The 144,179-nt window shown below is 48.2% G+C and overlaps 2 protein-coding genes across 4 annotated transcripts; one reads left to right on the forward strand and one right to left on the reverse strand.

Annotated features, from left to right (window-relative positions):
- The first annotated feature begins 10,324 nt into the window (after positions 1-10,324).
- On the forward strand, positions 10,325-89,162 carry eif4enif1 (eukaryotic translation initiation factor 4E nuclear import factor 1). Of its 3 annotated transcripts, none has more exons than XM_038793430.1 (18): positions 10,325-10,817; positions 11,338-11,459; positions 17,305-17,378; positions 19,194-19,327; positions 30,592-30,881; positions 31,691-31,892; positions 34,603-34,772; positions 39,068-39,206; positions 49,236-49,424; positions 50,064-50,296; positions 51,657-51,831; positions 53,015-53,100; positions 53,887-54,035; positions 65,124-65,214; positions 67,753-67,879; positions 74,418-74,747; positions 79,450-79,632; positions 87,685-89,162. In XM_038793430.1, the coding sequence occupies exons 2-18, from the start codon at positions 11,358-11,360 to the stop codon at positions 87,888-87,890; spliced, it is 2,880 nt and encodes a 959-aa protein (XP_038649358.1). In that variant the 5' UTR covers positions 10,325-10,817; positions 11,338-11,357; the 3' UTR covers positions 87,891-89,162. The 3 variants fall into 3 exon arrangements, with proteins under 3 accessions (XP_038649358.1, XP_038649364.1, XP_038649368.1); XM_038793436.1 differs by having other exon boundaries at positions 49,236-49,274; XM_038793440.1 differs by lacking the exons at positions 39,068-39,206; positions 49,236-49,424; positions 50,064-50,296 and having other exon boundaries at positions 10,326-10,817.
- A 3,141-nt stretch (positions 89,163-92,303) lies between these two features.
- drg1 (developmentally regulated GTP binding protein 1) lies at positions 92,304-100,130 on the reverse strand. The gene is made up of 9 exons (XM_038793446.1): positions 99,917-100,130; positions 98,730-98,853; positions 96,699-96,874; positions 96,087-96,156; positions 95,472-95,641; positions 93,717-93,847; positions 92,906-93,073; positions 92,696-92,818; positions 92,304-92,615 (listed from the first exon to the last, which is right to left on the reverse strand). Exons 1-9 carry the CDS (start codon positions 99,953-99,955, stop codon positions 92,516-92,518), a joined length of 1,101 nt encoding a protein of 366 aa, XP_038649374.1. The 5' UTR covers positions 99,956-100,130; the 3' UTR covers positions 92,304-92,515.
- Between the last annotated feature and the right edge of the window lie 44,049 nt (positions 100,131-144,179).

Raw genomic sequence — 144,179 nt, forward strand, 5'->3', positions numbered from 1 at the left:
GCCTTTTTCAAGAAGGTAACGAGTAGTATCATGGGGTATGTGTGGGCACATGGCACCCCGAGAGTTAGAAGGGTCTTTTTGGAGCGGAGTAGGGATAGTGGAGGGCTGGCGTTACCCAACCTTTCAGGATATTACTGGGCGGCAAATACATCGATGGTACGAAAGTGGATGATGGAAGGGGAGGGGGCAGCCTGGAAGCGCATGGAGAGGGCGTCCTGCGGCAACATAAGCTTAGGGGCACTGGTAACGGCACCATGGCCGCTCCCTCCCACGAGGTATACCACGAGCCCGGTGGTGGCGGCCACCCTCAAGATCTGGGGACAGTGGAGGCGACACAGGGGGGAAGTGGGAGGTCTGATAGGGGCACCACAAAGAGGGAACCACAGATTTGCGCCGGGAAACACAGGAGGGGGATTCCAGAGCTGGCAGAGGGCGGGTATTAGACAACTGAGGGACTTGTTTATAGAGGGGAGGTTTGCGAGCCTGGGAGAGCTGGAGGAGAAATTTGGGCTCCCCCCGGGGAACACGTTCAGGTACCTCCAAGTGAAGGCATTTGCCAGACGACAGGTAGCGGGGTTCCCCGCGCTCCCCGACAGGGGGGTGAGTGATAGGGTGCTATCAGGGGTCTGGGTCGGGGAGGGGAAGATCTCGGACATCTATAAGATTATGCAGGAGGTAGAGGAGGTACCAGTAGAGGAGCTGAAAGATAAGTGGGAGTTAGAGCTGGGGGAACAGATAGAGGACGGGACATGGGCAGACGCCCTGGAGAGGGTCAACTCGTCGTCGTCATGTGCGAGACTAAGTCTCATTCAATTTAAGGTACTGCATAGAGCCCACATGACGGGGACAAGGATGAGTCGGTTTTTCGGGGGTGAAGACAGGTGTATTAGATGTTCGGGAAGCCCTGCGAATCATGCACATATGTTTTGGGCATGTCCGGCACTGGAGGAGTTCTGGAAGGGGGTGGCAGGGACGGTGTCGAGAGTGGTGGGGTCCAGGGTCAAGCCAGGATGGGGACTTGCGATCTTCGGGGTTGGGGTGGAACCGGGGGTACAGGAGGCGAGGGAGGCTGGAATATTAGCCTTTGCGTCCTTGGTGGCTCGGAGGAGGATCCTGATTCAGTGGAGGGACGAAAGGCCTCCGAGTGTTAACACCTGGTTAAACGACATGGCAAACTTCATCCAATTGGAAAGGATCAAATTCGCCCTGAGAGGGTCGGTGCAGGGGTTTTTCAGGCGATGGCAACCCTTCCTAGACCTCTTGGATCAGAGATAGAAACTGAGGCCGTGACAGCAGCAACCCGGGAGGGGAGGGGAGGGCGGGAGGGAGGGGGGAGGAGGGGAGGGGGGACAAAGACGAAGGAAGTACGGTAGCGGTGGTGGCACGGGCAAGGCCTGCCCGAGGACACTGCTAGAAATGATAAGTTGGTCTGACTGTCGGTTCGCCGGCGGGGGGGGGGGACGCGCGAGTAGGGGGGGGGGGACTTTTTTCTTTTTCTTGTTAAGTAGGGGGGTTTGACTTTGTTTTGTTATAATTTAAATGTAAATGTAGGGGGGGTTAAAATGTTTGTATTTTGAAAAATTTCTTCAATAAAAATTATTTAAAAAAAAAAAAAGGATTGATCTTGAGGGACACCAGAAGCAATGTTCCCAGAGTGGGAAGAGAATTCAATGCAGGTAATTGTCTGACTATGACTGGATAGATGAGAGTGCTGTCCTATCCAGCTGGACAATGATGGAGCACATTGGACAAAGATAATGTGGTCAACCAGGTCAAAGGCTGTAGTTAGTTTGAGAAGACAGGGAGGAATCATTCACCCCAGACGCGATCACATCAGATGTAATTTGTGACTTTGAGAAGTGTTGTGTTGGTACTAAGGCAGGGGCAGAACCCTAGACATGCTAACTCTTGTGAATTGATTGCTGAAGTTGCGATTTTTCACTCACATTCATTCAGCCTTACTCACAGCCTTGCAAGGGGACTGAAAATGTGGCATTTTTAATAGTCCTTCTGCACATGCGCACCGGGGTGGATGCTTTCTCCCTGTCTTCTCAAACTGCAGCCTTTGGCTAGGTTGACCACATCATCCTTGTCCAATGTGCTCCATCATTGTGCAGCTGGATAGGACAGCACTCGCGTCATTTCTCTCTTATCTATCTAGTCGTAGTCAGACAATTATGTGCATTGAATTCTCTTCCCACTCTGGGAACATTGCTTCTGGTGTCCCTCAAGATCAATCCTAACCCGCTCCTATTTCTCATTAACATGTTTCTATCAGTGACATCATCCAGAAACACATTCGGATTCAATGTGCATGCTGACGGCACCTTGTGCCCTCAATTTTGGACCATTACCGCACATCTCACATGCCTAAATTGAGAGGAAACCAGGAATGGAGTGTACCAAAACATATTGCTTTGAGTTTGGATGATGAAACAATAAATAATAATAATAATCGCTTATTGTCAAAGTAGGCTTCAATGGAGTTACTGTGAAAAGCCCCTGATAGACATAGAATTTACAGTGCAGAAGGAGGCCATTCGGCCCATCGAGTCTGCACCGGCTCCTGGAAAGAGCACCCTACCCAAGGTTAACACCTCCACCCTATCCCCATAACCCAGTAACCCCACCCAACACTAAGGGCAATTTGTGACACTAATGGCAATTTATCATGGCCAATCCACCTAACCTGCACATCTTTGGACTGTGGGAGGAAACCGGAGCACCCGGAGGAAACCCACGCACACACGGGGAGGATGTGCAGACTCCGCGCAGGCAGTGACCCAAGCCGGAATTGAACCTGGGACCCTGGAGCTGTGAAGCGATTGTGCTATCCACAATGCTACCATGCTGCCCCTGATGATGTGCTGTGTGCTGATAAACTTGCAAGAATGATGCAATTATGTTGGGTGTTGTCTCAAGGTTTATCCTTAAACTGGAAAGGATTTATCAGCAGATTTGGGACATGTGGTGCTAACAATTGCACACAAAGACTCGAGACATGTACAATCGAGGCTTTATTGCTGTGTGATGCTATTCCTCCGGCGGCAGCTGTAGAATAGGATCTCAGTGACACACACACATATTTATACACAAGCTCCCTGTGGGCGGAGCTAGCCGGCAGGGGGTTACCGGAGGAACCTGTATTACAGGTACAGCCATACATCCCCCTACTGCAAGTACACATATCTACAGTGGTTATATCACCACATTCACCCCCTGTAAAAAGTGAGTCCGGCGGGGATGACGTGTAACTATAATACAAAGGATGATCTATTTACAAAAGGGTTCAAACAAAGAAAACCAAGAGTCCATCCGGTTAGCCCGTTACAGGTTGAGCCGAATCGGCGGTCGAACGTTCCGCTGTGATCGGCGTAGCTGTGGTGGCGACGACGGCACAGGCGGTGATGGCAATGATGGTGCAGGTGCTGGCGGTGTTGGTGCTGGCTGCTGGCGGGATGACTCTGAGAGCGAGCCAGTGTAGGCAGGGGGACGAGGGATAGACCTGGTGGGGACGAATACGGGGGCGCCGGGGACAAGGAGGGTGGCACGGGGGGGAAAGGGGCATGGGCATGGGATCAGCACCTGAGGGAGCCAGGTCCCGGAGCGAGACTGTGTCCTGGCGGCCGTCGGGGGACTCCACGTAGGCATACTGAGGGTTGGCGTGGAGAAGGCGTACTTTGTCCACCAGGGGTTCCGCCTTGTGGTGCCGGACATGCCTACGGAGAAGGACTGGGCCCGGAGTCGTGACCCAAGTCGGGAGCGACACCCCGGATGTAGACTTCCTAGGGAAGGCAAAAACACGTTCATGGGGTGTTCTGTTAGTTGCGGTGCACAGTAGTGACCGAATGGAATGGAGCGCGTCAGGGAGGACCTGCTGCCAGCGATCGGCTGGGAGGTTCCTGGACTGAAGGGCCAGCTGGACGGCCCTCCATACCGTCCCGTTCTCCCTCTCTACCTGCCCGTTTCCCCGGGGGTTGTAGCTGGTCGTCCTGCTGGAGGCGATACCCCTGCTGAGCAGGAACTGATGCAGCTCATCACTCATGAACGAGGATCCCCTGTCACTGTGGATGTAGTCGGGGAAATCGAACAGAGCGAAAATTGAATCCAGGGCCTTGATGACGGTGGCAGACATCATATCCGGGCATGAGATGGCGAAGGGGAACCTAGAAAATTCATCGACCACACTAAGGATGTATGTGTTGCGGTCGGTGGAGGGGAGGGGCCCTTTGAAATCCACGCTGAGGCATTCAAAGGGGCGGGGCGCTTTCACCAGGCGCGCGCGATCTGGCCGGTAGAAGTGCGGCTTGCAGTCGGCACAGACCTGGCAGTCTCTGGTGACTGTCCGTACTTCCTCGACGGAGTAGGGCAGATTGCGGGCTTTGATTAGATGGTACAAGCGAGTGACCCCCGGATGGCAAAGGCTCACGTGCAAGGCACGGAGCTGATTCACTTGTGCGCTGGCACATGTACCTCGGGAGAGGGTGTCTGGGGGCTCGTTGAGCTTGCCGGGGCGATACAAGATCTCGTAGTTAAAGGTGGAGAGCTCGATTCTCCACCGCAAGATTTTGTCATTCTTGATCTTGCCCCGCTGCGTGTTGTTGAACGTGAAGGCTACCGACCGTTGGTCAGTGAGGAGAGTGAATCTCCTGCCGGCCAGGTAATGCCTCCAGTGCTGCACCGCTTCAACGATTGCCTGGACCTCCTTTTCAACAGAGAAATGTCGAATTTCAGAGGCGTGGAGGGTGCGTGAAAAGAATGCCACGGGTCTGCCTGCCTGATTCAGTGTGGCGGCAAGGGCGACATCTGAAGCGTCGCTTTCTACTTGAAAAGGCAGTGTCTCATCTACTGCGTGCATCCCGGCCTTGGCTATGTCAGATCGAATGCAGGCGAAGGCCTGTTGTGCCTCGGCCGTGAGGGGAAAATGTGTGGATAAGTGGGCGGGCCTTGTCCGTGTATTGTGGGACCCACTGGGCGTAATAAGAAAAGAACCCCAGGCAGCGTTTGAGGTCCTTGGGGCAGTGGGGGAGTTGAAGCTCCATGAGGGGGGGGCATGCAGTCGGGGTCGGGCCCCAGTAGTCCGTTTTGGACTATGTAGCCGAGGATGGCTAAGCGGTCTGTGTGGAACACGCACTTCTCCTTGTTGTACGTGAGATTAAGGAGAGATGCGGTGTGGAGGAATTTAGAAAGGTTGGCGTCATGGTCCTGCTGGTCATGGCTGCAGATTGTCGAGACATTGTCGAGGTACGGGAAGGTGGCCTGCAGTCCGTACCGGTCAACCATTCGGTCCATTTCTCGTTGAAATACCGAGACTCCATTCGTGACGCCGAAGGGAACCCTAAGAAATTGGTACAGACGACCGTCTGCCTCGAAGGCAATGTAGGGACGGTCCGATTTACGGATGGGGAGCTGGTGGTAGGCGGATTTCAGGTCAATAGTAGAGAAGACCCGGTACTGTACAATCTGATTGACCATATCAGATATGCGAGGGAGAGGGTACGCGTCGAGCTGCGTGTACCGGTTGATGGTCTGGCTGTAGTCCACGACCATCCTGTGCTTCTCCTCGGTCTTAACCACTACCACCTGGGCTCTCCAAGGACTGTTGCTGGCCTCGATGATACCCTCCCGAAGCAGCCGCTGGACTTCGGACCTGATGAAGGCCTTGTCCTGGGTGCTGTACCGTCTGCTCCTGGTGGCGACAGGCTTGCAATCTGCGGTCAGATTGCAAAGAGGGAGGGAGGCTCGACCTTGAGGGTCGCGAGGCCGAAAACAGTGAGGGGAGGTAGGGGTCCGCCGAATTTGAGGGTGAGGCTCTGGAGATTGCATTGGAAATCCAGGCTAGAGAGGCGACGCGCAGAGGTTGGGGAGAATGTACAGACGGAAACGGTCGAATTCCACGCCCTGTACAGTAAGTTTAACCAGGCAGAAACCCCGGATCAGGACAGAGTGGGAACCGGAGGGGAGAGAGATCTGCCGGTTGGCGGGATGGACCGCAAGAGAATAGCGCCTTACCGTGTCTGGGTGGACGAAGCTCTCGGTGCTCCCAGAGACGATGAGGCAGGAGGTCACGTGGCCGTTGACCAGCACCGTTGTGGAAGAGAGTGCCAGGTTGCGAGGACGCGACTGGTCGAGCGTAACAGAGGCGAGTAGCAGGCGATCGACAGTCGAGTCTGATGAGTCCGACGAGTAGCGGTAGCGATACATGTCCCGGGGGAGGACAAAATGGCGGCGTCTGGAGTACCTGTGTGGGAGAAGATGGCAGCGGACAAGATGGCGGCGCCCATGGAACGCACGTTGTGGGGACGGGACAAGATGGCGGCACCCATAGAACGCACATGGTGGTGGGAGATGAAGATGGCAGCGCCCATGGAGCGCACGTGGCAGGGGCGGCGAAAGATGGCGGCGCCCACTGATCGCACGTGGGCTCGGGGGAAGCGGACGGCAGGGCCCATTGTGCGATCGGCTGAGGCGAGGGGGGGAACGGGGGCGCGATAGCGGCAACTGTCCGGGACTGACACACCGTTGCAAAGTGGCCTTTCTTGCCACAAGCTTTGCAGGTCGCGGTGAGGGCCGGACAGCGTTGGCGGGGGTGCATCTGCTGACTGCAGAAGTAACAGCGGGGACCCCCAGGGAGCGCGGTGCGGTGAGCAGCGCAGGCGTAGTGCGCGGGGGCGGCTGCTGGGGGAGCCGGTTGCGGGGTCCACGAGTGGTAGGACGGGTGGGCCTGGGGGTCCGTTTGCGGGGTCGAGGGGTAGGACGGGTGGGCCGAGTGGCTAGCGGAGTAAGATCACGCACTACGGGAGGCAGCCGTCATTGAAAGCACCAGAGTCTTTGTGGCCGCGAGGGCGATCCCTTCCAGCAGTCGTTGCCGGATGGGGTCCGATGCAATGCCTGCAACAAAGGCATCGCGCATGAGTAAATCAGAGTGTTCTGTGGCTGTGAGGGCCCAGCAATCACAGTCTCGTACCAGAGGTATAAGGGCCCTCCAGAAGTCCTCAATCGACTCACCCGGATGCTGGATGAGAGTAGAGAGTAGATGTCTCGCAAACAGAGTGTTCGTCGACTGTGCATAGTTCTCCTTGAGCAGTTCCATAGCTCTGGTGTAGTCAGGCGCATCTCGAATTAGCGGAAAGACACTGGAGATAAGTCTTGAGTACAGGAGTTGTCTTTTTTGAGCCTCCGTCGGGGGAGGGTCAGCTGAAGAGATGTAGGCCTCAAAGACTGCAAGCCAGTGAACAAAGTCTTTCCTGGCGTGAGGTGACTGCGGATCCAGCTGCAGACGGTCAGGCTTGACCCTGATGTCCATGGTGTACGGAAAATCACACAGCAATAAATTGTGGCGCTAACAATTGCACACAAAGACTCGAGACATGTACAATCGAGGCTTTATTGCTGTGTGATGCTAGTCCTCCGGCGACAGCTGTAGAATAGGATCTCAGTGACTCACACGCATATTTATACACAAGCTCCCCGTGGGCGGAGCTAGCTGGCAGGGGCTTACCGGAGGAACCTGTATTACAGGTACAGCCATACATCCCCTTACTGCAAGTACACATATCTACAGTGGTTATATCACCACAGGACACTCAGACATGCTGCGTGGGGAAGCTAAAGGATCCCGAGGAGGAAAAAGGGCTTGGACGTCTAGGTTTGTTCTCACTATGAGCCAGGGGGATCTATGTGCCATTTGCTGAGGCCTAGATTTGGGAAATAGAGACAAAAGAAGGCACCTGCTCATAAACTATCACCCCACCCCATGGTAAGGAGACATTGGCCAAAGCTGGCTGGATGCCTGAAAAATGGCCTGACCCAATCTCGGTCAGCTTGGGTCACAGTCTGTGTGCAGTCCGCACATTCTCCCCGTGTCTGTGTGGGTTTCCTCCGGGTGTTCAGATTTCCTCTCTCAGCTCCCGAAAGGCATGCTTGCTAGGTGAATTGGACATTCAGAATTCTCCCTCAGTGTACCTGAACAGGCGTTGGAGTGTGGCGGCGAGAGGATTTTCACAGTAACTTCATTGCAGTGTTATGTTAGCCTACTTCTGACACGAATAAAGATTATTAATATTCAGGTCTCCTTGGACAGACACATTGGTGCCTCATAGCAGACATCTGGGTAGGCACCACATGCTAATTCACTCCATACCTCTTGCACACCTGTCAGTATGTAGTGCATTGGTTTCAGGCAGGACCGTTAAGAGCTCCAAATTATTCAGATGAATTAAGCCAATGGCAACTCGCGACTTCTGCACCAAACCTCAAAGAGTTTGCCTTCTGATGATTTATAGGACAGGTGATGTTGGCATTACTGGAAAACTCAGTTAGAGTGATTCAAACATGGGCACTGGTGTATGACAAATGTCATGTTGGCAGGTGTGTATGGGGGTGGGGGGGGGGGGGGGGTTGGGGGTGCGGGATGGACAGAAAACCATCACAATATCAACCGACATGGTCCATCATGTGACATCAATCGAACTTCATCAACAAGGATGATGTGATCCCACTGATGCCCCATATGGGGACACAAGCCTCTTGAGAGGAGCTGTTTGTCTCGAGGGGCAGCACCTTCACCGAGAGGAGCTGCTCAACACCCGGGGCAGCACCTTCACCGAGGGGGGCGGGGGCTGCTCAGGGGCAGCACCTTCACGGAGAGGGGGCTGCTCAGGGGCAGCACCTTCACCGGGAGGAGCTGCTCAACACCCGGGGCAGCACCTTCACCGAGGGAGGGCTGCTCAGGGGCAGCACCTTCACGGAGATTGGGCTGCTCAGGGGCAGCACCTTCACGGAGAGGGGGCTGCTCAGGGGCAGCACCTTCACGGAGAGGGGGCTGCTCAGGGGCAGCACCTTCACCGAGAGGGGGCTGCTCAACACCCGGGGCAGCACCTTCACGGAGATTGGGCTGCTCAGGGGCAGCACCTTCACGGAGATTGGGCTGCTCAGGGGCAGCACCTTCACGGAGAGGGGGCTGCTCAGGGGCAGCACCTTCACGGAGATTGGGCTGCTCAGGGGCAGCACCTTCACGGAGAGGGGGCTGCTCAGGGGCAGCACCTTCACCGAGAGGGGGCTGCTCAACACCCGGGGCAGCACCTTCACGGAGATTGGGCTGCTCAGGGGCAGCACCTTCACGGAGAGGAGCTGCTCAACACCCGGGGCAGCACCTTCACGGAGAGGGAGCTGCTCAGGGGCAGCACCTTCACGGAGAGGAGCTGCTCGACTCCAGGGGCAGCACCTTCACCGAGAGGGGGCTGCTCAACACCCAGGGCAGCACCTTCACCGAGAGGAGCTTCTCAACACCCGGGGCAGCACCTTCACCGAGAGGAGCTGCTCAACACCTGGGGCAGCACCTTCACCGAGGGGGGCGGGGGCTGCTCAGGGGCAGCACCTTCACCGAGAGGGAGCTGCTCAGGGGCAGCACCTTGACCGAGAGGGGGCTGCTCAACACCCGGGGCAGCACCTTCACCGAGGGGGAGGGGGGGGGGGGGCTGCTCAGGGGCAGCACCTTCACCGAGAGGGAGCTGCTCAGGGGCAACACCTTCACCGAGAGGAGCTGCTCAACACCCGGGGCAGCACCTTCACCGAGAGGAGCTTCTCAACACCTGGGGCAGCACCTACACGGAGAGGGGGCTGCTCAGGGGCAACACCATCACCGAGAGGAGCTGCTCAACACCCGGGGCAGCACCTTCACCGAGGGAGGGGGCTGCTCAACACCCGGGGCAGCACCTTCACCGAGAGGAGCTGCTCGTCTCCAGGGGCAGCACCTTCACCGAGAGGAGCTGCTCAACACCCGGGGCAGCACCTTCACCGAGAGGAGCTGCTCAACACCCGGGGCTGCACCTTCACCGAGGTGGGGGCTGCTCAGGGGCAGCACCTTCACCGAGAAAAGCTGCTCAACACCCGGGGCAGCACATTCACCGAGGGTGGAGCTGCTCAACACCTGGGGCAGCACATTCACCGAGGGGGGAGCTGCTCAACATCAGGGGCAGCACCTTCACGGGGGGTGGGGCTGCTCAGGGGCAGCACCTTCACCGAAGGGGGGGGGGGGGCTGCTCAGGGGCAGCACCTTCACCGAGGGGGGGGGGCTGCTCAGGGGCAGCACCTTCACCAAGGCGGGGGGCGGGAGGGGGGCTGCCCAACGCCAGAGGCAGCACCTTCACCGAGGAGGGGGCTGCTCAACGCCAGGGGCAGCACTTTCAATCAGGTAAATGCGTAATGCGATTGGCTGGGCGACGTCGACTGGCCCCACCCATCTCTCGGTCTCTGATTGGCTGAGAGAAAAACGATATAGTTGTCGATCCTAGTTGCCTGAGGGGCCTTCGCTTTTGGGGGGGGAGAAAGAGTGAAAGTAAAGAGTGCGATTGAAGGGGTTTTAAAAACATAAAAGAAAGGAGTGTGACCCGGGTGTGTGTGTGTGTGTTTTGTGTGGAGCGGAGAGAGGGGGGTCAGGCAGGCTGCTGGTCTGTACATCCGGGTGTGTGTCAGGCGGCTGTGGCTTCTGCTCGGAGCGGCGGCGGCTGTCACTGACTCGGAGGCGGCCGGCCGGCTGGCTCGCCGGCTGCGAGGAGAGGAGCTGGTGTGGCTCCTTTAGTTACAGCCTGCGGCCTGGGAGCCTGCCACTTAGTACTCGCCGGCCGTTAGTGAGCGGCCGCGGCCACCTCCTGTGTTGTCTCGGGGGCCGCCGCTCGGCCTCTCTCTTCCGGCCACCCCAAATCCCCCTCTCTCGGTGAGTTGTGCTGAGAGAGAGGGGGGAGGGGTAGGTGCCAATTCACCTCCTTTCCCAGAGGCCTGATAGACCAGACTGGGAGCCTGTGCCCCGCTTTCAGGTATGTGGAGAGGTAGTCATTCCTGGGCTGGGTGCTGTGTCGAGGCAATAGTCGTGTTATTCCAGCTGCGGCTGCTTATTCTCTCTCTGATACGTAAAGCTCCATCCATTGCTTTTATCCACTTAGCGATTCAATAATTAGCCTCAGCGGTCTGTTCCTATTCCACCTTGGCTGTTTGTGTCTTAAAGAACCAGTATGAGCTTCATCTTGGGCCATTTTGGTCGAAGATTGATCTATTAGAGCTTTCTTCGTTGAAATGAAGAATGATTGTAGCTGCCTTTGCATATTGAGTGAAGTGACAGAATCTGTTTCCTGTGCAGTTAATTTTAGTAACACTTGTACCATAATGTCATACCATAATGTCATACATACGGTGTTAAAATTATATTGGGGTCGCTCTTTAGTTTGCTTGAATGATTTCAGTTGATTCACTTAGCTTGGTGTTCAACGATGCTGCAGTGACTAAAATTTACTCCTCCAGTTGATTTCTTTAAATTAAAGTTTCTTGTTCTGATTAAAGGTCTGTGCTCCTACTCCTTTATGGCAGCCATGGATAAAAAAGAATGGATTGAAGAAAACGGAGAACCATTAATTGACCCACAGAGAATGTGTGGTATGAGAAAAACATATAGATATTCCAAGGTAAATATGAGCAGGTTGCTATGTATTCTTGACGAGCCATATTAAATGTTTGTAGCAAGGAACTGATGACATGGCTGTTGTCTGTAACTTATTCCTTGCTTTAACAATAATGGATCATAATGATGGTCAGGTTGAGAGAAATAATGGGTAATAATGATGATCAGTCAGGTTGAGAGAAATTGTTCTACCAATCAAGAACTATTTTGAAGTGTGTCCTGGTGGCTGCACTGGTCATATCTTTTTATTAAAGCAGTAAAAAATATATACAAGGCCAAAAGGTACAAACTAGTTTTGTGTTGGAGAAACCGGGGACCCTCCTCTCAGTACCAGTGGGGGGTGGAGGGGGGGGGGGGGGGGGGGTTGTGGATACACATTATTAAAACAGTTCAACACATTTCTACAAAAAACAAATGGTACAAGCAGTAAACTGTGCTGTAGACACCAGGGGATAGTTTAGCACACGGGGCTAAATCAGGCTTTTAAAGCAGGCCAGCAGCACTGTTCAATTCCTGTACCAGCCTCCCTGAACAGGTGCTGGAATGTGGCGACTAGGGGCTTTTCACTTCATTGAAGCCTACTCGTGACAAGCGATTTTCATTTCATTTCGCCAGATACCCTCGCCTCTGTACCAACAGAAGGGAAAGGAAGGGGGTGGTGGGGAGAGAGGGGAAAGGAAAGGTGGTGGGGCCGGGAGGGAGTTGGGTGTTGGTGGAGCCGGGGGGCCCAATGGGGCACTGCCTGAACTATTTACAAAGCCAGAAATATAAAAGAACCTTCAATTATGATGTGCCAGATTTCGGGAGTCCCCCAGAGGGGGTGAGGGGCGACAGTGTCAAGCCAAGTGTAATTAGACTCTCCTTAATTGTTTCTACTCAGCTGTACTGAATTTGTTTAATAGCTGAAAGGAACCTCAACAGTTGATTTGAGGTTATGGTATAATGCTGGGATCCCTGTTCTGCATGAGCTTTTAATCTTCATCTTGGATGTAAATATCAGTTCTAGATTTCCAGACAACCAGATTTGCTAATAATACCCATCCCTAATTGCCTTTGTCAAGGTGGCGTAAGTTATCATCTAGGAAATACTGCTGTGCATGAGATGTAGTTGCACTAAAATGCTGCATGGGAGAAAGTTCCAGAATTTTGACCCAGCAGAATAAGATACAATATCAGAAGCTCTTGTCGGTGCTTGCACACCAATTTGAGTAGTCCTTAAGTCCATATCCTGCCACAGCTTAGTGTAAAAGGCAGAATCACTTGAACCATCATGTTAGTGTTGTGCATAATATCTTCAGGTTTCTGTGTGCTAGCTGAAGAATTACTTCGGAAAGTGGAGAGCTTTAAGAAGATATTGCTTGTGTGGGGAGAGCTTTCAGAAGATATTGCTTTTGTGGGGAATGTCAATGTAGTGGAAATGTTTCTTAATCGAGGCAGAAGATGGCAATGTTTTGGAAACTTTTATTTTGTAAGTCAGGAGTGCCATGGCAGGGAAGCATGGTGGCGCAATAGTTAGCATTGCTGCCTCATGGCGCCGAGGCCCCAGGTTCGATCCCGGCTCTGGGTCACTGTCCGTGTGAAGTTTACACATTCTACCCATATTTGCGTGGGTTTCGTCCCCACAACCCAAAGATGTGCAGGGTAGGTGGATTGGCCACTCTAAATTGCCCCTTAATTGGGAAAAAATGAATTGGGTACTCTAAATATATATATTTTTAAAAAAGGAGTACCATGGCCATACACAAAATAAAACTTTGAGCCCTTGAATGTGGGTGGCACAGAGAACCTGTAACAGAAAAGAGATAATTTGGATTATGGAACTGCTTCTGATTGGTAACATTTATAATTCACAGGCAGGCAGTATTCAATTATGTGATTTGGCATAACCAGTTGGTGATTCAATTTTACTAAATTGTCATTTTAAAAGATGGTGCCAAACTTAACATTTGGTCAGTTGGAATTAATAGCTTGTTGGGGTATGAATAATTCTTCTATTGATTAGTGTTTGCCTGGACCCTTGGACACTAGTTTATTTCTATTGATGCACCAACCAAAGACACCTGTGTACGATTTAACAGTTGGAGTTGTACCCTATACTTGTTCATTGCTTATGTATGAGCTGAGACTGAGGTGGTTCAACTGAGCCTGACCTGACATCTCCAGCAATGACATCCCAGGAAGGTAAACACACGATTGTTAGGAGTGAGTCTTATTCTTGGCCTCCTGTTCCTCTTGTTGTGAAAACCAGTTGGTGCCTGCAACAAGCTGATGACACATAGTTAGTGAGGGATTTGCTGCATCACCATTGAAATCATTTGCATTTGTTCCAATATATGCTACTCCACTGATACGTGGAACTGGAATAGTGAAAGATTAATGTGGACCCTTGCATCAGCTACCTAATTTGTCCCATTTCCCTGCTCTTCCATAGGTCTGCAAATTTTCGAAGCATTCAATTTCTTACTGAATCTACTTCACTGTATTTTCAGGTTCTGCTTTACAGACATCACTGCTGTTAATAGGAAGAAAAAGTCTTCCTTTGCTATCTTAATTCTGTGGACCCGACCCTCCTGCTAGTGGACCTGGTTGCTCCTATTCACTCCTAACCCTGTATAATTTTGAACACAAGCCTGTCATCTTCTATGACATAAGTAGAACATTAATGTCTGCTTTAATCTCTCTACATAGCTGAAATGCCTTTTCCCTGGTCCCATTTCAATAAGCTTTGCCCAGAATTGGCTGTGACTTTTATCAAAATTTAGTTCAGTTTTGTTCCCCTTGACTCTCCAAGGGTCTTCTGTGCCTATAATAGCCACATCAACTTGTCCATCCCTTTTCAAAGATTGGTGAATGTGGATTTTTTTGGTTTTGGTTCCAGCACCCTCCATTTTTAAAATTGTGCTTTTACTTTATCTTGCCTCTCCACATCACTTCTCATTTTCAACTGCCACGTGTCTGCTCATTTCACTATCTATTATCCTCTTGACTATTCACTACATTTAGAAGAAAATAATATTATTTTTTCATGAGTACCCAATTCTTTTTTCCAATTAAGGGGCAATTTAACATGGCCAATTCACCTACCCTGCACATTTGTGGGGGCAATACCCATGATGACACGGGGAGAATGTGTAAACGCGACACGGGCAGTGACCCAGGGCTGGGTAGAACCAGGGTCCCCAGCACTATGAGGCAGCAGTACTAGCCACTGTGCTGCCATTCACAATTTTTTAAATATCATCTGTTAACTATGAAAGTATACTCCAGTACCCAAATCCAAGTCATGGATATATTAAAGTGCAGTATTCCTAAAACTGATCCCTGCGGGGAGAATGCACTATATGCTTCCCTTGAAACCAAGGAATGGTTCACCACTGTTCTCTGCTCTAGCCTCACCCGTTCCTATTCTTGTTGCCACTGTGCTTTATTATTTTTGCCAAGTTTACTTTATGGTGCTTTATCAAATGTCTACAGTCCATACACCCCACCATCTCCATCAGCCTCAAGAACTCCCTCCGCATTATTTAATTGTTATTTTGCCTTCATCGAAGCAGTGGTGCTTCTTTCTTCCCCACGTGTTTGTAAATGACAATTTTTTTTTTTGTTGCATGTTATGATGTCTAGAGATGTTTTCCTGTGTCAGAATAAATTTAGTTTCTGTTTTAGGCCACGTTTAGAGCTAAATGACGAAGCATTTCCTGTTTGGAGTTCTGTGACTAAGTCACTTGCTTGTGGTGCAGCAAGTTGTGGTATGATTCACCTAGTTACTACCTGTATCTCTATGCTTTCTGAATACACTGGGTGGGTGAGCAAATGGAGATCTGCAGGCTGAAGTATCCAGAACACTCTGATTTCTCTTGCAGCATTCCAAGAATGTCTGTCTTTTTGAGTGCTGCATCCTCTGAAACAGCTGTGATAATTGCATTTCCATTGGATAGTTCAGCAACACATGCTGAAGTTGGTCCAACATCCCGCTATCATTTTACGGAGCAGGGTTCACTGGATGGTATCTGAATTGAATCCTGCTTCCCAAATTCTGGTAGTGTCCAAATCCAGGTCTCCCCTGCAAACATGGGGTAGTTCCACATCTCCCTAGCTCCTGAAATGTGGCTGAATGATCTTCCCATGGCCTCTGCCAAATTTTCAATTCTAACCCCATATGTGATTGAACCTTCTGCAGACTGAAAATAAATTCTCTTCCAAAACGTGGTGTTGGGTTGCTTGATGCATGGAGCAGTAACAGGAAGTAGGAAGTTGCGTGGTGGGTGAGGACAGTAACAATGCCAGCCTGAAATTGTAATTTTTTGGAAGTGTGACTATCTTGAAGGATAAAGATGCTAAGCCTCAAAAACGTGAGAAACTGATGAACTAAGTTTCCTCTGGGGTGTTACACAACTTGCTAGCAGTCCAGGTGCTCCATTGGGTGTGGTTTGGAGAACCTCCCAAAGCTAGTGGTGTTCCACAGGGATCTGTGCTTGGGCCCCTGTTGTTTGTAGTGTACATAAATGATTTGGAGGAAAATGTAGCTGGTCTGATTAAGTTTGTAGATGATGCCAAGGTTGGTGGAGTGGCAGATACTGTTGAGGATTGACAAGAGGATACAGTAGGACATAGGTTGGAGACTTGGGCAGAGAACTGGCAAATGGCGTTTAATCCGGACAAATGTGAGGTAATGCATTTTGGTAGGTCTAATACAGGGGAAATGTACCGTAAATGGCAAAACTCTTATTAGGAATATAGAAAGTCAGAGATCTGGGCATGCATGTCCACAAGATCTTTGAAGGTGGCAACACAAGTGGACAAGGTAGTCAAGAAAGCAAGAATGCTTGCCTTCATTGGATGGGGCATTGAGTATAAAAACAAGTCATGCTACAGTTGTATAGAACCTGGTACGGCTGCACTTGGAATATTGCGCACAATTCTGGTCGCCACATTACCAGAAGGATGTGGAGGCTTGGAGAGGGTGCAGAGGAGGTTTACCAGGATGATGCCTGGTCTGAAGGGTGTTAGCTATGTGAAGAGGCTGAATAAACCCGGACTGTTTTAATTAGAAACACGGGGTTGAGGGGTGACCTGATTGAGGTCTACAAGATTGAGGGGCATGGAGAGAGTGAAAGGGCAGGCACTCTTTCCCCGGGTGGAGGGGTCAGTCACCAGGGAGCATAGGTTTAAGGTCCGTGGGGCAAAGTTTAGAGGAGATGTGTGAGGCAGGTTTTTTATGCAGAGGGTAGTGTGCCTGGAATGCATTGCTTGGGGAGGTTGTGGAAGCAGATACGTTGTGGGCAGCACAGTGGTTAGCACAGTTGTTTCACCACTCCAGGGTCCCAGGTTCGATTCCCGGCTTGGGTCACAGTCTGTGCAGAGTGTGCACATTCTCACTGTGTCTGCGTGAGTTTCCTGTGGGTACTCCAGTTTCCTCCCACAGTCCAAACATGTGCAGGTTAGATGAACTGGCCATGCTAAATTGCCCTTCATGTTCAAAAAAAGGTTAAGTGTGGCTACCGGGTTACAGGGATAGGGTGGATGCGTGGTCTTGAATAGGGTGCTCTTTTCAAGGGCCAGTGCAGACTTGATGGGCTGAATGGCCTCCTGCACTAGATTCTATGAACGGCGTTCAAAAGGCATCTTGACAAACACGTGGATTGGATGGGTATAGAGGGATACTGCATAAGGAAGTGCTGAGGGTTTTGGCAAAAGTTGGTATCATGACTGGTACGGGCTTGGAGGATTTGTTCTTAATGATAATAAGGCAGTGTTATTGTATCCATTCTGAAATGTGTGCTCAGGAAGATCTCCATGTCGGTCTGTATTTTCCTAAACTAGTTTTAACTTATTTTTCCCTTGTGCAGGAAAAACTATTAGAAATCAAAGAGTACCCATATGCCAAACAGAGACCAGCATGCCTTTTGGAAAAATATGACAGGTAAATATCATCAACTTAACACTTCAATAAATAAATTTTAGTTGCCAATATTTATGAAATATAATGAGATTTGAGGCATTCAGTCAGTTTGACATAATTGCTGATGTAGAAATGTAACTGCAAATAAAATTAATTTACTAATAGATGTACTACAGTAACAATTCCAATTTGAAGGTTTGAACATGCCTAACACCTAAAGCATGTTCCTGAATCAGCTGATGTCTGAATGTGCCAAACCTTCAGAGCAGCAATTTGTTTCAAATGCTTTCATTTTAGAAGTTTGCTCCAAGTGCTGAGTACTAAATGCACAATCAACAAATGTTTAAACCTGATTTTCAAAGATCAGCACAAGTTAATTTAATTGTGAAATGTCTTTGGGGCGGTGGTAGAATCAAGACTACAAGATTTTCATGTCAGAGTCCATTTGTTAAGAGAGATTGTCCTCCTGTGTTGGCCATCAACAAAGATTGTAGTATAAAGCCTTGTGTGCAATTTCTTAGCAATACGGCATCTGAGCATGATGATGAAAAAGAATAATTGTCCCGTCGTGTCTCTAAATCACTGTTACCAGTTTGTCTTGGATCCATGCCACTTTTGGGGAAGGTCAAGACCAATACTGAAACGAGCTTTGTATCCCATGACTGGCCAGCACTACAGGATATGGTTTCTCAATTTTAAGAAATAGGCCACCACGCGCTAGTTGAGTGAGCTGGTACGGGAGTTTGCTGTGAATCCTGCATTTTTTCTGTGTTAAATTTATCAAAAAATGAGCATGTTACACTAGAAATTTTAAAAGCACTGTTTAGGCCCCATCATTTTAAATTCTAGGCATCACACTTCAGGAAACAGGTTAGGCCTTGGAGACGAGGCAGAGGAAAAACACGAGGATTATGGGTTTCTGATTTGAAAGTGGAGTGGTTCCCTCGAGTCTAACCATTTTACGGGGAGATTGCTAAAGGTATTAAAGTCATGCTTTTGAGGAAGTGAGGGGAAAAAACATAATGCCAGAAGCATCAGTAACTGGATGATATGTATTTAAGGCAATTGAAAAAAACCATAGGTGGCATGTTACTGTGATGTGGATTACTGGAAGGAGGTTTTTGGAAAATTTCTAAAGTGGTGCACGTGAAACTGGACCCGGGCCCCCGGAGGCCATATTCGGGGTGTCGGACCAGCCGGGTTGGAAACTGGTGCAGAGGCAGATGTTGTCGCCTTTGCCTCGTTGATCGCCCAAAGGCAAATCCTGCTGGGATGGAGAGCAGCCTCTCCACCCTGTCCCCTGGTGTGGTGGGAGGGGAAGGACAGAGGGGTTCTACAATTCAGGGGAATTATTCATTATGCACTTTCAAAAACTGGATAACATCGAACATTAGTGGGGGGGGGGGGGGAATGAGTGTTAATGGCGGATTCCTGATTCCTTTTTGTCAGTTTGTGAACATGTGGGTGAATGTTTTGGGTTTGGTAAGAGGATGGGATCGTTGTTGTTGATATGGGGATTGACATGTTTGTTTGTTTATTGTTGGGTGTAAATTGGGGAGAAAATGTGACAAACGAGGAGAATAAAGAAAATTTAAAAAAAAGGTACTGTGGCATGAAAGTGAGGTGGGAGCAGCTTCAATGGTTTCTTCAGACAGAAACTTGGGTCACTGTGCAGAGTCTGCAAGTTCTCCCTGTGACAAAGATTATTGTAACTGGACTAGTTTAGTTAGTCCCCTAGCTTCACTGTGCTGTGTGAAGCACCAAGCAGTGAAACCCTCCAATTTGCACTTTGACAAGTCAATTTTCAGGTTGATAATTCTACTTGGTTTCTTTTAGTGAAGGGATCTGGGACCCTGAGAAGTGGCATGCATCCTTGTATCCCAGTTCGGGTAGAAGTTCACCATCAGATGGAACCAAGAAGGATTATGCTTCAGATCTGGACAGGGCAGTCCTCAAACGGAGAATTGCAGGTGAGTGCTGTCAAACATAATGGACACCTGGCAGAGCCAAGTTTGTATTTTTCTGGATGAAGTTTCATCTTTTGAAGAAACTCATAAATATTAATTCTCTCTTTTCTATCATAAATTGTAGGTGGCTGTGTAATGGGACTAGTATATGAGTTGCTAGCAAATCTGTTCTTGAAGGGACAGTTTTCTGAAGACAGATCTTTGCCATTAAACTGGCATTTGGTTCCTGGTGCCTAACCCAGGGATACTTCACTATCTAGCCACCTGTGACATGCTAATAGCCTGGTTTGTTCTTGGCAAAACAATCTCCCAAATGTTCATATGACAGCCCACGCCAGAGCTCAGTTTGTAAATTTTTGAAAATGACATGCATATAAAATCATGGGGGTGATGGCATGATGGTGATTAAGATGGGTGGCACGGTAGCACATTGGTTAGCACTATTTCTTCACCGCATTAACATTGCAGTGTTAATGTAAGCCTACTTGTGACAAAGATTATTATAACTGGTCTAGCCATCCTGGGGGGGGGTCGTAGTAACTTCATTGCAGTGTTAATGCAAGCCTGCTTGTGGTGATAAAGATTCTTATAACTGAACTAGCCATCCTTGGGCCTGGTCTAATGGTCTGGAGTTCCAATCTCACCAAGGGAAACTTAGATTTGCGAGTTAAATGGCATTCTTGTTAATCATGAGACTATTGTATTACCTAAAATATAACTTTTTTTTAAAAATAATTTTTATTGAAATTTTTCGATACAAACATTTACCCCTACTACATTTTAAATTATAACACAACAAATCCCCCCTGGAAAATCCTCCCCACGCCCTCCCCCGCGCGCACCCCCCCACCCTCCCTCTCCCCCCCCCCCGCCCGCGCTATCAGTCTAGCAACCAAACCGTTTTTCCCTTTCTGCCGATGGCCTCGGGCAGTCATTGCCCGCGACCCCCCGCTGACGTGCTCCCTTCGTTGCTATCCCCCCCCCCCCTTCTCCCCGGGTTGCTGCTGTTTCGGCCTCCAGTTCCTATCTCTGATCCAGAAAGTCAAGGAAGGGCTGCCACCGCCGGAAGAACCCCTGTACCGACCCTCTCAGGGCGAATTTGATTCTTTCCAATTGGATGAAGCTTGCCATGTCGTTTAACCAGGTGTTAACACTTGGTGGCCTTGTGTCCCTCCACTGAATCAAGATCCTTCTCCGAGCTACCAAGGACGCAAAGGCCAATATTCCGGCCTCCCTTGTCTCCTGTACTCCTGGCTCCACCCCAACCCCAAAAATCGCTAGCCCCCACCCTGGTTTGACCCTGGTTCCCACCACTCTCGATACCGTCCCCGCCACCCCCTCCCAGAACTCTTCCAGTGCCGGACACATCCAGAACATATGTACATGGTTCGCAGGGCTTCCCGAACACCTAACACACCTGTCCTCACCCCCGAAGAACCGACTCATCCTAGTCCCCGTCATATGGGCTCTGTGCAGCACCTTAAATTGGATGAGGCCCAACCTTGCGCACGACGACGACGAATTGACCCTCTCTAGGGCATCCGCCCATGTCCCATCTTCTATCTGCTCTCCAAGCTCCGCTTCCCACTTGTCTTTCAGCTCCTCTATCGGTACCTCCTCCACCTCCTGCATTATTTTGTAGATGTCCGAGACCTTCCCTTCTCCGACCCAGACCCCTGACAGCACCCTATCACTCGCCCCTCTATCGGGAAGCAAGGGAAATCCTTCCACCTGTCGTCTGGCAAATGCCTTCACCTGCAGGTATCTAAACGTGTTCCCCGGGGGGAGCTCAAATTTCTCCTCCAGCTCTCCCAGGCTCGCAAACCTCCCCTCTATGAACATGTCCCTCAGTTGCCTGATGCCCGTCCTGTGCCAGCTCTGGAATCCCCCGCCAGTGTTCCCCGGGACAAATCTGTGGTTCCCCCTCAGTGGCGCCGCCATCAGACCCCCCACTTCCCCCCTGTGTCGCCTCCACTGCCCCCAGATTTTAAGGGTGGCCGCCACTACCGGACTCGTGGTATACCTTGTGGGGGGGAGCGGCCATGGTGCCGTTACTAGCGCCCCCAGGCTTGTATTGCCGCAGGACGCCCTCTCCATACGTTTCCAAGCTGCCCCCTCCCCCTCCATCACCCACTTGCGCACCATCGATGCGTTCGCCGCCCAGTAGTATCCGGAAAGATTGGGTAGCGCTAATCCTCCACTGTCCCTACTCCGTTCCAAGAAAATCCTTCTCACTCTAGGGGTGCCATGTGCCCACACATAGCCCATAATGCTGCTAGTTACCTTCTTGAAGAAGGCCCTGGGGAGGAAGATGGGCAAGCACTGGAACAGAAACAAGAACCTCGGGAGGACCGTCATTTTGACTGACTGCACCCTCCCTGCTAGTGACAGCGGTACCATGTCCCACCTCTTGAACTCCTCCTCCATCTGCTCCACCAGCCTTGAAAAGTTAGCTTGTGGAGGGTCCCCCAGTTCCTTGCCACCTGCACCCCCAAGTACCTGAAGCTCTTTACTGCTCTCTTAAAGGGGAGCCGCCCAATTCCCTCCCCCTGATCTCCCGGGTGTATCACAAAGACCGCACTTTTACCCACATTTAATTTATATCCCGAAAAATCCCCAAACTCCGCTAGTATTTCCATTACCTCCGGCATTCCCCCTTCCGGGTCCGCCACATATAACAACAAATCATCCGCATAGAGTGATACCCGATGTTCCTCCCCTCCCCTTGTCAGTCCTCTCCACCCCCCTGAACCCCTCAGTGCCATCGCCAACGGTTCGATCGCTAATGCAAATAGTAAGGGGGATAGGGGGCATCCCTGCCTGGTACCTCGATGGAGCCCAAAATACTCCGACCTCCTCCCGTTTGTAACCACACTCGCCATCGGGGCCGAATACAGCAGCTTCACCCACTTGATAAATCCCTCCCCAAACCCAAACCGTTCCAGCGTCTCCCACAGGTATTCCCACTCCACCCTATCGAATGCCTTCTCCGCATCCAGTGCTACCGCTATCTCAGCCTCCCCCTCCACTGCTGGCATCATAATCACATTCAACAGTCTCCAGACATTTGTGTTAAGTTGGCGTCCCTTCACGAACCCCGTCTGGTCCTCACGGATTACCCCTGGCACACAATCCTCTATTCTGGTTGCCAGGACCTTTGCCAACAGTTTGGCATCTACATTCAAGAGGGAGATGGGCCTGTAGGACCCCCACTGTACAGGGTCTTTGTCCCGCTTCAGGATCAAGGAGATCAGGGCCTGTGACATTGTCGGGGGCAGAGCCCCCCCCTCTCGCGCCTCATTGAAGGCTCGCACCAGCACTGGACCCACCAAGTCCACATACTTCTTATAAAATTCCACCGGGAACCCATCCGGCCCCGGCGCCTTCCCCGCCTGCATCTGGCCTATCCCTTTAACTAGTTCCTGCAGCTCTATCGGCGCCCCCAGCCCCTCCACCCGTTCCTCCTGGACCTTTGGGAACCTCAATCTATCGAGGAAGTTCTCCATTCCCCCCCTCCTCCTGGGCGGCTCAGACCGGTACAATTCCCTGTAGAAATCCCTGAAGACCCCGTTCACCTCTTGCCCCTTCTGCACTACGTTCCCTCCCTTCTCTCTCACTCCCCCAATCTCTCTGGCTGCATCTCGCTTGCGCAGCTGGTGTGCTAGCATCCTGCTCGCCTTTTCCCCGTACTCATAGACCGCGCCCTGTGCCCTTCTCCATTGCGTCTCCGCCTTCCTAGTGGTCAGTAGGTCAAACTGGGCCTGTAAACTGCGCCGCTCCCTCAACAGCCCCTCCTCTGGTGTCTCCGCATATCTCCTGTCCACTTCTATAAGTTCCCCCACCAGTCTCTCCCTCTCCTGCCTCTCCTTCCTTTCTCTGTGTGCCCTTATGGAGATCAGCTCTCCTCTGATCACTGCTTTCAGGGCCTCCCAGACTACCCCCACCTTCACCTCGCCCGTGTCGTTCGTGCCCAGATATCTCTCAATGCCCTTCCGGACCCTTCCGCACACCTCATCGTCCGCCAGCAGCCCCACATCCAGGCGCCACAACGGGCGCTGGTCCCGTGCTTCCCCCAGTTCTACCTCTACCCAGTGTGGTGCATGGTCCGAAATCACAATGGCCGAGTACTCCGTGTCCTGCACTCTCGAAATCAGCCCCCTGCTCAGTACAAAAAAGTCTATTCTGGAGTACACCCTGTGGACGTGGGAGAAAAAAGAATACTCCCTCGCCCTTGGCCTGCCAAATCTCCAAGGGTCTACCCCCCCCATCTGCTCCATGAACCCCCTTAGCACCTCTGCCGCTGCCGGCCTCCTATTCATCCTGGAACTCGATCTGTCCAGCCCAGGGTCGAGCACTGTGTTGAAGTCCCCCCCCATGATCAGGCCTCCTGCCTCCAGACCCGGAATGAGGCCCAACAGGCGCCTCATAAAACCCGCGTCATCCCAATTCGGGGCATATACATTTACCAGCACCACATTCTCTCCCTGCAGCCTACCCTTCACCATCACGTACCTACCCTCCTTATCTGCTACCACCTGCGCCGCCACGAACGACGCCCTCTTTCCCACCAAAATCGCCACCCCCCGGTTCTTTGCGTCCAAGTCTGAGTGGAACACCTGTCCCACCCACCCCCTTCTCAGGCGCACCTGGTCTACTACTCTCAAGTGAGTCTCCTGCAACATTGCCACATCCGCCTGCCCTAAAATATAACTTGAGGGTATCTGCTGTCCTGATCCTTCTAAAATGGCCTAGCAAACCACTCAGTTCACCTAATTGGGGATGAGCAATAAATGCTGATCTTGCCAGTGACTTTCTCATTCCAGCGAACATTTTAGGTAGTGTTTGAAGGGCTCCAGTTCAATTGTATATCATGCCTTCTGATGCATTTAAAAGGTCCCTCTCAGTCGCTCATTCCCATGTCAGTTTCATCTTGTCCTGCACTGCAGACCTTGTTCTTGAGAAGGCAGATACTGAAATTCTTAAGTGGTCATGGATTTACTTGCTACTTCAAACCAAATGTTGCACTTGTATTTAAATTGGGTTTAGTTTATTTACTTTGTATGGTAATCCTGTTGTGTTCATTGCTTTTATTTTTGAGTTTTGGGGCAATTAATCTAAAAAGCTGTCTATCTGAAAGAAGCCTCACACAGATTTGAAGATAATGGCTTGTCATTCATACTGCTACATGAGCCATATGTTCCAGTTGGATCCTACACAGCCAGGTTGTTTGCTGTGGTTTTGAGAAACAGCTCAATGTAGTTAGTCAGCATGAATCTCTTAGATAATTGTTGCACATCTTGTCAGACCAGTCAATGAACATATAACCAGATAGTTGATCCAGAATTGAATGTCTGATATGGTATAAAATGCAACAGGGCAGTGCAAACTTGGAAGTTCAGTTAACAGCAAGATGTGCCATTTGTCCTCTGCACAATTTGCATGTTTCTCTTCTGTTTTCTGCTTGTCCAAGCCAGACTGCAGCTAAGGCATTTACAATGTGAACGGCTAACTATGTGGCAATGTTCAGATCAATCCTCTGTCTGCTACAGCACTACAAACGCAGCCACCTTCAAATTGGTCACTGCTTCTTAAATTCACCAGAATGACTTCAAATATGCATTGGATTTCTGCTATTGTAAATATGGTATAACCAGTGTGCAAGTTCTAAAAGGATTGGCAGAATGTTAAATTACCCAATATTCAAAGATCCAGATGGTCAGAAGTTTTTAGGTTTTCAGAAACATTCTAATTGAGCTTTAAATCCTAGAGTCACTGATGTAACTTGATAACAGCAGCTTTGAACCAGAAGGAAAGTTGAAGGTGTTTGCCCATAGCACAAAATTGCCTCAGTTTGCCGAGCAGGCAGGGATCTTTAATGGATAAGGGTACACTGGAGATGTCAGAAATTGTATAATTAAAAAAATATATATATTTTTATTCTCCTGCTTTTTCACATTTTCTCCCAAATTTACACCCACCAACAATAAACAATAATCAGTAATGAATGTCAGTTCCCATATAAATAACAACGATCCCATCCTCTCACCAAACCCCAAACGTTAGCCCGCATGTTCTCATAAACAAATGATAAAAAGGAATCCGGAATCACCCACAGTCAACATTAGCACACACAGCCTCCTCCTTCCTCTCTTTCTCCTCTTTCTCCCCCCCCCCCCCCCTCAACTAATGTTCGATGTTATCCAGTTCTTGAAAGTGCATAATTAATATTGCCCATGAATTGTAGAACCCTTCCATCCTTCCCCTCAGTTCAAACTTGACCACCTCAAGAGTCAAGAATTCCAACAGGTTCCTCCCCCTCCCCCCCGCCATGCCAGGGTGCAGAGATTGCTCTCCATCCCATCAGGATCCTCCTCCGCCCCAACCTTGTGCACAAGGTGGAGGCATTCACTCTCTGGAGCACCTCACACCAGAACCCCTCCTCCATATCCTCTCCCAACTCTTCCTCCCACTTTACTTTGATCCCTTTCAGTGGTGCCTTCTCCCCTTCTACAATAGCTGTGTAAACTGCCGACACTACCCCCTGCTCCAGTCCCCCTGTCGTCAGCACCTCCTCCAGCAATTTGGAGGCTGGCTCCACCGGGAAGCTCTGTATCTCCTTTCTGGCAAAATCAAATCTGCATGTATCTAAACTTTTACCCCTGCTCCAGCCCATACTTTGCTTCCAGCTCCTTCAATCTTGCAACCTGACCCCCAAGAAACAAATCTTTTAGTGTCTTAATCCCCTTCTCCTCCCATTTCTGAAAATTTCCACCCCACATCCCTGGTTCAAATCTGTGGTTCCCCAAATCGGCATTTGCCTTGACCCTGCCCCCAACCCGAAGTGTTGGCGAAACTGCCTCCAAATTCTCAATGAAGCTATTATTACTGGACTTGCTGAGTATTTCCACGGGGCCATCGGGAGCGGTGCTGTCGCTAGTGCTTTCAATATCGACCCCCTGCACAAACACTCCTCCATTCTGATCCACTGGGAATCAACCCCTCTAACCCAACTCACACCTTCTCCACATTCGCCACCCAGTAATAATACATGAGGGTCGGAAGACCCAAACCCCCTGCCTGCCTTCCCCTCTGTGGCAGCACCTTTCACTCTGGCCACCTTCCCTCCCCATATGAACGAGGTAATCATTCCTTCAATCCCTCTGAAAATGCCTTTGGTAGGAAAATCGGCAGGCATTGGAAAATAAACAAAAATCGTGGCAACATGTTCATTTTGACTGCCTGTACCCAACCCCTGACCTGCCAGTGACAAGAGGGAGACCATCACACCTTGCCAGATCAGCTTTCAGACTCCCCACCAAACTAAAAATGTTGTACCTGCGGAGCACCCCCTACTCCCAGGCAACCTGCACCCCCAGGTATCTAAAGTGAGCCCCTGCCTTATGGGATGGCAGCCCCCTGCCCCCACCCCCAGCCGAGACACCATAAAATACTCAGTCTTGTCTAGATTTAGTTTGTACCCAGAGAAAGGTCCAAACACCCGAAGCAGCTCCAATATTCCCCCTATTGACGCACTCTGTTCCGACACGTGTAACAGCAAGTCATCGGCATACAAGGACACCCTATGCTGTTTTCCCCCCCCGCACTATTCCTTTCATACCCCTGAACTTCTTAATGCAATGGCCAATGGCAGAAATTGTATGATTTTTAAATGTTTCCCCACTGACCAGATCAGGTGGCTGACAGAAACAACAGCCTGAGCCCAGACCTCTCGAGCAACTAGTTCAGATCCGAGTAACCCGATCCTTGCCAAGTGTCAACTCTGCCAAGTCAGAAGGGTAATGGCATTGACTGTCACTTAAGATTTGAAAACGCAAACTAAATGGGTAATAGTGTAGGGTGGCTGCATATTTAGGAGTGTTTTTCAGGCACCATGGTGGCGCAGTGGGTTCGCCCTGCTGCCTCACGTCGCCGAGATCCCAGGTTCGATCCTGGCTCTGGGTCACTGTCCATGTAGAGTTTGCACATTCTCCGTGTTTGCGTGGGCCAGCAGCACGGTTCAATCCCCGTACCAGCCTCCCCAAACAGGTGCCAGAATGTGGCGACTAGGGGCTTTTCACAGTAACTTCATTTGAAGCCTACTTGTGACCATAAACGATTTTCATTTCATTGATTTCCCAACCAGACCAGGCAGCCATATGTGCAAATACAGCATCCTTCTACCTGCACAACAACAAATCTCACGCATGCCTTCCATTGTTGATGAATCTGTAAGCTAGACAGATTCAACTAGAACGAAATCAGCTTAAATTACAATGAGCTCTTTTACTTGTTCATTAACAGGTGGTGGTCATGGTTGACATGGTCAACATTTACTTGTCCATAGAGTGAAGGCATTCCCAAGGGCTGCGACCGAGAAATTCGAGTGGCGGCAATTCCCCCCCCCCCCCCCCCCCCCCCCCAAAATTTCTAACTCTTTCCTGGGCAGGGAACCGTGCCGGGGGAGATCCCTTGCGTGGGACCCGAAGGAGCCGGCAAGGCTGGATCCTGGGTTTGGAGTCCCCTTAATCTCAGAATAATCCTACAGGCTAAACACCCCCCTCCTGCCATCGCTACAAATGCTGGTTAGCCCCCCTCCCCACTCCCAAAGCTCCCCCACAGCCCCTGCTTCAAGCCCCGTGCCTTGGCTGTGCTAACCCAGCACTGTCCCTTGGCACAGTGAGGTTGGCATTGCCAGGGGAGCAACACTCTCCCAGCACCTGGTCCTTCCAGGAAGTACATCAGAACAAAGAAAAGGCCTCCATGAAAAAACTGTGGTTAGAAACAGCACCTGCTGACAGAGGAAGCATTTCAGAGTTAATGGACTGTGGAGAACTATAAAAACAAAGCTCAACTCTCCTTTGAAATCGCCTGGACTTGTCAATCAGGAGGCATATAAAAAGTATGGAATATGAAACTGAAAGTAAACAATACAGTTCAAAGCCTATAGGGTTTTCAGCAAGCCCAGAGGCTTGAAAATGTTAAAGGGGAATTAATTGAAAAAGCACTTCCAGCTATTTCCAACACAGGGGTGGCACAGCGGTGCAGTGGTTAGCACTGCTGCCTCACAGTGCCAATCCAGGTTCGATCCCAGCCCTGGGTCACTGTCTGTGTAGAGTTTGCACGTCCGCCCAGTGTCTGCGTGGGTCTCGCCCCACAACCCAAAGATGTGCAGGCTAGGTGGATTGGCCACACTAAATTGCCCCTTAATTGGAAAAAGTGAACTCTAAATTTAAAAGAAGTGTTGTCTTTCAGCAGAGGCATTAAAGGTGATTCTGATGAATCTAGAACATATTTGGCAGCATTTTTGTCCTCAAACCAGCATTGACCAGTTAACTTTGAATATGCAGTCAACAGAATTGCTGTTTGTCTCAATCGTTTGCGATGTCTACATTGGGTATTGCATTTATCTACATAAGAAATTGCTTTACAAAATGAAACTCACTGCCTGCAAGTGCTTGGGCATGTCTTGAGCATGTGATAAGTCATTTATAAGCAGTGTCCATTTGAAATCTGTGCTGGCTCTCAAAACAAATGTTACTCTGCTCCTCCCTTTTCTGCATGCTTCCTAATAGTTTCTGACTCAGCCACCCCATGGCAGCATCCAAACACAATGCTGTATGTTACACAGGAGCTGCCTCTGATCTGGAATGCACTGCTTGTTAGTGATGGGGCAGGTTCAGTTGTGACTTACAATGGGAATTGATGAAGAATTGGGGAGAATTTGCAGGACTTGTGGGGAAGATGAGAAGAGTGGAACTAGCTCTTGGAAAAGAGCTAGCATTGACTTGAATGGATGCCTCCTGTGCTGAAACCATTTCATGTATTTGCTCCAATAATCCTTTTTGTGCAAAGTATTTTCTAACCCCTCTCCTCACTTGGGTTAACTTTAAATTAATGCCTTATTGATTCCCTAACTGAATAGGGAATTGCCATATTCACAAACAAAATTGAATGTCTGAAAATGTTCAGTTGTCTCTACTTCAACTGTTGCAATATTAACTTTTCTGTTATCTTGGGTCTACCTTGCAATTACAATCCCTTAAGTGATCCTACTTGTTGCTCTATAAAGTCATTTTTTAACAATGGAATGCTCTAAACTGCACTGGTACTTTATGCCTTTGATCCTAAAGCCAAAACTTTGCGTATTGAATGTCTTTAACTACCTGAACTAGCAATTTTAGGCGATCTGATGAGTTGGAACTTGGTTGTCTCCACATCTTGGGTGGTCTCCACGTCCTCTTCTTTCTCTTGCTTTTGCTCCACTATTGATTCCTTGCCAATTTTGTTTGCCGTATCACTATCTCCTCAAATTTTCTTTTTTATCCTGGCTTGTTGCAAGTCCCAACGTCCTTAATGCCCAAACCTGAAAATAACTTGGGTGTGATGTTGAAATGCACCCCTTTCAACTGCTAACTAAGCAACATCCAGTTAACAAAATTTGCATAAATGCTGCAATCCCTTTTGTCATATCTGAATTTTCTTGAGCCATAAAAAACCTCAATGTGATGCAACTTGTGTATACTGCATTCCTTAATCCCATTCATTTCCCACTGAATTGAAATAAATTAAGACTTGCCTTTAATCAATCTGTGAAGCTCATTAATTAACCCATGCTTCTTTTAGCTAAGATGTGGAGATGCCGGCGTTGGACTGGGGTGAGCACAGTAAGAAGTCTTACAACACCAGGTTAAAGTCCAACAGGTTTGTTTCAAACACGAGCTTTCGGAGCACGGCTCCTTCTTCAGGTGAAGGAGCCGTGCTCCGAAAGCTCGTGTTTGAAACAAACCTGTTGGACTTTAACCTGGTGTTGTAAGACTTCTTACTGTGCTCTTTTAGCTAAAGAATTGTTAAACTTTGCCGACAAAAGACTGGTTTATCTCTGTCCTTTTGTGAACTAGCAATTTGCCAGTTCAACCATTTCCCTAGTGGGAGAATGCAGCAATTGAATCTTTCCTGAAGTTGACAGTGTTGTAAGTATGCTATAGAAACCCTGAAGCTCCCAGATTTGGTTGCTGGTCTGCTTCATGCTCCCAGTGATCTCAAAATACAAGAGGTCTGCAGTGCTGCCACATATTTTAAATTGACATTTATTGTCTCGTATGGAGCAGCCCATTTTTGATCAAGATATCGAAGGGTTACTCTGGCTGTGGCAGTAGCTACTTGTGTTTTATTAGGAAAGCTAGCAAAAAAAACTTGTGCTTGTGATTGAGCAGGATGTTTTCAAACCCACTTGTGAAGTTTCCTGATAAGTTGTCTGTTGTCTCTAGATCCACGAGAGAGAATCAAGGAAGAAGATATTGACGTAGTGCTCAGTCCACAGCGGCGGAGCTTTGGTGGGGGCTGTCACGTGATTAATGCTCCTAACTCCAGGAGATCTGGAAGCCCACTGGAAAATAAAGAAAATGAAAATATCCGTGGATTGGGAGGCCAACGGAGAATTGGCAGTGGACGGATAATTACATCAAGGACCTTTGATCGAGATGGCCGTGACAAAGACTTGCGTGACAGAGATGTGCGAGAGGGCCGGGATCGAGATTACAAGGAAAAACGCTTTCGGGTTAGATGTGTTACTAGATTTCACTTGGCTTTTGTATGCCACCTTCTACATTATGACTGGAAAGATTAGCCAGTGGCTTAAAGTAATTGTGGCATAGAACCACAGGTCCAAGTTCACTTGCCAACTGAAATTCATTTCTCTGGGTAGTATTGGAGGAAAAATAGGTCATGGCCGCTGGATGAGGTGAGATGGCTGTAAAAGACGTGGGGTAGGAATGAATGTTGACACATGGACTGGAAGCTCATGTGGAAATTGATTATTTGTGTATTTAAGAGAACAATGGGAAAGGCTTTTTTAAGGGTTATTTTTGGGATCCATGATCTAACAGTTTTCAGCATCCAAGTAAGTTTGGACTATGTGGGCAACATTGAACTGGAAGCTCAGCATGTTTGCTGAGGGTTTTCTTTTTAGCATCTCGCGAATTCACAAGTTTACTTTTTAAGGTGATTAGCTTTTTAAACATTATATTGCCACTTTCAGTCCCTCCTAGACTCGATCCCTTCCAGTTATTGAAGGGTAAGTAATGTGAATTGAGTACTTGCAGCCATTCCAATGCACCCACTTGAATGAAGTGCCTATTGTTGCATTAAATTTACATTTGTTTGTTGTGCAGGGTGGTAACCCATTGAATATTGGTCCCCAAAGACTCAAACTTGTAAACTGAAATGCTCACATGTAGAAATTGTAAACATGACCGAGATTGCAGCCTGTTTAAATATTCATAACTTAATGGGTTTGCATCACTGCCCTTGCTCCTCCCAAAGAAAATTAACTCCTGCCAACAATCTTTTTTCCCTCTTGCTTTGCAGAGGGAGTATGGTGATGGTAAACGTGTTTTCGGTGAGCGGAGACGATGTGATTCATACACTGAAGAGGAGCCAGAATGGTTCTCTGCTGGCCCCACCAGTCAGTCAGAAACAATTGAGCTGACGGGCTTCGATGATAAAGTACTAATGGAGGATCCAAGACGGCCGAAGCGGTGGAGGAAGCGATCAGAAACTCTTAAAGAAGGCAAGTTTGGTTGTTCACTGAAGTTGTAAGGATTGACATCTTAAGTTGGAATGGAGTATAAATTATTCTCGTTGAACATGGTGATTCTTAATTGTTCTTGATCCTAATGTGGATGTACAAGTTAGACACCCATCATGCCCCTGCACAAATCCTTTTGCAAGGGTAAACATTTGCAAATTGGCTGGTGAGCCATTGAGAATTTGGTCAAGGTCTCTTCTCTTTTCCTTCATCAGAGTCTTTGGATTTCAACCTTTTGGGGTAGGAGCCAGCAGATCACCAAGTTGGATGTTTGTGAATTGGAATGCAGCTCTGGATGGTTTCAGTGGTTTTAATTATAAACTTTGGTAAACTTTCATGAGTTGCAATGGTTGCATGATGCTTGGCAACCATGCCCATTTTAAATGTTCCATAGACTTTCCAAGAGCAGAGTTCATATTTGTATGGATAAGATATGCTTTTACTGGGCACAACAGGTCAAATAAATGTTTTATAGTTGGCGGCAGGGTTTAGCCGGATGAGGCAAACTCATAATGTCCGGGGTGACCAACCCGTGCCAGTTTCCCAGGGCTGTCCCATAATTTTGCTTTTTCCTCCCATACCCTAGGGTCTTCCTCGGATGCATCTCAGTAAGCTGGGCACAGGTGCATGCTTTGTCTGTGGTAGGCTGGTGTTTTGTGTTAGAGGGTGTTCAGGGGGTGGCATTTGAAACGGCATTATCAGACTCTGGGCTGTGGCAGTTGTCTCCTAATGAGTCTAGGACTGATTTTGCCAACTTTTACCACGGCCTTGTCAGCCCTGAGTGAGTGCCTCCATCCCACCCTGTTCTCATAGCTTAATTCCCTGGAATCAAGAACTCCACATTGGGCAGAAACATTGGCCCAATTACATGTTCTAGTCTTTAGGATGGAATTTGTGCCCATGACCTAACTGATGCAAGAGTGTTGGAATAGAGTGGAGCTGACCTGTGATCATGCCCACCCACTATGATGTGGTTTAAAGCCATGTTCCTTTTGTTAGGTTAGGTAGAATGAGGGGAAAAGTAGTACCTTGCAGGGGTGCAGGAGAATACCTGAAACTGCACATAAGCAAATCTTTCAAGGCAACAGTACATGTGAAAAGACTGAAATCCATATGGAATCTTTCATCATTGAAAAATACAAGTATGAAAGCAACCAACATTTTGATCGTGCATCAGACTCTTGCTAGAGTATCTAGTACAAATTTGGAAATGGCACAGAACGATGTAAACACTTTGGAGGGTGTAATGGATATTTACAAAATCAGGAGGGGGACTTTGGTTATGTAGTGACACCAAAAGTGCTTTGTTAGGGTCAATAAGGAAACATTTTTCAGAAGCAAAATTGTCTACTGACTAATTTGAGATCTGGCATTTGTTATGGGCCAGCGTTTAGAAAACTCCAAAATATATCATGGAGTTCACCTGACCAACAACGGTTTATTGATTTTTGGTTACGATGAGCACAAGGGCCTGCCTTTCAGGTGTTATTCAACAGAGGTTTTGGGTGCTTTTAATCAAAAAATAAGCTTTATTCTACGAATTTAGCTAACATTTTTATAAACACAGTAAGCATTTTTATCAACTACAAACACATACCCCACACAGCTACAGTAATCTATTCATAACCCTTAATGAATCCCCTTAACTGTTCCAATTTAATAACAAGATCCCATAAACTAGAAGCCCCTTTTCAAAGGTGTGGCCCAGCACACGGCATTCAAGACCTGGTATTGATACTCTTGTTTCCTTTCCAAAACAGTAGGTTTGAATTTCTTCCAGAAAGCAATTATCTCTTTTCAAATTATCTAACAGTCTGGAAATAGCTTTTAAAATGAAGATAGAGATACAGGCCAAGATACTCCTGTCTGAGTACAGCAGCCAAATGTGAAAACAAAAGTAAAAAAGAGCCACAAACTAGCTCCAAACCAAAGCGAAATTAAAACCACAGCCAAAGCCCAGCTCCACCCACACAATGACATCACTGAAGCTATGTGATAAGACAAAAGCATTTCTTAATGACACCAGGGAGAGGATTTTATTTTACCCAGCAATTTGTGATCTGGGATGGTGGGAGTGCACAGAGCTATTGAAAGCAGATATTTGCCTGGTTATGGGGTAACAGTGGGGGAGTACGAATCATTGGCAGCTGTTTTAAAAAAAACTGGAACAAACAGTTGGCTACATGGCTTCTGTCTGCTGTATCTGACTGGGTAGATGGAATCAAACTAGCAGTTGAATGGTCAAGAATGAGGGGCCACATTTTAAGATATTTAAAATGGCGCATGAGAAATTGCTTTGGAGTTCTGAGGTAGAGTTGACTTTAAAGGTTAGTTGAGGCAGAAGCTACCAATATAGATTTGGAAAGGAGGATGCAGTGGTCTTGGTTGAAGATTGTTGAACTAGAAAAACTGTAGGAGGAATGAGCATTGAAAGTTCAATAGGTAATTTTAAAAATGGGCTCCAGTATGGCTTTTTAATGATTTTTTTTCACTCTACCAAAATCAGCATTAGCAAGTGACACAGCTGGATATGATTTTGTTTAGTCCAAAGTGTTTTTTTTTGTGTGCTCTGCTTCCATTGGTGAAATGTAGCCTCCCGGGTTTTGTCATGTATTGTGTGATTTTGCTCAAGTCCTTGAATTGGATTGCCTAACAAATAATTGTGATAAAATAAAGTTCATGGTCTTTCTAGGTATAGAATGCAATGGCGGTAGTGGTCAAGAAGCAGATACATCCAGTGTTCCTGCAACAGAAGCTGACCAAGAAGTTCCTCAGGAAGCTGTTTTACCTGAATCAACACCAGGGGATTTTGACTTCAATGAGTTCTTTAACATGGAAAAGAGTGTCCCTGGACTGGCATCGGTAAGCAGACACTTCTGGTGTTCGGGCAGGGGAGTGCAATGATATTTTAATCCACAAGTAGCCAACCACTGTTGCATAATGGATTCAAGGTGGAAAACCTCTGACCCATACTTGGCTTATACTGGGAATGCTTAACAAGATGGCAAATGCATATTTGTGTTTGAAAACCTTTTTTGCCTTCCAATTCACTTGATCAGACCTTATCACCAGCATATGATGATGGTAGATTCCAAAATGTACACCACAGCACCATTATAATACTTTCTGGATGCTAATGTTCAAGGCATGCTTCATTTCATCCCTGCCTTCTTTCCCATTGTCATCTGATTGCTGTTTTTCCTGCCTAGCCCCATAAATGTTCCAGCCTTGATTTGGAGGATTTATTTATCATTGCAATGGAATTTAGTTATTTGTATGTTTTGTGTGGGTGGTCATGAATTCACAGAAATCACTATCTATGTTGCTTTTTTGTTTGAGGTGACTTAAAATGTTAATTGGACTTGTCTCTATGGGGCACCTAAAACTATTTAAAAGACATTACTGTTGGATATAGGTACAGGTGAATATGTTGGACCATGAAAATACACTTGTACACTGGTGCATTTAAGGTGATGGATATTCACAGCATGCAATGTTTTAAACCTATGCTGCTATTTGTAATAAAAGTACTGGAGCTATCTGTTGTAAAGTGCAAGTGCCTTAAGATTCTAACTTCTAGCTAGCTTGATAATTCGGTACTCTTCCCTTTCTGTGAACTGTCTGATATTAGGAGTATGTGCAGTAACATTGGTAATTGTTACAAGTATCAGCTTGATTGAAACATTTAGTGTGATTTTGACAAGGAGGGGGAGGGGTGGTGTGTTTGGGCCACAGACCATGTGGCTGCTTTTAGTACTGCCCTGGCTGAAGAGGTGTTATTGGATGGAGAGTTGAAGGTTGGAAGTGAGCTCTGGACATGGATTCAGTGTTACATAGGCCTTCCTTTTGCCAATCATTTAGCACATTTTATTGCCTTGAATTAACTCGTAACTGCTCCCTGTAACACCCCAATTGTTTAAAACTGCTTATTGTTGGCATGTGTACAATTTGCTTGTTTGTCTTGCAGCAATGCCCTCCATTATTTTCAGCTGAGCATGGGAAGTGGATTCCAGAGGGCAAGACTGTGCCCAGTGATGGGATGAAGAGAGTGGGGTGGAAGGGCATTGGAATGAATTGTCCAGTAGGACTTTGAGGGTCTGTTTAGTGATGCCACTGACTTGCGTTTCAAGGGCCAATGTTTGCTCAGTGTGAAGGACGCCCAGTAATTTGAATTGGCTGATGTGACTGACTAAAATGGCAGTCGTCTCCATATTTGTATGGTTTGCAACTTCTAGAGCACCATGTGTTTGGTCCAAATTCAGTGTCTCAAAAGCTCAGCTGTAGCACTGACTATGTGGGGAGTGATTGAGGATTGAAAGAAGAAAACAGATGATATTTCTCCTGAAACAGATGGTCATCCAGGATGTTAGCGAGGCAGGGAAAACAGCAAGTGGAACAAATATGGGCAGCCTAGTGGGCCAGCTCTCCTGGCTCAGTGCCAGGCATCTTAGTTCGATTCTGACCGTGGGTGACTGTCTGTGTGGAGTTTGCATAGTCTTCCTGTGTCTGCATGGACTTCCTCCCACTGTCCAAAGATGTGCAGGTTAGGTGGATTAGATATGCTAAATTGTCCCTGGGTGGGGTTACAGGGCCAGGGTGGGGGAGTGGGCCTGGGTAGGGTGCACTTATGGAGGGTTGGTGCAGACTCGATAGGCTGAATGGCTTGCTTCTGCACTGTAGGGATTCTATTCTATGAAGCTCTGGGCGGAAGAACATTTGCTGAGATGTTGGGGTCATAGAAATGGAGCTTTATGAAAATCAATGCAATGATCAGTTGATCTTACAGATGTTGAGGAATAGGAGGGACAGTGATACTGATCAGGGTAGTTTCATACCCTTGGGGTCATAGAATAGATTTACGGTGCGGAAGGAGGCCATTCAGCCCATTGAATCTGGACTGGCCCTTGGAATGAGAAACCTGCTCAAACCCACACCCTATTATCCCTGTAACCCAACCCAACCTTTTTGGATACTTAAGAGCAATTTAGCATGGCCAATCCACCTTACCTGCACATCATTTTGGACTGTGGGAGGAAACCGGAGCACCCGGAAGAAACCCACGCAGACACGTGCAGACTCAGAATACAGTGAACCAAGCTGGGAATTGAACCTGGAACCCTGGCGCTGTGAAGCAACTGTGCTAACCACTGTCACCGTCCTGCCCTCTGGGTGCATTGACAAGTTTAAGAGTACATCAAGGATCTTGAGTGGAACACCTGTTCCATTGGTTGAAGGGTGATGGTTGAAGAAAATAGAACATTTGTGAATCGGGTGGAGATGAAACCCAGGAAGTGTCAACAGCTGAGCTTGAGATGTAAAAGTATAACTTCGGTAGTTAGGAACTCGAGTGTGTGCATGAGCTGCTGGCTGGGCTTATGGAAGGGAGAAGTTTGATGTTGCTAGATGCAGGATGTTGACATATCAAACATTGTCAAAAGACCCTACGATCTATTACATTTATTTTGCACCCTTTTTTTGATTTGGAGGGATGGGTAGAGCAATAAGCAAAGGCAACAAAGCTGCTTTTTAAAAATGCATAAATTAATTTTGTTTGCTATGGATTATCATGGACCATGCTGGCAATGAAGAAGGTTTGCATTTCTTTAAAGGTGAATTCAATTGTCCAGCCTTGAAGATTTTTGGAATTCACATTTGCGGTTTGCTGTGGTGAGCTTTGACTGAAGCTGTGCACTGCACAAGTGCATTTCTGTTGTGTATAGATGTACCTGAAGGAATCTAACATCTAACATTTGCAACTGTTTTTTTTAAGTTGGAAGGAGAAAAAATATTCAATTTTTAGGTAATGCTGGATTTTAAAAAGTGAGTCATCAACTGTCTAAAGGTCTCTGGCATCAATGAAACTTCCAAGGTATTGACCGTAAAGAAACCTGCCATTTTGGCCCAAGTCTTATTGCACGGCAAAATTCAAAAAGCCAGAAGAGATGCTTCAAATCGACCTGTAAATTTTCAAATTAATTGTTCAGACAACATGCCTTTCAAGGGAATGTGACTCTTGTAAATATTTCTAATGTGCAACTTATTCTCTGGGACATTGAAGCTGTGTAAGTTTTCACTTCCTTTGAAATGATGGTGCCATTAGTATTGCAAGCAATTGGAAGGCAAATGGTATGTTGGCCTATTCTAAAGGTGATTGGAGTGCAGGGATAAGGAAGTCTGGACCAATAGTTGCAGGACTGAAACTGGTAATACTATGTGCTGTTTCGGTATCCATATTTAAGGAAGAATATACCTACATTGGAGATGGTACAATGAAGGTTCATGAGATTGGTCCCAAGAGGGTATGATGGACTAAGTAAATTGTGCCTATATACTCTAGTTTAAAAGAATGAGTCAGTCCCATTGGGACACTCTTCTGAAGGTGCTTGACAAGGTAGACACCGTTCTTTTCCTTGGCTGGAGAAGCTAGAACAAGAGGGGCACAGTCTTGAAATAAGGAGTTGATCATGTAGGAATAAAATGAGAAATGTTTTCACTTGGGAATGTGATCTTTGGAATTCTCTATTCCAGAAGGTTGCAAATGCTTCATCATTGAATAACACTGAGATGAAGTTTTGGTCTTTCATGAATTGTATGGATAGGAAAGTAGAATAGAACTGTGGAGCCGAGGCAGATCAGCTATGATTATAAAGAATAGCAATACAGACTTAGTTGTATGGTCTACCCTTCGCCCTCTATTGATGTATTATTACGTCTCCAGTATTATTTGATACAGGGCTAATGAGATCACTGACTTAAAATATTAACTTTGAATATTTAGAGCCTCTCAACTAGTTTGGTGTGGTCGCACACTTCTTACCAAATTAGTGATATTTAAGGATGCCAATAAAAGCTCAATTGATTGTCTATTATTATGCCCATCACTAACTATGAATGGATGTGTAACTTAAATTAAATGGTGTTATGATTTTTTTGGGAGGGGGTGATGTCTGTTGCACTAATTGAGCAGCCAGCCAACGATGTGGAGATGCTGTCAGCTGCCCCATCTGTCGTGTTGGGAAATGGAGTTCAAACTCATCATCCAAATTTAGCACCAAATCACTGTATGATGACGTAAGTTCAAAGCTCTTCTGTGTAGTTTGCTCATTGAATTTGACTTGATTATGACATATAATATTTGTTTTTGTTTTATTGATTAGATGATTGAAGAGGTGCTGGGCGAAGGATCTGTGTCATCCAGCCGGTTCAGCCAGTGGTTCTCGAGTAACTTGAGTAGACCAGGTAGTCGATCCAGTAGCTTGCGATCTACTCCACATGAAGAACTTGAAAGACTTGCTGGTAAGATCTTTTTGAATGCAAAGAAATGCGTGACTTAAACTTTACAGACTTTCAAGCTAGTCTGATGTTTTTGTCTTGAATGAACTGTGAAATGAAAATCTGGCATTAGGGCCATATCAAATTTGGTAGATTTTGAAGAAAACAAGTATTTTCCAGTCTGCAGTTGTAAACAAAATGAGCAGTTAAATAGGCATTATATGTTAAACCAAACTTGAGCATTGATCTTGGGGAACAAACATGCGAGTCCTGCTATCGTGATGGCTTAACTTGAGCACTGCATTAGATCTCTTGTGAAACGGTGTCAAACTGAGGAACTTGAAATAAACTAGTATTGGTCTAAAAGGTTGACAGATTTTTGGACTTGTAGACCTACGTCCTAGGTTTTGAGGTAGCTACAGAGATAGTGATAGCTGATATTTCCTAGATGCTTCATCAGTTCCCATGAATTGGAATCTAGAAATATTCAAGAAAGGGGGAGGAGTGGTCAGTCTGACGGCTAGAATCCACTATTCCTGAGAATGGGGCACTAAGACTCTTGTAATTGGACAGAGGCAGCATGGATTTGTGAAGGAACAAAGAACAAGAAAAGTACAGCACAGGAACAGCCCCTTCAGCCCTCTAAGCCTGCGCCAACCATGCTGCCCCTCTGAACTAAAATCGTCTACACTTCCGGGGTCCGTATCCCTCTATTCCCATCCTATTCATGTATTTGCCAAGATGCCCCTTAAACGTCACTATTGTCCCATCTTCCACCACCACCTCTGGCAGCGAGTTCCAGACACCCGCTACCCTCAGTAATAAAAAAAAACTTGCATCTCTTCTAAACCTTGCCCGTTGTACCTTAAAACTTAAAACCTAGTAATTGACCCCTCTACCCTGGGAAAAAGTCTGACTATCCACTCTGTCTATGCCGCTCATAATTTTGTAGACCTCTATCAGGTCGCCCCTCAACCTCCTTTCTTCCAGTGAGAACAAACCAAATTTATTCAACCTCTCCTCATAGCTAATGCCCTCCATACTAGGCAACATCCTGGTAAATCTCTTATGCACCCTCTCTAAAGCTTCCACATCCTTCTGGTAGTGTGGCGACCAGAATAGAACACTATACTCCAAATGTGGCCTAACTAAGATTCTTTACAGCTGCAACATGACTTGCCAATTTTTATACTCCATGCGCTGGCCAATGAAGGCAAGAATACCGTATGCCTTCTTGACTACCTTCTCCCTGCGTTGCCCCTTTCAGTGACCTGTGGACCTGTACACCTAGATCTGTCTGACTGTCAATATTCTTGAGGGTTCTACCATTCACTGTACATTCCCTACCTGCATTAGACCTTCCAAAATGCATTACCTCACATTTGTTCGGATTAAACTCCATCTGCCATCTCGCCACCCAAGTCTCCAAACAATCTAAAAATCCTGCTGTATCCTCTGACGGTCCTCATTGCTATCCGCAATTCCACCAACCTTTGTGTCGTCTGCAAACTTAATCAGACCAGTTATGTTTTCCTCCAAATCAAAAATATTTGACATCTTTGTAGCTGGCAGATGGTAGGCAAGGGAACCAAGTACATTTAGATTTTCAAAAGTATTGCTGCACCACAAGTTACGACACAAAATTGGGTCTTACGGATTCTGTGTAATGCATGGATTGATCCATGCACAGAAAATAGTAAGAATACATGGGTCATTTGAGGTTGGCAGACAGCAACTAGCTGGATATTGCAAAGATTCTCATTTGGATCATGGCTATTTCCAGTGGATGAGGACCTAGTCAAATGCATAAAAGATTTGTTGACAATCGAAAGTAAGTGGACATTAAAACTGAGGATGATGTGCAGAGGGATAGACAGATTGCCATGTTCTTGCTCACTCGGATGTGAGCAAGTGTGTGAAAACTTTTTGTTAGGAGGGGAATAAAGCAAAGTACTTGTTGAATAGCGAGACAATGGGAAATGTTGGTATATAACGGAACCTGGGTGCTCTTTTACATGAATCAATCAAGTTAATATGTAAACAAATTAGCAAGGCCAATAATATATTGACCAATAATATATTGGCCTTTAGTCCAAGTGTGGCCTCCCCAACTTTGACTTATTTTGTCATATGAATAGTGTGCAGATTTCATCTCCTTGCATAAGAAAGATGTACATCTAGAAGGAGTGCAACAAAGCTTCACTAGATTGGTTCCTATGATGAGAAAGTTACCCACTTGAGCGATTTATTAGATTAGGCCTGATGATCTAAATGAAACTGTAAAAGATCCTTAAGGGGCTTGACTGAATAAATGCCAGGAGGATGTTTCCCATGGACTGGGGACTTTGTTTCCAAATAAGAGATCAGCTAGTTAAGATTGAGAACAAGATTGAGCTGTGGGTGCTTGAAGGTGCAGACCCTCTGGAAAGAGCATCCCACCTAGGGGCAATTTAGCATAGCCAATTCACTTTATCTATACATCTTTTGACCGTGGGAGAAAACTGGAGCACCCAGAGAACCCACACAGGTATGGGAAGCATGTGATGCACAAGGAGTCAGAATTGAACCCAGGTCTCTGTGCTGAGTGGCAGCAGTGCTCACCACTGCCTCCGTGCCAAAGACACTTGACATTGAGGGAACTGAAAGGATGTGGAGAAAGCTTGAATGACCCTGTGCTCCTGTCTGAACTATGAAAATATGTAAACCGTAACTCTGCTGCAAAATATGGCAAGTATGATTTTTTTTTATGAGGGAGGTGTTTGAACTTGATTCTAATTCAAGTGATCAAATTGCAACCAAAAAAGTAGCAAAGATTTGTAGGAAGCATTTGGATCAAGTACGAAAATTTATACTGAAGAATTGCATATTTTAACATGCCCTTATGGGATATATGAACGGTAAAAGCATATGACTGCTGACTCCGGAATCTAAAACAAATGCTGCTGACTCTGGAATCTGAAACAAAAACAAATGCTGCTGACTCCGGAATCTGAAACAAATGCAAATGCTGGACAATCTCAGTGGGTCTGACAACACCTGTAGAGAGAGAAGGGAGCTAATGTAATTTTGAGTCTGAATAACTTTGTCAAAGCTAAAGAAAACTGGAAATGGGTTGAGATTTGCATTGTCGGGGGGGGGGGGGGGGGCATGGAGGCATGGAGTAGTGGGACTGGATAGAGGACCAGTGATGGGTGAAGTTTGACCAAGATGTTGTGGATAGAAAGACGTGAAATGTACATGGTGGTGATGATGGCTAGGAAAGCTGCTGGTGGCACAAAATGGCAGAGGAAAGTTAAGCAGTGTGCCAAAGGACAACCTGGAACAAAAAACAGATGGCCTGACTGGGGCGAGGGGAAAAATGGATCACTGGAAGAAATAAAATGTAATTGATAGAAATAAAAATGGGTGAAGGTGGAGGAGAGAGTCCACAGTCCATTGAACTAATCTGAAGATGAAATGCTGTTCCACCACTTTGCCATGGGCTTCACTGGGACATTGCAACGCATTGGGCTTCACTGGAATATTGCAGCAGGCCAAGGATGGACATAAGAGCAGGACGGTGAGTTGAAATGGCAAGCGACTGGAAGGTCTGCGTCCTGCTTGCGAGTGAACTGAATGTGTACTGCAAAATGGTCACCAGTCTGCGTTTAGTCTCAAATGTAGAATGGACTGCGTTGGGAATAACAAATGCAATAGACCAGATTGCAGGAGGTGCATGTGAAGCGCTGCTTCGAATGTTCTGGCCGTTGGATAGTCTGCAGGGAGGAGATAATGGGGCAGGTGTTGCACCTTCTGCAATTGCATGGAAAAGTGCTGTGGGAAGAGGGTGAGGTTTTGGGGGTGGAGTGGACCTGGGAATCTCGGAGAGAATAGTCTCTTTGGAATGCTGACCGGGGAAGTGAGGGGAAGATGTGTTTGGGGTGGAATTGTGCTGGAGTTCGTGGAACTGGTCAACGGATATATGAATTGTGGACAGTGACTTGGGGCAAATAGACTTGGATAATTTTTACTGTTGGAATAATCCACCATTGCTCAAAATGAAAGTTGATGGGTGCAAAATGTTAGCGGTCAAGGAGAATGATGTACCCCAAGATTGAAGGAAACCTTGTTTCAGTAGGACATGGGTTTGTTTATTTTCTTAGCAATCTAGTTTATCTTGTACTCTACTCGTTTCTGCAAGTTCAACTAGTACTTGATAGCACCTTTAGAGCCCCTTTGAAATGAGGTCAGGAACCTTAATAACAAGTATATTTAATTGTGCTTGACTAGCACTCAATGCAAATAATGAAAAACAAGACTGGTACATTTCAAGATTTCCAAGCTTAAAACTATCATTCCATTAAGCAAAATATTAAAAGAAATAAACCACTTGACCTATCAAATCTATTTTGGTGCTAATTGAGGTTGGGTGTCGCATGAATCCTTACTGAGCTGCATGTGGCTAAGTAGTACAGGTTAGTAGATTCTGTACTGGAGCAATTCAAACTACATAGAAACTGACCAGTCCTACTGTGGGCCATGATCCCATCTCCCTTTTCCCCAGTGGAATGAACACATTGCTGCGTTTCAGATTCCTGTTCTTGCCCTGAAGTGGAAAAATGGTATCAACCAGACTTCAAATTTCTATCTTTCTCTCTCTCTCTCCTTTCACATGGTCTTTCTTGACTTCTCCACCTTTCTGGGATTAAATTTCAATCACTTGAGCTACCATAAATAAAACCAAAAAGAAAATGCTGGAAAATCTCAGCAGGTCTGGCAGCATCTGTAGGGAGAGAAAAGAGCTAACGTTTAAAGTCCAGATGACCCATGGTCAAAGCTAAAGACTGAGAAAGTAGGCAATATTTATGCTGTGGAGTGAGAATGAAAGATGAGCCACAGAAACTCTGGGAAACAGGGTGCTAATAGCCACAGAAAGCAAGGGGAAAGAGTCCCCAGAGAACAAAAAGGTGTGAAAGGCTAAACTGTAGATTCACCTGAGGAAGGAGCAGTGCTCCAAAAGCCCATGATTAGAAACAAACTTGTTGGACTTTAACCTGGTGTTGTAAGACTTCTTACTGTGCTCCCCCCAGTCCAATGCCTGTATCTCCACAAGAGGGTACACTGTGATAGATGTAAATGGGAGTATAAAGATCTGAGTATTTCAGTATAAAAATTGGCAAATCATGTTGCAGCTGTAAAAGAACCTTCGTTTGGCCACACCAGAAAGATGTGGAGGCTTTGGAGAGGGTGCAGAAGAGATTTACCAGGGTGTTGCCTGGTATGGAGGGCATTAGCTATGAGGAGAGGTTGAATAAACTGTTTGTTCTCACTGGAACGGCGGAGGCTGAGGGGCGACCTGATGAGAGGTCTACAAAATTGAGGGGCATAGACGGAGTGGATAGTCAGACTTTTTCCCAGGGTAGAGGGGTCAATTACTAGGGGGCATAGGTTTAAGGTGCGAGGGGCAAGGTTCATGTACGAGGCAAGTTTTTCTTATTTTTTATTTATTTTTTATTTACAGAGGGTAGTGGGTGCCTGGAACTTGCTGCCGGGGGAGGTGGTGGAAGCAGGGACGATAGTGACGTTTAAGGGGCGTCTTGAAAAATACACAAATAGGATGGGAATAGAGGGATACGGACCCCGAAGTATAGAAGATTTTAGTTTAGATGGGCAGCATGGTCGGCACAGGCTTGGAGGGCTGAAGGATCTGGTCTTGTGCTGTATTTTTCTTTGTTCTTTGTGGGGAGGGGAAGAGGGAAGCCAAGGGGAGAAAGGCTAATGAAAGGTTGATGAGATGGGCGGATGAGAGAAAGACGTGGTAAAAATGAAACGGGGTGAAAACAAATGGGTTGAGGTGGGGTAGAACTAATCATCTCAAGTTGTTGAATTCGATCTTGAGACTGGAAGGCTGCTTCGTGCCTAACCGGAAGATGAGATGGTGTTCCTCCAGTTTACGTTGAGCTCCACTGGAACATTGCAGCAGGCCAAGAACAGACATGTGGGCATGGGAGCAGGGTCTTCTGTTGAAATGGCAAGCATCAGGCAGGTCAGGGTCCCGAATGCGCACAGACTGAAGATATTTAGCAAAGCGATCACCCAGTCTGTGTTTGGTCACTCGGAAATAGAGGAGACCACATTGGCAGCAGCGAATGCAATAGACCAAATTGGAAGAGGTGCAAGTGAAACGCTGCTTAACCTGGCATGAGATGTTAAGCATGGAAGAGGTAAAGGGGCAGGTGTTACACCTTCTGTGATTGCATGGGAAGTTCCCATGGGTGATGGGAGAGGTGTTGTGTATGGGAGGAGTGGACTAGATTATCTCTGAGGGAACGGTCTCTGCGGAATGCTGACAGAGGGAGTGAAGGGAAGATTTATTTGGTGGTGGCATCACGCTGGAGTTGGCGAATATGGCGGAGGATTGTGCTTTGCATACGAAGGCTGGTGGGGTGAAATGTGAGAACGTGGGGGACTCTATCCTTGTTCTGGGATGGAGGGGAGGGGGCAAGGGTAGTGCCGCGGGAGATGACCGCACACTGTTGAGGGCCCTGTCAACAGTCATAGGTGGAAAATCACAGTTGAGGAAGAAGGAACACATTTTTGAAGCACCATTTTGGAAAGTGGTGTCATCGGAACAAATATGACGGAGGCGAAGGGGCTGAGAGAAAGGGATGGAGTCCTTACAGGTGTAGGGTGCGAAGAGCTGTAGTCCAGATAGCTGTGGGAGTCGGTGGGCTTCTTGTGGATATTAGTAGATAGTTTATTTCTGGAAATGGAGACCGAAAGATCAAGGAAGGGAAGTGTCTGAGATGGACCTGGTGAAGTGGTGGAGGGGTGGAAACTGGATGTGAAGTTGATTAATTTTTCCAGGTCCGGACGTGAAGTGGCACAAAAATAGTCATCAGTGCAACGGTAAAGGAGTTGTGGGAGGGGACCCGAGTAGGCCTGGAACAAGGAATGTTCCACATACCCCATAAAAAGGCAAGCGTAGCTAGGACCCATGTGGGTACCCATTGCTATACCTTTAATTTGGAGAAAATGGATGAGTTAAAGGAGAAGTTGTAGGGAGAGAGAGAACGAATTCAGCCAGGCAGAGGAGAGTGATTGTGAATGGGAATTGACCAGGCCTCTCTTTGAGAAAGCAGCCCAGAGCTCTCAGGCCATCCCTGGTGTGAGATGGAGGTGTAAAGAAATTGCACATCCATGGTGAATAGGAGGTGATTAGGGCCCACAAACTGGAAGCTATCAATATGACGCAAGACATCAGAGGAATCCCAGATGTAGGTGAGGAGGGAATGGACAAGAGGAGTGAGGATGGAGTCTAGATAAGATAAGAGGAAATAAGTTTGGTAGGGCAGGAGCATGCTCACACAATGGGCCTGCAGGGATAGTCTTTTTTGTGGAGCTACCATTCTTTCAATTTGTCACATCTGTTCTGATGGTGCAATTTTTTATTCCCGATCCCTCCAGCAAGGATTGCCCTCGACTGTCCATTTTGTTTCTCATACTTGAGCTCTCTATTCTCCTTCCCACCCCCCTCACATAAACATTGTGGGTTTTCCTTTGCCCTCTTCCTCACAGCCTTAATATTCAGCAGCTCAATAGCCACTTCCAGCATGTACTGCCACCAAACCTCCCACCTTCACACCTTCCGCATGCAGAAGTGACTTTCCTTCCTTGGTCGATTCCTTAGACATCCCCATCTTCTGTGGCAGCCTTCCACATGAGTTTAGGAGGTACCACACTTGCTGTTCTACCTCCTTCTCACCGTCCAAACTCTCCTTCCAGGTGAAAGTGATTTTATTTTGAAGATTAGTTTCATGTAGTATACTGTATTTTCTGATCACAGCATGCTCTCTACATGGCGAAGACCAAATGACCACTTGGGTTCACACTTGCTCAATAAACTGAGCTCCCAATTACCTGTCATCTTTATTCTGTACCTGTTCTCTCTGATCTGTTAGTGTTCCAAAGAAGCTATACAAGAGTGTGAGGAATGCCACCCTATCTTTCGAGTTGACACTTGCTCTGGACTTGGATGGCAACCTCTGCTCACCCAGAGCAGAGGTTGCCATTCTTTCTGTTTCAGCTGCTGCATGAAGGTAAAATATTCATCCTGAATGGGACCTCTATACATTTTTCCATTTACACTCTTTTGGGCCTTCTACCATGAAACCATTGGTCACTTATTCTGTCCTGCCTATTCCCTATTATACCCTTCAGATTTATTTCTCATTGCTAACCACTGTGCCACCGTTCTGGCCCTGTTGCTGCTAATGCTTCCGCTTCCATTTTTAGTAGAGCTCAACTGCAGCAACATGTAAACAAAATTCTAAAAGTTGAGCTTTAAAATGCCTATTGGAATTGAAGGATGGTGATTTAATTGTGACCTATAATATAACATCCGAGTGTTATTGCCATTCCAGTTTGGGCCACTTTTTAGAGTGAATGTGAATTTGATGCACTCGCCCTGTCAAACATGCAAGTTCTTTTTGTTGGTCTACATGCGATGGGTTCCCTCCCTAACAGCACTGTGGACATACCTACACCTCTGGGACTGCAGCAGTTCAAGAAGGCAGCTCACCACCTTCTGAAGGGCAACTAGAAATGGGCAATAAATGCTGGCCTAACCACATCCCGGAAATAAATTAAAAATAATAGGAGTTATATTAGTAGTCCAGGGCTCGTGACTTCTTCCGATGCAGTCATACCATTACAGAATCGTTGCAGAAGGAGGCCATTTGGCCCATCTTGTCTGTACCAGCTCTCCAAAGGAGCATTGTTTTATATCATTCTTCTGCCCCTCCTCCCTGCTCTTTCCCTTATCCCCTGCTCATTGTTTCAATTCAAACAATCATCTAATGCCCTCTAGAATGCCTCGATTGAATTAGCCTCCACTATACTTCAAGGCAGTACTTTCCAAGCCTAAACCACCTGCATGGAAAAGTTCCAGGGTAGCTACTTCAAACCTTCATCCAGCCTGAAAAATATTCATTGACCATTGCTTCCTACTATTCAGCCAATTTTTTGTCTATGTTGCTACCGACCCTTTTATTCCATCAGCTATAACTTTCACAAATATTTCATGAATGCTGCATTAATGAAGATACCTCATTGTTGAGCTGATATATTTGCAGAACGATAAGATCACATTGCATTACTTGAACAGGCTCATGGAGTCCATCCACTGTTTTGGTCAACGTCACTTCCTTGCTGACCGGCCCAGCTTTCATGGTCAACATCACTTCCTTGCTGACGGGCCCAGCTTTCATTTTGGACACCGTTCAGTGCTATATTTGTCTAATGACTGTACTTATTTCAGTAAGTCACAAAAAGTAATGAAAGGCATTGTATGTACTTTTGTCAGAAAATAAATGTGGAAAGTTTTAGGCCTAAAATATTTTTCGACTTAGTTTATTGCAATTTCACAATTGAACAAGGAAAATAACTGACGTGTGGCTCCTTTATAGATAGTGATGGAATTAAATGTTACAATAAATAGTATGTTGTGTGATGCATTTCTAGGCATAGGAGTGAATGACATGCTTATTGGTTAACACTTGTATGAAAATGTTGGGCAGCATGGTGGCGCAGTGGGTTAGCCCTGCTGCCTCATGGCGTCGAGGTCCCAGGTTCAATCCCGGCTCTGGGTCACTGTCGGTGTGGAGTTTGCACGTTCTCCCCGTGTTTGCGTGGGTTTCGTCCCCACAACCCAAAGATGTGCAGGGTAGATGGATTGGCCATGCTAAATTGCCCCTTAATTGGAAAAATGAATTGGATACACTAAATTTGTATTTTTTAAAAAAGTATGAAAATGTTGCGTTGCTTGCCTCCATGCAGCCAAGAAAAGGATGCCTGATTTAATTGGTTACCTCTAAATTGTTATTGCGAGATACTTGGCTGCCATCTAACATGGCTTCAACAAGTGGCTGCTTCTGTGCCCCCTCCCCATACTAGCATTCTTAACAATGTTGATGTAAAACTACCAAGAATACTCCAATTCCTGATTTAGCTACCTGTCCAACTCAGTTGCTCATGTGCTGTATGTTTGCTAAGCATTATTTTTGCTTTGGACAGGTCTGGAACAGAGGATCCCAACACCTGTTTCACAGCTCGGTAACTACTTTGCTCCCATTCAATCGAGAGAAGATAATAAGGATGTTAATAAAAAGGTTGATATTCTAGAGATACTGCGAAAAGCAAATGTGGATGTGAAACCACTGCTGTCCAATCTCACTGCCAACAAGGAGAAACTAAAGGAGAGTTGTATGTGTCTATTTTTGTACTTTTCTCAGCTGAGCGTCGTTGAAGTGCAATCTCAAACTTGCCCAGTGGCTCGTCAGAAGCTTTGAATGAGTTGCCAACCATAGGTTCCTAAATGATCCCATTTTGGCCTGACTTGTTATGTTTCTTTGCAAGATGGCATCAGTACTCTTTAGTTGTGTTGCGATTTTTGGTGCATTTGTCAAGGCAACAAATTGTCCAGGCAGCTTCAGTGATCATGTAAACATGCTGAATCTGTTTATTTTTCCAGCTAGTAATTGAAGCCTGTTATGGCATCTGGGAGTATTGTTGTGTTCAGTGAATCATGGACAAAATTCCAAGCTTCCAGTTGTAATTGATAAAACAAGGGGTAACAAAGCAAATGTCCACCCAAAGTTGGTTGTGACTCAGTCAAAAGCTTTTGTATCCAAGAACTTGAGCATGGCCTGAAGTTTAGTTGTCCTTTGCGAACGTGGCAGCCTGTATTGATGTAAAATGTGTTCATATTTTTGAATTTGTATGCTGACTGAAGAAAAAATTGCATGTTTCCATTGCAGCATGAACGGAGTTCCCACTTTTTACTCTGACAATTGCTGCAATTGTCAATGGGGATGTGTGTAATTGTTTTCATCTGCTTTACAGCACAGACTGGAGTGGTGTTATCTGTGGAGGAAGTGGAAGCGGGGCTGAAAGGCCTCAAAGTGGAACCAGAAAGGAAACTTGCCACCCCATTCATGGTGGAACATCTGGAACAGACTTTGACTGCAGCGTCAGGCCCCAAACCAGTACAAAGAGATATGGACATGACTGCTTTCAATAAACTGGTTAACACTATGAAGGCAAGTGGGACTCTGCCATCACAACCAAAGCCCCCTGTAAGTAGAAGGTTGACCATAGATTCAAGTCTCTGACTTGATCTTGTTTTTATGTAGTGGCTTGATTATTTCATATGTAGTGATGGGCATAATAGTAGTGATGGGCATAATAGACAATGTCATAACAAAAATTGAGCAGAACTTTGACATTTGAGTTGTGACTATGAAGCCCCAACACTGGGCTATCACTCGTAGTAAAGCAAGGGATAATGTTGTGACCATTTTGTCGCTTTTGATTATACATCTATTATGCCTTGTATTGTTTTCTGAATGTTACCTATGAAAGCTATCTGAATATTGCAACCAGCTCCATGTGGAAATGAAAATGAAAATCGCTTATTGTCACAAGTAGGCTTCAAATGAAGTTACTGTGAAAAGCCCCCAGTTGCCACATTCCGACTCTGTTCGGGGAGGCTGGTGAGTGAAGAGCAAAATAAGAGACCTTTTTAAAAAGGTTTCCAGTGTATATTTAGCTTGGATGATGTATATTTATCTATTGTTAAAATGTCTGCATAGTTCTACGCTTTTGCAATAGGGCTGCTCTGTAGCATTTGACCTAATGAAAATAGATGATCTTTCTGTCATTCTGTTGGGAGATTGTTAAGTATGTTTGATTTTTTTTCTAATTTGCAATTTATTTATTTACTAACTCCATTTTCCCTAACTCCAAGGTACATTGTTGACTCAACTGCCAACTACACTGACAATTAATTTATTCATAAATGTTGGATTGGAAATGAGATTGAAAATGGACTAATTGGATCCAATAGTAGTAAATTTATCGGTGCAAAAATTGACCCGTAATTGCTGGTGGGGTTACTTGATAATAGCACCTCTTTCAGCTTGGTCTCTACTGAATACTGCCTGGTACTGAAATGCAACCTACTTGAATTAGCCAAAGCTTTGTTGAACTGTCACAAATAGGAATTGTTGATGGTGAAATTTCCTAATTTTGGAAAATGCTAGCTGCTGAATTCCAAATATAATGGGCTTCGCTGAAGTAGGTATTGTTGTTCAATGTACAGAATTGTTCCTTACAGAGCAATAATTGTGCTCAATTGCGGTATTTGTATCTCAACTTTGGTTTTAACAGTGGCAGTCAGAATGTTGAATTTGTACGAGACACTTCGGGAGTAGTTATACCTTTGCACAAGTCCAGATAAGCTCAAAGTATACGTTTATTGGCCATTTTTGTGGCTGCGACGAAGCATGGGGAATTTTGGAATGTGACTTTCCGCTTTGATCTCTTGGATCTGGAAGTCTTGTTTCTCCAATTGGTTGCAAAGGTCTGTGGCCCATTCTTTGGTTAAAAGATTCTACATGTGTATCTGCTTGGACCAAATTTTGTATTTTTGTATAGGAGATTCTACCACCCCATGTAATGGGACCTCCATCGCCAGATATTCTAGGTGACCTGCTTGGCAGTCAGAATCATCCTACATCTGCTTTACTAAATCAGCGAGTCCATGCCTCTCCAATATCAACATTCCAGCAGCCATCCCCATCAGAGTTCTTCAGAGTCAAGTCACCAATTGGTAAGTCTTACAATCTCCAACATCAAATTGCACATGACAGTAATGTCATCTACTATGTGCCTTTGAACTGCCACCAGTTGTGCAGTACTAGTTTATCTTGATGTATTTAAGGAGTATATTTGTACTGCACTTGTAGCTGTCAAACTGTACTTGGGACATACAAGGCATTTTGAGGCATATGGAGACCACATTTTAAATGCTTCAGTATACCGGGTTCATACTAATGATCTTAATCTATTCATTAGAACTCTAGTCTTTGACCTTCGCTGAAATAATTCCTACCTGATCTGTAATCCGTCACTTCTGTTCACTGAGTAAAACTAATCAATTTAAAGGATATGGTGTGTTAAAGTCACTGGATTAATAATCAAAGTCCATACTAGTGCTGTAGGAACATTAATTCCGGTCCCACCATGGCAGCTGGTGGAAATTTTAATTCAAATCATCTGAAATATAAAGCCAGTCTCAATAATGGTGAGCATATTACTGTTGTGCAAACTTATCTGGTTCATTGATATCCTCTTCAGGGAAGGAAATCTGCCATCCTTGCCTAGTCTGGCCTGCATGTCACAACTTTCCTCTGAAATGGTCCAGCAAGCCACTCGGCAATGAAGGATTGGCCTTGCCTGTGATACGCACATCGCATTAGGTGGGGTGACTGGGTCACGGGGATAGAGTGGAGGCATGGGCTTAAGGTTCCCTTTCCAACGGCTGGTGCAGACTTGATGGGCCGAATGGCCTCCTTCTGCACTGTAAATTCTATGATTTCTTGGGGTGTAATTGCTATTACATGAGCTGCATGAGGAGATACAATCTGAGATGAGTGAATTAAATTTTCCAAGTAGTCTCAAAGCAAGTTGAAATTAAAAATTCCATGTGGGATACTAATTAATGTTGAGGTTCACAAAAGTTGCTGATGGGATAAAGTTTTGCAAATAGTTTACTAATTGTAATAGTAAATGTCTAAAAATGATGCCTGAAAGGAGTGAAATGGAAGAGCTGGATGGTATTGTCTTGCTTTTTCCAAGGGAATGGAGTGCTTAAAGAGACATTTGAGCCCTTAGAAAGTTGCAGCATAAATGCTAGTTGTAGTAAATGAGACAGTGTGACATGAAATAGTTTGTTTGCAACTATAACAGTCATTGGTACCAGATACTGTCTTCCAATTTCACTCTGTTTGTAGGTTATGCTCCAAATGCACCCCACATTCGTGATCACTTCCAAGGATTGCCGTTGCCCAAAAATGTATCACCTATCCCAGCTCCACAGGTATGAGGAACTTAATTACAATTGTTTTGAGAAGCTGACTTTTTATTTCTCCAGGAAGATGACTAACGATTGTCAAATGTTATTTGAACATAAATCTCAACGTCCAACCGATTAGTGCTTTAACTCATTGTGGCTTAACAGCCAATTGTCTATCCTGATGAATGTTGCTCAGTTTGTACCTTCACTTTTGACTCTTCCATCTTTTGAGGCCGTTTTGGCTCAACATCTATTCCTCATGGCTTCAGATTAATTAGAGCATGCAAATCAGTCAGGAGTTGGCTCTTGCCATGTATTGCTTATCTATATGGTGACTTTCCCCTTCGAAAGAGACAAACTTTGATGTGCTACAAACTCTCTCTCTCCAGGCAGAACTGCCAATAAGGTGTTCAAACACAAGTAACTCATGAAAAAATTGTACCTGTAATGAATCATTTCCTCCAAACCCGTTGCCTCCTGTATGAATAAATGATTAACCAATCGAACAAATGGCTGCTTGCCGTGAATGGGAGCAGTGGAAAAGGCCCCATAGTAAACCTTTTCCACACATAGTGACTAGATTATCTTTGCGTTAACATACCACACATAACCTGTTAAGGTTTACAATTTGGTCCATTTGCAGTAATGAGTTGTATGTAACTTATGAATCCACACCTCATTCCAATCCAATTATACAGTGCAACACTGCATTTCCAACTCTTCGATTTTGGTCATTGCTACTAAATGCTGTAGTCTTCCTTGTAATATCTTCAATTTAAAACTGAACTAGGTTCTTTTGATATATTCTAGGCTGTTACTCCATCCCAACTGGATATGCGACAAGGGGCCATGGAAGGCCTTCCCTTTGCACAAGATTTGCATATGCCAGGTGGGGATGTTTACCAACCTGGATATGGAAAGATGCACCATGATCCCAGCAGGGATGGCTATAGGGTCAGGTATGGAAAAGTGCACAGTTGCCACACACACAATCGTTAAGTATATCAATAACACTGTAAATGTTTGTACATACATAGGACTTGGGAATCAGTAGTAGGCCATTCAGCCCTTTGAACATGTTCTGTTATTCGAAGGGGCGGTACGGTAGCACAGTTTTTTGCACTGTGCTTCATGGCACTAGGGACCTGGGTTCGATTCCCAGCTTGGATCACTGTCTGTGGAGTCTCCACGTTCTCCCTGTGTCTGCATGGGTTTCCTCCGGATGCTCCGGCTTCCTCCCACAAATCCCGAAAGATGTGCTGTTTAGTGAATTGGACATTGGGAATTCTCCCTCTGTGTACCCGAATAGGCGCTGGATTGTGGCGACTAGGGGATTTTCACAGTAACTTCATTGCAGTATTCATAAAAGCCTACTTGTGACACTAGTAAAGATTATTATAATATGATTCCTGATCTGGATGAGACTCTTCTCTCCCTCTCCTCTCCTCTCTGTCGTCCTCGCTGTCAACAGGGGTGGTACCAGAGGATTGGAGAGTGGCGAATGTCGTGCCCCTGTTCAAAAAAGGGAATAGGGATAACCCTGGGAATTACAGGCCAGTTAGTCTTACTTCGGTGGTAGGCAAAGTAATGGAAAGGGTACTGAGGGATAGGATTTCTGAGCATCTGGAAAGGCATTGCTTGATTAGGGATAGTCAGCACGGATTTGTGAGGGGTAGGTCTTGCCTTACAAGTCTTATGACTTCTTTGAGGAGGTGACCAAGCATGTGGATGAAGGTAAAGCAGTGGATGTAGTGTACATGGATTTTAGTAAGGCATTTGATAAGGTTCCCCATGGTAGGCTTAAGGAGGCATGGGATAGTGGGAAATTTGGCCAGTTGGATAACAAACTGGCTAACCGATAGAAGACAGAGAGTGGTGGTGGATGGCAAATATTCAGCCTGGAGCCCAGTTATCAGTGGCGTACCGCAGGGATCAGTTCTGGGTCCTCTGCTGTTTGTGATTTTCATTAACGACTTGGATGAGGGAGTTGAAGGGTGGGTCAGTAAATTTGCAGATGATACGAAGATTGGTGGAGTTGTGGATAGTGAGGAGGGCTGTTGTCGGCTTCAAAGAGACCTAGATAGAATGCAGAGCTGGGCTGAGAAGTGGCAGATGGAGTTTAACCCTGACAAGTGTGAGGTTGTCCATTTTGGAAGGACAAATATGAATGCGGAATACAGGGTTAACGGTAGGGTTCTTGGCAATGTGGAGGAGCAGAGAGATCTTGGGGTCTATGTTCATAGATCTTTGAAAGTTGCCACTCAAGTGGATAGAGCTGTGAAGAAGGCCTATGGTGTGCTAGCGTTCATTAGCAGAGGGATTGAATTTAAGAGCCGTGAGGTGATGATGCAGCTGTACAAAACCTTGGTCAGGCCACATTTGGAGTACTGTGTGCAGTTCTGGTCACCTCATTTTAGGAAGGATGTGGAAGCTTTGGAAAAGGTGCAGAGGAGATTTACCAGGATGTTGCCTGGAATGGAGAGTAGGTCATACGAGGAAAGATTGAGGGTGCTGGGCCTTTTCTCATTGGAACGGAGAAGGATGAGGGGCGACTTGATAGAGGTTTATAAGATGATCAGGGGAATAGATAGAGTAGATAGTCAGAGACTTTTTCCCCGGGTGGAACACACCATTACAAGGGGACATAAATTTAAGATAAATGGTGGAAGATATAGAGGGGATGTCAGAGGTAGGTTCTTTACCCAGAGAGTAGTGGGGGCATGGAATGCACTGCCTGTGGTAGTAGTTGAGTCGGAAAATTTATGGACCTTCAAACGGCTATTGGATAGGTACTTGGATTAGGGTAGAATAAGGGAGTGTAGGTTAACTTAAGGGCAGCACGGTAGCATTGTGGATAGCACAATTGCTTCACAGCTCCAGGGTCCCAAGTTCGATTTCGACTTGGGTCACTGTCTGTGTGGAGTCTGCACATCCTCCCCGTGACTGCGTGGGTTTCCTCCGGGTACTCCGGTTTCCTCCCACAGTCCAAAGATGTGCAGGTTGGGTGGATTGGCCATGACAAATTGTCCAAAATTCTATGATTAACCTAGGACAAAAGTTCGGCGCAACATCGTGGGCCGAAGGGCCTGTTCTGTGCTGTATTTCTCCTATCTATCTATCTATCTATCTATCGATCTCTCTCTTCCCCCCCCCCCCCCCCCCCCCCCCCCTCTCCCCCATTAATATGGATTGTAAATCGCTGAGGCTCCATCCTTGCAGGACTTTGATAGTTATGCCAGCCTGCCAACCTTGATTTACTGGTTATCCCTACTCTTGCCTGTCTACCAAACCTCCATCCATTCCAGTATATTAACTCCCAACTCCATCAGCCTGTAGCTTGTGTATTAACCTTGCATGTGGGAAAAAAAGCATTAAAAGTAGGAGCAGACCACTCGGCCCTTCAAGCCTGCCCTGCCATTCAATAACTTAATGTGCTGATTTCGCTGCAACCACCTGCTTCTCTCTCCCTTCCACCCCCACCAGAGAAACATCCCCAACAACATTCACCATGTCGAGACCCTTTCAAGATGTGTTTCAGTCAAGCCGCCTCTTACACTCTCTCTAAACTCCAGGTTGAGCCTGTCCAACCTTTTTTCCCCATTCCTATTATTAGTCTAGTAAACCTTCTCTGAACTGCCTCATTCATTTACATGCTTAAATGAAGGGACCAATACTGTACACAGTAGTTCTGATGCAGTCTAACCAATTCCCTGTACAACTGAAGCATTATTGCCTACTTTTCAATTTTTCTCATAATAAATAACATTCTAACTGTCCAAATAACTGCTGTATCTGCATGCATCAACCCTTTTTTGATTTATGCACCAGGACACGGGTTATTCTGAATCTATGTTCCAATCTCAATTTTAGATCATCTGCTTCTGTCTGTTCTTCCAAAATGGGCAGATGTATATTTTCCCATATTATATTCCATTTGCCAGATCTTTGCCCACTGAGGTATTCACAAATGGGTTGCAGTTCCTTTTTTAAATAGATTTAGAGTGCCCAATTTTAAGGGGCAATTTAATGTGCCCAATCTGCCTAACCTACACATCTTTGGGCTGTGGGGGTGAATCCCATGCAGACACAGGGAGAATGTGCAAACTCCACATGGACCGTGACCCAGGGCTGGGATTTGAACCCATGTCCTCGGTGCGTAGGCTGCAGCATTAATCACTCTGCCACATGTCTCCCAAGCAAGTTCCTTGATATGATTTTGAAGTCTCCAAATTTTGGTGTCTCACTTATTTAAATGATTAATGGCAACTTGTTCATTTGTGCACAAGTGGTTTTTCTCAGGCAACCAAAATTGTTTTACACTGACTTGATCAGAATTGCATTGTCTGACTGTTTCAAATGTTCCTCTCGAAAGGGAATGTAATGAACAGTTGAAAGGGAAAAGTCTGCAAAGGCTAATGGGGGCCTGTGATTAATTGGGTAGTTCTTTTAAAGAACAGCCTCTTGGGCAAGATGAGTCCAATATCCTCTGTTCAAGTGGTCCATTTACTCCTGTTTCAGAGGTACATGTCAACTTTCGCTCAGTTAGCAGCATCCTTGGATTTTAGAAGGTTTTTCAGTTCCAAGTCCTACTCTAGACCGAGTACAAATATTTATGGTGGATCTTCATGCATTACCAAGTGCTACACTGATTAACACTTAAGACAAAAGAGGCACCTCCAGCAAAGGTCCTATCTGTCCTTGGGTGGACTGTACCAGTATTTTGAAGAGTTGGGGAATGGGGTGTGTTTGTTAATTACCTACCAAATTTCCTGTATGAATTTTTTTTTAAACCAACGTACAAATACAGATGTAAACATAATTCGGTGCCTAACCCCCCCCCACCAACCAACAACTATACCCCATCAACTTGGCCTATACACACACTCCCCAAGTTCCTCCATCTCTCCTTACTGTACCTGCCTAAACTAAGCTAACTCTCCCTTACACACCCCCCCCCCCCCAGTTTAGTTTTCCTCAAAAGTCAATAAATGGCTGCCACCTCCAAATGAATCCAAACACTGATCCCCTTAGGGCGAACTTTATTTTCTCAAGCCTGAGAAACCCAGCCATGTCGCTAACCCATATATTCCTGATTTCAGGGGCTCCGAGTCCCTCCACGCCAATAAGATCTGTCTCCAGGCGACCAAGGAAGCAAAGGCCAAAACATCAGCCACTCTTGCCCCCTGGACACCCGGGTCTTCCAACACTCCAAACATCGCCACCTCTGGACTTGGTGCCACCCTCGCTTTTAGCACCGTGGACATGACATCCTTCCAGAATCCCCGAAGCTTCAGACATGCCCAAACCATGTAGACATGATTTGTGTGCCCTCCTGCACACATCTACTTCAAAAAACATGCCATCTGGGCCACTGTTGTGTGCCCAGTGAACCATCTTGACTTGTATCAGGCTGAGCCTAGCACATGAGGATGTGTTGACTCTGCTCAGAGCATCCTCCACACAGACCCGCCTCTAACTCCTTTCCGAACTCATCCTTTCGGAACTTATCCTCCCTTTTACGCTTTAACTCCCCTACCTGGATTCCCTCATACTCCATAGGTTCTTGTAGATTTCCGATTCTCTCTTTCTGAAGGTCGAAACCTGCCTTTGCACAAAAGTCCTCACCTGCAGATAACTAACCCCGTTCCCTCCCAGCAGTTCAAATTCCTTCTCCAGATCTTCCAAACAAGGAAAGCTCCCATCAGTAACCAGATCTCCCAGCCTCAATACCTACTCTGTGCCACCTCCATAACCTCCCTGGGACAAACCGGTGATTACCACAAATTGGAGCCCACACCGATGCTCCCTCCACTCCATATGTTTCTGCCACTGCCCCAGACTCTGAGCCGCCACTGCCATTGGCTTGTATAGTCCCAGGCCGTCTAGGCCTCGGGTATTAAAAATAGGGAGACACTGAAACACAAACAGAAATCTCGGGAGAACATCATCTTTACGGACTGTACCCTCCCCGCCAGTGACAATGGGAGAATGTTCCACCTCTGAGAATCCTCCTTCATTTGCTCAACTAATCAGGCTAGATTTAGTTGGTGTAACTGCTTCCATTCCCAAGTATCAAACTCCCTCCCACCACATTAAACGGCAACTCTTCCAGTCTCCCCTCCTGCCCTCTCGCCTGAATCTCTGAAACCTTTTTCCCCCTATTCAATTCATAACCTGAGAACTGGCCAAATTCCCCTAAGATCCGCATAATCTCTCCCATTCTCCCCCACCCCCCGCATTGTTCTGGGTCCTTCTCTCGCTTCAGCGGATCAATGAGAATTTCCTGCATTAATTAAAAAAAAAAAAAAAATTTTATTGGAATTTTTTACAAAAAATATAACAAGTAATAATATACAACTAACTGCCCCAGAACACCCGCAGATCCCCCCCCAAGTCGTAACATCACATGTATCCCACCCCCTCCCCCAACAAGAAAACTTAACCGTAAATCAAAATTAAATAAATAAAATTTAAATAAAATAAACAAACAACATAAGTCATCGCCCCCCCCCCCCCCCGGGTTGCTGCTGCTACTGTCCCAGTACCCTATCGTCGAGAAAGTCGAGGAAAGGTTGCCACCGCCTAAAGAACCCTTGCACCGAACCTCTCGGGGCGAATTTGACCTTCTCTAGCTTAATAAAACCCGCCATGTCATTGATCCAGGTCTCCACGCTTGGGGGCCTCGCATCCTTCCATTGTTGCAGAATCCTTCGCCGGGTTACTAGGGACGCAAAGGCCAGCACACCGGCCTCTTTCGCCTCCTGCACTCCCGGCTCTACCCCAACCCCCAAAGATCGAGTCCCCCATCCTGGATTGACCCTGGATCCCACCACCCTTGACACCGTCCTCGCCACCCCCTTCCAGAACTCCTCCAGTGCCGGGCATGCCCAGAACCTATGGGCATGGTTCGCTGGACTCCCCGAGCACCTGACAAACCTATCTTCACCCCCAAAGAACCTACTCATCCTCGTCCCAGTCATGTGGGCCCCATGCAGTACCTTAAATTGAATGAGGCTAAGCCGCGCACACGAGGAGGAAGAATTAACCCTCTCCAGGGCATCAGCCCATGTCCCGTCTTCGATCTGTTCCCCCTCCCACTTTGTTTTCAGCTCCTCTACTGACGCCTCTTCCACCTCCTGCATAAGCTTGTAGATATCGGATATCTTCCCCTCCCCGACCCAGACCCCCGAAAGCACCCTGTCACTCACCCCCCTCGTGGGGAGCGCAGGGAATCCCTCCACCTGCCATCTAGCAAATGCCTTTACCTGCAGATACCTGGACATGTTTCCCGGGGGAAGCCCAAATTTCTCCTCCAACTCCCCCAGGCTCGCAAACCTCCCGTCGATAAACAGGTCCCTCAGCTGTCTAATGCCCGCTCTGTACCATCCCTGAAATCCCCCATCCATGTTCCCCGGGACGAACCTCCATCGAGCCCCCCACTTCTCCCCTATGTCGCCTCCACTGCCCCCAAATCTTGAGGGTAGCCGCCACCACCGGACTCGTGGTATACCTCGTGGGAGGGAGCGGCCACAGCGCCGTTACCAAGGCCCCCAGGCTTGTATCCCCACAGGACGCTCTCCATCCGTTTCCAAGCTGCCCCCTCCCCCTCCATCACCCACTTGTGCACCATCGACACATTGGCCGCCCAGTAGTACCCCGAGAGGTTGGGCAACAGTGAAGAGTTTGAGGGGGGAGTCGTCCCCCCCCCCATATCTTTACCCCGCTCCGAGAAGACCCTCTTCACCCTCTGGGTGCCATGTGCCCAAACAAATCCCATGATGCTGCTGGTTACCCTTTTAAAGAAGGCCCTAGGGATAAAGATGGGCAAGCACTGGAAGAGTAACAAGAACCTCGGGAGAACCGTCATTTTGACGGATTGCACTCTGCCCGCCAGCGATAGCGGCACCATGTCCCACCTTTTAAATTCCTCCTCCATCTGTTCCACTAGTCTGGTGAAGTTAAGCTTATGGAGAGTCCCCCAACTCCTGGCCACCTGCACAAACAGGTACCTGAAACTCATTCCCTCCTCTTGATCTCCCGGGTGCACTACAAATACCTCGCTCTTTCCTAAATTTAGCTTATAGCCCGAAAAGCCCCCAAATTCCGCAAACAGCTCCATCACCCCTGGCATTCCCCCCTCTGGGTCCGTCACATATAACAGCAGGTCGTCCGCATACAACGATACCCGGTGCTCCTCCCCACCCCGCACCAGACCCCTCCATCTCCCTGACTTCCTCAACGCCATACCCAGCAGTTCAATCGCCAGTGCAAAGAGCAGGGGGGACAGGGGGCACCCCTGCTTGGTCCCATGATAGAGCCTAAAGTACTCCGATCTCCTTCCATTTGTGACTACACTCGCCATCGGAGTCGCGTAAAGCAGCCTCACCCATTTAATGAATCCCTCCCCAAATCCAAACCTCTCCAGCACCTCCCACGGGTACCCCCACTCAACTCTATCAAACGCTTTCTCTGCATCCAGCGCCACCACTATCTCCGCCTCCCCCTCCACTGCCGGCATCATAACATTGAGCAGTCTCCGCACATTCGCGTTGAGCTGCCGCCCCTTTACAAATCCTGTCTGATCTTCGTGAATCATCTCTGGCACACAATCCTCTATCCTGGTAGCCAGGATCTTCGCCAGCAACTTAGCGTCTACGTTAAGGAGCGAGATAGGCCTATATGATCCACACTGCAAGGGGTCCTTATCCCGCTTTAGGATCAAAGAGATCAGTGCCCGCGACATCGTCGGGGGCAAAGCCCCCCTCCCATGCCTCATTGAAGGTTTGCACCAGCAGGGGACCCACCAGGTCCGCATACCTTTTGTAAAACTCCGCCGGGAACCCGTCCGGCCCTGGGGCCTTGCCTGACTGCATTTGTCCGATTTCCCCCTGACCTAGCTCCTCCAACTCTATCGGTGCCCCCAGCCCCTCTACCAGCCTCTCTTGAACCCTTGGGAAACATAGCCTGTCCATGAAGCTCTCCATCCCCTCTCTCCCCCTCGGAGGTTCCGACCGGTACAGTTCCTCGTAAAAGTCCCTAAAGACCCTGTTTACTTCCGTCCCCTTCTGCACTACATTTCCACCCCCATCCTTCACTCCACCAATTTCCCTAGCTGCATCTCGCCTACGGAGCTGATGCGCCAACATCCTGCTCGCCTTCTCTCCATACTCTTATACCGCGCCCTGCACCCTCCCTCCACTGTGTCTCCGCCTTTCTGGTGGTCAACAAGTCAAATTTGGCCTGCAAACTGTGCGTTCTCCCAGCAACCCTTCCTCTGGTGCCTCCGCATATCTCCTGTCCACATCCAGGAGCTCTCCCACCAGTCTCTCCTCTCCTTCCTCTCCCTCCTTTCCCTGTGGGCCCGGATGGAGATCAGCTCCCCCCGGATCACTGCTTTCAGAGCTCCCAGACCATCCCCACCCGGACCTCCCCCGTATCATTGGTATCCAGATACCCCTCAATGCTTCTCCGAACCCTCTTACACACCACATCCGCCAGCATCCCCACATCCAGGCGCCAGAGCGGGTGCTGGTCCCACGCCTCTCCCATCTCCAGATCAACCCATTGCGGGGCATGGTCCGAAATCGCTATCGCCGAGGACTCGGCATCCTGCACCCTCGGAATCAATCCCCTGCTTAGGACAAAAAAGTCTATCTGGGAATAAACCCTATGGACATGAGAGAAAAAGGAATACTCCCGCACTCTCGGCCTCCCAAACCTCCAGGGATCCACCCCTCCCATCTGGTCCATGTATCCCCTCAGCACTTTGGCCGCCGCCGGTCTCCTACCCGTCCTTGAACTGGACCGGTCCAGTGGGGGATCCAGCACTGTGTTAAAATCTCCCCCCATGATCAGGCCCCCTGCCTCCAGGTCTGGGATGCGGCCCAACAATCGCCTCATGAAGCCAGCATCATCCCAATTCGGGGCATATACGTTCAACAACACCACCGTCTCTCCCTGCAGCCTACCCTTCACCATGATATATCTGCCCTCCTTGTCCAGCACCACCTCAGCCGCCTCAAATGCCACCCTCTTCCCCACCAGAATTGCAACCCCTCGGTTCTTTGCGTCCAATCCTGAATGATAAACCTGCCCCACCCACCCCTTCCTCAGACAAACCTGGTCTGCCACCTTCAGGTGGGTCTCCTGGAGCATAGCCACGTCCGCCTTCAACCTCCTTGGATAGTAAAATACCCTGGTTTCTCTTAACCGGCCCGTTCAGCCCCCTCGCGTTCCAGGTAATTCAGCCGGATCAGAGGGCAACCCGCCCCCCTCCCCCGCCGACCAGCCATAGCTTATCAGATGTTACCCCAGGCCAGCACACCTTCACCCGACCCATTCCCCATGGCGATAACGCCTCCTCCTCCTCCCTCTTCCCCCCTCCCCCCCCCCCCCCCCCCCCCCCCCCCCCCGGGCTAGGACCCCTCCTAGCCGCGACGCACCCTCCATGGTACTTCCGTGAGTCTGCTGACCCCGGCAGCTCACGCCAAACCCTATCCCCTCCCGGCATGGGGTCATCCCCCTCTTGCCACACCTCCTTAGCATTGCTGCAGGGCGGGAAAAAAGACCCGTTGAGGCCCTGCCCCCACCGCCAGCTCCACCCCCCTGCCCCGCAGCGCGGGAACCCAGAGGAAAGCCCGCGCTTTCACAATGCCACACCCCACCCTTCTGACGCAGTTCCCCAAAATCCAGTTTCACCTCAATCCCCAGCCCCGTACAGAAGAGAACATATAAAACACAAACCCCCAACACTCCCCACCTAACCCACAACCATACCCAACAAACAAACCCACCCGTAAACAGAGCAAACAGAAAACCAGCATACATAACACGTATGTCGAAGTTAAAAAAAGTTGAAACAAAACAGCAACAGCGGAAACAACGACGGCCAAAGTATGTCCCCAGACCCTAGTTCGAGTCCAGCTTCTCCACCTGTACAAAGGCCCACGCCTCTTCCGGGGACTTGTAGTGGTGCCGGTCCTTGTATGTCACCCACAGGCGCGCAGGCTGCAGCATTCCAAACCTGACCTGCTTGGCATGAAGCACCGCCTTCGTCCGGTTGAACCCGGCCCGCCGCTTAGCCACCTCCGCACTCCAGTCCTGGTAGATCCTCGCTACCGAATTCTCCATTTACTGCTCCTCTCTTTCTTGGCCCAGCGCAGCGTGCACTCCCGGTCACTGAATCGATGGAACCGCACCAGCACCGCCCTCGGAGGCTCACCTGCCTTGGGCCTCCTGGCCATCACTCTGTGAGCTCCCTCAAGCTCCAGGGGCAAATGGAAGGACCCCGCTCCCATCAACGAGCTCAGCATCGTGGTCACATATGCCGGGAGATCCGACCCTTCCGCCAGGCCCAGGATCCTCTGGTTCTTTCGCCTCGTGAACGTCCAGCTCCTCCAAGCGGTCCTGCCACTTTGAAGTGCCTCGTGCAGCTCCACTTTCCCCACGAGGACCACGGCCTCCTCCTCCCTTTCAACGGCCTGCCGCTGCAACTCCCGAATAGACTCCTGGGCCGCCTGGGTCCCAAGCAGCTTGGTCGTAGTTGCATTCATGGAGTCCAGCAGCTCAGCCTTCAGCTCCGCAAAACCACGCAGGAGAGAGGCCTGTTGCTCCTGCGCCCACTTCTACCAGTCCTCGGGTGTTGTGCCGGCCGCCATTTTGTTTTCCTTCCCCCGTTATTTTTGGGGAGCTGCTGCAGCTTCTTTCTTCGTCCCACTCCGGGTGAGCACCATATAGTGTGGGGCAAGTTCCTCCAGGCACCTTCCCCCACCGGGATGCGTTAAAACAGCGCCGTTTGGGGCCCTCGAAACGACCCAAAAGTCCCTAAATAGCGGGAGCTGCCGAACGTGCGGCTTGGCTCCGCGTAGCCGCAACCGGAACAATTTCCTGCATTAACAGTGACCACTCTTCAGGTACTTGATTATGGAAGGCAACCCAAGTATTGCTTGCCTCCACTTGCATTTTTGGTGGCTTAGTTGTACCTAGACTATAATTTGGGCACCGTCCAGTGTTGGGTCATTCTCTAATGTCATTTATCTTGGTTCTAGGCAGCAACGAATTAGCCGATCACCTGGGCCGATTAATCAACACCGACTTAATGCAGCATCACCATCACAAGCCTCCTCATTTACAAATATGGTAAGAATTTATACCACACCTTGGATGCTCTTCTGAAAGGAATTAGATTAGTTTCCAATAATTTGATCTGAAGTGAAAGGCTATAGACACAAGATTACACTTAGAAATCAACCACAGGAGAAACTTAAAGCATAAGAGTCTCTGTAATGAATGGTGGAAGACACCAGTGGAATGCCAGAGCTCCAGGAGAATCGGGGGGGCAGAGGTGAGTGCACTAAGGAGAAGGTTCTGGGAAAATTGAATGGTCTGAAGGTGGATAAATCACCTGGACCGGATGGACTACACCCCACGGTTCTAAAAAAGATAGCTCAGGAGATTGTGGAGGCATTGGTGATGATCCTTCAGGAATCACTGGAGGCAGGAAGGGCCCCAGAGGACTGGAAAGTGGCTAATGTAATACCGCTGTTAAGAAGGGAGGGAGACTGAAGTCGGGGAAATTATAGGCCAGTTAGCCTGACTTCAGTCATTGGTAAGATTTTAGAGTCCATTATTAAAGATGAGATTGTGGAGTACTTGTAAGTGCATGATAAAATAGGACTGAGTCAGCACGGCTTCGTCAAGGGGAGGTCATGTCTGACAAAGAGTTCTTTGAGGAAGTAACAAGAAAGTTGGACAAAGGAGAACCAGTGGACGTGATTTATTTAGATTTCCAGAAGGCCTTTGACAAGGTGCCGCATAGGAGACTGTTGAATAAGTTAAACGCCCATCGTGTTAAGGGTAAGACCCTGGCATGGATAGAGAATTGGCTGAGTGGCAGAAGGCAGAGGGGATAAAGGGGTCTTTTTAAGGATGGTAGCCAGTGACTAGTGGTGTGCCTTGGTCTGTGCTGGGACCACAACTTTTCACAATATTGTCAGGTGGATGAACCTTTAAGAAATGGATGTTTATCAAATAGCTGCAGTGATATCCGTGTGTGGGTGGAGCTGGGCTCTGGTCTGCTTTTTACTTTTGTTTTGTGCTGAAAGCTGGTTTTGGCTCTGTTTAATTTTATCAGTTGGAGAGCTGTATGTGAACCAAGCAGATGTGTGTATTGATCTTTCTCTCTACAAGCTAAAGAATGTCTTCAGCTCATTGATTTCAAAGTAATATCTGTTTCTGGAGAGAATTTAAACCTGGTGTCTTTGTTAAAAAGTTCTTTGGGCTTATGGATGTTGGGAAAGTTACCAAGGGTTACCGATGGAATATTGTCTTTGAGAAAATATCAGTGTTTGTAGTTGATGAGATGTTTACTGTGTGTTTATAAAGTGTTAACGGAATTCCTAGAATAAATATTATTTTGTTTTAAAAATACAGGTGTGATGCAGAGATCTAAAGTAAAGTGGGCCCTTGTGCTCCCCATAACCAAAATCTATTAAAAGTTGTTGGTCAGGTGAACTCCATGATATACTTTGGAGTTTTCTAAACCCTGGTCCATAATATACATTAATGGTTTGGAAGAAAGAACTGAAGGCACTTTTGCTAAGTTTGCAGATGATACAAAGATCTAGAGGGACAGGTCATATTGAGGAAGCAGGTGGGCTGCAGAAGGACTTGGACAGGCTAGGAGAGTGGGCAAAGAAGTGGCAGATGGAATACAATGTGGAAGTGTGGGGTTATGCACTTTGGCAGGAGAAATGGGGGCACAGACTATTTTCTAAATGGAAAGATGCTTAGGAAATCAGAAGCATAAAGGGACTTGGGAGTCCTTGTTCATGATTCTCAAGGTTAAGGTGCAGGTTCAGTCGGCAGTTAAGAAGGCAAATGCAATGTTAGCATTTATGTTGACAGGGTTAGAATACATGAGCAAGAATGTACTTTACGGCTCTGGTCAGGCCCCATTTGGAGTATTGTAAGAAGTTTTGGGCCCTGTATGTGCTGACCTTGGAAAGGGTCCGGAAGAGGTTCGCAAGAATGATCCCTGGAATGAAGAGCTTGTCGTATGAGAAACTGTTGAGGACTCTGGGTCTGTACTCGTTGCAAGTTTAGAAGGATGAGGGTGATCTTATTGAAACTTACTGCGAGGCCTGGATACCTGGATAGGGTGGAGATGGAGAGGATGCTTCCCCTTGTAGGAGAAACTAGAACCAGAGGACGCCATCTCAGACTGAAAGGACTATTCTTTTAAAGCAGAGATGAGGAGGAATTTCTTCAGCCAGAGGGTGGTGAATCTGTGGAACTCTTTGCCGCAGAAGGCTGTGGAGACCAAATCACGAGTTTCTTTAAGACCGAGATAGATAGGTCCTTGATTGATAAGGGGTTATGGGGAGAACGCAGGAGAATGAGGATGAGAAAAATATCAGCAATGATTGAATGGTGGAGCAGACTCGCGGAGCAGACTCGATGGGCCGAGTGGCCTAATTCTGCTCCTATGTCTTATGGTCTTGTAAATGCCACACAAATAGGTTGGGGAAGAGAAATCACTTGTAATACAGGATGATGGGATTGGAATTACTCCTAGAAGATGATCGCAACACATTAACTGTGCCAAATAGTCAGTGGGTGTAATTCAATTCCTCCATGTTATATTCCTAATTTTATTTCTCTCTTTTTCCAATTAAGCTTTCTCCATCATTCACCCCTACCTCAGTAATCCGGAAGATGTTTGAAAGCAAAGACAAGGGCAAGGATGGGAAGGAGAATCATCCTGCGAAAGACTGTACAGAGGGTGGACACATTCTGATAGAAGGTATTCTATGGCACCAATGCATTCATTTATTTCCAGTGAATATGTCCATTGCCACCGGGGAGCAGACAGATAAGTGTGTAGGCTCTAGTTGATGTTTGTTGAAAGTATCCTGTCTTTGTAAGTCACTGTGCTTGTGCCCCTCACTTAACCCATATCAGAAATAAAATTCAAATCTTAGTGAACGTAATTGTTTGGGGAGAAAATTTGCCATCCTTACCCAGTTTGGCTTGCATTAAATTCCATTGATCAGTGAGGCAGAGGCTTATGAAAATAGCTCATTAACTTGCAATAAAGATCGAGGATCTTTAATGCAATCAACCCTCATTTTTTTTCTTAAATTTAGAGTACCCAATAATTTTTTTCCAATTAAAGGGCAATTTAGCGTGGCCAATCCACCTAACCGACACACCTTTTTGGTTCGGGGGGGTGAAACCCATGTAGACACTGAAGAGAATGTCTGTGTGGAGTTGCACAGTGACCCGGGGCAGTAATCGAACCCGGGTCCTCTGCTCCGTAGGCAGAAGTGCTAGCCACTGTGCCACCCTAAAATCAACCATTGTTAACCAAGGAAGTGAAGGATAGTTTTAAACTGAAAGGAAAAAACATGTGGCAAAAAATAGTAGTGGTAAACCAGTAGATTGGGAGTTATAAAAATCAAAAAAAGAGGGAGAAGATGAGGACAAGCTGGCGGCGCAGTGGTCAACACTGCTGCTTTGCGCAGCCGAGGTCCCAGGTTCAATCTTGGCTCTGGGTCACTGTCGTGTGGAGTTTGCACATTCTCTGTGTTTGCGTGGGTTTCGTCCCCACAACCCAAAGAGGTGATGGGTAGGTGGATTGACCATGCTGAATTGTCCCTTAATTGGGAAAAATGAATTGGGTGCTCTAAATTTATTTTTAAAAAGAGTAAACCAGCAAGTAATATAAAAGCAGACAGTAAGAGAATCTTTAAATATACAAAAAGTAAGAGAGTGGCTGAAGTGAACACAGGCCCCTTAAAGAATGATATTGGGGAAATGGCAAGGGGTGTTAAAAAAAAAAAAATACTTTGCGTCACTGTGGAGGACACTAATAACATTCCAAAAACACAAATCAAGGGGCAAAAGGGTGGGGTGGGAGGAAATAAATACAATAACTATCACTAGAGGAAAAGTATTAGGGAAACTAATGGGTCTAAAAGGCTGATTAGTCCCCTGGACAATGATGGGTTGCATCACATGATAAAAAGAAGTAACTATATAGTCGATGCAGCGGTGGTGATCTTCCAAGAATCATTAAATTCTAGAAAGGTCTCTGGATTGGATAACTGTCAGTGTAACATGCTTATTCAAAATCGGAGCAAGACAAAAACAGGTAACTAGACCAGTTGGCTTAACATCTGTCATTGGGAAAATATTAGAAAGGATGTAATAACAAGAGCATTTCGAAATAATATATTATATAATCAAGCTGAGTTAGCATGGCTTCATGAAAGGGAAATCATGCCTGACAAATACATTTGAATTCTTTTGAGTGGTAAAGAGCACAATAAATAAAGGAGGACCAGCAGATGTAATGCTTGGAATTCTAAAAAGTGTTTGATAAGGCACCACACACAGGCTACTTAAGATAAAAGCATGTGGTATTGGGGGTAGTATGGAGAGAGGATTAGAAAGAGTTGGGATAAAGGGACATTTTCAGGATGGAAACCTGTAACTAGTAGAGTGCCACAGAGATCTGTGCTGGGGCTGCAATTATTTCTTTTATACTAATGGCTTGTATGAGGGAAGTGAATGTACTATTGCCAAGTTGGAAGATGATGAAAAAGTAAGTGCGAAGTTAAGTAGTAATGAGGATGACAAAGTCTACAGAGACATTGACAGGTGGGAGAGTCCCAGACCAGCAAGGCATAATCCCTCTGTCACTGGCAGGTCGGTACAGGCGGTTAAAATGAATGTGTTGCTGCGATTTCTGTTTATTTTTCAATGCCTACCGATTTCCCTGCCAAAGGCTTTTTTCAGGGAGATTGAGGGAAAGATTACCTCGTTCATTTGGGGAGGGACGGTGGCCAGAGTGAGAAAGGTGCTACTACAGAGGGGAAGGCAGGCAGGGGGTTTGCGTCTCCTGAACCTGATGTACTACTACTGGGCAGTGGAGAAGGTGCGGAGCTGGGTCAGAGGGGTTGATTCCCAGTGGGTCAGAATGGAGGAGAGTTTATGCAGGGGGTTTAGACTGAAAGCACTAGCAACAGTGCCGCTCCCAATAGCTCCAGGGAAATACTCTGAGTCCGGTAATAATAGCTTCGTTGAAAATCTGGAGGCAGTTTCACCAACACTTCGGGTTGGGGGCAGGGTCAAGGGAAATGCTGATTCGGGGGAACCACAGATTTGAGCCAGGGAAGTGGGATGGAAGTTTTCGGAAATGGGGAAAAAAGGGGATTAAGACACTAAAAGATTTATTTCTTGGGGGTCGGTTTGCAGGATTGGGGAAGCTGGAAGCGAAATATGGGCTGGAGCAGGGAGAAATGTTTAGTTACATGCAGGTTCGGGATTTTGCCAGGAAGGAGATACCGAGCTTCCTGGAGGGACTGGCCTCCACGTTGCTGGAGGAGGTGCTGACGGCAAGGGGAATGGAGAAGGGGGCAGTGTCAGCGGTGTACGGAGCTATTTTGGAAGAGGATAAGGCACCACTGGAGGGGATTAAAGCAAAGTGGGAGGAAGAGCTGGGAGAGGTTATAGAGGAGGAGGCCTGGTGTGAGGTGCTCTGGAGAGTAAATGCCTCCACCTCCTGTGCGAGGTTCGGACTGATACAGTTGAAGGTGGTATATGGAGCACACCTCACGAGGGTGCGGATGAGCCGATTCTTTGAAGAAGTAGAAGATGTGTGTGAGCGTTGCCCCGGGGGGGGGGTGCTAATCATGTTCATATGTCATATGTTTTGGTCCTGTCCAAAGCTAGAGGAGTACTGAAGGAGGTTTTTGGGGTAATTTCCAAGGTGAAACTGGACCCGGGTCCCCTGGAGGCCATATTCAGGGTGTCGGACCAGCCAGGGTTGGAAACGGGTGCAGAGGCAGATATTGTAGCCTTCGTCTTGTTGATTACCCGAAGGCAGATCCTGCTGGGATGGAGAGCAGCCTCTCCACCCTGTGCCCTGATGTGGCGGGGGAAGAGGGGGGGGGGGGGGGGGGGGGGGGGACCTGTTGGAATACTTGACCCTTGAGAAGGTTAAGTTTGAACTGAGGGGAAGCTCAGAGCGGTTCTACAAGTCATGGGCATTATTTATTATGCACTTTCAAGAACTGGATGAAATCGAACATTAGTTTGGGGGGGGGGGGGGGGGGGTGTACATTAAGGATGACTATGGGTAATCCGATTCCTTTTTGCTTATTTATGTAAACATGCGGCCTGATGTTTGGGGGTTGGTGGGAGGATGGAATCGTTGTTAATGTTATGGGGATTGACATATTTGTTGCTGATTATTGTTTATTGTTGGTGGGTGTAAATTCAGGAGAAAATGTGAAAAAGGAGAATAAAAATATATATTTTTTTTAAAAACAACAGAGCCACCTCCGAACGCCCCGTCCAGCCCCCCCCGGAGCACACCTGTGAGTATCACCGATCGGTGACCATACCGACGCCCTTTCAGTCTCCATTGCCCCCACACTCGGGGCTGCCATTACCACTGGACTTGTGGAGTGATGAGCAGGCGAGAACGGCAGTGGTGCCATTAAGAGCCTTCGGACTCGTGCCCTTGCAAGATGCTGCCTCCACTCGCTCCCATACCGATCACTCCCCCACTACCCATTTCCTAATCATCGAAATATTGGCTGCCCTGTAATAGTTAATAAAGTTCAGAAGGCTCACCGCACCCTGCTGAAGAAGAACCTTCTTCACACTTAGGGCTTTCCTGGCCCATATAAAACCTGAGATCGCCGCATTCATCTTCCTAAAAAATGCCTTGGGTATGAAGATTGGGAGACACAAACAGCAATTTCGGGAGGACTGTCATCTTCACAGTCTGCCCAAATTTTGTTTATGAAGCTGACCCCAGACCCTTGCCACTTGAATCCCCAGGTACCTTAAACTCCTTCCCACCACTTTAAACAGCATCTCCCTCAGTCTCCTCTCCTGCCCCCTTGCCTGGATTGCAGAAACCTCACTCTTGCCAATATTCAGTTTGTAACCTGAGAACCAGAAAAAATCCTCCAGTAATCCCATAATTCCTGCAATTTCTCCCAATGGGTCTGTTATATAAAGAAGTAAATCATCTGCATAGAGCGAGACCCTATGTCCCCCCCCCCCCCCCCCCCCCCCCCCCCCCCCCCCCCCCTCCCCCTCCTCGCTATCCCCGCCAAATGTTCGATGCCCTCAGCGCCATTGCCAAAGGCTCTATGACCAGGGCAAACAGTAGTGGGGAGAGTGGACACCCCTGCCTTGTCCCCTGCACAGATTAAAATACTCTGATCGAATCCAGTTGGACCTTACACTAAAACTTTGCCTTCATGTTCTACATTCCTCCAGTGAAGGGAAACAATGTCTGTCAAGCCCCTTTGGAATCTGATGCTTCAATGAGATTTCCCCTTATTCTTCTAAACTGCAGAGAATCTGGCCCATTTTATTTGGCCACTCGCATCCTGAATCAAGTGAGCCTTCACACTACTCCAGCTGAGGTTTCACCATACAATTGTAGCTAAATTTGTTTATTCTTGGACTCCAACTCCATTTCAATAAAGGACAGCTATCTATTGCCTTCCTTCCTAACTGTTTGTTGCACCTGTATTCCTTGTATCCCCAGATACAAATCTCTGAATCTCAAGTCTTGCACCAACTTTCTATTATTTTCAAAGGGGCTTTTCACAGTAGCTTCATTGAAGCCTACTCGTGACGATAAGCGATTTTCTTTTCATTTTCAATTAAATAACCTTTTACTTCCCAGTATCAAAGCAATAACTATAAATAGTTGCGGCTCCAACACTTATCCTCAGAGTTTTCCTGTCCATGGATGCTTAAGGGATGTGAGATTATTTTGCTATTTGAAAGAGATGATTATTAATGTTTTGGTCACTCCATGAAAACTGTCAAACATCAAGGGCACAGGATACCAATTCAGCACATCAGTTCATGCTGTTTGTTGTTCTTGTCCCTTCGCCCCTACAAATTGTAACCATTTGAATCCACTTCCACTATCCCCATCGGTAGCACGTTACAGGTCATTACTGCTCACTGTATGACAGTTCATTCTTAAATCTGTGTTCTTGAGTCCATCAGTTAATTGGAACAGGTCTTCATTATCTCCAGGGAGAACAACCCCAACCTCCAAACAAATACTAGTTAATTTCTCTTCTCTCTCTCTCTCTCTCTCTCTCTCTCTCTCTCTCTCTCTCTCTCTCTCTCTCTCTCTCTCTCTCTCTCTCTCTCTCTCTCTCTCTCTCTTTCCCCCCCACCTCCCCATAAGCAAGTTTCTATAAATATCTTCACCTTCCCAAGGACCCTTACATCCCCTTCCCAAGGACTCTTGCATCCATCCTAAAGCGTGGGAGGACCAGAACAGCATGCGTACTCAACCAGAGCTTTATTAAGGTTTAGGATAATTTCCTTGCTTTTATATCTGCCTCCATTTATGAAACTTCTCCAACCCCCAAGATCCTATACACTTTAACCCTTCTCAATATGGCCTGCTGCCTTGCAAGATCTGTGCCTGCATTTCCAACTCTCTCTGTTCTGGCCACTCTTTAGAACTGTGCTATTAAATATATATTGCTGCCTCCTATTCTTCTTGCCAAAATGCATCACCTTTCCATTTTAGTGTCAAATTCCATCTGCCTATTCTGCTTGCTGATCTATGTTCTGTTGCATTCTATTTGTATCATCCTCCACTTGGGTATCACTGGAAAATGCTGGAGTTTTACTGCATATTGCTAATATTGACCATTGGAACACCACTGTCCATCACCCTCATCCTGGAATAAACAATTGACACAAGTTGCTGTTTTTGACTCATTTTTTTAAAATCCAAGCTGACGCTGACCCTTCTGGTCCATGAGGCTCAATTTTGGGGCTGTTTCCTTAGGAGACTGAAGTGTGGGGGGGGGGGGGGGGGGGGGGGAACATGATTACGATGTATGAAATCCCCATCTCCTCCAGTATTTAGTGAAGATTATGGCAAGCACTTCTAACTTCACTCCCATTTCAATCTGAGATGCAAACCATCCAGACCAGATGGAGTCAGCCTTTCTGCTTCATCCCTCTATCTATTATCTCTAATCAGCATCCCCTTAAACACTGATACAAGGACTCGTTGTGTTCTATTTTTTTGTTGTGCCTATAACGGGCCCCGGTCCCATCTCTTGCACTAACTATTTACATGCTGGCTTCCAAAATTCTTCCCTTTGGCTTGCCACCATTCATTCATTCTTCCCACGCTATAAGCTTTTAACCTAATTCACCTCATCTCTAGGAAGCCATAGATGAATCTTGTTTTTGTTTATAAAAGAACACATTTTTGAACCTTTTCCATTGTTTTCTGCCTGTTTGATGTATAACTATGTTGAATTCTCCTGCAGATCATCTCTCTCCTGGCTCTTCAATGGAAAACGCAGACAGTGGGGCAAGATCAACCTACCATCGATCTGCTTGTACAACTCCCCAATTAAACCAAATGCGTTTCACCAAAGACCAAGACTACAGACCCAGATCCACAGGAAGGAAAACTCCCACCAGAGTTTCTCCCGTTCCAGGATCTCCCTTTCCTCGTCCTATTTGTCCCGTACCAATCATGTCACATGTACCACTTGTACGCCAGTCTCCTCCTCACCTGCCACCTGGGGTCGTTCAGAGGATGCTGGCGCAAGGGATGTCACCCCAGCAGTTGCATCCAGCACTTCTACACACAGGTGAGTGAGCAATTTTCCATTTCATCTTTGATCATAGCCATCCAGTTTTTTTTTCCTGTGGAAGTATTTTTTGGTTGGATAAATATTCAATGGAAGGGTTTCCACCCTTGGCTAGGGGAGCCTGAACTACAATAGAAGACATTGAAGATACCTGCTCGGTACCTAAAGGAAGATATTGTAATAGAATTTTTAAAGAAATCAGTCTCTAAGCTGACCCTAATACAAGGCTAATGGAAGAACAGATTGTGTTTAGAGCTTCTAACTTTACATTAATTACTCTATTAGCCCTTGAAGACCTAAAGGAGGCATTTCTTGATCTGGTCATAACGTCCTAGAGGTATACAGCATGAAAATGGGCTCTTCAGCTCAACTTGACCATGTTGCCCAGTTTTTACCTCCAGCTAAAGCTAGTCCCAATTGCCTGGGTTTGGCCCATATTCCTCTATATACCCATCTTTCCCATCTAACTGTCTAAATTCTTTTTAAAAGACAAAATTGTACTCACCTGTACTACTATCATTCCAGCTCATTCCAGACACTCTCCACCCTCTCTGAATAAATTGCCCCTCTGGACTCTTTTGTATCTCTCGCCTTAAACCTATGCCCTCTGGTTTTAGACCCCCCTACCTTTGGAAAAAGATGTTGACTATCTACCTCATCTATGCCCTTAAATATTTTACAGACTTCATAACATCACCCCGAAGCCACCTCCGCTCCAGGGAAAAAGTCCCAGACTATCCAGCCTCTCCTTGTAACTCAAACCATCAAGTCCCAGTAGCATCCTAATAAATATTTTCTGCACTCTTTTTTTTTTTTCTAGCTTAATAATATCCTTTCTATAATAGGGTGACCAGAACTGTACACAGTATTCCAAGTGAGGCCTTACTAATGTCTTGTACAATTTGAGCAAGACGCCCCAACACCTGTATTCAATGTTCTGACATATTAAACCAAGCATGCCGAATGCTGCCTTCATCACCCTGTCCACCTGTGACTCCACTTTCAAGGAGCTATGAACCTGTACTCCTCGATCTATCTTTATTCTGTAACTCTCCCACACCCTACCATTAATTGAGTTTGTCCTGCCTTGATTTGATCTATCAAAATGCACCGGTTGTTGCATAAGGTTAAATCCCACGGGATCCAGGGTGAAGTAACCAATTGGATACAAAATTGGCTTGACGGCTGAAGACAGTGGTTTGAGTTGTTTTTCAAACTGGAAGCCTGTGGCCAGTGGTGTGCCTCAAGGATCAGTGCTGAGTCTACTGTCATTTGTTATTTATATTAATTATTTGGATGACAATTTAGGAGTCATGGTTAGTAAGTTTGCTGATGACACCAAGATTGGTAGAATAGTGGACAGTGAAGGTTATCTAGGACAACGGGATCTTGATCAATTGAGCCAGTGGGCCGATGAATGGCAGATGGAGTTTAATTTAGATTAATGAGAGGTGCTGGGAAATTAAGTGGATCAAATAACTGTAGGGAACGCTTGGTAAAAGTGATCATTGACATGTAGACGAATAATGCTGAAAGAGAGTGGCAATGCAACACCCTTAATCAAGAAAGAATACAAGGACTGTCCAAGCAACGACAGGCCAGATGTGAACAGTTTGAAAGATGGATCATTCTTGACTAATTATATTTTTTGCACCGAAGATTGATGGGAAGGTATCTATCTGATGAGGTACAACAGTTAGGTTTACAACGGCTCATGGAATAAGAGGGTCAGAGGGCGGCATGTGGTGCAGTGGTTAGCACTGGGACGGCAGCACTGAGGTCCCAGGTTCGAATCCCCGTCCTGGGTCACTGTGTGGAGTTTGCACATTCTCCCCGTGTTTGCGTGGGTTTCACCCCCACAACCCAAAGAGATGCAGGTTAGGTGGATTGGCCACGCTAAATTGCCCCTTAATTGGAAAAAACAAAAAATTGGGTACTCTATAAACAAAAAAACAAAAATTTTTAAAGGAGGGTCAGTGCCCAATTGCATTAAAAATGAGCTTAAGGACTGACCAGGGTTGTACTAAATTTTCAGACTGGATGATGGTGCTTAGCAGAATGGGCAGACAAGTGGCAGGTGGAATGAGTGCAAAGTGATGCAGAAGGGATAGGGAAAGGCAATATAAATCTAATGGCACAGTTCTAAAGAGGGTGCTAGAACAGAGGGACTGGAGGAGACATATACATTAATATTTCAAAAATGGCCAGACATATTGAGTGACTAGCAAAGCATATGGGATCGTAGGCTTTATAAATACAGCTTTGAGTACAAAAGCAGGGAAGCTCTGGCTTGGTCTGACTAAGTATTGCATCCAGTCCACACTTCAGGAAGGATGTGAGGCCAGCAATGAGGGATTTTAGTTAGAGGATTAGGTTGGAGAAGCTGGGGTTGTTCTCCTGCAGCAAAGGAGATTGAGGTGAGATTTGATGAGGAGAATAAGATTATGACCCCTTTACATAATAAAGACAAAGACCAGCTGTTCCATTTGCTGATAGAAGGACAAGGAGGACATGTTTGGCAAGAAGACATAGACTACAGGGGGATTGCATTGACTGGATTGCTCTGTGGAGGACTGGCACAGACATTGACATTTGGCTCATTGTGAGTTTTGCAGCACAGAAAGAGGCCCTTTGGCCCTCGTGTCTGAACCAGCCATCAAGCACATAGAACATAGAACAGCACAGAACAGGCCCTTCGGCCCTCAATGTTGTGCCGAGCCATGATCACCCTACTCAAACCCACGTATCCACCCTATACCCGTAACCCAACAACCCCCCCTTAACCTTACTTTTATTAGGACACTACGGGCAATTTAGCATGGCCAATCCACCTAACCCGCACATCTTTGGACTGTGGGAGGAAACCGGAGCACCCGGAGGAAACCCACGCACACGGGGAGGACGTGCAGACTCCACACAGACAGTGACCCATCTGGGAATCGAACCTGGGACCCTGGAGCTGTGAAGCATTTATGCTAACCACCATGCTACCTCTACTAGGGGGAAACAGTTTTTCCTCGCTATATCTCTCATTTTGTGCACCCCTGCTGTAAAGAAAACAACCCAGCCTGTCCAGCATCTCTTCATAACTGACCCTCCAGCCCAGGCAACATCCTGATGACCCTCTGCGCACACTAGTGCAATCACACCTTTGCTATAGTGAGGTGACCAGAATTGAATATAGTTATCCAGGTGTGCCTAATGAGTGTTTTTGCACCATTCTATCATAACCTCCCTTCTCTTCTATTCTCTTCTATGTCTCGGCCAATAAAGGCACAGATCCCATATGCCGCATCTACCTTTCCTGCTGACCCAGCTGCCTTCAGGGATCTATGGAAATGCACCTCAAGGTTCCTCTGGTCCTCTGTATTTCCTAACCTTCTACTGTTCAACAGTTCAGTGTGTATTCCCTTGTCGTCTTGGGCCTCCCAAAAATCATCTCTTCTTGCTTTTCAGTGTTAAATTCCATTTCCACTGCTCTGTCCATAAAACCAGCCTGTCTATAGCTCCCTGTAATCTAAGGCTTTCTTCCTTGCTATTTACCACCCCACCAATTTTTGTCATCTGCAAACATACCCCCTTGAGTGGCACGGTAGCACAGTGGTTAGCACTGTTGCTTCACAGCGCCAGGGTCCCAGGTTAGATTCCCGGCTTGGATCACTGTCTGTGTGGAGTCTGCACGTTCTCCCCATGTCTGCATGGGTTTCCTCCCACAAGTCCCGAAAGACTTGCTGTCAGGTAATTTGGATATTCTGAATTCTCCCTCCGGTGTCGGAATGTGGCGACTAGGGGATTTTCACAGTAACTTTATTGCAATGTTAATGTAAGCTTACTTGTGACAATAAAGATTAAGTAAATTACATTTGCATCTAACTCTAGTACACAAGGGACCCAGAACTAATCATTGCAATCATTGCAATGCACCGTTGCACACTGCTTCCAGTCACTCACACAATCTTTGGTCGTCACCCCCCGCCACTAAACCAATTTTGGATCCATTTGTGAAATTGCCCTGGATTCCATAAATTCTTCAGGACCTTGTCAAAAATCTTGAAGTCCATGTAGACTACATCAACTGCACTGCCCCCATCAAATGGCTTTCTTTGTACTTCCTCTTGCAATTACAATACCTCTTGTAACTGTAACCAACCCATCTTCCATGCATTGCTGGTGCAACAGTACAAAATTGAGTACTTTAGCACCAATTGGTTTTTTTTGGGGGGGTGGGAGGTGCCAGAAAAGAGTTAACACTGGTAATTTCAGGTTAGGCTGCAGAAAGTTTTGTCAAAACATTCATCTGCTTTTGCTACAGCTCACGCAATGCCCTCCAGTGGTGTAAATACCAAGAATGAAATTGGCAGCATTTGATTCTCATCATTTGAGCAAAAGATCTGTCTTGTGTCCTTCAGGGAGCAGTGCTGGCTTTTTTCAGATCCACTTTACATGGCAGTTTTAGACACTGAACTGGTTAATACTCATTTGCCAGTGAACTGCTCATTATGTTATGGATTGTACAATTGCATCAGTGTTAGAAATAGCTTTTTAAAGTGAATTTTCTACCTGAATGCAACTTGGTATTCTGATTTGTACAAAACACTGCAAACAACTGTCGTCTCCAGTAAACTATGGTAATGTAACTGCATGCCACTGATGAGCAAATTAGAATCTTTTAACCACTTGCCTCCTGAATCTACCTTGGCAGGCATGTTTCCATCGGGTGTGGATCTGTCTCATTTGCAGAGCATCCCTCCAACCCTCCTTGGGCAGCCTTTCTACCCTCTTCCAACAAGTGGCATTTCTCTCCTAAATCCTCGAGCGACGCTCTCCACAACACAAATTCCGGCATCTGCAACACCCTTGCAACACCTAGCCATGATAAGACAAGGTAACGCTTGTGCATAAAATGCCTGGATATGCATGTATTTGTTTAAACATCTGCAGACTTTGTATGAGCACTTTGAAGTTTGCAATGACTTTGGGTGGGTTCTGCTTCGTTCAGGTAGGTAGTTTGAAAGCTGGGAGAGGTGTAGATGGTGTAGCGTAGGAATGCAACAGTCCGTCTCCAGTCTTGGATAGCCATGGGGGTGTTGGGGCAAGAGGAGAGTCATGTTGGGGCAAGAGGAGAGTCAATGGAAAGTTGGGCATTGGATTTGTATGCATTGGGCTCTGCATTGCTCGTGACTCTTGCAATATCCCACATAATGAATAGTCTGCTTGTTCAACCTTCATCTGTTGAAAGTCCAGGTATTCAGGTGGTAAGAACAGTAATCAGTTCAGTTGAATTGATCACTTCCATGGACTCTTACTGTAAAATACAAGTTATTTTAAATGGTGTATTAAGTTCATAATTACTGCTAATTTACTGGCCCTGAACTACTTTCTCCATAATTCACATTGAAATGTTTAGAAGTTTATTGTTTCTACCTTAATTGAATCATTTGCTTCACTCTCTGAAAATTTAAATTAGAAATGAAGGTTAAGTGTTCTATATTCCTGGGTTTGATGCGTGAGATTGGCTTCTTACCTGCTGGCTGGCATTAATGCAGCACATGCAGGCATCCACTTGGCTTGACACCAAATGCAAGATGCCATTGGGAAAGGCAAAAGCCACCACATGCACTGCCTACCTCCACCAATCAACACAACCCATCCAATCACTAATGCCTTTTGGGGAAGGAAATCTGCCATTTATACTGGTCTGGCCTGCATGTAACTCCAGTGTGGATGCCCAAAGAAAGCAGTGTGCTGACTCCTAATTGCCCTGTGAAATGGCCTAGCAAGCAGGGATGGACAAAAAAATGTTGGACATGCCATCCCATTATTTTGCAGTGTGGGCACGATCTTTTAGTGCATGGGTCTTTTGGTGAAGAAGATGCAGATTCAAAGTATTTTGGGTCAAAAGTGGAAGAGGTGGAGGATGGAGTTGGCTAAGAAGTGGTTGTTCGGACTTCCGGTGGCGGAAATGCGGAGCTAAGCCGCACGTTCGGCAGCTCCCAACGGAACTTCGACGACGAATCCTGACATGGGAAGGGGTCTGGAGTAAATCCCTCCGGTCCTATGGTCCGGATCAGGAGTGGGGTGAGAGGAAAAACAGTGGAAGCGCCCCTGGAAAAGTGGGGGAAGAGAAACAAAATGGCGGCCGGCGGAGCCCTCCTAGGAGCTGAGGCAGTGGGCGCAGGAGCAGCAGGAGACTCTGCTGCGCTGCTTCCAGGAGCTTAAGGTGGAGCTGCTGGAGTCACTGAAGGCTACCACCAGAGAGCTGATGGAGACTCGGATAGCCCAGGGGGCCGCGATCCGGGAGCTGCAGCAGCAGGCCTCCGCAAGGGAGGATGAGGTCGTGGCCGTGGTCGGGAAGGTGGAGATGCACGAGGCGCTCCATAAAAAGTGGCAGGAGCGGTATGAGGAGCTGGACAACCGGTCGAGGCGGAAGAATTTGCGGATCCTGGGCCTCACGGAGGGGCTGGAGGGGTCGGACCTGGCGACCTATGTGGTCGTTATGCTGAACTCGTTGATGGGAGCTGGGTCCTTCCAGGGGCCCCTGGAGTTGGAAGGGGCCCACAGAATTCTGGCTAGGAGGCCCAAGCCCAAGCTGCCGCGGGTGGTTTTGGTGCGGTTTCACCGGTTTGTTGATCGTGAGTGCGTGCTCTGGTGGGCCAAGAAGGAGCGGAGCAGCAAGTGGGAGAACACGGAGGTGCGGATCTTCCAGGACTGGAGTATGGAGGTGGCTAAGCGGAGGGCCGGGTTCCACCGGATGAAGGCGGTGCTCCACAGACGGAGCGTGAAGTTTGGCATGTTGCAGCCGGCACGTCTATGGGTCACCTACAAGGACCGGCACCATTATTTCGAGTCCCCGGAGGAGGCGTGGGCCTTTGGGCAGGCTGAGAAACTGGACTCAAACTGAGGGTCAAAGATTGGGGATTTTGTATGATAATGTAATTGTGTTTAATTTTTTGCTCTGGAGAGGGGGGTTCTCTGTTTAATGCAAGATGTGTGTTGGCTTTAGGGTGGGTGGGGCGATGTAGTTATGTCTTTTTGTATGGGTCTGGTGGACGGGTTCGGGCAGGGAGGTAAACGGAATGTGGGAAACTGGTGGTGTGGACTGGCAATGGGAGTTGCCCTAGAGGAGGCGGGGTTGGGCAGTGCGAAAGCGTGGGCTTTTCTCTGGTTTCCCGCGCTGTAGGATGATGGGGGCAGGGTCAGGACTGAGAAGCACGGGCCTTTGCTGGCTGTTATTTCCCCGCGCATGAGCGGGGGGGGGGAGGGGGAGGAGAGAGGGAGAAAGAGAGGAGGACCTGCTGATGGGCACGAGGGAGGAGTAGTCCCACGTGGGGAGGAGTCTGAGGTATGGCGGGAGTCGCCAGGGTCAAGGGGGTGGGGTACTGGGTTGCTGCTGAAATGGCCAGGAAGAAGCTGGAGGATGCCGGGGGGGGGGGGGGATTGCCGCCGTGGGGAATAGGCCAAGTGGGGGACGCTGGCCAGGGGATGGGTTATGGCTAATCGGCAGGGGAAGGGGTCAGGGAGCCCTCTGATCCGGCTGATAACCTGGAATGTGAGGGGGCTGAATGGGCTGGTCAAACTGGCCCGGGTGTTTGCGCACTTGAAGGGGCTGAAGCCGGATGTGGCCATGCTCCAAAAGATTCGGCTGAGGAAGGGATGGGTGGGCCAAGTCTTTCATTCAGGGCTGGATGAGAAGAATCGGGGGGGGGTGGCGATCCTGGTGGGAAAGAGGGTGTCGTTTGAAGTGTTGAGGGTGGTGGCTGACAGTGGCGGGAGGTATGTGATGGTGAGTGGTAAGCTGCAGGGGGGACGGGTGGTGTTGGTGAATGTTTATGCCCCAAATTGGGACGATGCGGGGTTTATGCGGCGCATGTTGGGCCGCATTCCAGACCTGCAGGTGGGGGGCCTGATCATAGAACGTAGAACATAGAACAGCACAGAACAGGCCCTTCGGCCCTCAATGTTGTGCCGAGCCATGATCACCCTACTCAAACACAGGTATCCACCCTATACCCGTAACCCAACAGGCCCCCCCCCCCCCCCCCCCCCCCCCAACCTTACTTTTATTAGGACACTACGGGCAATTTAGCATGGCCAATCCACCTAACCCGCATATCTTTGGACTGTGGGAGGAAACCGGAGCACCCGGAGGAAACCCACGCACACGGGGAGGACGTGCAGACTCCACACAGACAGTGACCCAGCCGGGAATCGAACCTGGGACCCTGGAGCTGTGAAGCATTTATGCTAACCACCATGCTGCCCTGCTGCCCCCGGGGGACGGGGGACTTCAACACGGTGCTGGATCCCCCATTGGATCGATCCAATTCCCGGACGGGTAGGAGGCTAGCGGCGGCTAAGGTGTTGAGGGGATTTATGGAGCAGATGGGAGGGGTGGATCCCTGGAGGTTTGCGAGGCCAAGGACCAGGGAGTACTTGTTTTTCTCCCGCGTGCATAAAGCCTATTCGAGGATTGTTTTTTTTTGTCCTGAGCAGGGGGCTGGTTTTGAGGGTAGAGGATGTTGAATACTCTGCCATTGCCATTTCGGATCATGCCCCGCACCGGGTGGACCTCGGGCTGGGAGAGGATAGGGACCAACGTCCGCTCTGGTGCTGCTGGCAGATGAGGAGGTGGCCGGGAGGGTACGGGAGGTGTATTGAGTTACCTTGAGGCCAACGATAACGGGGAGGTCCAAGTGGGGACGGTCTGGGAGGCATTGAAGGCGGTGATTAGAGGGGAGTTGATTTCCATCCGAACCCATAGGGAGAGGGGGGAGCAGAGGGAGAGATTGATAGGGGAGATGGTGCGGGTGGATAGGAGATATGCGGAGGCTCTGGAGGAGGTATTGCTGGGGGAGAGGCGTAGCCTTCAGGCCAGGTTCGACCTATTGACTACCAGAAAGGCGGAAACTCAGTGGAGGAAAGCACAGCGGGATGCGGCCAGGGAGATTGGGGGAGTGACTGATAGATTTGGGAAGGTGCTGCGAAGGGGGCTAGATTTGGGAAGGTGCTGCGAAGGGGGCTAGATGTTAACGGGGTCTTTAGGGACTTTTATGGCGAACTGTACCGGTTTGAACCCCTGGTGGAGGGGGGAAATGGGGCGTTTCTTGGGCAAGCTACGATTTCCGAGGGTGGAGGAGGGGCAGGTGGAGGGACTGGGGGTGCCGATTGAGCTGGTTAAAGGGATAGGGAGCATGCAGTCAGGGAAGGCGTCGGGGCCGGATGGGTTTCCGGCGTAATTTTATAAAAGGTATGCGGACCTGTTGGGCCCCCTGTTGGTCCGGACCTTTAACGAGGCAAGGGAGGGGGGGGCTTTACCCCCAACTATGTCACGGGCGCTGATTTCCTTGATCCTGAAGCGGGACGAGGACCCTCTGCAGTGTGGGTCATAAAGGCCGATCCCGCTGCTAAATGTAGACGCCAAGCTGCTGGCAAATATCTTAGCCACAAGAATAGAGGATTGTGTGCCGGGGGTCATTCACTAGGACCAGACTGGGTTTGTGAAGGGAAGGCAGTTGAATACTAATGTACGAAGGCTCCTCAACGTTATTATGATGCCGGCTGTGGAAGGGGAGGCGGAGATAGTGGTGGCATTGGATGCGGAGAAGGCCGTTGATAGGGTTGAGTGGGGGTATCTGTGGGCGGTGTTGGAAATGTTTGGGTTTGGGGAGGGGTTTGTCCGTTGGGTGAGGTTGCTCTATGCGGCCCCGATGGCGAGTGTAGCCACGAATAGGAGGAGGTCGGAGTACTTTCGGCTGTACCGGGGGACGAGACGGGTGTCCCCTGTCCCCCTTGCTCTTTGCGTTGGCAATTGAGCCCCTGGCCATGGCGTTGAGGGAGTCCGGGAACTGGAGGGGCCTGGTGCGGGGTGGGGAGGAGCATAGAGTGTCGCTTTATGCAGACGACCTGTTGCTGTATGTGGCGGACCTGGTGGGGGGGATGCTGGAGGTGATGAGGATTCTCAGCGAATTTGGGGGCTTCTGTGGGTATAAGCTGAACCTGGGCAAGAGCGAGTTGTCCGTGGTGCACCCGGGGGATCAGGAGGAGGGGATTGGTAGACTCCCACTGAAGCAGGCAGGAAAGAGCTTCAGGTACCTAGGAGTCCAGGTGGCTGGGGGGCCCTGCACAAGCTCAACCTCAAGATTGGTGGAGTAGATGGAGGAGGTGTTCAAAAGGTGGGATATGTTACCGCTGTCACTGGCGGGGAGGGTGCAGTCCGTTAAGATGACGGTGCTCCTGAGGTTTTGTTTCCGTTCCAGTGCCTTCCAGTCCTTATCCCGAAGGCCTTTTTTAGGAGAGTGAACAGGAGTATTACGGGATTTGTGTGGGCACGTGGGATTCCGAGGGTGAGAAAGGTGTTCTTGGAGCGGGGCAGGGATAGGCGGGGGCTGGCACTGCCCAACCTCTGTGGGTACTATTGGGCTGCCAACGCAGCGATGGTGTGTAAGTGGGTAATGGACGGGGCAGCATGGAAGAGGGTGGAGATGGCGTCCTGTGTGGGCACGAGCCTGGAGGCGCTGGTAACGGCGCCGTTGCCACTCCCTCCAACGAGGTATACCATGAGCCCGGTGGTGGCGGCTACCCTCAAAATCTGGGGGCAATGGAGACGACATAGGGGAGAAGTGGGGGGCTCGATGGAGGCCCCGATACGGGGGAACCATCGCTTTGTTCCAGGGAGCATTGATGGCGGATTTCTGGGCTGGCACAGGGTAGGGGTTAGGAGGTTGAGGGACCTGTTTGTGGAGGGGAGGTTCGCGAGCTTGGGGGAGTTGGAGGGGAAGTTTGCGCTCCCCCGGGGAACATGTTTCGGTACATGCAGGTTGGGGTGCTTGCCCGGCGGTAGGTGGAGGGGTTCCCCTTGTTGCCCCCACGTGGGGTACGGGACAGGGTGCTCTCGGGGGTGTGGGTTGGAGGAGGTAGACGAGGCCTCGATGGAGGAACTGAAGGATAAATGGGAAGAGGAGCTGGGTGAGGAGATTGAGGAGGGGATGTGGGCAAATGCCCTGGCGAGAGTGAATTCTTCCTCTTCCTGTGCGAGGCTTAGCCTCCTACAGTTCAAGGTGCTGCATTGGGCTCACGACTGGGATGAGGATGAGTAGGTTTTTCGGGGGCGAAGACAGGTGTGCTAGGTGCTCGGGGAGCCCAGCGAACCATGCCCATATGTTTTGGGCATGCCCAGCACTGGGGGAGTTTTGGAAGGGGGTAGCAAGGACGGTGTCGAGGGTGGTGGGATCCAGGGTCAAGCCAGGCTGGGGACTCGCAATTTGTGGTTGCAGTGGAGCCGGGAGTGCAGGAGGCGAAAGAGGCCGATGTCCTGGCCTTTGCATCCCTAGTAGCCCGGTGGAGGATTCTTCAGTGGAAGGATGCGAGGCCCCCAAGCGTGGAGGCTTGGATCAATGATATGGCGGGGTTCATCAAATTGGAGAAGGTGAAATTTGCCCTGAGGGGATCAGTACAGGGTTTCTTGCAGATAGCGAGGAGGACTGTATGAGAATACAGCAAAATATAGATAGATTGGAGAGTTGGCCAGAGAAATGGCAGATGGAGTTCAATCCAGGCAAATGCGAGGTGATGCATTTTGGAAGATCTAATTCAAGAGCAGACTATACAGTCAATGGAAGAGGCCTGTGGAAAATTCATGTACAGAGAGATCTGGGAGTTCAGGTCCATTGGACCCTGAAGGTGGCAAAGCAGGTCGATAGTGGTCAAGAAGGCATACAGCTTGCTTGCCTTCATCGGACGGGGTATTGAGTACAAGAGTCGGCAGGTCATGTTGCAGTTGTATAGGACTTTGGTTAGGCCACATTTGGAATACTGCGTGCAGTTCTGGTCACCACATTACCAGAAGGATGTGGATGCCTTGGAGAGGGTGCAGAGGAGGTTCACCAGGATGTTGCCTGGTATGGAGGGTGCTAGCTATGAAGAAAGGTTGAGTAGATTAGGATTGTTTTCATTGGAAAGGCGGAGGTTGAGGGGAGACCTGATTGAGGTCTACAAAATTGAGGTATGGACAGGGTGGATAGCAACAAGCTTTTTCCAAGAGTGGGGGTGTCAATTACAAGGGGTCACGATTTCAAGGTGAGGGGGGGAAAGTTTAAGGGAGATGTGTGTGGAAAGTTTTTTACGCAGAGGGTGGTGGGTGCCTGGAACGTTTTGCCAGTGGAGGTGGTAGAGGCAGGCACGATAACAACATTTAAGATGCATGTAGACAGATATATGAACGGGCGGGGAACAAAGGAAATAGATCCTTGGGAAAATAGGCAACAGGTTTAGATAAAGGATCTGGATCGTGCAGGCTGGGAGGGCCGAAGGGCCAGTTCCTGTGCTGTAATTTTCTTTGTTATTTGTTCTTTATTCTATCCAGACCCTCCTTAATACTGAGTCCCAACATGCCTGGGTCAAGCAAGATTGCCAGGAAAGAAACTCTGAAGCTGCCATGTTAAATGGAAACTAAATTCTGATCAATTCCTGAATCTGCCTCTTTATACTGGGGAAAATGAAAACAGTTGGATATAGTTTATCAGGGTAGCATGGTGGAGCAGTGGTTAGCACTGCTGCCTCAGTGCCAAGGTCCCAGGTTCAATCACAGCTCTGGGTCACTGTGTGGAGTTTGCACATTGTCCCCGTGTTTGCGCGGGTTTCATCACCACAACCCAAAGATCTGGTGGGTAGGTGGATTGGCCATGCTAAATTGCCCCTTAATTGGAAAAAATTAATTGGGTATTCTAAAAAAAATTTACATTACAGGCAATTTGCTTGAGCTGCTTGGCCCCTCTGATAAACATGCATATTGTCACTACTACACAAACACGACAGGACTTGCAGAGAAGTGGTAATTTGGGTCAATTCTAAAAGGGTCTATAATCAATTAAAACATATTGGAAGGCAAGCTTGTTGTAATGAAACTTTTTGTAAGTCTAACTCTTACCTCCTTTCTTAGTGCTGCAGTCTCCCAGTACAGCTGGCCAAGGATCTGGAGCCCACTTGCACCTGAACCAACAGAATTCTACCCTGCGGCCCCTTCAACAGAGAAGCGGATCCCCTGTTAATCTCTCCAAGTGGTTCGGCAATGATGTTCTTCAGCAGCCATTACCATCTATGCCCAGCAAAGTAATCAGTGTGGATGAACTTGAGCTCCATCAATAGCAGTGTGGCAATATAGAACATGATATTTGGAGAGACAGTTTTAATAACGTACCTGCAGGCATCCAAGTACAGGGGGAGGGAGGGGGGTATTGGGAGTGTCCCTGAAAATGGATTTTCTTTTGTTAGCCCAGTATTTCTTGGCCCCTATTTTGACTTCTGTACTGACCATGGGGATAAAGCTACTAGAGCACCACCACCTGGGGATTGTAACTAAACTGTGCCAGTCAAACAGAAGGGTGGTGAAGGTCTGAGGTACGTTTGTCTGTGGGGAAAATGCTTGCATTAAACATTGGATACTTTGAGAGAGAATCCAGTGAGCCCTTCATGTTCCAGTGAAAATGCAGCCAGAAAGGGTTTCTTGGGGGAAGGGATTTTACAAACATTCTAAGCCACCATGAGAATTGTATAGGCCCTTGTGTACAGAAACATGTGTAAAATAACACTGCTCACATCTGTACATAAGCATCTGCAGTGGCTGACAATGACTCTGTATATAAAATGCTGCTGGAAGGACGAATGGAATGACACTTGTACTCCAGTTTTGCTGAAATATATTTTGTAAGTTTTTCTTTCTTTTGTGGAATTTGCAGCATGAATGACTTGAGGGAATTTTAATTTCCAGTGCACTACATGGTTCCTGAGGTCTATTGGCAGTGACCAGTAAGTAGGGACTAAACAGGCATTGCTGTACTTGCGAGTGTTCTATGTGTATATACTAGCTACATTTTAATGCTGGGAGCAGGGAAAGGCAAAAAGACCCTGGTATGTAGACTTTTTTGTTGGGAAATCTAGGTCCGACCAGATCGGGTTTATATTGCTGTTGGGTGGGTTGGGAACCGAAGGCTTTCAATGTGAAGCCTTCTCAATTCTGCTACTTGACTCATGTCCACAAAGGGACAGGGTGGGGGCTTGATTTCAGTAACTTTCTTTTTGTCACGGACTGAGTGCTGTGGAATCTGACAGCTGCTTACCGGTAGGGGATGCTAGCCCCTGTAGCACCAGTATGGACAATGCGTTGCCTTTTTGTGCTAAGTAACTTTATTTTGTGTGCCTTTCTGTTCTGTGGCTGAAATGCTTTCATTATTTTCTTTTGTCAGTCGCCCCTTGCCCACCCTACCCAATTTAATGTACAGCCCCTTCACTACACCCGAAGAACACTGCTTTGTATTGTCCAGAAATGAGATCCGTGACTTTTCTGGAGTTTGTTGTTTTAGGGAAGGGAAAAGCACAAATTGATTTAAAAATGAAGAGAATAAAATTTCACATCTCATGCGTTACTCTTTTTATGTCTAGTAAACTGCTGTAATTCTTGCCAGAAATGCTGCACTTTCAGTTGAACTTGCAATTGACAGCCCCGTTACCTGAAGTAGTTATAACCTGTTTTACTAGTACCATGCTGAGTTTGGTTACAGCATCTTGTACTTCAAATAAAGTGTGCACTGCTGCCATACATACCTCTTTCTCCCCCACCCCCCCTTTCCAAATTGGGAGAATAGAAAATTATATTTGCAGATCTCTTTTTGCACAAACATCCCAAAGCTCTCTACAAAATATTTCAATGCAGCCAAATTGCTCACTGGAAGATCTAGCAAACAGCAGTATGGTGAGCAGAAAATCAATTTGTGACATTGGTGGAAGATTAATATTGGCCAGGACGTGTACACTCCCCAGTGAAGAACTTTTTAATTTACCCAAGTTCAGACTGTGCCCCTTTCACCTCTAACTTGTGTGCTCCAGTGAGTTAATCTGGATTTTGCAGTAGGGCTTGAACCCACAATTTTCTGCTCCTGTAGGAAACCTATGGAATGACTGTTACCCTTTTAGACTCTTTTTTTTCCTTAAGTACTTATTCCTCCTGTTAATCACTTCAAGATGGTACTGTGTCCTTAAGTACTGGAGGACGTTACATTCTATATTTACATGGCTAGCCAACTTAAGAGGGCATCACCATTAACCCCGTTTCTTTACTTCACACCCCAAGTGTCCCAGTAAGTATTGCTGAAGACCAAGTGGAAGCAGGAATCTGGGTTTGGGGGTGTTGATGTCTATTGTTTCAACCATTTCATCCCAATCCTGGATGAAATTAGCTAACCTTGAGTCACAAATGATCTTTGAGACCATTTTTTTCTGTGGTCAGTTCCAGAACCCTGAGTGAAGAGATTTCTTGTGAAGTACCTCTTTGAATAAAGTTTTTGACTCCACGGCTGGCCTATGTAGAGCATTTATCTAATCCTCTTGTCTCCATACTGAATTTGCCTTTAATCTGCCACAGCCAACATGCCCCTCAAGCCTTGTTTCAGATTGAACTAGCAACTCTTCCCCTAAAGGTTCCTTTCTGGCAAGATTATTAATTGATTTTTTTCCCTGTAAATTTGAGTACCCAATTTTTTTCCAATTTAGTGTGGCCAATCCACCTAACCTGCACATCTCTGGGTTGTGGGGGTGAAACCCATGCAGACATGGGGAGAATGTGGAAACTCCACACAGTCGGTTGGGACCGAACCAGAGTCCTCACTGCTGTAGGCAGCAGTGCTAACCACTGCACCACCGTACCGCCCTGGCCCTTTCTCATTGCAAAATAAATCTAAAATGCATGTTTTCTAGTTGGTTCTTCAACAGGCTATTGTAGAAATCCCTCCTTACATTCCAGCAATTTATCCTCATTTAGTGTGAATTAGATTAACGTAGTCTATGCAGGTTAATATTTCCCATGATTACACGTTACAAACACCACTTTTTTTTTACTATGATGCTTCAGTGGTCAATAAATAACATCCACCAATGTCTGCTGCCCAAACTGTTCAACTGGATTGTCTTTGCCTAGCCTTCCTACCCTAAATGTCAAATCTATACTCAGACCTCTGATAGTATGTAAATCATATCTGCTTTCTTCCATTTGTGCTGTCAAATTTACTTTGTTGTGAATGCTGCATGCATTGAGTTTGCCAGCTTTGTTTCAGTTCTCATTCCAATTCTCTCTCCAAGGTTCTCATCCCTTACCAACCTAGATTAAACCTCACCCGTGAAGACCAATCTACCCTATAATCTTTTTTGTCACAAGTAGGTTTACATTAACACTCCCAATGAAGTTGTTGTGAAAATCCCCTAGTCACCAAACTTTGATGCCTGTTCACGTACAGAGGGAGAATTTAGAATATCCAATTCACCTAACAAGCACGTCTTTTGGGGCTTGAGAGGAAACCAGAGCACTCTGAAGAAACTCACGGAGAACATACACACTGACTCGAGCAGGAATCGAACCTGGGACCCTGATGCTGTGAAGCAATAGTGCTAACCACTGTGCTACCTGAGACCCTGTGTCTTAAGACCTCTAAAGCCCTTCTGCACCATCTATTTAGCCACTCATTCATTTGCTGTATCCTCCTAGGTTTACACCCAGTGCTATAATCTAATATTGCCTTTTGAAGGCTTGCTTTTTAAATCTTTGATACTGATGTTGGCCATGGGCTGTGTAATTGAGGCAACATGCAATCTTGTCACATCAATTCCCCTGTCATTATTGTTCTTCCCTTCTACCTCTCCTCGGGTGCAGCTGAGCCACCTTGGGTTCCATAGACTTGCCTCTGGCTATACTGATGAACCATTTCCTGCACTCTTGACTCCTGCATTTCCTGTGTCTGGCAGTCACCCATTCCACCTCTGCCTTCACTCAACCTGTGCTGTTATTCTGTATGCTGTCCATGTAGTTTTCAGCCCAGAGTTCTAAACAAAGCAAGGATTATAAACTAGTGACCAATGTGATATTTCTTCTGCAGGTTGTTTTAGCATTACTCCAATACACCCCCCCCCCCCCCCCCCCCCCAAATAGGTTGGAGTGGTTCCTTTGCACTGGTGCTCATTTCTATGCTTCCTGTACATGAGGTTTAACAGCATTTTCATTTCAACTTGCTCAATTAAATCTTCTAATCTATTAACCAAGGCCATTCATTTGCCCTGTGAATATTTTTCCTAGCTTAATATTGTCGCTTAAGGAAGAATTACTACATTGAGGTTCTCAGCAGTCTGTGCAGGTAGTCTCCATGGTTGGACATGTTTACTATTAGAAATGCACTCCCAGCCACAAGCACATTTGAGCAGGAGGGAGGGGAAGAGAACAGGCTGTTTGAGGTTTTTTCCACTATAGGGTATTGGAGCTTCTGAACAGGATAGCTGGAGCTTTGGGGAACCATTTGTATCTAACCTTGCATAGATAGAAGCTGCGCCAACCAAAAATGAATCCTATTTACAGGCTAAGTAGCCAGGCTTTGCAGTTTAGACACTTGTGCTATGTGGGATGGTGAAATAAAACAATTCAGGATCTCAATTTCTCCACAAAACAGCTATTTGAGATTAGCTTGAGTGAATGAAGCCACGAATGTTATTGCTGCAAAACTGTCAATAATGGCACAATGGTTTGGCAGTATGTCTCAGGATATTTTATTAGCTATATTATACCACAATGTCTTTACTTCCTTTTGCACCCATTTCGGATGAAATGTCTGCAGTTTAATCAAGAGGTTCTCATTCAAACTCTTGCAAGTTTATCATGCATGGTAGGGTGGAGATTGGTACCAACAGGGATACGGGAGAAAGCAACTTCAACCCAATGATGGGCATATCCAATTTTACTTCTTGACTATCTGAATTACATCTTCATCTTCCAGCACATGGTCCTTGCCAACTTTCTGTGGGTTGTATTTCACAGAAGAACCCCATACCAAAGCACTGGGGGGAAAAAAACAGTTGTTACTCACTGTATCCACTTTTTGAGCCTTATCTTATCACAGGTGAGGGGCAGAACTTACTATTTGAACTCTTTAATTAGGTTTTTGTGAATTTTCATGCAGAAATCCTCGACTGCAGTTTTTCGATGTGGTAACACAACTGGGGAAGTGTAGTCAGGTAACTGTCCCTTGGGTTTGGTATAACTACAACAGAAAATTCAGACCATTTAGCAAAAGACTCAACAAAACAAGCAAGTATTGAGTTACCATCCACACTTCGCTGATACCTACATCCGTACAAGTTGCAAGTAGTCCCATAATCTTTCCAGTAAATCATCAAAGTTCCAGCGGTGATGTGCAGAGATTGGCACACAGTGTGGTATTTTGTAAATGACGTCCAGTTCCTCCAATGATATCTGATCAATTTTGTTTAGAACATAAAGACAGGGGATGTACACCCTACAACACATTAAACAAGACAGCAAGTCAGTATGCTACCCAAACTGAACTGTGAAAGGCCGGAAATAAAGTTTTATGCAATATGCCAAATTCTCTTCTCCACCCTGTGATTTTTTTTTGGCGGTGGAGGCAGCTCACTATTGGCTACAGGCAGAATCTGACAGTCCTGATGCCAACATCCATTTTGAGTGACTCGTCCACTCCACAGTGAGGGGTCACCTTTCGGCAGAACCAGAAGATCCTGCCCAATGTCTCAATCAATAGAAGTGCAGGAAAGTATTGCAATCTTGCTGGTTTTGGGCTCATCGTAATCTCAAATTTTAAACTCTTCATAAATTTTACTTGACAAAAATAGTCAAAAATCAAGAGTATCAACATCCCCATTATTGAGGCAATGGAGGATCAGAAAGTGAGCATGGGAGTGAGTCCATGTATATATTTTTCACAAAAGATGTAGATTACTTAAAATAACCTACATTAATGCACATCTCAGCTATTTCCATTACAAATTCCTATTTCCACATTTGTAACAGAAACTGCAGAACACTTAGAATCAATTTCCAAAAAGAGATGATACCTAATTAGATTATGAGGCTGAATAATTTGCAGGGCAGTATCTGATAAGACACCAAAGAGCACTTACCGATTACCCTCAACCACGTCAATTAGGTCATCTGCTGTTGAATCGCTGCGTAATGTGATATCCGCATTGTGGATTTTGTACTCAGCAAGAATACTTTTAACAGTTTCCATGTCCAATTCAGTCTGCACGCACTATCAAGGGGGTAGGAAGGAAGAGGGATCACAGGATCAAACAGGCTGTGGCTCCAGTGGCGCAATCAAACAGATTGCATCGAAGGAAATTCAAAACATTCCGCGATATATGCAACTCTTTAGCGTACCCAATTGTTTTTTATCCAACCAAGGGGCAATTTAGCATAGGCACTCTACCTACCCTCCACATCTTTTTGGGCTGTGGGTGTGAGACCCATATACACACACACACGGGGAGAATGTGCAAACTCCACTTGGACAGTGACCCGGGGCCATGATCGAACCCAGGTCCTCGGCACCATGAGGCAGCAGTGCTAATCACTGACACCATTCTGCCTTATACACACACAACTCTAAACACAACTGGAGATTGGGCATAGTTTTACCAAGTGATAATTAAATCGATCATTCAATCCATTTGCATGACCAGTACAGAAGCAGATTTGTCCTACAGATTCACAGGGTCACTGCATCCTCCAGGCTTGCCATTTTAGGCTCTCTTTATAATTATTACCACAAATTATCCTTCAAGTATTTGCACTGTCTGTGTAGAGTTTGCACATTCTCCCAGTGTTCGCCTGGGTTTTGCCCCCACAACCCAAAGATGTGCAGGGTAGGTGGATTGGCCATGCTACATTGCCCCTCAATTGGAAAAAAATAATTGGGTACTCCAAATTTATTTTTTAAAAGTATTTGGACAGTGCAACCATAGTAAAATACAATCCACTTTGTCACTATCGCATTCAGACTATTTTGAGCACACTGTACAAGAACATGGCCTAGAACTTCTTTCTAAGCAAAAACATAGGCCCTGACTGGAGATTGGTTCCAAATCAGTGAAAGCACAGGTACAAAACGTAACCAAAAATGCTAATAGAATATTGGCTTTTATCTCAGTATGAAGTTGGATTACAAGGCAAGGATGTTATGCTTAAATTGAACCTTGGATCCCATTTTCACTCAGATTTGGGCTCTCTACCTCATGAAGGACAGTTTGGCCTTGGAATGGATGCTACGCAGATTCATGTGCTAAAAGAGCTAGGTGATGTGGTGAGGTTGAATAAACTTGTTTTGTATTCCCTCGAATTTCAAATACTGAGAAATAAACAGATCAAAATATTTAAAATAAGATAATTTGTACAGGTTGATTGAAAGAAAGTCAGAATACCTTTTCCTGAAAGGTAATCGACCTGAAATGTTAACTCTCCATCAATACTGCCAGACTTACAGCATTTGCAGTACTAAAAGAGGGGAGTTACATCAAGATTATGGATTAATCCTTAAATTGAACATTCATAGGGTTCATTAGATATTAGAAATAGTTGTGTAAAAATCCTCAGATGCCATTTTTACCTATTTATCTTCAATTTAATGCGTTTTGAAAGAGCAAAGAAACTGAACTCTCAAAAGTGTTCACATGCAAAAAGCACACCACATAATTTAAAGGACAATTTATTTTAAAATCATACAACACAACCAAGTCTACAGTGCACACACACCATCACAAAGCAACTGCTTCAGTTGATTTCCAATGAGGGAACACCAGCACTGATCAAACAAGTTACAGCTTAATGCAATTCTGATTTGATTTCAACTGTCTCCCACTTAAATTCTTCTCACTCACTGTTGATGTCAGGTTAATGCCTCCTTTGTCCTTCTTCCTGAACCCAATGTTGGGTGGCTGCTTGTTAAGCCGGATTCCAAACCCTTCCACCTCATTCTCAATTATCTTCTTGTGTGCCAACGGTTTCAGCACATCCAGTACAATCAGGATTAGATTGCAAGTTCGAGCCACTGAAAGACATAAGCGATACAATGATTCAGTTAAGTGTATCAACTGATGCTCCTAAAAAAAGGCAGATATTTACCTGTACCTTTCCAGCCAAAATCACTAGTACTTCATTCTGCACAGGTACAGAGTAAAATACAATACAGCCCTTTATTCAAAATAATTCTATTTCAGGGCAGCATGGTGACGCAGTGAGTTAGCACTGCGGCCTCACAGCGCCGAGGTCCCAGGTTCGATCCAGGCTCTGGGTCACTGTCCGTGTGGAGTTTGCACATTCTCCCCGTGTTTGCGTGGGTTTCGCCCCCACAACCCAAAGATGTGCAGGGTAGGTGGATTGGCCACGCTAAATTGCCCCTTAATTGGAAAAAAATAAATTGGGTACTCTAAATTAACAAAACTAATAATTCTACTTCATTTTTAATTGTACACCAGTTGAAGTGTACAACTTACCAGCAATAACTTGTCGCCCTCGGCCTTTACCATCTTTGGCTCCCTCAATGATACCAGGAAGATCTAGCAGCTGAACAGGACACACAAACATTTAAACAGTAAGTAGCCAAACAAGTGAATTAAACATTACTCAAATTGAACAATTTCAAATTCCACCTCAACACAGCATTTTAAAACCACATTCAACCTTCCTTTTGAGGTGAGGGGAGTGAGCGGGGGAGGGAGCACATGACTGGGGTAAGACTGCACACAGGGACTGAGTGACCGACTGTGTGGGATTGTGTGCCAACACCCCCCCCGCTACACCGACCGCACTAAATCTTGATTTCTTTTTAAACAGTATTTATGGAGTCATAACCTGCGGCATAGGAGGTAATTTTACTGAAGCCAGTGGCATTAACTTAATAGTAGATGCTTTGACGCTTGCTGTTGGTTGCAGTGAATGGAGACTCCTATACATTGTGAGTTAAATCCCCTACTTTGCTTGCAATATCAAGCTCATACTATGAGAGTAGAGCTAGTCAGTCTGGGAGGAAAAGCAAGAGACATTTTTATCCAACTGCGCACACCATAGTTCCGCCTGTAGTGATTGAGTGCATTTCCATCTCATACCTGTATCTTGGCTCCTTTATAGCGAATCACACCTGGTACTGTGGTCAAGGTGGTAAACTCGTAGGCTGCAACCTCAGAGTATACTCCAGCCAGGTTACTCAGTAATGTTGATTTTCCAACAGAAGGGAAGCCCACAAACCCAATTCGGGCATCCCCAGTCTTTGCAACGTCAAATCCTAATAACAACGGGAAGAAAAAATTAATTTGCTGCATGGCAACGGTTCAGCAAACATAACAGCAGAATAAAAGGAATACTTTGTGAACATTGTGAAGACATTTGAGTGTTTAATCTTCAGAAATTTCATATCAATACCCAAATATCTGCATGTCCTGGAATCTGAAAATCAGAGCACTCCTTGTTGTAAGGGCCCTTCCAGTTGATTCCTTCATTTTCTATTTTATTTTGTCATTATTGTTTTTGGTCCATGTATCTTTAATGGAGACATACCTTTTAAGTTTTTAAAAAAATTTAGAGTACCCAATTATATTTTTCCAATTAAGGGGCAATTTAGCATGGCCAATCCACCTAGCCTGCACATCTTTGGGTTGTGGGGGTGAAACCCAAGCAGACACGGGGAGAATGTGCAAACTCCACACGGACAGTGACCCGGGGCCAGGATCGAACCTGGGTCCTCAACGCCGTAGGCAGCAGTGCTAACCATGCCACCCCTACATACCTTTAAGTTGAGCAGACTTTATGCCACCTGAGAGATCGGAGGGATTTGGTTTGATTAATTGGACAGTATTCTGCATGGCAACAGACAGTGATTGGGTTCTGCTGGGTGGGGTTTTCAGAGGATCCAGCAGAAATCTTATGGATTGCAAAAGGAGAGGCTATGTTCTCTCTCTTTCTCTCAAATGTTGGCTGCTTGCTGTGAGTCTGCAGGGAAGCCACTGGACTCTCAAGATGGAAGCAGCTCTCTGCTGCCTGTCTAAAAGCAATTTTTTTAAAAAAATTCGTTCTTGGGATGTGGTAGTCGCTGGCTGGGCTAGCATTTGTTACCCATCCCTAATTGCCTTGAACTGAGTGGATTGCTAGGCCATTTCAGAGTAGGGCAGTTAAGAGTCCACTGCACCACTGTGTGAGTCTGAAGTCACACGTAGGCCAGACTGGAGAAGGACAGATTTCCTTACCTGAAGGTCATTAGTCCTTCACAACAATCGGCAATGGTTTCATTAGTTCTAGATTTTTTTTTTAATTCAAATTTTACCATCTGCCATGATTTGGGATTTGAACTCAGGACCCCAGAGCATTACCCTAGGTCTCTGGATTACTAGTGTAGTGGCAATACCACTACACCACTGCCTCCTCTGGTCTCTCGGCCATTACAGACTACATTATCCAACTGTAGGTCGAGACTGAAGAAAGAATTTAATTGGAAGACGTGCATCTGAAACAAAAACTTTTAATCTTTTACTATTAGTATTATTTTTACACCCCTCTGTGTTTGTTTGTCGAGTGTGTGTGTGTATATCAGGTAGCACAGTGTTTTGCACTGTGGCTTTACAGCACCAGGGACCCAAGTTCGATTCCCGGCTTGGGTCGCTGTTTGTGCGGAGACTGCGCATTCTCCGTGTCTGCTTGGGATTCCTCCAGGTGCTCCGGTTTCCTCTCAGAAGTCCCGAAAGGCATGCTTGTTAGGTGAATTGGACATCTCCCTCTGTGTACCCGAACAGGCGCCAGAATATGGCGACTAGGGGATTTTCACAGTAAATTCATTGCAGTGTTAATGTAAGCCTACTTGTGACACTACTAAAGATTATATATAAAAGAGGGGTTAGAAATTAGATAGTTAAGCGGTTGTATTTGTTGCCTATTTAATTATAGTTACTGTTAATAATAAAAAATGTTTATTGTGTCTAAATTTACAAATTAAGTGACTGTAGTTATTGGCCATTTAAAAGTTAATTTCAACTATGTTGTGACTTCGGGTCAAGTGGGGCTGGAATTGACTGTGCAGTAGTCCAGGATGTCGAACATTGTAAATCCATTGCTTCTCAAGCCTTTCCACATAAACCAAGTAACTGTACCTTCACCAGGTCCTCCTCCACCTCCACCCTTAGGAGTGATAAGTTCTCGCCGTAGTTTTGCCAGGCGGGCTTTCAGAAGCCCCAGATGGTGAGCTGTTGCTTTGTTCTTCTGAGTCCGAGCCATCTGACGAAGAGACCAAGAAAGAGATTTAGCAGGGGTCGGGGGGGGGGGGGGGGGGGGGGGGGGGGGGGGGGGGGGTCGGGAACGGGGGGGATGGCGGAGAGGGAGCTGGGGTAGGGGCGGCACAGAGTGGGGGCTGGGGTCGGAGGGGCAGACAGGGGGCTGGGGTTGGAGGGGCGGAGAGGGTGCTGGGGTCGGAGGGGAGGAGAGGGTGCTGGGGTCAGGTGGGGCGGAGAGGGGGCAAGAGTTGGGGTGGGCAGGAGTTGGGGGTGGGCAGGAATTTCATAGAATTTACAGTGCAGAAGGAGGCCATTCAGCCCATCGAGTCTGCACCGGCTCTTGGAAAGAGCACCCTACCCAAGCCCATACCTCCACCCTATCCCCATAACCCAGTAACCCCACCTAACACTACGGGCAATTTGGACCCTAAGGGCAATTTAGCATGGCAATCCACCTAACCTGCACACCTTTGGACTGTGGGAGGAAACCAGAGCACCCGGAGGAAACCCACGCACACACGGGGAGAACGTGCAGACTCCACACAGACAGTGACCCAAGCCGGGAATCGAACCTGGGACCCTGGAGCTGTGAAACATTTGTGCTAACCACTATGCTACCGTGCTGCCCAAAACATTTGTGCTAACCACTATGCTACCGTGCTGCCCAAAACATTTGTGCTAACCACTATGCGACCGTGCTGCCCAAAACATTTGTGCTAACCACTATGCTACCATGCTGAGTTGGGGGTGGGCTGGAGTTGGGGGTGGGCAGGAGTTGAGGGTGGGCAGGAGTTGAGGGTGGGCAGGAGTTGAGGGTGGGCAGGAGTTGAGGGTGGGCAGGAGTTGAGGGTGGGCAGGAGTTGAGGGTGGGCAGGAGTTGGGGTGGGCAGGAGTTGGGGGTGGGCAGGAGTTGAGGGGTGGGCAGGAGTTGAGGGGTGGGCAGGAGTTGGGGGGTGGGTAGAGGTTGCCAGATGGAGAGGGGACACTGCTCCTAACCGTCTGCCTGTGTTAGGCCCACATGTGGACAGCCCAGTCTCCTCACTGACTGACTGCCGGTCCGGCCTTACCTCGGCCTCAATCTCGGAGATTTTCTGTAGGATGCTCATTTTGGTGTCGGTGGTGCTCCCTTTCCCGGAGGCCCAGGCCCGCTAACCGGGTGGATTTTCCTGTCACAACCCAACAACCGGCCGCTGAGTTCGCCGCAAGGAAACTTCCGCGAGATCAACCGCTCAACGGGATTTGGACCCCCACTGGGCGGGGCCTCACCGGAGGAGGGGCCTCACCACAGGGGTGGGGCCACTCGGCAGGAGCAAGGGGCGGGCTCTCAGCGGAGGAGGGGCCTCACGACAGGGGTGGGGCCACTCGGCAGGAGGAAGGGGCGGGCCCTCAGCGGAGGAGGGGCCTTACGACAGGGGTGGGGCCACTCGGCAGGAGCAAGGGGCGGGGCCTCAGCGGAGGTGGGTCATGGAGCCGCCTCTAGCGCACGCGCAGACCCTCACCCAGAAGAGCGCCAGCATTTAAAGGGGTCATTAACTGTGAAGTACGGGACCAGGGGTTACATAGCAAGTATGTGTTGGATGTTGCAAAAATATTTGTTCTATTCTTTCAGATTGTGTGCGTGGCGGGCAAGTCCAAAATTTGTTGCCATCCCTAATTGTTCTTGAACTGAGTGGCTTGCTGGGCCACTTCATAGTAGGGCTGGTTCCGTTGCAGTGAATGAAAGATTTGTCTGAGTGCCAAATTCTCCATCCTTGCCCATCGTGTCTGTGCCGGCCATCAAACACCTATCTACTCTAATTCCATATTTCAGCACATTGTGGCCTTGTTCGCTGTGGCGTTTCAAGTGCTCATCAAAATGTTTCTTAAATGTGAGGATTCCTGCCTCTATCACCCTTTCAGGCAGTGAGTTCCAGATTTCCACCACCTTCTGGCTGAAATGGATTGTCCTCAAATCCCCTCTAAATCTCCTGTCCCTTATTTAAATCTATGCCCCCTGATTTTTGACACCTCTACAAAGTGGAAAGGTATCAGACCAAGGGCAATGTGTCCAAGCTTGCAGACGACACTAAGATGAAAATGAAATGAAAATTGCTTATTGTCATAAGTAGGCTTCAGTGAAGTTACTATGAAAAGCCCCTAGTCGCCACATTCCAGCGCCTGTTTGGGAGACTGGTACGGGAATCAAACCGTGCTGCTGGCCTGCCTTGGTCTGCTTTAAAAGCCAGCGATTTAGCCCAGTGTGCTAAACCAGCCCCTGATGAGTGGTAAAGCAAAAAGTGCAGAGGATACCGGAAGTCTGCAGAGGGATTTGGATAGGTTAAGTAAATGGGCTAGGGTCTGGCAGATTAAATACAATGTTGATAAATGTGAAGTTATCCATTTTGGTAGGAATAGCAGCAAAAAGGATTATTATTTAAATGGTAAAATATTAAAACATGCTGTTGTGTAGAGAGACCTGGGTTTGCGAGTGCATGAGTCGCAAAAAGTTGGTTTACAGGTGCAACAGCTGATTAAGAAGGTAAATGGAATTTTGTCCTTCATTGCTAGAGGGATGGAGTTTAAGACCAGGGAGGTTATGCTGCAATTGTATAAGGTGTTAGTGAGGCCACATCTGGAGTATTGTGTTCAGTTTTGGTCTCCTTACCTGAGAAAGGACGTACTGGCGCTGGAGGGGGTGCTGAGGAGATTCACTAGATTAATCCCAGAGTTGAAGGGGTTGGATTACGAGGAGAGGTTGAGTAGACTGGGACTGTACTTGTTGGAATTTAGAAGGATGAGGGGGGATCTTATAGAAACATATAAAATTATGAAGGGAATAGATAGGATAGATGCGGGCAGGTTGTTTCCACTGGTGGGTGAAAGCAGAACTAGGGGGCATAGCCTCAAAATAAGGGGAAGTAGATTTAGGACTGAGTTTAGGAGGAACTTCTTCACTCAAAGGGTTGTGAATCTATGGAATGCCTTGCCCAGTGAAGCAGTTGAGGCTCCTTCATTAAATGTTTTTAAGATAAAGATAGATAGTTTTTTGAAGAATAAAGGGATTGAGGGTTATGGTGTTCAGGCCGGAAAAAATATTTTAATTCAATTTTTAACATACATAAAACAAAACAACACAAAGCAAACAAATCAACAGAAGAATATCCCCTCTACCAACCAATATATATATTAAAAATAAATAAATAAATTGAGAGTACCCAATTCAGTTTTTCAATTTAGGGGCAATTTAGCATGGCCATTCTTGCACACCTTTAGGATGGGGCGAAACCCACGCAAATACAAGGAGAATGTGCAAACTTCACATGGACAGTGACCCAGAGCGGGGATCAAACCTGGGACCTTGGCGCCATGAGACAGCAGTGCTGGCATTGCTACAACCAATATATACATGACTCAAGAAAAAAAATCCCACCCTTGCCCCCCTCCCAAATTCCACCTGCTCCCCTTTAGCAGTTGACGGTGACCAACTCTTTAAAGTGAACAAAAGACAGACTTAATCTCTTATGAAACCCCTCAATCTCCCCCCTCAAGGTGAACTTAAACTTCTCAAGATACAGAAATCCCAACAGATCCCCCCGCCACACTGAGGCACAGGGTGGAGAAGCTGACCTCCACCCCAACAGGACCTGCCTGCGAGAAGTCAGCGAGGTGAAGGCTAAACCCTCCACCCCTGCTCCTGTCTGCAGCTCCAGCAGGTCCAACACCCCAAATATGGCCCCCAGGGGACTGGGCTCCAAGTGCAAGGTCGGCAACATAGTGCTGAAGAAAGAACCCCAAAACTTCTCCAACTTTAGTCAGGACTAGGACAGTGCCGGGCCCCTCCGCTTGCAAGTGTCCTCCACCCCCTGAAACGTGATTTATCCAATTTTAAGCCTGCTAAAACCACTAACACCTCATCCTTCACAGTGCTAATCTGTTCAATTATATCACAGTCCCCTTCCTTGCTTTTTATATTCACATCATCCTTCCCCACAGTGAACACAGATGCAAAATACTCATTTAATACCTCACCTGCATCTTTTGAATCCACACACAAGTTGCCACTTTGTACACTAGTGGGCCCTACTCTTTCCCTGGTTACCCTCTTGCCCTTAATATGATTATAAAACATCTTGGGATGTTCCTTTATTTGGCCCACCAGTGTTTTTCATGCCCCTCTTTGCTCCCCTAGTTTATTTTTTAAAGTACCTCCCTGCACTTTCTATACTGCTCTAGGGCATCCACTGTTTTAAGCCCTGAACCTGCCATAAGCCTCCCTTTCCTCCCATATCCAAGGCTGTATATCCCTGAGCACCGAGGGTCATCTGGACTTGTTGTTCCCACCCTTTACCTTTATAGGAAAATGTTTTGCTTTGTACTATATTTCCTTTTGAATGATTCCACTGCTATAATGTGGAATTCTGCCCTCTCTAAGCCTTTCACACTTTGCCTATCCCAATTAATATTGGGGAAGTTGAAATCCTTGACTATTAGTGTCCTACTATTTTTACACTTCTCTAAGATTTGTTCAAATATCTGCTGTTCTATCTCTCCCTGACTGTTTGGGGGCCTAAAGTACACTCCCAGCAAAGTGATTGCCCCATTTTTGTTTTTAAGTTCCACACATATGGCCTCAATTGAGGAGCCTGCTAAGATATCCCTCCTTACTGCAGTAATTGACTCCTTGATCAATATTGTGACACTACCTTCTCCGCCCAGCACCTCACCCCCTCACTACACCACGATCTCACCTGAAGATCTGTACCTTGGAATAATGAGCTGCTAGTCTTGCTGCTCCCTGTCACTGTGATAGCAATAATATTATATTTCAATGTGTTAATCAACTCCCTCAGTTCATTAGCCTTACGCGTAAGACTCTCATCCTTGCATTAAAATAAATGCTATCCAGGCTTGCCATGTTTTCTTGTGCCTTAACATGTCTCTCTTTGCACTGCCTTCCGGACTGACTTGGTTTTTTATCCACATTTGGTTGTGCATCACCCCCACTGTACCTCCAACTGTGACCCATCCCCCTGCCAAATTAGTTTAACCACACCCATGCAAGTGTGAATTGCGCTTTCACGTATCTGATCGTCAGTCCAGAAGTAAAACACTTGAACACGTCAGTAACGAATATTCGTTTATTTACGGCCGGGACAAATCTCTAAGCAGTCGGGTAACTACCTTCGAGAAGTGCCAAAATCCCAGAATAAGGACTGTATTTTTATACATTTTACAGCTTAGGGGTGGTCCCCTTAAATTCCTAGATACACCTATGATTTGGCAAGGATCCAGAACATGTACATATATGGAATTATTCTTCGAGGTCGGGAGGTTATTTTTGACATAATCATTAGCACAAGTCACTATTAATAAAGGTTTTTGTACCCCATGGCCATCTGGCTTAACTCATTCCAAAGCCCATTCCTTTTACATTTCAATGTTTATTTGTCTCAACTGGTCAAACGAGCTTAATTGTGCTATCTCTGCAATAAAGTAACGCTTCCCATTCATTCCATTCTTTGACTTTTTGACCTCTCTGCTTTCACAGATGCGGGTCAGAACATTAAATAGTACTAAAGCCACACTCCCCTCTTTCCATCCCATAACCTTCTGACATCTCTGCTTTCACAGATGCCGGTCAGAACACGCTCCCTTTATTTCATCCCTTGACCTGTTGACATCTCTTTCACAGAGCTTTTCAGAACTGTTATATTAACCCTATCAGCGAAGTTCCAAATGAAATCCACTTCTACACAAGGATGTTGGTTTCATTCCGCTTATGGTGCAACCCGTCCATTACAGTGGCGTGCAGAGGTCTGGTGATGCCCGGGGCAAATCTTGATTGTATGCCCCAAAGACTCAAGTAACTGAGAAATATTATGAGAAAGGAAAACATTTTGAATATAACTTCCCGTACCAGCCTCCTGAACAGGCGCCGGAATGTGGCGACTAGGGGCTTTTCACAGTAACTTCAGTGAAGCCGACTTGTGACAATAAGTGATTTACATTTCAGTGTAGATGATGTTCTAAACCGCTGTGTGCAGAGAGCAGTGAATGGTCTCTCCCCAGTGTGAACTCGCTGGTGTCTCAGCAGTTGGGATGAATGACTGAATCCCTTACCACACAGAGGGCAGGTCAATGGCTTCTCACCTGTATGAACTCACTGATGTCTCAGCAGGATGGATGGCTGAGTGAATCCCCTCCCACACACACTGCAGGTGAATGGCCTCTTCCCGGAGTGAACTCTCTGGTGTGTCAGCAGGTTGGTTAATTGAGAGAATCTCTTCCCACACACAGAGCAGGTGAACAGCCTCTCCCCAGAGTGAACTCGCTGGTGTGTCAGCAGTTGGGGTGAATGACTGAATCCCTAATCACACTCAGAACTGAGGGAGTGCTGCACTGTCAGAACAGCCTTCTTTCAAATAAGTTGTTAAACTGAGGCTCTGTCTGTCCCTATTAGGTGGATGTTGAAGATCCCACAGCCACTATTTTGACGAAGAGCAGGGGAGTTACCCCCGTGTCCTGGTCAATACTAGGGGCTTTTCACAGTAACTTCATTTGAAGCCTACTTATGAAATGAAAATCGCTTATTGTCACATTCCGCATTCGCCACATTCCAGCGCCTGTTTGGGGAGGCTGTTACAAGAATCGAATCGTGCTGCTGGCTTGCCTTGGTCTGCTTTCAAAGCCAGCAATGTAGCCCTGTGCTAAACAGCCCCTGACAATAAGCGATTTTCATTTAATTTCATGGTTCAAACTGAGGGAGCAAAGGATGTCAATATTTTTAAGAGAGAGACCTGGGCCAAGCTTTCCAGAGTCTGAAACCTCCCTGGATTCACTTCCTTTCCCTTCAGTTGCTGCAAGTGACCAATTGATGGTCAGAATGAAAAAATAAATGGGAAGGGGGAGAAAAGAAAGTGTTTTACTCACAGATGTTGGAGACAGGAGGAAGATTCCGTCGGTGTGAAAGCTCAATTATCACTCACACAAAGCCTGCGCTCTGATTGGCTGGAGAACCACAGTCCCTCCGGTCCTCAATCTTTTTTCATTGGTCAACATCTCAGCACGCAGATCGGGGGCGGGGCCTTTCCCTGCATGTGAGGAGCTCCCCCTCCCTTGGACATGCGCAGTCCCGGGCCGCCCGCCCGCGTGGTGGATAGAGCGATTTCCCCACCGCGGGGGAGTCTGGGAGCGCAGTCACCGCACCCTGACGCAAGGTACATGTCGGTAGTCACTGGATTTGATTGTGACGCCCCCCCCCCCCCCCCCCCCCCCCCCTAGCAAAACAATTTGTTAAACTCAGGTCGAAAAATTTAGGCATCTGGGTGACATTGGGGAGAGCAATAGCCTCTGATTGATGCCCCCATCCAATGGATGCCCGGGGCCAATGCACCGTCGGCCCCCCCCTCTGCACGCCACTGCCGTCCAACTTGTACAGGTGCCACCTTCCCCAGAAACAGATCCAGTGATCTGGGAAACTAAAGCCCTTCTTCCTACACCATCTCTTCAGCCATGCATTCATCTACTGTATCCTCCTATTCCTATACTCACTAGCACGTGGCACTGGGAGTAATCCAGCCATTACAACCTTTGAGATCCTGCTTTTCAATCTGCTACCTAGCTCCCTAAATTCCTGTTGCAGGACCTCATCCCTCTTTCTACCTATGCCATTGGTGAACCACGACCCCTGACTGTTCACTCTCCCCCATCAGAATGCCTTGCAGCCGTTCAGTGGTATCGTCAACCCAGACACCAAGGAGGCAACACTGGAGTCACATCTTCGGCTGCAGAAATGCCTGTCTGCACCCTCACTATAGAGTATCCTAACACTATTGCTCTTCCACTCTTAATCCTCTCCCCTTGTACAGGTGAGCCAAACACAGTGCCGTGAACCCGGCTCTGGTTGCAAACCCCAGAGGAATCATCATGCCCACTGTACGGTTCTTGAGTGAGATGCACACTGGGGCTCTCCTGACTACCTGTCTGCCCCCTTCATTTCACAGGCGGTCACCCATTTCCTCTCTGACTGCACTTCCTTAAGCCGCAGGGTGACCACATCTAAAAATGCACTATCCACAAACCTCTCAGCTCCAGCTGACGCTCAGGCTCCGAAACCTGGCTCTCAAACCGGTGGTATTTCCTGTAAATGTGGTCATTCAGACTGCAAGGAGTGTCTTGGAATTCCCACATGCTGTAGGCCGTGCAAAACACAGGACTGAGCTCCCCATTCATATTTCTATTGAAAGGACTCTTACAGTAAATTCATGCCAAATTGAAAATTATTTAAGTTATTTTCCTTAATATAGCTTTAACTTTGAGAAAAACAACTTATCTAGTACTTATCAATCAGCTTTCACCATGTAGCTTCTACTACTACAGCAGGGCAAGGCCACTCTCTGATATTTAACAACTTAGAAAGCAAAATAAGCAAAAGGGCACCTCTCACCGAATTCCCACTGTGCTCCAAATTGTAAAATACACACACCCATTCTGAATGTGTCTCATTGAGGGTATGCTCTCTCCCAACTACTCATGGGTAATCTTACTGATCCTCACTTCAGATGGCAAATGAGAGTCCACATTGCTCTGGGTCTGGAGTCACATGTAGGCCCGCCCGGGTAAGGACGGCAGATTTCCTTCCCAAAAGGACATTGCGTTTTTACAACAATCAATGAAAGTTTCAAGGTCAGCATTACAGAGACTCGCTTTCAATTCCAGCTGCCTTGTGGGATTTTAACTTGTGTGGAGCATTAGCCTGGACGTCTGGATTATTAGCCACTACGCTGCCGTCTCCCACTGTCAGCAACACTATGGCAGCTTCAATGGCGAGGGAGTGTGAGATCATCCCACTTTGGATCTGAGAAGACAGATCGGAATACTTCTGCTCTGTCTGGAGATTGAAAATGGGTCGAGTCCACAGGGACATGATGTACAAGTGTCTGGACAAGATGTAGGAGAACAGGGCTACTACCCTCAAGGCTTGCTAGGCCATTTCAAAGAGTCAGCCACATTGCTGCAGACCTGGAGTCACAAACGGACCAAACATGGTAAGGACGACAGATTTCCTTCCATGAAGGGCATTAGTGAACCAGATGGGTTTTTGCAACAATTGATAATGATATAATGGTCAGCATTAATTTTTTAACTTCCAGATTTTTAACTGAATTAAAATTCCAACATCTGCCACGGTGGGATTCGAACCAGTGTCCCCAGAGCATTACCCTGGGTCTCTGGATTATTAGTGCAGTGACAATACCACTACACCACCACTGATTTGTTTTACATCTTATTTAATGTCAACTTTGAACAGTTACATAATGTACTTTTATAAATGTTATGCCCGGGTGCCACTGCAAAACCGGCAGGAGCACTGCCACTGTGGCCGTGCCAGGGTGCACAAATGCCAGGACAGTGCTGCCAAGGGTCAGGGTCTGAGGGGGGCCATGCCCATGAAAGGAGATGAGGGGTGTTATGAAGTGTACAGGGTGGGTATGAAGGAGCCTCCGGAGGGTTGAGTGGGGGGGGGCGCGTGTTGGGGGGGGGGGGTCCTGTTGGGGGGGCCCAAAAGGAGACGTGGGCAGGCCTGAAAAGTGACCCCCTCGCGGGGTGTGGGGTAATGCCCATGTGTAGGAGTGTCATTGCCCATGGATGGGACGTGTAGGGGGCCCACCACCCCACTGAGAAATTGGGCCACTCTTTCAAAATGGCAGCCCAATCTCTGAGGAGCCAGTCTGGCCAATGAGTTCAGCTCCCCATTAATGAAAATAAGTGTGGGCTAAACCAGTGAGAAACTCCCCAGGTGTCAAAAAGATGACAAAGAGTTGTTAGATAGTGGTCGGGAATTCGCCGACGGAGCTGGCAGGAAACTACCTGCGAAACCCACCATAAAAGACACTTAGAAATTTTTCTGTTAGATCGTGCCCAGAGTTTTGTTGATGGAAAACAAGCAAGATTCTCTCCAAATAAACTTACTGTTTGGCAGTTTTAAAACAGGCCATGATGTCGAAGCGGGTCTCTGAGAAATAGAGCAGAGACTATGGCCAGGATTTACCCACCGTATTGCACCCGAAAAGCAGTGTAGCAACGCGACTGGTAGATGCCAGGAGATCCCACTTCCAGGATCTACCTGCTCGCCACACCTTGCGAGATTTACCACGATCTCACGAGACGTCGCAATGTGGATCCCGCCCATTGTGGGTGAGATCACTTTCTGGCAAATCTGCACATTAGAGTGAGACAGCTAGTCTCACTCTGATATGCATTCCCGAGATCAGAGGACCACAGGCACATGTCCTCTGGGCAAGGTGGCACCTTGGCAGTACTGGTACCACTTGGGCACCCTGGCATTACCAGCCTGGCACCCTGGCATTGCCAGGTGCCAGGTTGGCATTTCTTTGCACGGTGAGGATAGGGCCCAGGCCTGACCTGCATGGGTGTGAGGAGGGTGTGGGGGCAATTAAGGACCCCCTTATATTGAGTTGGGGCTGAGGAGTTCAGAGGTCGCGTCAAGGGTTTGAGAGATCAGGACGCCTTTGAAGAAAAAATGCAGCCTCGGCCACGGGTTCCCCGCTGAGGCCCCTGATCTATCCAGATGGTTGTTAGATAGCGGAGTATTTCTTGGCCCTCCTAGCGCCGGGAAACACCGGCTAATTGCTCACGCTGCGGAACTCAGTCCCCCATTTGGGTAGATCGCATCCTATGTTATTGTGTGTGCTATATAGTTTGAAGGAGCAGAGAGATAAACACAGGAAAGACAAGGGATTGTGTATGGGACAAGACCTATTGCTGAGCCAAAGCCCAACAGACTCACAGAACAGACTCTCTGGGAATTATGTACTATCATTATTGTTGTGACCTGAGTGAGAGAAGGTTCATAGACATGTGCCTTGTCAGTGTTAACCATGTCCATCAACTTTGAATGGAATACAGTTGCTAGTGAATGATATTCAAGAGCTAAAACAGATTAGATGGGAATTGAGTGATCCTACATAGTGGAAGTCAAGTTGGAAAGACTGAATGTGCTGCCACATTTGGATAGGAAATAATGCGAATACTTATACGGTGTGAAGTGGTTTTTAAAAAAATATTGCCTGCCTCATAATTGATGTTTGAATTATGTTGATTTTAGGTGGTTTGTTACAGTAAAATATATATTTTTTTAAACCTTGTCGATCAATTTTTTTTCCTTTGGCTTCAGGAATTCCTTTTAAAATTTATTGGCCTCTACACGGATCATGACAAATTTAACTCAGATGGAAATGGCAACTAGTCACCTTTGAACTAGTCACCCTTGTTTGGATAAAATGGCCTTAGCAATTTTTAATAAATTCAAATCAAAACATAAACTTTCCATTTTATAATGGCACAAAAATATTATTTATTATTATTAATTTGGGTATATAAAATATTATTTTTCCCAGTCATTCATTCTTTGAAGGGGTACTGGTTTAGCTCACGGGGCTAAATCGCTGGCTTGTAATGCAGAACAAGGCAGCAGCGCAGGTTCAATTCCCGTACCAGCCTCCCTGAACAGGTGCCGGAGTGTGGTGACTAGGGGCTTTTCACAATAATTTCATTGAAGCCTACTTGTGACAATAAGCAATTATTGTTATTATACTGTGAGGAAAAAACAAATAAATATGTGTGTAAGATATTTAGACACACATGCAGTACAGACACACTCACAGAATGTGCGGAAATATAGACTTTAGGCGTGATGTAACCACATGTGTCCGATGGGAGTTGGTTGGCTGGTTAATTAGCGGGCAAGGCCAAAATTGAGATTTGTACCGGGCGCAGAGACCGGGATTGGAAAATGGATGTGGGGTTGCTGGGGGACTGAAGTTTTTATGAGAAGATCGGAAGGGTGATTGAGGAGAACATGGATTTTAACTGCACAGGGGAAGTATCGCAGGCCCTGAAGTATGGGAGGCCCTGAAGGCGGTGGTGAGGGGAGAGGTGATATCGTTTAAGACCAAGGTGGATAAAGAGGAGAGGGAAAAGCGGCAAAGGCTGATAGATGAGATGTTAGAGGTGGACAGGAGGTAAGCGGGGATGCAGGACCAGCACTTTTGGACAGAAGGAGGGAGTTACAGGCTAGCTTTGATCGGTTGTCCATGAGGAAGGCGGTGTGCCAACTGAGGCGGGCGAGGCGAGTGGTGAAAGTATGGGGAGAAGGCGCATGCTGGCAGGCCAACTTTGGAGGGAGGAAGCGGCGAGGGTAATTGCCCAGGTGCGGGATAGGATGGGCCCCGGGTCAGATTAATAAGGTATTTGAGGAGTTCTATGAAAATTTGTATAGGTTGGAGCGAACGGGGGAGGATCAGAGTATGCGGGAGTTCCTGGATGGATTGGAGTACCAGAGATTGGAGGAGGAAGATAGGACTGGAGAGGTCAGTAGGGGAACAGGAGGTAAAGGAGGAAATTGGGAGGATGTAATCAGGGAAGGTGGCAGGGCCTAATGGATTCCTGGTGGAGTGTTACAAGAATTTTATTTTTTATAAATTTAGAGTACCCAATTTTTATTCCAGTTATGGGCAATTTAACGTGGCCAATCCACCTAACCTGCATATCTTTGGGTCCAGCGCCGCCACAGTCAGGGGAGGGCCAAACCGCGGGCAGACGGACTTTGTCAGGGGCTGTGGGCACTGTTGGGTGATGGCCCGGGGCTCGCGAGTCGGTCAAAGGGAGGGACCAATTCTCCGGGCTGTATCAGCAGCTAGAGCTGCCCCGGGTAAATACTCTGGGAGTCCGGTGGTGGTGGCAACGCTGAAGATTTGGAGGCAGTTTAAGCTGGGGGCTGGGTCAGGGGAGATGCCGATTAAGGGGATTCATAGGTTTAGACGGGAGGTATCACCGATTAAGGGGATTCATAGCTCCAGAAGCTGAACGGGAGGTTTCGGAGATGGGAGGAGAGGGTGTCAGGGTATTAAAAGATCTGTTCCTGGGGGACATTTTGTGAGGTTGGAAGAGTTGGGGGAGAAACATGGACTGGGCCAAGGTGAAGGGTTTAGGTACCTGCAGTTCCAAGACTTTGCTAGGAAGGAGGTTCAGAGCTTCCCGATAGCGCCAACCCCTCTCATCGTTGGAAGAGATATTGACGGCAGGGGGAACGGGGAAGAGGGTGGTGTTGGCGACCTACGGGAGGATTCTGGGGGAGGACGGGGAGTCCATGGAGGGGATCAAAGCCAAGTTGGAGGAGGTTATGGAAGACTGTGGTCTGTGGTGTGAGGTGCTCCGCGAGGTTGGGGCTGATACAGCTGAAGGTTGTGTATAGGGTGCACCTCACGAGGGGGGAGGATGAGCCGGCGCTTTGAAGGAATGGAGGATGTATGTGAGCGATGTGGGAGGAGCCCCACAAACCACATACACATGTTTTGGTTCTGCCCGAAGCTGGAAAAGTATTGGAGGGAGGATTTCAGTGTCTTCTCGGGGGCAATGCATGTGAGCTTGGAGCCAGGGCCCCTAGAAGCCATTTTCTGGGTGTCGGACCGGACAGGGCTGCAGGTGGGTGGGGGGAAGATATTTTAGCCTTCACCTCGCTGATTGCCCGGAGGTGGGTCCTGTTGGGGTGGAGGTCAGCTTTTCCGCCCTGTGCCTTAGCTTGGTGAGGGGATCTACTGGAATTTCTGACTCTCGAGAAGGTGAAGTTTGAGCTAAGGGGGATGAAGGAGGGGCTCTACAATTCATGGGCATTGTTTATTATGCACTTCGGAGAATTGGTTGCCATCGAATATTAGGAGGGGGGGGGAGGAAGGGTTGGGGTTATTGTTGTTCGTGAGTACATGGTTTACTGATTGATTATTAATTTTTCTTTCTTTTTTACTTGGAATGTACAGGTGATGTTTTGATCTGTATACTGAAGGGGATGCTGTTTGGGGGATTGATACTGCATTTGTTTTTGTTAGTTTTCTTTTGTTATTTATTTGATGAAAATGTTGAAAATAAGGAGAACAAAAGATTTTATTTTAAAATGATCAGCTGCACCTTGAGCGTCAGTGGAATGTATTGATGCCAGGATTTGTTTCTGGTGAGATTGGGTAGTCGGGGAGGGCCTGTTCAGCTGGAGATTCTGGATGGGGAATGGCACTGATATGTGGAACACATCACACATTGATGGACAGATCATTTCTACGTTCTTGACGTGATAACGCATTCTCAGGCTTACCCTCCATTTCTGTTGAAGAACCTGTGAGGGGTGATACCCTGTGTTTTTTTGTTTTTGTAAAAATGAGCTGATATAGCTTTGTGCTGCTACCAATATGGAACAGTGATGTTTCTTTATAAAAACAAATTACTGCGGATGCTGAAATCTGAAACAAAAGAGAAAATGCTGGAAAATCTCAGCAAGTCTGGCAGCATCTGTAGGGAGAGAAAAGAGCTAACGTTTCGAGTCCAGATGATCCTTTGTCAAAAGCTAATAGACAGAGAAAGTGGGAAATATTTATACTGTGGAGTGAGAATGAAAGATGAGTCAAAGCCACATAAACCCAGGGAAACGGAAACCCACAGAAACCACGGGGAACGAGTGCTAATGGCAGTCCCCAGAGAGAACAAAAGGTGTGAGAGGCCAAACAGCAGAGAAACTAACATCAGAGGGTGAACTGTGACAGATGGAGATGTGGGTGGAGGGGTAAGGAAAGGTAGATAAGATTGGGGGGGGTTAAATATATATTAAGAAAGATAAGAAAGAAATAAATGGTAAGAGACAGTTGAAATGAAATGGGATGAAAACAAATAGGTCTAGATGAGGTAGTGCTAATCTTCTGAAGTTGTTGAATTCGATGTTGAGACCAGAAGGCTGTAGCGTGCCTAACCGGAAGATGAGATGTTGTTCCTCCAGTTTGCGTTGAGATCAAGGAGAGACACGTGGGCATGGGAGCAGGGTCTTTTATTAAAATGGCAAGCAACGGGAAGGTCCAGGTCCTGAATGCGCACAGACCGAAGGTGCTCAGCAAAGCGATCACCCAGTCTGCGTTTGGTCTGTCCGATAAAGAGGAGACCACATTGGGATTAGCGAATGTTTCTTCATTGCCGGACTGCTCACTGCCGGAGCAGTGATGTTTCTTTGTTGTTTAATGGTTAATGTGGAATGTTAAGTAGTTGATTTTAAAATCTTTGTTATATCTGACCGTTAGTAAACAAAATATGGGGGGGAACGGCTGAACCTGAGGAGGGAAGGGCGAATCACGAGGGGGTGGGGGGAGGGGGGAAGACAGCTAAACCTGGGGAGAGGGAGGCGAACCATGGAGGGGGGGGCAGGGAAGCGGGAGCCGGAGGGAGGACACGGGATGCCAAAACGTGCATGATATCTCCAGGAGCGGGGAACGAGGAAACTGAAGATTGAGGACGGGAGGAGCGGCAGAAGCGGGGGCGAGCGTGGGACGGCAGCGAGACCCGTCCGGGAAGGGCGGGCGACAGCAGCACACAGCACAGCCAAATATGTGATTTTCTCCCCGGCACCCAAAGGTGTGCTTGCCCCCCCCCCCCCCCCGCAGGCAGTCGCCTACTTCGGTGGGGTGGGTAATTTTGCCAGATGTACAGAGATGCCGCTGTCGAGCTGGTGCACAATACCCCACCAGTTATTCCATTGCATATGTTATTGTATTTTTTTTAATGTTGGGGTGTGCCCTTCTCCTCTAAATGTGTGTGTATATATATATGTGTTTCTTATTCTGTGTACATAACGGTAATTATACCTTGCTCAAAAAAAACAATAAAAACATTTATTAAAAAAACATAAACAAAATATTCTCAAGTGGTGCTGCACGTTGTGTTTGTTGCTTGCTGCTGCTTGTGGCTGCAAAGGCCTGGAGGCTGCTGCTGCTGCTGTTTCCTTCCTTTTCTGTAGCTGGAAAGAAGGGCTATTTTTACTGAGATACCAGGGTCCTGGAACACCGAACAGAAGACAATCCTGTTTGAAGCAAGAAGATGCTGCGGGACCTGGTGCGCGACAGTGTTCCAAATGGGCCACCAGATGAAGATGTTGAAGAAATGCTTTTGCAGATTGCTGATGCTTTTGTTGTTGGTGTGGTGACTGTTGCATGTAACTGGCACCTCACCTCAGGTTAAACACACTGGAAGTCAAGGATGTTCAACTGCACCTTAAGCACCAGTGAGATTGGGCCATGTGGGAGGGCCTGCACAGCTGTAGCTCCTGGATGGGGAATGGCACTGATATGTGGAACAAGTAATACATTGATGGACAGATCATTTCTATTTTTTAATATAAATTTAGTATATCCAATTAATTTTTTCCAATTAAGGGACAATTTAGCGTGGCCAATCCACCTACTGCACATTTTTGGGTTGTGGGGGCGAAACCCACACAGACACGGGGAGAATGTGCAAACTCCACACGGACAGTGACCCAGAGCCGGGATCGAACCTGGGACGTTTGGCAGCAATGCTAACCACTGCACCACCCTGCTGCCCTGACAGATCATTTCTAAGACAAAGTTTTTGACATGATAACACATTCTCAGGCTTATCCTCCGTTTCTGTAGAGGAACCTGCGAGGGGTGATACCGTGTCTTTGTCTTTTTTTGTGAAAATTAGCTGATATAGCTTTGTATTGATACCTATATGGAACGGTGATGTTTTCTTGCTGATCAATGGTTAGTGTGATCTGTGGAATGTTATGTGGTTGACTTTTGATTCTTGTTAATGCTGACTGTTTTTGCCAATAAAATATTACTCAAGTGGTTTCTCGTGGGTACACGCGCCATGTCTCAGTTGATGATTATTGCATCGTATTTCAATCAAACTTCGAAGCCGGAACAGTTTTCCTGACCACTCGTCATCAACATAGAGGCAGCAGCCAACAATCACTCTAGAGTTGGTCTTCAGCACTTACGACTATAGGGTGAGTGTTAGGACCAGGGGAGGCACCTGAACACGGTCTCCCTAATCTTCCTGGCAGGGTTCTGGGGTCTAAGGGCTCCAGCTATGGCTGAGGGTGAGTGTGCAGAGCAAGGGTTTCCAGCACAACTGGCTCAGTGGATGGCACTCTGAGAGAAGGCGGGATAGGTAAGGGTGGCGGGGGCTTGGGGGATTTGAGGGTCCCGGGGTGGAAGTCCTAACTGATTGTCGGTCTCTCTCTTCCGATTCCTTACAGATATACAAAATATGACTGGTTATGTCAGTCCTGCAGAGGTTGCCTTCGCAGTGCTGGGGCAAACCAGGTGGCCAGGTGCCGGAGAAGGTGGCAGCAGCATTAACGCAGGGTAGAGGTGGCACCCATATGCAGGGGGCTGCTGCATTCCCTGAAGATCCGGCCGCCCATCAGGCTCAGGAGGCACCCAGAAGGGGACACCAGTGACGGCCCATGGTGTATAGGCGTTGTTGGTCTTTCAAGGAGATAATGAACAGCATGTGCTGCAGGAGACTCAATGGAGACAACAAAGAGATAATGCTGCACCAATGCCACATCCTCACAGGAGGGGGACACCCCCTCCTGATGGCCCTGAAGGTCACTGCAGCCCTGAACCTCTATGCAAGAGGTTCATTCCAGGGCTTGAGCGAGGGCTTGTGCGGCACAAGTGCATCCATGAGTTATGGACAGGCATCAGACCATATCAACTCTGAGCTGGATCAGGCCCACCAAGATGCCCGGCTGCAAGGTTCTCCGCCATTGCCAGGATGCCCCAGGTCAAGGGGGTAATTGATGGCATGCATGGCGCTTTGCATGCACAAGGGCATCAAGGAGTGCCCATCATTAACAGGGAGGGAATGTTCAACTCATGTGTGACCACCGCTTCCAGATCATTCACGTGTGTGCATGACAGCTACATGCTGGGACACTCTTGAGATCCCCGGCATCTCGAGGACTACCCCAGGGTGATGGGTTGGCTCTTGGGGGATAAGGGGTACCCACTGAGGCCCTGGCCGATGACACCAGTACAGAATGTTTTTATAAGCCTTTCTCCTATGTAATTCTTTTACTGGCTTCTGTTGAGTGTTCTGAGCATGTACGAGCTTTGGGCAGGTTTTTCCAGTCTGCAAGAGGGCAATCTGTAAGCAAGATCTAAAGAACAAAGAAAATTGCGACCAGAACTGCACGCAATACTCCAAATGCGGCCGCACCAGAGTTTTGTACAACTGCAACATGACCTCATGGCTCCGAAACTCAATCCCACTACCAATAAAAGCTAACACACCGTACGCTTTCTTAACAACCCTCTCAGCCTGGGTGGCAACTTTCAGGGATCTATGTACATGGACACCGAGATCTCTCTGCTCATCCACACTACCAAGAATCTTACCATTAGCCCAGTACTCTGTCTTCCTGTTATTCCTTCCAAAATGAATCACCTCACACTTTTCTGCATTAAACTCCATTTGCCACCTGTCAGCCCAGCTCTGCAGCTTATCTATGTCCCTCTGTAACTTGTAACATCCTTCCACACTGTTCACAACTCCACCGACTTTAGTGCCATCTGCAAATTTACTCACCCATCCTTCTACGCCCTCCTCCAGGTCATTTATAAAAATGACAAACAGCAATGGCCCCAAAACAGATCCTTGTGGTACACCACTAGTAACTGGACTCAGTCTGAACATTTCCCATCAACCACCACCCTTTGTCTTATCAAACGCTTTACTGAAATCCATATAAACCACATCAAATGCTTTACCATCCTTTGGTCACCTTCTCAAAGAACTCATTAAGGTGACCACGGAGCACGCGGAGGAAACCCACGCAGACACAGGGAGAAAGTGCAAACTCCACACAGACAGTGACCCCAGCCAGGAATCGAACCTGGGACCCTGCAGCTGTGAAGCAACAGTGCTAACCACTGTGCTACCGTGCCCCCCTACTCTGCAGCACTCTGCAGCGCCTCGTCAATGCCCACCTGCAACTGGGTTAAGCTCTGCAGTGCCTCGGTCTCCCAATCTGAGAGCGGGACATGTCCCGCAGAACCTCACCAAGGTCAGCCTGGTACTAGTTCACATCCCCCAGCGAGGCGGATATTCTGCTGTGACCCTTAGCCATGGCCGTGACCGACTGCATGACACCTTCGACACCTTCACTAATGGGGCCGACATCGTGCACCAGGCTCTCCACCGCGGTCGCCACCCTAGCAGTGTTGGCCTCAGTGCCACGCATTGTCAGTGACATCTCCTGCGCCCGTAGCCTCTGAGACTCCTACAATAGGCTGTGGACCTGCTTGTGTCGCTGAGATCACCTTCTGAATGTCATGGCCACACCTTAACATCTCCATCAGCTCTGGGAATACCACTTCCACAGCTCTACATCCTGGGATCCAGCAGACCTCTGACTGCTGTCTCACCTGGAGGTTCCTGCCTACACCTGGGGCGGGATTCTCCCGTAATTGGCGGCAAAAACGGTGCGGATCACTCCAGCGTCAGGTCCCCCCAAACGGTGCAAATTCTCCAGCCCGGAATGAGTTAGTAGCGGCGTGACGTCATTCGCGATGGCGTCACCCACCGCGGACGCGCAGCGCCACAGCACAAATGATGCCCCCCCCCCCCGCCCCCCCCCCGGAGACCCGACAAGATGGCCGCCCGCCGCGCAGCTCCGAGCTTCCAGGAGCACGTCATCGAGGCGCTCCTGCACACAGTAGAGCAGAGGAGGGAGGTCCTGTACCCTGGACACGGCCGCAGGGTTGCCCCACGCCTCAGCTGGCGCCTGTGGTGGGAGGTGGCAGAGGCCGTCAGCGCTGTGGCTGTGACACCAAGGACAGGCGGCCAGTGCCACAGGAAGGTGAATGACCTTGTCAGGGCAGCCAGGGTGAGTACCCCCCACCGATGTGCGGCACACCCCCAGGTGCAACTAACCCTAACCCTAATGTGCTGCGCACCTCTGCCAATATACGCACAACCGCTGGCCTGCATGTATATCCCTGACAACACTGTTGCCCTTTATCCCTGCCACCCACCCGCCCGCTCCCCACAGGAGAAGTGCGCACACAACAACAGGGAGTGTGAGCGGACTGGAGGGGGCCCAGCTGATGAGAGACCACTCACCGTTCATGAGGAGAGGGCCCTGGAACTGGCAGATGGACCCGAGGACTGGGAGGTTGCCGATGCAGAGGTCGGGGGCGCACCACCAAGTGAGACCCTCCACGGCCCGTCCCCCTTCCCCTTCCCCCATAATCCCCCTCCCCCATATCCCCCCTCCCCCATAACCCCCTTCCCCCATATCCCCCGATCACCGCCTGTGTGTCTAACCATGCGTGCTGTATTATGTATTGCAGGACCAAACTTCGAGGCACCCGTCGCCGCGGATGCCGACACAGGACGCCCGGGGGTGGCCACGAGACAGGCAGAGACCCGGCCCCACTGGTATGCAACGCCCCCAGAACGCCCCAGGGTGGCCACGAGACAGGGACAGGTCCGGAGCAACACGGAGACGACGCCCCCGTCTCATGCGAGTGCGGCGACACAGGCGTGCAACACCCAGCGACGAGGGAGGCAGCCACATACCCCCGTCGCAGCAGAGCCAGGGCACCCCTACCCGGGACACCACTACCCAGGGCACCCCTACCCAGGACAGCCCTACCCGGGACACCACTATCCAGGACAGCCCTACCCAGAACACCACTACCCAGGACAGCCCTACCCAGGACAGCCCTACCCGGGACACCACTACCCAGGACACCACTACCCAGGGCACCCCTACCCAGGACAGCCCTACCCAGGACACCCCTACCCAGAACACCACTACCCAGGACACCCCTACCCGGGACACCCCTACCCAGGACAGCCCTACCCAGGGCACCCCTACCCAGGACAGCGCTGCCCAAGACAGCCCTACCCGGGACACCACTACCCAGGGCACCCCTACCCAGGACATCCCTACCCAGGACACCCCTACCCAGGACATCCCTACCCGGGACACCCCTACCCAGGACATCCCTACCCTGGACAGCCCTACCCAGGACACCCCTACCCAGGACATCCCTACCCTGGACAGCCCTACCCAGGACAGCCCTACCCAGGACACCCCTACCCAGGACAGCCCTACCCAGGACATCCCTACCCAGGACAGCCCTACCCAGGACACCCCTACCCAGGACACCACTACCCAGGACACCCCTACCCAGGACACCGCTACCCAGGACACCCCTACCCAGGACACCACTACCCAGGGCACCCCTACCCAGGGCACCACTACCCAGGACAGCCCTACCCAGGACACCCCTACCCAGGACAGCCCTACCCAGGACAGCCCTACCCAGGACACCCCTACCCAGGACACCCCTACCCAGGACATCCCTACCCTGGACAGCCCTACCCAGGACACCCCTACCCAGGACATCCCTACCCTGGACAGCCCTACCCAGGACAGCCCTACCCGGGACAGCCCTACCCGGGACAGCCCTACCCAGGACATCACTACCCAGGACAGCCCTACCCGGGACACCCCTACCCAGGACACCACTACCCAGGACACCCCTACCCAGGACACCGCTACCCAGGACACCCCTACCCAGGACACCACTACCCAGGGCACCCCTACCCAGGGCACCACTACCCAGGACAGCCCTACCCAGGACTCCGCTACCCAGGACAGCCCTACCCAGGACTCCCCTACCCAGGACAACCCTACCCAGGACACCCCTACCCAGGACAGCCCTACCCGGGACACCACTACCCAGGACAGCCCTACCCGGGACACCACTACCCAGGACACCCCTACCCAGGACACCCCTCCCCAGGACACTCCTACCCAGGACACCCCTCCCCAGGACAGCCCTACCCGGGACACCCCTACCCAGGGCACCCCTACCCAGGACACCGCTACCCAGGACAGCCCTACCCAGGACACCCCTACCCAGGACACCCCTACCCAGGACACCCCTACCCAGGACACCCCTAACCAGGACACCCCTAACCAGGACATCCCTACCCAGGACACCCCTACCCAGGACACCCCTACCCAGGACACCCCTACCCAGGACATCCCTACCCGGGACACCCCTACCCGGGACACCACTACCCAGGACACCTCTACCCAGGACACCCCTACCCAGGACACCCCGACCCAGGATACCGCTACCCAGGACACCCCTACCCAAGACACCCCTACCCAGGACACCCTACCCAGGACAGACCTACCCAGGACACCGCTACCCAGGACAGCCCTACCCAGGACACCCCTACCCAGGACACCGCTACCCAGGACACCCCTACCCAAGACACCCCTACCCAGGACACCCCTACCCAGGACATCCCTACCCAGGACACCGCTACCCAGGACAGCCCTACCCAGGACACCCCTACCCAGGACACCCCTACCCAGGACATCCCTACCCAGGTCAGCCCTACCCGGGACACCACTACCCAGGACAGCCCTACCCAGGACACCCCTACCCAGGACACCCCTACCCAGGACACCCGTACCCGGGACAGCCCTACCCGGGACAGCCCTACCCGGGACACCCATACCCAGGACAGCCCTACTCAGGACACCACTACCCAGGACAGCCCTACCCAGGACAGCCCTACCCAGGACAGCCCTACCCAGGTCAGCCCTACCCAGGACACCCCTACCCAGGACAGCCCTACCCGGGACACCACTACCCAGGGCACCACTACCCAGGACACCCCTACCCAGGACACACCTACCCAGGACACCACTACCCAGACCAGCCCAATCCAGGACACCCCTAACCAGGACAGCCCTACCCATGACTGCCCTACCCAGGACATCCCTACCCAGGACACCCCTATCCAGGACACCGCTACCCAGGGCACCACTACCCAGGCCAGCCCTACCCAGGACACCCCTACCCAGGACAGCCCTACCCAGGACACCACTACCCAGGACACCCCTACCCAGGACACCCCTACCCAGGACACCCCTACCCAGGACACCACTACCCAGGACACCCCTACCCAGGACAGCCCTACCCAGGATACCCCTACCCAGGATACCACTACCCAGGACACCCCTACCCAGGACAGCCCTACCCAGGACACCACTACCCAGGACACCCCTACCCAGGACAGCCCTACCCAGGATACCCCTACCCAGGACACCCCTACCCAGGACACCCCTACCCAGGACAGCCCTACCCAGGATACCCCTACCCAGGACACCACTACCCAGGACACCCCTACCCAGGACAGCCCTACCTGGGACACCACTACCCAGGACACCCCTACCCAGGACACCCCTACCCAGGGCACCCCTACCCAGGACAGCCCTACCCAGGACAGCCCTACCCAGGACACCCCTACCCAGGACACCCCTACCCGGGACATCCCTACCCACGACAGCCCTACCCAGGACATCCCTACCCGGGACAGCCCTACCCGGGACAGCCCTACCCAGGACACCCCTACCCAGGACACCACTACCCAGGACAGCCCTACCCAGGACAGCCCTACCCAGGACAGCCCTACCCAGGACAGCCCTACCCAGGACAGCCCCTACCCAGGACACCACTACCCAGGACACCCCTACCCAGGACACCCCTACCCGGGACACCACCACCCAGGACACCCCTACCCAGGGCACCCCTACCCAGGACAGCCCTACCCGGGACACCGCTACCCAGGACACCCCTACCCGGGACACCCCTACCCAGAACACCACTACCCAGGACAGCCCTACCCGGGACACCGACACACAGGACACTGACACACAGGGGACGGGTGGACAGGAACCGCCACCCCAGGGGACCACGGACTTTGGGTCGGATGTGGAGCACGACACAACGCCACTGCTATCTCCAATACCATCCACCATCGCAGAGACACTCACCTCGGTTGGACACTTTAGTGATGAGGCTTCTGTTACACTCACTTGTGCGCACAACACAGCCGTACCGGTACCTCAGGTGGAGATAGGAGCAGCCGAGGGTCCGGGCGGTTAGATGGCAGGCCGGCCCCAGCAACCATCTGCCGCCCAGACAGGTCCCGGGTTCCTGGAGTTACCACACCCACCCATAGACCCGATGCAGTCACCGAACCAGGGACGATCGAAGGGGGTGACGGCTGGCTTGTGGCGGCTGGAGACGCAGGTGGAGGAGTGCACCCACGCCCAGGAGCTGGGAGTGGTGCCGGTCATGCATGCCACCCAGGCCGAAACTGCACGGGTGGCGTCCTCGGTGGAGGTAATGGGTGCGGAGGTAATGGGTGCGATGGGGAGCAGTATGCAAGGCCTGGGACTTTCCATGCAGGCGACGTCTGTGGCCCAGGACATGGCTGCCCTCTCACAGGAAGCCATGAGCCAGCGGCAGATGGCAGAGGTGCTCCACGACGTTGCCCAGCCTCAGCAGGCCATGGCCCAGTCTCTGCAGGCAGTGGCCCAGTCTCAGCAGGCCGCCGCTAGGGCATCGGCGCCATTGCCCAGGTGCTGGCCGGCGTCGCCCAGACACAGACAGGGATGGCCAACTCCTTGAGCTCCATGGCTGCAAACTTGCAGACCCTTGTCGATACCAGGACTGGCAGCGCCAGGTGTCAGGGGGCGTTGGATGGTCAGTCCGTTCGCATCCCCGACCCATGTAGAGGCCCGGGGGGGGGGCCATCGGGCACCCCGAGGGAGGAGGAGGTGCTGGGGCCCTTTCTGGGTCCCCTGTAGGGGAGGCACTGAAGCACCGCGTCACCTTGGACTCCCCCCCCCCCCCCTTCCATCCCAGATGCATCTGGTGGGCAACGGGCAGGACAGGCTGGCAGCTCGCCATCCCGGTCGCCCGAGCCGCAGCTTGGCCCATCTAGGCCGGGCCGCCCCAGGAAACGGCCGCCAAAGGGATCCCGAGTCACAGGGCAGGAATCGCAGGAGTCCACCTCCAAGTCTGCTGTACCATCTGGGGAACCACCTAGACGTAGTCAAAGGGCCCGTAAGGCCAAACAATTAGACGCTGAGTAAGTTGACACAGGTGCAGGGCACAGACGAGTTTTAGGGTCTAGGGCACGTGTATGGACTGTTCATTATTAAAATCATTTTCACACCTACAGAAGATGCCTTTGTGTTCTGTCCGAAGCGTGAGGGGATGTCGTGTGCATTGAGCGCCAGTGTGTGTGTGAGGGATGGTATTACGTCGGCCCCAGGTGAGTGTGCCCCCCCCTCCCTCCGGGTCGCCCTCGCCATCCCTCCGGGCAGAGGACGGGACCGTGCGCTGCAATGTCACGGCCGCATGCAGGTTGGTCCGGGTGGAGGCTGGCACTGTGGCCATGGGTCAGACATGGTCCAACGATGTAGAGCCCAGAGCTTATCGCAGAGTGGGTTGTCATCATCCTCCATAGCCTGCAATAGACACGCTTCCACCGGTGACCGTGTGAGCCCGGCCCGGTGTGCTGCAGGTGGATGTGCAATGGTGGGGTGGTGTGCATGCGGGTGGGCTGGGGTGGGGGTGGTGGGTTAGTGGGGGGGGTGAGGGTGTTGGTAGGTGGGTGGGGGGGTGAGGGTGGTCGGCTGGTGTCGTGGTGTGTGGTCTGTGCCCATACTCGGCGATTTCCACGCCCCCCTAGTCAGTGACCCGGCCAATTATCAGCCTGTCCCATGCCCACTGGCCTAACCAGTAACGGTGGGCAGCCTCTCGTCCATGTCCAGCCTGTCTGTCCTGACCATTGCCCCCATCCTCCTCATCTGGGGAGGACTGCGCCTCGTCCTGCTGCTCCTACACTCCCCCCTCCGCTGCCTGCGGCACATCGCCCCTCTGCTGGGCTATGTTGTGCAGCACACCACAACGATGCGGTCGCCCCTATCTGGCGGGTACTGGAGGGCCCCTCCAGAGCGTCCCAGAAACCTGCAACATATGTTTAACAGCCCAAAGCACCTCTATATAACATCCCTGGTTGCTGCATGGGCATCGTTGTAGCCGTTCTCCGCGTCACGCTGTGGCCTCCGTCTAGGCGTCATCAGCCACGACCGCAACGGGTAACCCCTGTCGCCCAGCAACCAGCCCCTCAGCCGGGGGGGTGGTGTCCCTCGAACATGCCGGGGATGTAAGACTGTGCCAATACGTATGAGTCATGTACACTGCCTGGGTACCGGGCGCAGACATGCAGGATCATCATGTGAAGGTCGCAGACCACCTGAATGTTCATGAAATGGGTCCCCTTCCTATTGGTGAACACGGCCCTGTTATCTGCAGGTGGCCGCACGGCAACGTGCTTCCCTGGCCATGGCAGCGAAGCCCGCTGCCTGGGCATCCTGGCTGGCCCGGTCCACAGGGAACTGGATGTAGCGGTCTGCAATGGCATATAGGGCGTCTGTCACTGCACGGATGCACCGGTGCACCGATATCTGTGAGATGCCGGACAGGTCCCCACTCAGCGCCTGGAATGACCCCGTGGCATAAAAGTTGAAGGCCACCGTAACCTTGGCGGACACGGGGAGAGGGTGTCCTCCCCCAGTGCCACGTGGTGCCAGGTGTGCCAGCAGGTGGCAGATGTGTGCCACGGTTTCCCGGCTCATCCAGAGTCTCCTCCTGCATGCCTGGTCCGTGAGGTCTTGGTACGACGATCGGGGCCGGTACACACGGGGCCTCCTCGGGTGTCTCCGTCACCGTGGTGCCACCAGCTCCTCCTCCTCCCCCTCCTCGTGCTCCTCCTCCTCGTCCTGCCGGGCGAGCGGCCCTCCAGCCTGGGCGGCTGCCACCTGCCCCTCTGCAGCACGCTCCTCTGTGGCAGCCTCCGCCGCCTCCCTGGCACGCTCCTCCTCCGCCTCCTCAGGGCAGGGCAGGGCAGGGCAACATGTAGAAGTGCGGCTGCCGCCACGGCGGCCAACATCGCTGGCTGATCAGCAAACATAACGGCCTGCAAAGGGGGGGGGGGGGGGGGGGCACGACGACATGTCAGCATTGCCCGTACCCCCCGTCCCGCAGCCAGGGGCCATGGGCTGCATGGTCGTGTCTGTTGGAAGCTGGCACCTGGCCAGGCGGACGACCTCCCTCGCCCTCACCCCGGCACTCGCCCCCCTCCCCTGCACTCTCCCCCCTCACCCCGGTACTCGCCCCCTCACCCTGGCACTCTCCCCCCTCACCCCGGTACTCGCCCCCCTCCCCTGCACTCTCCCCCCTCACCCCGGTACTCGCCCCCTCACCCTGGCACTCTCCCCCCTCCCTGGCACGCGCCCCCCTCCCCGGCACGCTCCCCCTCACCCCGCACTCACCCCCTCACCCCGGCACTCTCCCCCCCTCCCCGGCACGCTCCCCCTCACCCTGGCACTCTCCCCCCTCCCCGGCACGCTCCCCCTCACCCTGGCACTCGCCCCCTCACCCCGGCACTCTTCCCCCCTCACCCCGGCACTCTCCCCCCTCACCCCGGTACTCGCCCCCTCACCCTGGCACTCTCCCCCCTCACCCCGTACTCGCCCCCCTCCCCTGCACTCTCCCCCCCTCACCCCGGTACTCGCCCCCTCACCCTGGCACTCTCCCCCCTCCCCGGCACGCGCCCCCCTCCCCGGCACGCTCCCCCTCACCCCGCACTCACCCCGGCACTCTCCCCCCTCCCCGGCACGCTCCCCCTCACCCTGGCACTCTCCCCCCTCCCCGGCACGCTCCCCCTCACCCCGGCACTCGCCCCCTCACCCCGGCACTCTTCCCCCCTCACCCCGGCACTCTCCCCCCTCACCCTGGCACTCTCCCCCTCCTCGGCACTCTCCCCCCTCACCCCGGCACTCCCCCCCCCCCCTCGGCACTCTCCCCCCTCACCCTGGCACTCTCCCCCCTCCCCGGCACTTGCTCCCTCACCCCGGCACTCTCCCCCCTCCCCGGCACTCGTCCCCCTCCCCGGCACTCTCCCCCCCTCCCCGGCACTCACCCCCCTCCCCGGCACTCTCCCCCCTCCCCGGCACTCACCCCCCTCCCCGGCACTATTGCCCCCTCCCTGGCACTCTCTCCCTCACCCTGGCACTCGCCCCCTCACCCCGGCACTCGCCCCCCTTCCCCCGGCACTCTCCCAACCCCCGGCACTCACCCCCCTCCCCGGCACTCCCCCTCCCCGGCACTCGCTGCTCACCCCGGCACTCTCCCAACCCCCGGCACTCACCCCCCTCCCCGGCACTCCCCCTCCCCGGCACTCGCTCCCTCACCCCCTCCACCTCCCCCCTCCATTCCCCCCTCTCCCCTCCCCCTCTCTCCCCTCCACCCCCTCACACCCATTCCACCCCTCCTCACACCCCTCTATCTCCCCCCCCCCCCACCCCCCCCCCCCCCCCCCCCCCCCCCCCCGCCTCCACACCGACTGTGGCCATGCCATCACTTCTCCTGCGGCCACCCCACGCAGTGACCTACCTCCACGCTGTCCGGCGTCAACCATCAGCACTGGCTGACACCGTTATAGAAGGTGGTTCGATTTACACCGGCATGACCCGTGGCCACGTCAGAGGGACTTCGGCTGGGAGAATTCGGGCAGCCCTGAGGTCCATAGCGTCGTGCCGGTCCCCTCCATTCTCTGAGGCGGGCGGCGCGATTCATGCCTCGGCGACTTTTGGGAGGTCGGAGAATTCGGAGGCAGGCGGGGGCGGGATTCACGCCACCCCCCGGCGATTCTCCGACCCGGCCCGCTCCTCAAAGGAGGTGAGGATTCGTATGTCCGGCACGCCTCCGCCCTTTCCCGACGATTGTGGGAGAGTTTTTCCTGAGGTGATACAGAGAGGGCATCATTAGCAACACAGGTGGTTCGCATGGTGGGGGTGTGTTTGAAGGAAGAGTTGGGGGGTTGACCAGATAGGGGGTTGGGGGTCTCATGGATAGTCGGGGGTGGAACGGTCTTGGTTTGGGGGGGGGGGGGGGGGGGGGGGGTTGTGTCTACCCACTTGTGCTGCCCAGTGTAGATCGTTGACCTTTTTCCAGCCCTGAGGGCCAGTCCTCCTGGTCACACTCCTGGCGCTCACAGCCTCTGCCTCCTCATCCCAGGCAGCACTGGCCACCCTGTGGCTCACTCTCCGGACCCTCAGGGGAACAAGACATCCCTCCTGGCCTCCACTGCATCTAGGGGCCTCCCCAGATCTGCATCCCCAAATCTTGGGGCTGGTCTCCTGGGCGTCATTGTTGCGAGCTGGCTGGGGTTGGCTGAACAAGAGCTATATAAATGCCGCTCGACCTTGTTAGCAGAGATGTGGAGATGCCGGCTTTGGACTGGGGTGAGCACAGTAAGAAGTCTTACAACACTAGGTTAAAGTCAAACAGGTTTGTTTCAAATCACTAGCTTTCGGAGCACTGCTCCTTCCTCAGGTGAATTCATGTGTTTGATGTTTCAAATTGCAGAAGTTTGTAAAGTTTAATGAGAAACATTTATGAACAAATATAATGCTATAAATAAAAAACATTGATACCATGTTAACATTTCAACTGCTGTATGATATTTCATTGAATAAATACCTCAACCGTGCCAAATTTCTTGCTATAAAATATATTTTTTCACTTTAACACGATGGCAATTTTTTTTTAACACGGCGGTGCTTTGTCTTCTTGTTAATAGGGCAGGGAGAGGAGAGGAGTGTTATGTTCACTCCAAACCTCATCAGTAAGAATGGGGCCCAATTTACTTTCCCATTTCGCCCTCATACCGCTTAACGGAGCAGAATCCGATGAAAGAATATGAAATAGACTCCTCGCCAGGAGGAGCTAGGGACAGAATCCTCCTCATCAAGGAAAAAGGTGGCACCAAAGGAAAGGAAGGAAAAGTGTGACGTGATAAATCGCGAACTTGAAAATACCGAAACAGACTAGAGTTGTGCAACTGGAATTTATCAGTTAACGCCCTAAAACTGACAAACCTCCCCGCCACTAACAAATCCCCAAACCGCTCCATCCAGACCCTTCACTACCCAAGATTTACATGTTAAGTCCAACCCCCACGACAGGAAAAGGTGACTGTTGCAATTATGGACCAGGGAATCAAGGGTAAGGAGCTTAAAATGCTAGCTAAACTGTTTCCAAATCCTAAAACAGGAGACCACCGCTGGGTTTAAGGAAAATCTAGTTTGGGGGGGGGGGGGGGGGCAATGATTATGGCAACAAGGCACGGTAGCACAATGGTTAGCATTGTTGCTTCACAGCGCCAGGGTCCCATGTTCAATACCAGGCTTGGGTTACTGTCTGCACGTTCTCTCTGTGCCCATGTAGATTTCCTCCGGACGCTCCGGTTTCCTCTCTCAAGTCCCGAAAGGCGTGCTGTTAGGTAATTTGGGCATTCTGAATTCTCCCTCTATGTAATCAAACAGCGCTGGAACGTGGCGAACAGGGGCTTTTCACAGTAACTTCATTGCAGTGTTAATGGATGCCTATTTGTGACACTAATAAAGAGTTTTTTTAAAAGAATAGAAGTAGAGCTGAACTGAGCCTCCATCTGTCCCCAAACAGATTCAGTATCACTAATCCATGACAGTATTTTTTTTATGTTAGCAGTCCAGTAATAGAACAATAAACCGTGGACGGCCAAGCTCTCCTGTCTGTCCCTTTGCAGCAGAACGCTGCGGATTCTAGGATTCTTTCCCACCCAAATAAATGTGGAGATCAATTTATTGCCCTTGATAAAAAAGGACTTGGGAGAAAAATGGGAAGGCACTGAAAGAAAAAGAAAAACCTTGGGAGCATGTTCATTTCAATATTCTGAACCCTACCCGCCAAGGATAGAGGAAGTCTATTCCACCTCTGCAAATCTGTTTTGATACTTGTAACCAGACTCCTGTAGTTCACCTTATGAAGTGAGGTCCAATTGTGGGCCACCCGGACCCTCATATAGCGATAACCTTTCTTAGAAAGGTGAAAAGGTAACCTCCCCAATTGGGCTTGCCTCCCGGGGGGATTAACTGGGAAACATTCACACTTGCCTAAGTTCAGTTCATACCTGAGAAGGAGCTGAAGATGCTAAGCAACTTCATTATGCCGTCTGTTGAGGTGGCTGGGTCTGTAATGTGAAGAAGTAGGTCATCCACATAGAAAGATGCCTGATGCTCTACCCCATCCTAGCAAATACCCTTCCACTGACCTGAGGACCTCAGTGCTGGTGCGAGTGGCTTTATTGCCAGAACGATCAGAAGTGGAGAAAGTGAGCAGCCCTGACTAGTGCCCCTATTCAAGGGAAAATAATCAGAGTTCAGAGCGTTCGTACGAACACCTGCAGTAGGAACATTATATAGCAGGCGAATCCAGGACACAGATTTATGACCAAATCCAAACCTAAGAATCTCAAATGAATACTCCCACTCCACATTATAGAAACTATCACCTCCGGCTTGGACACTGGGGAGGGGGAAAAGATAACATTTAAAGGCAATGTATATTGGCTGACAACTGTCAGCCCTTCACAAAGCCTCTTTGATCCTACCAAATTATGTTTGGGAGGCAAGGCTCCAACCGCAGCAGCAACACATTAGCAAGTAGCTCAACGTCCACATTCAAGAGCGGTATAGAGCAGTATGAAGCACACTGTTGGATCTTTGTCTTTCTTAAGAAGCAGGGAAATGGAAGGTTGAGTGAGGCAGTGACCCTCTGGGATAGGGAATCATTAAACATGTCCAATAACAATGGCACAAGTTGTTTCAAGAACTTTGTATAGAATTCAATCGGAAAGACATCCGACCAGGGTCCTTGCCAGCCTGATACATTTTAAAATTTCGTCTGGGTATAGCGGGGTGTCCAACTCATTGCTCAGATTCACCTCCACCGTTGGGATGGGTAGACCATCCAGAAAGTCGACATGACCGATTTATCTACAAGGAGCTCCCATCTATGAAGATGGCGGCGGAAATGTGGTTGCCACCCAAATGAAGTATACAAGTGACTTCACGGGAGGCCGTTTCAGTTGGTGAGCTAGAAAATGACTGGCCTTCTCCCTGCACTCACAGAACTTTATCCTGGACTTCGATAGCGGCCATGAGCTGAGCAGTCGCATGAAAGGTGGCTCTCGTCTAAGAAGGCCGATTAAGGCTTTTTAACCTCAACAATCGGGTACCAAAAGTATTCTTTTTTTAATTTTAAAATTTAGAGTACCCTATTAAAGGGGCAATTTAGCGTGGCCAATCCACCTACCCTGTATACATTTGGGCTGTGGGGATGAGACCCAGGCAGCATGGGGAGAATGTCCAAACCCCACACGGACAGTGAATCCATGCCAAAAGCGAACCATGCTGCCCCACCAAAAGTAATCTTTTTGTTTTTTAAATTTAGAGTATCCAATTAATATTTTCCAGTTAAGGGGCAATTTAGTGTGGGCAATCCAGGTACTCTGCACGTCTTTTTGGGTTGGGGGGCAAAACCCACGCAAACACGGGGAGAATGTGCAAACTCCACACGGACAGTGACCCAGGAGCCAGGGCTGGGATCAAACCTGGGACCTCGGCGCCATGAGGCAGCATGCTACCCATTGCAACACCGTGCTGCCCTCAAAAGTAATCAGAATCCCCCAGACTACCCCCCCACCACCGACCGCACTGCCAAGCAGCATGGGAAAGAAGCAGCCTCCCAGCTGAAAAGCCAGTAAAGATGAGGGGAGGGAAACCTCAGCCTTGGAGCAAGGAACCGCACGTGGAGGCACAGAACTGGCGAGCGTCGACTCTGCACAGCTCCCCGCGCAGGCACAGGGGCTGATGGACAAATTGATGGGCATCATCACCTCCGAGCTCCAGAGACATAGGAAGGAGAGAAGAAGGACTTCCTGGCAGCTGTCAAGGAGGCAGTGAAAGCCACGACCCCCCCCCCCCCATGAAAGAGACAACGGGCAATATGGAGCAGAGGCAGGCAGCACGGTGGCGCAGTGGTAGCGTTGCAGTCTCACGGCGCCGAGGTCCCAGGTTCGATCCCGGCTCTGGGTCACTGTCCGTGTGGAGTTTGCACATTCTCCCCGTGTTTGCATGGGTTTCGCCCCCACAACCCAAAGATGTGCAAGGTAGGTGGATTGAACATGCTAAATTGCCGCTTCATTGGAAAAAATGAATTGGGTACTCTAAATTTATTTTTAAAAATATGGCACGGAGGCTAGAGGCCCAGACAATGATGACACGGGACCTCGAAAAAGCCGCCACGGAGCAAGGGGACTGGAGGCCGAGGTAGCGAACCTGGTCAGAATCCAGAAGGGGTTGAAGGATAAGAACATAAGAACATAAGAACTAGGAGCAGGAGTAGGCCATCTGGCCCCTCGAGCCTGCTCCGCCATTCAATTAGATCATGGCTGATCTTTTGTGGACTCAGCTCCACTTTCCGGCCCGAACACCATAACCCTTAATCCCTTTATTCTTCAAAAAACTATCTATCTTTACCTTAAAAACATGTAATGAAGGAGCCTCAACTGCTTCACTGGGCAAGGAATTCCATAGATTCACAACCCTTTGGGTGAAGAAGTTCCTCCTAAACTCAGTCCTAAATCTACTTCCCCTTATTTTGAGGCTATGCCCCCTAGTTCTGCTGTCACCCACCAGTGGAAACAACCTGCCCGCATCTATCCTATCTATCCCCTTCATAATTTTAAATGTTTCTATAAGATCCCCCCTCATCCTTCTAAATTCCAACGAGTACAGTCCCAGTCTACTCAACCTCTCCTCATAATCCAACCACTTCAGCTCTGGGATTAACCTAGTGAATCTCCTCTGCACACCCTCCAGCGCCAGTACGTCCTTTCTCAAGTAAGGAGACCAAAACTGAACACAATACTCCAGGTGTGGCCGCACTAACACCTTATACAATTGCAACATAACCTCCCTAGTCTTAAACTCCATCCCTCTAGCAATGAAGGACAAAATTCCATTTGCCTTCTTAATCACCTGTTGCACTTGTAAACCAACCTTCTGTGACTCATGCACTAGCACACCCAAGTCTCTCTGAACAGCGGCATGCTTTAATATTTTATCGTTTAAATAATAATCCCGTTTGCTGTTATTCCTACCAAAATGGATAACCTCACATTTGTCAACATTGTATTCCATCTGCCAGACCCGAGCCCATTCACTTAACCTATCCAAATCCCTCTGCAGACTTCCAGTATCCTCTGCACTTTTCGCTTTACCACTCATCTTAGTGTCATCTGCAAACTTGGACACATTGCCCTTGGTCCCCAACTCCAAATCATCAATGTAAATTGTGAACAATTGTGGGCCCAACACTGATCCCTGAGGGACACCACTAGCTACTGATTGCCAACCAGAGAAACACCCATTTATCCCAACTCTTTGCTTTCTATTAATTAACCAATCCTCTATCCATGCTACTACTTTACCCTTAATGCCATGCATCTTTATCTTATGCAGCAACCTTTTGTGTGGCACCTTGTCAAAGGCTTTCTGGAAATCCAGATATACCACATCCATCGGCTCCCCGTTATCTACTGCACTGGTAATGTCCTCAAAAAATTCCACTAAATTAGTTAGGCATGCCCTGCCTTTAACGAACCCATGCTGCGTCTGCCCAATGGGACAATTTCTATCCAGATGCCTCGCAATTTCTTCCTTGATGATAGATTCCAGCATCTTCCCTATTACCGAAGTTAAACTCACTGGCCTATAATTTCCTGCTTTCTGCCTACCTCCTTTTTTAAACAGTGGTGTCACGTTTGCTAATTTCCAATCCACCGGGACCACCCCAGAGTCTAGTGAATTTCGGTAAATTATCACTAGTGCATCTGCAATTTCCGTAGCCATCTCTTTTAGCACTCTGGGATGCATTCCATCAGGGCCAGGAGACTTGTCTACCTTTAGCCCCATTAGCTTGCCCATCACTCCCTCCTGTGACTTTCACTTTAGTAATGGAGAGGGATAGGTGCGAGCAACAGGGCAAGGTTTATAATTGGGGGAAGGGTAAATACAATGCTGTCAGACAAGAATTGAAGTGCAGAAGTTGGGAACATAGGCTGTCAGGGAAGGACACAAGTGAAATGTGGAACTTGTTCAAGGATCAGGTACTGCGTGTCTTTGATATGCATGTCCCTGTCAGGCAGGGAAGAGATGGTCGAGTGAGGGAACCATGGTTGACAAGAGAGGTTGAATATCTTGTTAAGAGGAAGAAGGAGACTTATGTAAGGCTGAAGAAACAAGGTTCAGACAGTGCGCTGGAGGGATACAAGATAGCCAGGAGGGAACTGAAGAAAGGGATTAGGAGAGCTAAGAGAGGGCATGAAAAATCTTTGGCGGGTAGGATCAAGGAAAACCCCAAGGCCTTTTACACATACGTGAGAAATATGAGAATGACTAGAGTGAGAGTAGGTCCGATTAAGGACAGTAGCGGGAGATTGTGTATTGAGTCTGAAGAGATAGGAGAGGTCTTGAACAAGTATTTTTCTTCAGTATTTACAAATGAGAGGGGCCATATTGTTGGAGAGGACAGCGTGAAGCAGACTGATAAGCTTGAGGAGATACTTGTCAGGAAGGAAGATGTGTTGCGCGTTTTGAAAAACTTGAGGATAGACAAGTCCCCCGGGCCTGACGGGATATATCCAAGGATTCTATGGGAAGCAAGAAATGAAATTGCAGAGCCGTTGGCAATGATCTTTTCGTCCTCGCTGTCAACAGGGGTGGTACCAGAGGATTGGAGAGTGGCGAATGTCGTGCCCCTGTTCAAAAAAGCCTTAGAACAGTACAGCACAGAACAGGCCCTTCGGCCCTCGATGTTGTGCCGAGCAATGATCACCCTATTTAAACCCACGTAACCCGTATACCCGTAACCGAACAATCCCCCCATTAACCTTACACTACGGGCAATTTAGCATGGCCAATCCACCTAACCCGCACATCTTTGGACTGTGGGAGGAAACCGGAGCACCCGGAGGAAACCCACGCACACACGGGGAGGACGTGCAGACTCCACACAGACAGTGACCCAGCCGGGAATCGAACCTGGGACCCTGGAGCTGTGAAGCATTGATGCTAACCACCATGCTACCGTGAGGCCCTAAAAAAGGAAATAGGGATAACCCTGGGAATTACAGGCCAGTTAGTCTTACTTCGGTGGTAGGCAAAGTAATGGAAAGGGTACTGAGGGATAGGATTTCTGAGCATCTGGAAAGGCATTGCTTGATTAGGGATAGTCAGCACGGATTTGTGAGGGGTAGGTCTTGCCTTACAAGTCTTATTGAATTCTTTGAGGAGGTGACTAAGCATGTGGATGAAGGTAAAGCAGTGGATGTAGTGTACATGGATTTTAGTAAGGCATTTGATAAGGTTCCCCATGGTAGGCTTATGCAGAAAGTAAGGAGGCATGGGATAGTGGGAAATTTGGCCAGTTGGATAACAAACTGGCTAACCGATAGAAGACAGAGAGTTGTGGTGGATGGCAAATATTCAGCCTGGAGCCCAGTTATCAGTGGCGTACCGCAGGGATCAGTTCTGGGTCCTCTGCTGTTTGTGATTTTCATTAACGACTTGGATGAGGGAGTTGAAGGGTGGGTCAGTAAATTTGCAGATGATACGAAGATTGGTGGAGTTGTGGATAGTGAGGAGGGCTGTTGTCGGCTTCAAAGAGACATAGATAGAATGCAGAGCTGGGCTGAGAAGTGGCAGATGGAGTTTAACCCTGACAAGTGTGAGGTTGTCCATTTTGGAAGGACAAATCTGAATGCGGAATACAGGGTTAATGGTAGGGTTCTTGGCAATGTGGAGGAGCAGAGAGATCTTGGGGTCTATGTTCATTGTTCTTTGAAAGTTGCCACTCAAGTGGATAGAGCTGTGAAGAAGGCCTATGGTGTGCTAGCGTTCATTAGCAGAGGGATTGAATTTAAGAGCCGTGAGGTGATGATGCAGCTGTACAAAACCTTGGTCAGGCCACATTTGGAGTACTGTGTGCAGTTCTGGTCACCTCATTTTAGGAAGGATGTGGAAGCTTTGGAAAAGGTGCAAAGGAGATTTACCAGGATGTTGCCTGGAATGGAGAGTAGGTCATACGAGGAAAGATTGAGGGTGCTAGGCCTTTTCTCATTAGAACGGAGAAGGATGAGGGGCGACTTGATAGAGGTTTATAAGATGATCAGGGGAATAGATAGAGTAGACAGTCAGAGACTTTTTCCCCGGGTGGAACACACCATTACAAGGGGACATAAATTTAAGATAAATGGTGGAAGATATAGAGGGGATGTCATAGGTAGGTTCTTTACCCAGAGAGTAGTGGGGGCATGGAATGCACTGCCTGTGGTAGTAGTTGAGTCGGAAAATTTATGGACCTTCAAGCGGCTATTGGATAGGTACTTGGATTAGGGTAGAATAAGGGAGTGTAGGTTAACTTCTTAAGGGCAGCACGGTAGCATTGTGGATAGCACAATTGCTTCACAGCTCCAGGGTCCCAGGTTCGATTTCGACTTGGGTCACTGTCTGTGTGGAGTCTGCACATCCTCCCCGTGACTGCGTGGGTTTCCTCCGGGTACTCCGGTTTCCTCCCACAGTCCAAAGATGTGCAGGTTGGGTGGATTGGCCATGACAAATTGTCCAAAATTCTATGATTAACCTAGGACAAAAGTTCGGCGCAACATCGTGGGCCGAAGGGCCTGTTCTGTGCTGTATTTCTCTATCTATCTCTATCTTAGTGATAACAATCCTCTCAAGGTCCTCACCTGTCATAGCCTCATTTCTATCAGTCGCTGGCATGTTATTTGTGTCTTCCACTGTGAAGACCGACCCAAAAAACCTGTTCAGTTCCTCAGCCATTTCCTCATTTCCCATTATTAAAACTCCCTTCTCATCCTCTAAAGGACCAATATTTACCTTAGCCACTCTTTTTTGTCTTATATATTTGTAAAAACTTTTACTGTCTGTTTTTATATTCTGAGCAAGTTTACTCTCATACTCTATCTTACTCTTCTTTATAGCTTTTTTAGTAGCTTTCTGTTGCCCCCTAAAGATTTCCCAGTCCTCTAATCTCCCAGCAATCTTTGCCACTTTATATGCTTTTTCCTTCAATTTGATACTCTCCCTTATTTCCTTAGATATCCACGGTCGATTTTCCCTCTTTCTTCCGTCCTTCCTTTTTGTTGGTATAAACCTTTGCTGAGCACTGTGAAAAATCGCTTGGAAGGTTCTCCACTGTTCCTCAACTGTTCCACCATAAAGTCTTAGCTCCCAGTCTACCTTAGCTAGTTTTTCTCTCATCCCCTTGTAATCTCCTTTGTTTAAACACAAAACACTAGTATTTGATTTTACTTTCTCACCCTCCATCTGTATTTTAAATTCCACCATATTGTGATCGCTCCTTCCGAGAGGATCCCTAACTATGAGATCATGAATCAATCCTGTCTCATTACACAGGACAAGATCCAGGACCGCTTGTTCCCTCGTAGGTTCCATTACATACTGTTCTAGGAAACTATCGCGGATACATTCTATAAACTCCTCCTCACGGTTGCCTTGACCGACCTGGTTAAACCAATCGACATGTAGATTAAAAACCCCATGATAACTGCTGTACCATTTCTACATGCATCAGTTATTTCTTTGTTTATTGCCTGCCCCACCATCTCGTTACTATTTGGTGGCCGATAGACTACTCCTATCAGTGACTTTTTCGCCTTACTATTCCTGATTTCCACCCAAATGGATTCAACCTTATCCTCCATAGCACCGATGTCATCCCTTACTATTGCCCGGATGTCATCCTTAAATAACAGAGCAACACCACCTCCCTTACCATCCACTCTGTCCTTCCGAATAGTTTGATACCCTCGGATATTTAACTCCCAGTCGTGACCATCCTTTAACCATGTTTCAGTAATGGCCACTAAATCATAGTCATTTACAATGATTTGTGCCACCAACTCATTTACTTTATTCCGAATACTACGAGCATTCAGGTAAAGTACACTTATGTTGGTTTTTTTACCTCTGTTTTGAATCTTAACATCTCCAGTTTTATTCCTTTTGTTATTACTGGGCCTATTTACTGTGCTCCCCTCAGTCACTGTACCTTGTACTGTCGCTCTTATGGATTTCTGACTATGTCTTCTCTGCCTTGCACTTTTCCCCTTACTTCCTTTTGTTTCTGTCCCTGTTTTACTACCTTCCAACTTCCAGCATTGGTTCCCATCCCCCTGCCACATTAGTTTAAACCCTCCCCAACAGCTCTAGAAAACACCCCCCCTAGGACATCGGTTCCAGTCCTGCCCAAGTGCAGACCGTCCGGTTTGTACTGGTCCCACCTCCCCCAGAACTGGTCCCAATGCCCCAGGAATTTGAATCCCTCCCTCTTGCACCATCTCTCGAGCCACGCATTCATCCTATCTATCCTGACATTCCTACTCTGACTAGCTCGTGGCACTGGTAGCAATCCTGAGATTACTACCTTTGAGGTCCTACTTTTTAGTTTAACTCCTAACTCCCTGAATTCCGCTTGTAGGACCTCATCCCGTTTTTTACCTATATCGTTGGTGCCTATGTGCACCACGACAGCTGGCTGTTCACCCTCACCCCCCAGAATGTCCTGCAGCCGCTCCGAGACATCCTTGACCCTTGCACCAGGGAGGCAACATACCATCCTGGAGTCTCGATTGCGTCCACAGAACCGCCTGTCTATTCCCCTTACGATCGAGTCCCCTATCACTATAGCCCTGCCATTTTTCTTCCTGCCCTGCTGTGCAGCAGAGCCAGCCACGGTGCCATGAACCTGGCTGCTGCTGCCTTCCCCTGGTGAGCCATCTTCCTCAACAGTATCCAAAGCGGTATATCTGTTTTGCAGGGAGATGACCGCAGGGGACACCTGCACTGCCTTCCTACTCTTGCTCTTTCTTTTGGTCACCCATTTTCTATCTCCCTCAGTAACCTTCACCTGCGGTGTGACCAACTCGCTAAACGTGCTATCCACGACCTCCTCAGCATCGCGGATGCTCCAAAGTGAGTCCATCCGCAGCTCCAGAGCCGTCAAGCGGTCTAACAAGAGCTGCAACTGAACACACTTCTTGCACGTGAAGGAGCCAGGGACAGTGGACGTGTCCCTGAGCTCCCACATCGCACACGAGGAGCATGACACGGGTCTGGGATCTCCTGCCATGTCTTAAACCCTTGGTAAACTTAAACAACTAGAATTTCAAAATAAAAATAAATAAATTAGACAATGAAAAGAAAAAGAGAGACTACTTACCAGTCACTTACCAGGGTAAAAAAGCACCTCCTTACACTCTGCACCGAATTACCTCACTGCACCAAATTACCAAGTTTAAATCTCCCACTCTGTACGAGTCTCACTCCGGATGTGTCTCCCGATAAAGTCGATGACCAAGAGAACCGATCGACTTTGGCCAATCCTGAGAATCGTGGGGCTGCCGGCGTGAACGGAGGGAGAAACTCCACAGAATACAGAGCAGCGATGTTGGCCCCACCCCCATGGGAGATGTTCAACAACTCACTGTCAAAGGAGGCCCTGCCGCTCACGCTGACCCAGGCCCTGATCTCATTGATCCCCAAAAAGGACAAAGACCTGACAAGAGTGTGGTCACACAGCCCCATCTCTCTCTTACACACTGATGCAAAAGTGCTGGCGAGGTGCCTGAAGAGCTGCCCGCCAGAAGTGATCGCTGAAGGTCAAACTGGGTTTGTCAAGGGCAGACAAATAACAGCGAACATCATACACCTGCTGAATGACCCCATCTGGGGAGAGGACATCTGCTCCTGTTGACATTGGCAATCAAACCACCGGCAATCGCCCTTAATTTGATGGATTGGTGGGCGGGCATTTCGAGAGGAGGAAGAGAGCATCGAGTCTCACTGTATGCGGATGACCTGCTCCTCTACGTGTCAAACCCCCTAGCCGGCATGGGAAAGTTAACAGGGCTCCATAGGGAGTTGGTGCCTTCTCAGGTTACAAATCCTTTCTTTTTTTCTGGAAATATTTTATCACAATTTTAATATAAAACCTACAAAAACAGGATAACAATTAAACAGTAAGAGTCCCCTCCTGCATCCCTTCGAACAGTAAAACTTAGTTACTAAATCACCCCACCCACCCCGAACAGCTAACAGTGACCAGCTCTTTAAAGTACAATATAAACGGCTGCCATCTACGGTAAAACCCTTCCACTGACCCTCTCACAATAAACATAACTTTCTCGAGGTATAAAAGCTTCATCAGGTCATCCAGCCATGCCAAGGCACTTGGCGGTGAAGTTGACCTGCAGCCCATGAGGATCCACTTCCTTACCACCAGTAAGGCAAAGGGCAGGGCGTTAGCTCCACCAGTGGCGGACTGGGTCTAAAAATATTGGTTGCCAGGAGACAAAGGGGGCCCACCCACAACTACAATGCTATCATTTAATTTTCATAACAAATAAATAAAATTTTGAAAAAATACATATGGAAAAAAGGGTACAATTAAAATTTTTGTGGAAAAAATGTGTATTTCTTAGTAATTACAGTGTACATGTACTGTACATATTACTGGCAGTAGATACCAAATGTAAATACAGAATGTTATAATTGAATTTTTAATTTTATTTTTTTAATTTTAAGTAATTGGTTGATATTTTTAAATAGTTTACTGCACAATTTACACATTAACAGATAGTTCAAAAGCACAATAGAGCATTGCATGCAGTCCACTATATTAAGAGCAATCGTTTGTGTTCGCTAGATGATTGTGCGAATCTGCCAATAATTGCTTCTGCATCCAATTCATCTAACAATTCCTTTTCAATGGATAGCAACATGTATGATTCCAAATTCTCCTCAGACAGCGAATTTCTTAACCTTGTCTTTATGATCTTTAGCTTTGAAAATGCCCCCTCACATTGGACTTGAGTAACTGATAGTGTGCAGATGACTTTATAAAGTTCATAAAGGTTATCATATGCCTTGTCATGAAGTCTGTTGGATGCCAGAATTTTTAGTACACATGATGGGCAAGTGCTGCAAATTTTACAATTGTTGCAACTGGAATCCATATTCTCACCATCATTAAGCAATAGCTTTAATACATCAAAGTTTGAAGCAAAAGAAAACAATTCCAATATTACTTGATCTTTGCTGATTTGTGGAAACAGCTTAATAATGCTTCATCTTCAAGGCCCTTCTCTGCAATAGTTTTAAACTTTGCTGGGTCCAAGTAGGACAAATCTTTATACAACTGTTTGTGTTGTACAAAGCGTGATTTTAGTGACTGGACAATGCGATCCATTATTAGGTTAAACACATTTACTCGAAAATCAGCTAGAGAATCTGAGGAATTTCTTTCGTCATCAATAAGCTCATCTGCCATTCTTTTCTTCTTCCTCTGCCTCTTAACTGGCAATGCTGTTTCCAACGCATCAATTTCCAATGTTTGATTTTCATCCATATTCATCTGTGAAATCCTGTCATTACATTTATTTACAAATTCCAAAGCCTTGCTGTGAACGTTATCAAATGTTCTTGTCTGTTCCTTCAACTTTGTTGTAGCTGAATCTACCAAACTCCATGCAGTAAACATATCTAAACCACTTGTCTGTAGATAACTTGATAACGGGGTTGTAGTTTCAAATATATACAAGTAAGTAAATGCTGTCAATATGGTTTCAAACTTTAGAAGACTTTGAAGTAAAACATTTGCTTCATGTTTTGTTTTTGCATCAAACTTTTCTGAATCTTGTATCATTGATAAGCATGTCAATAGATTTACGAAAGTACTGGCAGCGGCATCATCAAAATGTCCAAATATAGTTGTTGCTGCATTGGATTTTCCTGACCATCTGGTCTCACCAATTAGCTTTAATCGTTTCATTTTTTCTTGTCCTAGATGTTTTCCTACAACTTCTATCCATACAGCCATTCTCTTGTATGATGCTTTCACAAAAGTTGCTATATTCTGGAGCAAATTGAAAAAAGAAACTGCAGGCACACAACATTTTGTTGTTTCAGTTATCACCAAATTCAAGACATGGGCATAGCACCATATATGAACATGTTGATCAGCCACATCAGCAATTTTACTTTGTAAACCATTATACTGGCCATGGTAGCTTGCAGCGCCATCTGTGCTATCAGATAAACATTTTTGGGGGTCAATTTTAAAATGCTGTAATGTTTCAATCAATAGATCAAAAAGTCCCTGTCCTGTATCATCATTACTTGGCACAACTGAAAGTAGTCGCTCACAGATAATACCTTTAAGCACATACCGAATAATAATGCTAAACTGATCGATGGATGAATTATCTTGTGTTGAATCAACCTGAATAGAATAATATTTTGCTTGAGAAACTTCATGACTAATTCTTTCTTGTATCATATTCTTCATAATTTTGATTAACATGTTTATAGTTGTTTTACTCAGGTATGTAACAAGTCCACCACGGTCTTTACTTTGAGCCTTTCCTTGTTGCTCTAATTGTTTGATTCTTTGTTTAGACTTGTTTTGTACTGCAGAAACGTGAGCTGCCATAATGGGGTCATATTTGGCCATCAACTGCACTGTAGCTAAAAAATTGCCATGATTCAGAACCTCATTATCTAGAGTGTAGGCCGATTCATTTCTGTGACCTTGAAAAGGAAGTGCTTGCTTGCCTAACATCTTTATGATGTCTATAATCCTCATGACAATACTTCTCTGCTTCAATACTTCTTCTTTCCTTTTAATTAGTGATGCTGCAAAAAAATTATCTAAGGTGCCATTATTAACCACGTGATATATTGCTGAGCATTTCTGACATGTGTTGTTGTCGATTCATGTAAAGTCAAGCTCTGGCTAATACGCCTGTAGTCACTAAAGCCACGTACAAAGGGTGATGGATTACAAGTGTTGGGAAACTCAAAGGCTAAGCAGTATGAACAATATAAGCATCTATTTTCTTTGTTATATGTTAGCCATTTTCTTGGGACTGAGTCATTCATGATTTTCCTCTCATACAAACGAGCATCAAATGGCAGATCATCAAGTGGCTGAAGTGGATGTTCATCAAAAAACTGTTTTAGCTTTGCTCGTGATGGATATTGGAAGATTCCAGTAATTGATCTTTCATTTTCTTGCGTAGGTTCATTTACAGCAGGGGTGGGCAAACTACGGCCCGCGGGCCGCATGCGGCCCGCCAAAGGTATTTCTGCGGCCCACCAAGTCATTAAAAAAAAAAAAAAAAAAAAAATTTTTCTAAAAAAAAAAAATTTTTTTTTTTTAAAATTTTTTTTTAAAGGTTAATGGGTGGGGGGGCTGTTGGATTACTTACTGGCATAGGGTGGATACGTTGACTTGAGTAGGGTGATCATTGCTTGGCACAACGTCGAGGGCCGAAGGGCCTGTTCTGTGCTGTACTGTTCTATGTTCTATATGAGGCGCCCAGAATCATAACCGGGTGAAGTAATTATTTTACTTAATATACTATGCGGCCCTTTGTGAATTGTGAATTTCTGAATGCGGCCCTTGCACGGAAAAGTTTGCCCACCCCTGATTTACAGGATGTGCTTCAGAAACCAAGTCATTTATGCTTGAAGGAATATCTGATTCCCTGTCACTAGTTGAAGCTATGTGTTCAGATGTTGCAACTACAGGCAGTACAGATACCAGAACAAGGAAGCCAGAAGAAATATTGGGCCTGGGTTGATTAGTAATGGATGCACTTGTATTTGTCTCTACATTCAAAGTAGGTTTGCACTGAGTGCTGAGATTGTGGCATTTGAGTGCTACAGTGAGAGTTTGGTGACTGAGGGAGTATAAGAGTTCATTTTTATTTAAAGTCTAGTATTTCTTTTATTTAGTTAATTAACTTAAAAGTTGCTGTTTGGTCTATAAGAAGGTGAATTTTGAATCAGCTTTAAACAAGGTTCTACTTGGACTTACTTGCAGCTGGAGCTTGTTAATTAGTTAATTGCATTAGGCCAGTTTTCAGAAGCTAGAGTCACAGTATAAATAGGAGCTAGTTACAGTGCAGACTTTGTTTGCACTGAGTGCTGAGATTGTGGCATTTGAGTGCTACAGTGAGAGTTTGGTGACTGAGGGAGTTAGGTGAGGAGGGAGTAAGGTGCTCCTGACATTTAATTTCCTATATTTATCAAAGAGCGTGAAGGGAGCCAGGAGTTTAGAGTACAGCTGACTGGAAGTAGAGTCGGAGGGCAGAGGTCCAGTTGGTCCAAGGGGCAGCTAATTCTGTAAAGTAAGAGGGGATGGAGGCTAGGGCAGTTGCATGCTCCTCCTGTAGGATGTGGGTGGTAAGGGATACCACTGGTGTCCCCGCTGACTATACCTGCGGGAAGTGCACCCAACTCCAGCTCCTCAGAGACCGTGTTAAGGTACTGGAGCTGGAGCTGGATGAACTTCGGATCATCCGGGAGGCAGAGGGGGTTATAGAGAAGAGTTACAGGGAGGTAGCCACACCAAAGGTACTGGACAAGAGTAGCTGGGTTACAGTCAGGGGAAAGAAAACTAACAGGCAGACAGTGCAGGGATCCCTCGTGGCCATTCCCCTTCAAAACAAGTATACCGTTTTGGATGCTGTTGGGGGGGATGACCTACCGGGGGAAGGCCCCAGCGGCCAGGTCTCTGGCACTGAGTCTGGCTCTGGGGC

Source organism: Scyliorhinus canicula, chromosome 1, assembly GCF_902713615.1.
Source record: "Scyliorhinus canicula chromosome 1, sScyCan1.1, whole genome shotgun sequence".
Lineage (NCBI taxonomy): Eukaryota > Metazoa > Chordata > Chondrichthyes > Carcharhiniformes > Scyliorhinidae > Scyliorhinus > Scyliorhinus canicula.

Bases quoted from the DNA above. Each gene is read 5' to 3' on its own strand.
- eif4enif1 (XM_038793430.1), top strand. From the start codon at position 11,358: ATGGCAGCCATGGATAAAAAAGAATGGATTGAAGAAAACGGAGAACCA. The intron at 34,773-39,067 runs GTAAGCAGACAC...TTTATTGATTAG, and splicing joins GTGTCCCTGGACTGGCATCG to ATGATTGAAGAGGTGCTGGG. The intron at 74,748-79,449 runs GTGAGTGAGCAA...CTACCTTGGCAG, and splicing joins TCCAGCACTTCTACACACAG to GCATGTTTCCATCGGGTGTG.
- drg1 (XM_038793446.1), bottom strand. From the start codon at position 99,955: ATGAGCATCCTACAGAAAATCTCCGAGATTGAGGCCGAG. The intron at 98,854-99,916 runs GTAAGGCCGGAC...TCTCTTCGTCAG, and splicing joins TCTCCGAGATTGAGGCCGAG to ATGGCTCGGACTCAGAAGAA. The intron at 93,074-93,716 runs GTAAGTGCTCTT...AATGTGTTGTAG, and splicing joins GACGTGGTTGAGGGTAATCG to GGTGTACATCCCCTGTCTTT.